Here is a 126,251-nt window from a genome sequence, read left to right as displayed (position 1 = left end):
CAAGTTCCAAGTTCGTTGTTAAATTAGTTTATCCGAAATTAACGTTAAAAAGGCGATTTAAAATATGCTGCGTGAAAACCAGAAATAAAACACGCTTAATTTCCGGGCTAATAGCATGGCTAATAGCATGGTAACCGAGACCCACACTTTCGCAATGAGTGAGTGAGGGTGGTGGGATTTGGTCTTTAGAAAACGGGTGACGGACATAACTACGTTCCATGTAATGTACTAGTATAAGGCAAGTGAGTAACGTCTGTTCTGGGTTTTCTGGTGGTCTGGTTTTTCTAATTGGATGCATGCTATGTGGCACAATCAAACATCAGACATGTTGTAGAATAAATAAAACAAGTCATTATTAATGAGACTGTCGCCATTGCAATTAGTCCTGTTCGAAATGTTGTTCATGCTTAATATAAAATAATATTTACCCCGGTAATATCGCCAAAAAACAAGATGGCTGCCTATTAGTCGTCTTTTATCTGATCACAATTTTGTGTAAATGACTTCTAAATTTACAATCTATGGTCACAAACTTTATATTTCAATTTGCTATTTCTGCAATTTTTGTATTTAATTTTGTATTATCGTTACCCAATGACACTCTTTCTAACAATGTTTTCACGGCGAGACATTGGGGCACTTTATAATTTAATCGAAGCAAAGCGTAAGCCAGACATGAATGTGTACCAAGTGACTAACATACAATGTATGTTTGAGAATATACAACATATGTCAGTTAAAGTTTATTCACATCCATAGTCGTAGTATGAATCTCGGGAGGAAATCATGCCATTCATAAATTCATTTGTTATCCAAATGATCTATTTACATTTATTAATTGATATTTTTACTACGAACATTTAATACAAATCTGTGAAAGATATTCTTACAAATAAACATATAATACCAAAAAAATATATTTTCAAAATTTTCAAAAACAAAAATGGCTCCCAGTCGGACATTTTGATCAGACAGAGACATGAAACATCTTCGATATGTATCTCTAAATGTGTAATGTATGTACCAAATCTACATTTACCAAATTTGAATAAAACCCGACAAAGAATGTATGGCCAAGATACCATATTTAAAACAAAAACAAACAAAACATCGCTACCAGTCAGCCATCATGGAATCACTAAAACACTGCATGTGCATGTATGCCATATAACATACTAGACATATGCGAAGAATGAACGGACTCAGTTCAGAGGAGTCCGAAGGACGAAGACCGAATTATAAGTTCCCGTTTCAAACTTCATTCGAACGGGAACTAAAAAATATTGGAAGCAAAACAAAATCTATTAGTTCTGTTGGACAACCATACCTTTTGTTGATATAAGATATATTGTTGTATATCCTGCACCTGTTTTTTGCACTGATTCACTGGATAATTGGAATATAATATTTCCTGTTTCTGTGATATCTGTCGCTTCTATATTACTTATTTATTTCCACAGTTCGTCTGTTTACCCATCCCACCATATACACTTACCAGGAATTCAAGCGGTTGAGCCTTTAACTTAACAATTTAGAAACATAATAATTCCCCCACTCATCGGAGGGACTAAAAGCTAACGACCAAATTGCATATCACGCCAACACCCACGGTCACGGTCACGGTCACGGCGACTGCACTGTGTACTAGATCTGTTTCTGTTATCGAATGGCTATTGTTGAATGGCGATAGAGCGAACGTTTTCGAATTGTGACAATTCTCGCTGTCAAAACACTCTCATACAAAGCATTATTAAGAAACACGTGCGTTTTTCTATTATTTTCTTTACATGCGTTATCTGCAGGATCAATTACCGGCCTTAGATCGTCAATATTTCAGACAAGTACAGTTTCTTTCATACCTGACACTCGAATATCTCGTACAGGAAATATCGAACATTTCAGATGTTAATCACATCCGATAGGATATACAGTTAGTCGAACTTGATGAATGGTCTGCTCGGCCGTGCGCCACATCGCGCATCACAAAATCCTAAATTAAAATTAAATTAATTTGGAAACCGTACACAACACATACATGCCGTACAACCCATATATAAGTATTGTTCATTTCCTCTATCGAGATATAAATCAAACGCGCTTCAATTTTCTTTTGACAATGTTTGTTCACTTTTCATAATAGACTTTTTATATCAACACTTTTCTTTAAAAATGGGAATTTTTGTCTAAAATCAACAATGATAGTTTCAAAACAAATACAAAATACAGCATTTGTTTAGCGGGGAAACACTTGAGCGTTCTACGTGTTAAACATATAAGAAAAACAAATTGAAACCATTAAAGACTTCTCCGCCCTCTCTGCTGTTTTTATTTGCTTATATTCCTACCTTACCCAGGCCTACTGTGTATGTATTTAGATCATGTGATCCGACCGATAACGCAAAACAATGATAATAAAACGAACCAGATGTGTGTTTTCATGAAATGATAAAATCTAATAATTCTAATTTACCTCGCAAAGGACGGGAGGGAGAGGGGATATTTTATTATCATTTTGGGGTGTGGCAAATTATCTGGGACGTTTTTGCCATATGAGAAAACACACAGTAAAGCTTACAGTAATATGATTCTCTGTCGACTCACAATGTCAACATGCTTTCTTTATTTCGATGTAATTCAGTTAAATGCAGGCGCCGAAAAATAAATCGATACAAAAGCGCTGAATATGTCAATTACATTACATTTAATAATGTTTGTTGAAAATATTCCCTTATCCTAATCTCATAAAAAATATATACTATCCATTCGAAGAAACGAGAAAAATTATTTCCGCCTTGTCGTTACATGTTTAAGAAAGGGTCCGACTGTAATAAGAAAAGTCCGTGGACTGCAGCACTGAGATGTAATGTTAAATACAATGTTTCATCATGATTTACGTTATTTTTTTATACATTTTGTACTGTACTGTTCTTAAGTGGTCAATTGTTTCATATGCATAGACTACTCTTGTTTACTCTGATTGGATTTAAACTCAGTGCTCACAACGGCTTATTATTTGGTTGAATCTTTCCCAAGGCATGATGTGCCTATCCAACATATTACATTTTACATTTGAAATAATCATTCATTATTAATAGTACTGTTTGTTTGAATCATATCAATATTGATATTTTGTGTAGTTAAATATTTGAATTTTCAATTTACTTAATAAATGGTTCATTGCCGAAATAACATAAATAATAATAATATAACCTACCGATCACTATTTTCGACAAATGTGTCGTCAAAATGGCGGGAAAAGTCACACGTGTGATTGAGTAAGTATCAATGACATATCGTATTGACAGAGATGCCGATGGCGATAACGATAATAGTGTATATGAAATAAACGAATAATTCCATATAGTGACACATTAGATCATATCAATGGCAGTTTCATAGTCCAAATAAACCAAATAATCCGATTACAATATGGGTAAAAAGGGTGGATATAACGTCTGTGTTTGTTTTGTTCTTTTCTGAGCTACTGCCATAATTTAAAACTGGTCGATTGCTGAACACAAAACCTGCCGGAAAGGGGAACGGGGAGAAACAATCCCTAAGGTCCAAAGATCAGCGAAACAATTAGAAGCTTCGCATCGATACAGCGATTTATCGGTCTCCCATCACACGTTGCTAGGGGTAACGTAGATGTTTATCTCCCTCATCCGCGAGTTGATCATGTTTCGGACGTCCATGATGGATGGATGGTGGCGAGTACTGCACCTGGAGCACGGGTGTAATTTCCACTAGTCACATAAGAGGACCGCGGATAGCAATTTTCTCTCATTGTTCGGAAAGTGCTAACAACCGTCTCACTAATTGAACCACTTCACGTTGCTGTGTGTGTTTTTTCAAGGACCCTCGTATGTGTGGGAATCACACTAAACGATGTACTATTGTTACAACACTTCATTTCACTCACACTCAATTGCCGACTGCTGCATTCAATGTACCGACGAACTGATTCATTTGTTCACGGAAAACCGATCGCAAACATATACTTGAAAACCCCCCGTTGACACAGTGAGCACATCAACTTCCTTTGCGAGAGTGTCAAGGCTTTGTCTAGTATGTCTACAGTTTAGTTGAAATGTTTTATTTCTCATACCGCATGATACATCCGGTTTGCGCACGTCAGCTATGGGTCGAACAAATTCACGTTCGACGCACTACCGGTCTGCTCAGGCATCTATTATGAATCCGCCTATGGAAGTGTCCTGATTTAAATAAACAATGAAATTAAAGAAAATACAGACTGTAAAATAATCTGGCGATGAGCACAATGTCTCCAAGTATACTTGTGGCTTTCCGCCAACAGCGCCGTACGGTGAATACCTTCGATTTGTTGAGGACCGTTATTTCAGCCGTTGTAGCGTATGTCAATAATTACCCACGCACACTAGTGCTGAATGATTGATTGAATTTGATTGTATTTGTCATAACATGGCAATACTAATTCCACATTCTGAGTCCAAAGATGACACCCTCTCAGTTTGCAAACGTTAAAAAGGAAGCTGAATTTCAACTTTGTGTGATCTGCAGAAAACGATGTACATGTAAAGAGCACATAGGCAGCTGGAACAGTCATGGTAGCACAAAGGTGCATTTAACACTATATTACATGAATTACAAAAATAAAATAAATAACATTAATAATAATAATCGAAAAAACTAAAAAAATGGACAAACATGGCAGCATACATAACACACAATGACGTATGCATTGGCATGTTCATTGATTTGTGAATCATGAAAAGTAATTTAGTTCCGTCATTTTCGGACAAGGAAGTGCTTTTGTTCTAGCTACGGCACACAGATTGGCTACACGAGTGAATTCACCTTTTCCGTCTGTACATGATCTCGCACCCAGGTGACTGTCCTGCCTCCCTCCGCGGACACGTGACATGTAAAGCGCCACAGTCGTCGTACCGCGTCGTGTTTTATATGGGACCCATGCGACGCATACAACACATACTTGGGACGCGCGCTATATTCCTCAGTTACACTGTGGGACACTTAAAAAATGGATGTCACGTGACGCATATTTTTTCTGAAACCGTAATTTCAGATTCAAATCTACCCAACATTTAAAGTAAATGAAACAGCTCGTGAATGTTTTACATTGCGCCCTCTCTAAGCTTTAACCAAATATATCTAGACATATAGAGGGCGTACCGTATTTGCGCTATAACCCTATGTTCATCCAGCGCCGTCTCACTGATTATAACCTGTCGAGAATTGCTTGCGACACGCTTCAGTCAACAGTGGACGCAATTTTATTATTCGTACAAAATTAGACAGGGGTGCTTGGTTAAAGACAATGGGTGGGTGCATGTGATGTTATACTTAGCGTCAGACAACTAATGACTTGGCATAATTAAAATCGGCGTTGAGCGTTATATTTCAGGATCTTTTTTACGGTGAAATTCGTGGATGAACCTACAATTGGCACAAAAATAAACATATTTTAGTTTTCATGCACGTGTCAATCATACACAGTTGGGGATATCCATTTTACGATGTCCAACTCATAACGGTTATCCTGGTGACTGGATATAGGCAGTACCTTCACACAGGATTTAATTGGTCAAACAATTGACCAATTGCGCTCTTTTATCTAAATGAAAGTGTACACACAGCAACAAAATACGAGATCAATTTATATTATGACTGTTTTTTATTACCATCATTTGGATATTATAAATTGTTTTAAGAAGGGTGGGAGCAATATTCTCTTCAGAATAATTCTAAAAGTTATAATACTGATACTTCTTGCAAATCAAAAATCTGTACATTAAAAATACTTGACAGAAACCATGACATATCCGAGGAACATTCCATTAAGCTAACACGCGTTTTATGTCTCTAAATAGCGCCACCTAACGGTGATACAACATTTGAGTCTCGTGATGAGATTTGATGAATTGTGCGTCACGTGACTATAACTGAATACCGCACCACACGACGTGTCATACCAAGCCATTTGCAGGCCAAACAATTATTATTCAAATTTCCAAAGATAAAACATTCTAGGTTGTCTGACAGATTATATTTATGAAGTTGACATTTTAGATAAAAGAAATGGACATGCATCAGACGACCATGGCGTAGAGGCCGAGTGACGTCAAACTAGCCATATTTACCTTTTCTTATACGCTTGCAAGTGTTTTCATTTTTGCTGTAAAATAACATTCAATAAAGTTGTGTATTTTGCAGTGTTCACGACATGTTCTATTAACTCCTTGAACACCACAATTTCCCACATAATTTATGTGTAACATTTTACGCATTTTTACAGACATTTCTGTAATTCATTTCATGATCTTGAACCAAATAGACATATCGTAAACCTGTTGAAAAGAATATGAAAAAAATCTTTTGTAAATGCTGGCTTTGGCGTACAAAGAGTTAAAATTAAACATTATACCAAAAACACTGAACATTTTCAACGGCTGCCATTGACGCATGCGCATTGCCCTTATTAGTTGTTTTAGAATACAAACCATATCATTCTGCAAAACTATAAACAAAATATTTGTTAAAATAATATATTAGACACAACAATATTGCACTATGAAGATCTAGTTAACTATATCGAAATGAACAATATCCATGAACGGAACAACATAACTTAAATTTACAGAATAAAGAGAAATATTATACAAAAGTTTAGACAATGTGGTCAGAGTTAAAAGCAGAAATAAAATGATTTGTCATAAATAAATAAAAAAAATGATAATAAAAAACAGCAAAAACAAATAATGTTTACTTTTTCAAATTTAAGGAAATTTAACCACCAAGTTAATGCAATCATACTGTTCGTGAATTTGTGAACGAGATTTATTGTGTAATTTTACTTCTATAAAGAGTTTCACTTCCGCTCTGAGAAGTTTCACGTGTTAGAAATATGAGCGTCAAAGTAGTCTTGATTTATCTTGTAATATGTCGATTTGTGACCAATATTATTCCACAATTTGTCTGCATTGCCATAGCAATTTACCAGATAATACAAAACGGAACTTTGTTAACAAAAACAATGGCGGTGTACAATTCGTTAAATTTGGGGATATCGGCACACTGGAACAAAATATACCAATTTGTTTTACATAGAAACTAGAGATGCTATACAACAAATAAATACACCGCCACGCGTTGCACAGAGCAAATTTAAATACTTCTGTTGAACCGTTCTAAATAACTGTTACAGTAATACAAATATTCTCACACAAAAATAGCACCTGAAATGTACGTTTCATTATACCAAAAGACGACGACAATATAGTCGTCATTCAAAGGTAGAACATGTAATGAGGTCATAGGTCATGACCAAAGTGAATTTTGACCTCCCTCCATTTAACCTGTACACAGGTTTAACAGAGCCATCTAGTGTTCAAGTGTGATTGTTTATTTAAAGCTGTTAAATATTTACGTCTGTAATTATATTTTCCCTATTATTGCTTTCAATTCTTTGTCCCAAAGACATCCTACTCTTAGGTCGAAAAGGTTCGATATTTTGTTGCATTAGGCAAATCGCCAAATTAATATATGCATTGGCTTGATATAATTCCTACCAATTGTAGATGCGATGACATTATACATGCCTCACACAGTTGTTTCACAGAATCTTCGAAATATCTCTAAAGCTTCGTGCATAGTCGGATGTTCGTCAAAAGCGGTTAATCCTCTGCTATCTTTGGTAGAATCTTCACCATTAATCGAGTTCATAAACTGATCACCGTTCCTGGTGGACCTTCTGGAAATCCATCTGGACGGGGGTCGCCTGTTGATGGGCTGAGGTCTTGGGAAACGGGCGGTGAGCGATGGCGCCACATCCGCTGTGATCTAACTCAGTTGGAGGGAGTGGACAAACATTTTCAAAATAAAGAAGGAAAATCATAATACAGGAAGTGCAAAATAAACCCGAGGAGAAGAAGAAGAGGAAAAGACGGTGCCTGGGATGTACAAATTAAATCCGAAAAAGGGCGATTTTTGTAATAAATATTAACGATATGATAAACGACAAAGCAAAATAAAAAACAAAAGAACAAAAACACAATCATGAACAAGGAAATTAAACAATACAGTTACAGGAAGGAATCCCAACAAATTGGACAATCACCAAGGATATTAAGGTTAATGAAACAAACGACAGCCAAGTATCAGAAAAGGGAAGATGGGAGAAACGGAGAGAGAAAGAAAGCCAGTTAGAATCTCCAGGATCACACCATGCAAGTTTAATCTAATCTATCGTTTACGTTTAATTTTTTTCTAGTATACACAATTTTGTAAGTGGAATAATGAAATCGGCAAGGGCACACGGACACAGAGGGGGTAGTATTGTTAGACCATGGAGTGACAATTCACCACGCAGTTAAAGACCACCAGAAACCACACGTGATAAAGACGAGCGTAGAAAAAAAGAAAAAGAAACAAAAATTGGACATGGGGCGAAAATGAAAAAAAAAAAGAATAATAAATTGGTTGTTAGTATCGAATTATGATTATGGTCCATTTTTCTTGTTCAACGGAAAGGCATACACCTTTGCTGGTAGTCTGTCTCGACACAGACGCGAGGGCGTGTTGTTCCCGTCACAAATAAGTAACAACTTATTAATTTGATTTTTCAACATAATTTTCTTCTGTGCATTAATTTACGATTGATTTATGATCAGAATTAAAACTTATTTTTGCACCTAGATTTGACGGGAAGGTTAAGAAACATGGACCATCCGCGTCATAGTACCTACTTGTCATAATCTAAAGAGGCGTCACTATCAAACAGAAAGATGATATTGGCTGAAATGAAGAAAGTGTGTTAGTTATGGTAAGGTTTGATCTGAATATGTGAACTTACGTTAATTAGGTAACTGTTGTTCTCAAGACAATATCATAGGCATTTATTTGAAAACAAATAAATATCAAAATACTATGCAATATAAATATAGTCAATTTTATTTTGATTGTACATTTTAATATACACCTGCGTCAGGCGATATTGTACGAATATAATTAACAACGCAATTGCACATGTGCATTACATTTCTGGTACGTACTATCAATTCTAAAATCACGCGCATTTGCCCAAAACAATATGGTTTTTAATATACAATAAGTTTTTCTATTTTCATAAAACCGATAATGTTATGTTTTAGGTCCTACTATCACATGGAATGGCAACACCGCATCTGAATATAGGTTTGACTGTTATAGACATTTTTGTTCCTAATAATAATAATAATAATAATAATAATCATAGTCATACTGTCCGTATGGTTTGAACATTAACACACAAAAAAAACGAATTAATTTTAAGCAATTTCATTTACATGTGGCAGACTATGTGAAACGCGAGCGTTTCTAAAATATTATGTATACGTGGGCTTAGCTCAAAACCCAATCGATGGTCACGGGGACTTTATGTTCATTGCTTATATAGATAACGTGAGTAGTTACACAATCTTGTTTATTACATTCCCGGCATGCACGCGGAGCTGCAATTATCGATAATAAATCATTTTCCTTGCAGATACACATAATAGTACGTACCAGTAATCCCAAAACCGTATGCGAGATCAAGTGTTTATATATTGCAACAAATCCACTATGTACAAGTTAACCATTCACATACAGAGTATTTTGAATACTGGTGAGGGGTTCGTAATTCCGAGGCAACAGTTACCCTAATTAGCATAAAAGAATGATGAAAGCCCTATAAACGGTGAGGTCATTGAACTATTGTCAATTGTCTCGAACAGTAGATGGTACTAGATGAATCAATAAATATGTCACGGTATAGTGAGACGTGCACTCGAACATTCACAAGTTTAACACCCTCGGCTGCTCTGTCACGCTCATGTCACGGACCGTCTTTCTATGTTCATTGAATTACGTTATGAACCCTCCCCTTGTTTGTCGACCTCAAAGATATTTGTGAAGATAATCTACACACTATCGATTAAATATACATTTGCTGTAACAATAACATTTTCAGGTACTACTATGTCATCGCGTTATGAACCAACATGGAACGACGCTGTACGTTTGTTATATATTCTATGTAATGTAGAAGAAGCTGAAAACCCCCACTCTGTATAAAACAGAACCCGACCTATTCAAGAAAAAGTCAAGAAGCTCTGGAACATATGGATAAGCTCAATCCTTATTGCAATTTGAATATATTTAAATTCATTGATGGCCATTTTTACAGAGAATGTTTAGCTGCACTTGACACATTATGTCAAATGACTCAAGACAAATTAGATTCAGGAAATGTTATGTTTATGACTCACTACCATCGCTCCTTGAATTGGGTCACAACAGACATCGTTAGCAATCAATTAATATAATTTCGTTTTCTGCAACTCAACGACTAATACCTTCGATTTATTATGAATTACTGCAGTTAGCAATGATTCTTCTATATTTCACCACACTTCAACAACTACAATTAGAGCACAATTAGAAAAACCTGTCAACTTACCTGGGCAAATATATTTTCTGATGAGCTGTTACTGGTGCCTGACTGAGCTGATTGGGCTGATCGGCTTGACGACTTTGACGATTTTGTTATTTTGCGTTGATCAATTGAAGTAGTCTTATGACTTGAGTATTTAGCTTGGGAGTATACATTTATGCTTTTCGTTCCCATTTTTGGGGATGTGCGTGTCTCAGTAGATGGTTTCGTTGGATTGCCCCGTGAGGTAGTTGTGGTAGGCCAAGTAGAGCTACTACTTGCAGAAGAAGCCCTTATCTGATGTGGTGGATTAGGTGAAAGCCCCTGGGTGCTTTGCGTAGGCATTGAATGTCCTCGTTGGGGGCTTGGAGATCGGTCACGCATTGATGTCCTCTTCTCGTTATTGAAACCAACAGACTCAGGTATAGGAGGTGGCAGTGACAACTTTACGGAATCGTCTGCAAGTCGATATGCAGGAGGACTCAAACTTCTGCTGCGGGCACTCCTGTCAAACTTGTCTGGCCTTTGACTGTGTCCGATTGGACTTTCTGCAAAGAATTGTGCCCGCGCTGTACGTGGTGAAAACTTACTTTTCTCAAAAAGTTGTGAGGCTTGAGGCCCATGAATTTGTCTGACAGTAGCTTGATACTGCATTTGACTTTTAGTCCTTGGTAAGTTCCCAGGAATAATTTGCATCATATGTTTAGCATTTAAGTTCTCTGGGACAAATTGAGTGTCACGTGTGGGTGGTGTAGGAGTTCGGGAAACACTTGGAGCATATGTACCACTAGTTGGAGAAGTAATACTGCCTTCCCCGTCAAATGTCGTTTCCATTCTTTTGTTTATGTACAATGCACTTGGTGGAACTAGTGGTTTAGTGTGGGTCATGTCTTGAGAACAGGCCCCACTACTTTGTTCTGATTCATGTATCCACGAAGTTGGCATTGTGTCTTGTATTTTCTTCTCTTTTTGTGGTTTAGCAGGAACAGGAGGCTTGCCACCTATTTTTCCACCTTCAGCCATCTGCCTGTTTGTTGATGAGGACATAGGTGGTGTAAGTGCCCCCACATTCTTGGTAGAATTTGATGATAAGTCTGTATCATCAATCCTAGATGAAGTAACTGGAGTCACAACAGCTCCTTTAGTAACTGGCTGTGTAATCTCTTTATTGTTGCTCTCATTACCAAGCTTTGATACAGGTTTCTTTACTGTAATAGGTGTCCTACCGGCCATGACAGGAACTGGGCTGGCATCTCTTGAACGACTACCTATGCAGTCTCCCTTCTCAAACATCTTTTTAGTTGAGATGACACGTCCTTCTCGAAGGCGAGATTCCAAATCACGCGAGTCGTTTATGACTGTACCATCAGGCTGCATCCAAGGTAATGATGGTTGTTTTTCTGTTTCTCTTAACATACCCCGCGCATTGAACAATCCTCTTCTGGTGAGCACTGGAATGGCTATTAACTTTGAGGGCGGAGAACCTCTGTTAGTGTCGCTCTCTATGCTTTCAGTAGTTGGTGATGTTGTAGATGTTACTGTTGCAATGCCTCCTGTAGCTACACTGGACGTTACTTTGGGGACATGAGTACTATGGCTGATGCTTGTTGTGTAGGTTACTTTCTCAGAGACAACATATCCCGGACTTCCAGGATCCTTGCTAGTAGCATCATCGTCAACTTTTTCAGATGCTCGGTTGCCTAACCTTTCTATCTGAGATTGTACATTGACATTTTCAGATATAACAGTCTCGGCAGGTGGAAAGATCAAACGTTCTTTTGTACTTTCTTGAGGTTGTGTTATCACTGGTGGTTTATTATCTGGTTTTGCTGGTCTTGACAGGGTTGATGATTTATAGAACTGGTCCATGGCTTGTACTATCTCCTCACCATGCTCTGACACATCTGAATGTGACTTGGATCTAAACAGGTAATAGTAAAATTCCACTAATATTAACAAATAAATCTATGCTTTAGATATAGTCTTATACTATGCGTAAAAATAGTAGTTGTTTAAACGTTGATAATAAAAATATATGGTTTTTATAATGCAGAAAAAAACCACAAAAACTACAACTAAAGAAACAATCTATCTTACACTGTGCTAACTGTCATAGATCAAGTAAGATTGACTATACTATTAACTATACTGATGTTTGTATGTATGTATTTGGAACAAACATCTTAAATATAATATTCAAGCAGCCTGTCGGATGTTATAACCCTGATGGTTCAGATGCATAATGGGAAAGGAATATCAAATCAATCAGTCTAGCTATTTTCAAAATTAAAATTAATTAAACTGATATAAGAATGAATCAAATTAATCAGGCAGTGATGGTTTTCGAAAAGAGATTTATTTTGACTGAAAATGACAAAAAATATTCACTTAAATTAAAAAATCAAAGTTATCAGCAAAAAATCAACATATCTTAGAGCATCCAACCGAATATTGAATTAATTGGTCACGCCGTTTTCGAGGACAAGTAAAAAAATAATAATTGAAGATATTGTAACAAAATGAACAAATCTGACTGAGGTCATCCCAGGAAATCTACATATAAAATATCGAAGCAATTGAGAAAGATATTTTCAAGAAAGAAATCGAAAACTTAAAAAATATAAAATTAGGAAAATTAATATCACGAAAAGAACAAAAATGAGAGAGGAAACTGCCTAACCCTGGCATCTGACAATTTTAACAAAGAATCAAAAATATAAAGTTGACATCGGAAGACAACAATGATGAGCGATCAAGAATATGAATAACTCCGCTCGACACTGTCTACAGCAAACCTAAAACAATATTATTATCTGTTTTTTATGATATGTTTTTTATACTTATCAGAGTGTAGGAAACAAAACCTTACTCACGGAATTACCTTTTGAGCCTTGTATTCTTGTCTCTCACTATATCTGCTTGGTACTGAGCCAAGTCGTCTGTGACTTTCTCAATCTCTCGCAAAGCCTGAGAATAGCACACGAGAGTATGCAAATTATGAAAAGAATATGATTTACATACCTTTCTCCACTTGAATCCCTTTTCTAATTGCAGCATGCAATAAAATAAATAAGCATTCCATGTTATTATGCAATTAGTAGATTATGCTTACAAGACCTTTGTTAGAAGAAAAAAAAGAGATTAATACTCAAAGATTTGGAAATAAATACATGTTTAGAGTAACAGGAAATTCGTATACCTGTGTTTAAGGTGTCAGTTTTGAAATAGTAAAACCTCGCATTATTTTTCACATAATACATACGACATTAGCTTCCAACTTGTATGAAGTTTGTTGTATTATATGTCTGTGTTTTGAGCCAGCAAACAAAACTAGATGCCAGACTATATAATATCATGATTGTGTAAGGTTGTTTTGGTCTCATTTCGTTTCTGGTTTATCATTGTAACATAGGTCATAGTTTCGGCATGCAAGATATAAGCTCTAAAATCACTGGGAGGGAGGGTAGATTCAGATGTTATATGGCATAATATATTAAGCATATTTAAACTAACATTTTACAACTCTGTTGCGCCTAATATCTAAACTATTACTTTATTACTGATCATGGTATACGACCTCAAATATTCCCGAATTCACCACAAGTTAAGATGCAACTGAATTCAGACGGAAAATTAACAGCATGTTAAGCAAGCATATTATCGGAAATGACTAGTGATTAAAAGCAGACAACACTCGCCATTACTGGCCCCTTTACTTGGCAGACACTGACATGTATCCGAATACCAGAACATTTTGAAGAGAATTTCAGTTGTAAGTTTTTGGTAAACAAGAGATATCAATTCGACAAAAGTTACTGAATTTGTTCGACAAATATTATTATTTTATTATTATTATTATTAATTTATACTATAAGTTTATTTTCATGTCAGAGGTTGGACGGACTGGCACTATTATGCTAACACTCCTGATGAAAAAAATCCACAAATATAGGAGAATGCAACTTGTAGATTCTGATATCACTTTTCATTCTCTATATATTCAACCAATCATATGTTACCCTTGATCCTTTGCTTGAGAATCAATATGACGGAATGCATAATACTGATGAGATATTGAATATCCAGAAGATAAAAAATAGATAAAAAAACTGTACATTGCATTATCCTACATTTATCCTACAGTTTTTTTTCATCTGGGAGCATTATGTTGTTTGCCCGGTTTCCCCCTAAGAATAATTCCTCACAATAATGGCTGCTTGTGCCCAATTAAGTAAGCCAATACGTGAACACTGAATTAAAAATAAACAATAGATTATAGGTTATCAATTGTCAGATATCTTTCAATGACCAGATATCTATCAATGACAGGTCATCAATAATTAGATATCTATCAATGACAGGCTATCAATGGTCAGATATCTATCAATGATAAGTTACATATGATCCGACATATTCATCAAAGATAGGTTATCAGTAATATGAATTCGTTTTTATATTATAATCTGAAAATGAAATATTAATGATATTTTGATTGACACATTGAAGAATATACAGTATAATATAAATTAAGGCAATGGTAACAATTATGGTAATCTGTTGGTTAGTGTATGGTCTGCCAGATAAAATCTAAAATAGAACATCCACCGTTCAGAGGAAGTAATCCACCCACATTTCAAACAACCAATGAAAGATGGAGGACATTTTAGATTAGTGCCATCAATGGGGAAACAGAATTAAGATCTGTGAACCTCATCCATTGTTCTCTCGAGATCAAAATCCATGCTTCTATATGTCCTCAGAGTACTCCCAGCATTCCTAGCAATCCCAGTATCCCTTGTTACAATATTTTGGACATGCACGTCTTTGCATAGCGAGATGGAAGTAGCAGCAACGTTCACCTGTTCAAATTTCGTTAGTTGTGGTTCACAGGTCTGTTGAACAGAATACCACGAGAAGTGGGATGATGAAGTCTGTGAAGGGAAGAGAATAAGCAGGGGAAAAGACACCTACACGAAACAGTCCAACACAGAAGAGCGAAACTCGTAATAAACAAATTATATCTGTTTTACATAAAAAGGCTACATAGAAAGACACGGCTGCCCCTATCCTAAGCGGTCGACATTATATTACATTAAAATTAATATAGATATCTGAAACATGCTGTTGCGGCTGGCACAATGAGAAAAATGACATTTGCAGCTCAGTCTGCCCAGTGTATATATCGGATCCAAAACTAAATTTGTGGTCACAATAATTATTAATATTCTGTCACACTAACCTGTAAACTGGTCGACGTCATACTTCTTGGCGACAGGCTCGGATCTGTTTCTGGTATCCTTAGTTTTGACTCGTAATCATGACTGGTTTCTTGTAAGACGCCATCTTGTTGAGTGAAATCAACATATGTAGTGATCTTTTTCAGTTTCTCGAACTGAAAAGAAATGTCGTTTTCGTTACATACAGTTGTCAGACAAGATGGTCATTACTCTGACAGACAAATGACTTATGGATTCCATAAAACAATTTGCAGTTCTAGTAATTATACAAGGGGATCTAGGTTAAAACACACTAATCAAAACATTGAATCTGGGAACTCCCTTTGACTAGAGAACAGTAATGTGTTCCAAGCAGAAGGTTACACTACAAATATGAACTGCTTTACAACAAGAACATCATCTATTATTCTTGGTAAATATCTAGCTACAAAATGGGATCCAACGTTTTGTGATGATAATTTTGCAATCTGTTGTATATATGAAGGATTTTTTAACATATGTTTAAAAGTTGTGAATCCTGAACTTTTTGGAGAAGCTCTTATACTTTATATACAAGTCTCACTCCCAATATTCAGATAGACTTCCAATTCTCACCTCTTGAACAATGTCATCAATTCGAGTTTTATCCTTTTTCTTCGTTTTCTCATTTTCAACTAATTTCCTCTGAAAGTAAGCTCGTTCCTCCTGCCAAGCTCTGTGGTCCTGTTTATGCCGCTCTTGAATTTCTTTTGATCTTCTATCCCACTCCCGTAGTAATCTATTCTCTTCCTCAAGCTGTGTAGATAAATGTATTTATTTATCACTTACTTTTTGAGCAATTGAATGAGAACAATCACATTCCTGTAAGTGCGCTATTCTTTGTTTTGTCATGTTTCTAATGCTATGTAACAGTAATATCATACAGGACTGACATATTTTATCATCCCCATTCGATAAAACGACATTCACCCAAACATTATGCCCTGTATGACATGGTTTAGATGTATTCTTTGGAGATCGAATCCATAACCAAGTATCCGAGTTTTGAATTCAAGTCTGTGAATTAGTAGAATGTTCCCCAATGACACAAAATGGACTAATCTTGTAGAGGTCCACTCAAGGTAATTGCATATATATACTGAATATTAAATATATTCAACTCGCAGCTATTAGGAAGAAGTCGTTTAAAAGAAGAGTTGACTCTGACATGGGACAACGATGACAACAACAACGACGACGGACAATCACATATATATTAACAGGTACACGATGCTAAAAATGATATAAATGTTAATTCCGAAAGAATTTATTACACTACAATGACTTCCCAGGGTGCATCTCGTATTGATGGGAGAAGATTGACTAAGAACAAGCCCTGTGGTACTGTAAAAGCTTTTCATAGTATATATGTACCTCTCGTATTTTAGTCAACAGCTCATTTCTCTCATCTTCAAATTCCCTGCGTTCTGAAGTTAATTGTGCGTGTGATTCTTTTCTCTCCTGCAGCAATGACTTCTCAAGAGCGTCGACCTGTCTTTGCAGATCCATCGTCTTCCCATGCGAAACAGCTAACAATCGCCTCTGCTCACCTCTTTCCTTTTCCCATGATTCTTGAATGCGAGCCAGCTGTCCTTCAACTTTCTCCCTTGTCTTTTTTGATGAACCTTTCACATTCTGTTCCAGCTGCAATGAGAAAGCGAGAAAAGCGCGAATGTTTAATAATAGCATTGATATAGATAGGAATACGACTGTGCTCTTGAAAACAAGAACCTGTACCCTTAAAATGACTAGCTTGGTCGAACATGTAACAACATTCTACTACATAATAAAAGCATCTAATATGTTAACCTTCGCCCAATTTAATAATGTGAAATTCGAACTCAAACAGAAAATCGCAGGTTTGTAAAACAATTTTACGATGAGCTGTGGTTTTATGTTGAGATGAGAACACTTACACGTGTAATTTTGACCTGTAGCTCTGAACGTTCGATTTCCCATGACGATTTCTCAGAAACATATGTTCTTTGTATTTCACTTCTTCGCTTTTCCTCGTTGGCGAGCTTCTGTTGTAGAGATTCCACGCTACGACGAAGATCAGTCGCCAAACGCTTGCCGTCTTTTGCCTGGAATAAAATAAAATAAAAATACACATTTGGTAATCGTTGTCCTAACTATTCAAAATAGATAGGACAACTTATTATTTCAATAAAAATATTAACATATAAATGTTTACAAGTTACACTGAAATTCGTTTGTCTCCACTATTTTAGCCATTGATATTAATAAAAAATGTGAAATCTTAAGTGATTACTAAGTTTTGCGATCTATGATTTGAATAGAGCTAGGAGACACATTAGCCGAATTACTTATAACCTATAAGCTATACAAATACTGTACATAAATACATTATCATATTATAATTTATTATATGACTTGACATAAGCTCAGCGGGTCATACCGAGGTTAAAGCATGTAGTAGCATGAATGTGGATATTAATGACAACGTTGTTTGTATAATCCTCCCACCGACTCGTGTAATAATAACATGACATACGACGAGAATTAAATACATGGGGCACACTGGAACACGAGAGTTAATATCTCCCAGTAATAGCTGCGCGTGGTGTATGAATTGAACCATAACACCGTTTGATTGGTATACCCGGTGGCCAACGGTGCTAGGAATGGTGCTTGGCAATTGTCTGGCCTCTCTTTAATTTATAGATAAAATGACTTGTCTTTTTAGATATACATTTTACTGGACTACAGTAATTGAGGAATGGGCTATTACAGTATCCTGCTCTAATCTAATGAATTTGATCACAATTTACTCTATTAGAAGCAAAAAGCATATATCAGTATCATTGAAATTTGCCCTTACCAATTAGACACCAATTTTGTCACAGTAAAGTAATTCGAAATTTGAAAGCTTGGGTGAAGTTTAGGTTACATATTGCAATTTTTACAATCCTGTTTCATATCAGTACCATACTGACATGTAATAGGTATGACATGGGATATCAACGTCAAGAGTCATTTTGATTGTTTTTCTCAAAATATTAATCATTATCACACATGTTTTCTCGCTATTGGTGTAGATTACATTCTTATATTAATAAATTGCACATGCCGAGGCTAATTACAAACGAAGAGTTATGCCAACAATTTAGACCATATGTAAATATTGGTACTTACATCCTCTGCTTGTTTCTGGAGGTTTCCCTTCTGTCGTTCCCATGCCTTCCTCTCGTTGTCAAACTGGGCTTTCACAGAAGATAACTCACTCTGTACATCCGATGCTACCAGTCGATGATGTTCCTTCTCCTTGGCCTCGTTTTCGCAGTTCCCTTCAAGTCGACTCTTTTCATCGCGCATCGAGGCGATTTCGGTATCAAACCGTAACTGCAACGTGGCGATCTCCGTTTTGGAAATCTTCTCCTGGGCCTGCAGTTGGAGAACAAGTTCTACTCTCTCTCTGTCGTGCTCTGCCTCTTTCTCTTTCAACTGACACTCAGCCGTTTTTCTTTCTTCCCGAACATCTGCGAGTTCCTTGGTCAAGGCATTCAACTGCCGTTATAAATAAACAAATACGGTTTTATATTTCTCACATTTCTATCATGTCTATATCAACCCTGATACCATATTATGACGTCATTTATTAACATGAGATGCCAAAAATTGCATAATATATTCCGTTTTCAACTATATAATAGCATGCAACTAAAAGCGTTGTATTTCCTACGTGGTTCTATGTTACCATTATATATTGATGTAGGCCACAGGTTTCAAGGGCCCAAATTCCCTGACATACGAACGGCTGGGACATGACTAAACAGCACAGCCATCAACTCAATTCGTTGATGCCTTATATCAGTAGTTTATTTTTAATAACTTGTGCGACAGGGCGCATACTTCCAGCCAATTGGTTCAACATACTCCTGGAAGTTAATTCTATAGCAATCATGGCAGTACGATGTGCGCAACTATCAACATTAATGGTGACTGTAATAGGGAATAATGTTCTTTTAAATATTGCGCATGGGTCATCACAAAGTCGGGGTAATTATAGTTAACTGATTGCTAAACTACTGGCATGAAATGTAATTGGCACTTTTCTAAGGTGAGTCATGCAGTTTTATTTAAGTTCATGATTTGTTTGAATGATCAGACTACATTAGCTTAGCATCTATATGGCGTTTGTAAAATAGATAGCTAAATAGCAGACCAGAGCCACACCTGTGAGCTAATAGCTGTCATCATGGGAAATAGTTATGATGAATTGCAGCAACTGTTCAAACAGTTGTCGTGACATGAATGATTGATCGTTAAAAGTGTAAATGTGCATCTCATGAGACCATGTCTCAGTAGGTCAATTATGAACGCGATAAACGCATGTGCCGAGTGCGGGACTGGAGAAAATGATGATATCCACATCTTGTATTAATACATGTCTGTGGACATTAATATTCGAGATTTCTGTTCTCCTACACGACATTGTTTTCAGACACGGCTTTGTACATTACACAGTGTTTTCTAGATATTTAAAGAGTATTATTTGAATATATATATATATATATATATATATATATATATATATATATATATATATATATATATATATATATATATATATATATATATTGTCAAAATTAGAGAATTGAAAATATCATCACGAAATGAACAAATCTGAGAGAGATTCACCTGAAGTACCTATATGTATAATATCAAAGCAATCGGACTTGCTATTTTCAACGAGTAGTCAAAAATATAACTTTTTAAGTTGACGCGGGCGCCGCCGACGGACGACGACATTCATTTTGAACGTAAATTTTGAATACAGTAATTTAATATTGTGACTGAATAACAAATAATAAATTTTGTCTCTATCAAGCACATCAACGCCAATTATGGCGACTTTTGTTGTTATATACGATATATATATTCTTTATTCATCAAGTGATTATTGGTGGTGATGCAATTAATGGAAGGTCGTAAACGTGGGTACATATCTTTTACAGAATTAAAATACGGGTGACGCCAGCATGGTGACTTGGGCGGGTACACAAGCAATGTCGTATGCTGGCTCATGCACTAATTACGAATGCGGGCATTTCCATCTATGAACACTAGTTTGCTGGAACATTCTACGCATGCCATATCAAATATGTGAATTGCCTCAACACACAGGCCTGGTAGACCAACTAAACAAAATATCTCTGCTCATATAATCAAATAAAAACAGTTCTTGTGAGAATAAACTTGCTTTGCTGGATCTGAACATTTATGTTACTTTTTTAGTTCGTTAACATACATTGCAATTTTTTCTTAAATTTTCGAAAACATTTTTCATTCTAAGCTCATATTTTTTTTCTCGATTGTTTTCACAAAATCCTCCAGACACCCACCCAATTGGCAAACCTTAATGTGTATATAAATGGTGTCCATATTTGGTGTTGGGGTGGTTTTAAGATACAATCGTTGACGGCATAACTCAACTTAAACAACTTACACAAAGAGTATTTCACAATAAATGTGGCGTTAGTATAGTAACATTATATATCAAGTCATGGTAGATAAAAAATAAACTAAAATAAACTCTTTGTTCTTGACCTGTTTATAAAGCTAACTTGTCCATTTCACATTGATAGATAATGAATGCTGTTTTAGGACCAACAGTCAATTAGTTCAATTTGATAAATAGTTGGAAACTGCAAATACAAAGAACGAGAACGAAATCGTTGCGAAATTACCGACATCATTTGTTTTCATCTGTAGAAGAGTGTCAGCACACCAAAGCGGCTTGCAACGAGAAATCGCATATTTACGCATGCTTGCACCAACTTGAAGAACAAAAAGTTTAGTTTTCTAAGGTAAACATAATAAGAAGTAGAAATATTTGAGTAGTGAGACTTATTTAGCAAAATGGTCGCTTGGCTGATTATCGCGTAGGAATCTCGTTGAGAAAAGGGATTCTTGCATACGACGAACAATAAAAGTGGAGCAAACTTATCGGATTACAAAGCTCATCTCAGCGATGAGAATTCTGTTAACGCATGCGACTTCAATTTTAATTTGCAGAGTAAATGACTATAGCTTCACAGACGTCATATCACGCTGTATTCCCGTGATACGTATACATATATTATTTGATTACACATAACCCAAACGCTACGTGATGACTATACCAACAAAATAAAAGTTTTAATTTATCAAGTTTATTAAGGATGCTATTTTAATTCCGACCTCCAAGTTTTCTTGAAGTACAATTACGCCAATAAGGGCGAATAAATTTGATCCAGGTCTGTGAAAATCAGTCGACCAACAACAGAATGTTGAAAGTAAAAGAGGGATATGTGCATATTTATGCAGCTATGCAGGTCTTAATGATGCGTGCTACGTTAGAGCTGTTATTTTATCAGCAGCTACTCTACACCTGCCTGTATTTTGTTTACCCACGGGCTACTCTTGTGTTGAAATGCTCAACTGAACGTAGCTACTTAAAAATACAAGTGTGTATAAAATTCGCCGCACTCTCGGTTTTCTCAACTCTCAACAAACCACTTAAAAGAGTTGTTGAATAAGACGGGCATTGTTTGTGTTGTTATTTGCGAACGGGGGAAAACTCTTGTATTTAAGTGAGCGGAAAGGGTGAAATGAGGTCACAACCTTTGATATGCATCACATGAAAAGTCACTGGGAAGATAAATTGGCATCAGCTGTCAGCTGTTAATAAAAATGTCTTTTGTTGTTGTTTTTTTGTTTTATTAATTCAGAAGCAATGGTGAGTTTGCCGCTGTACACCTCGACATTTGCAATCAATATTATACTATGCACGGTGATTCAGTAACCGTTCCTCCATAACTTCTAAATCGTCAAGATTCCTTGTTTACATTGTTCACCAAAGCAACATATTTATTTTTGTCTCGTTGCGATGGAAGGTATTTTAATCGACTTTGAAATGAAACTTGTCCAGTCTGATGATACGAAAAGTTGAGCGAAACTGTAACTAAGCTGGACGGACAGACGGACGATCGTCTGTACATTTTAACATCGATAATATTTTATTATTTGGGAAATTAACTTAATTATAAACGAGTGTTTGGCATTTTCCCGCAGTAGTGTCTTCAGAACCAAGAACAGAAATGTACTTAAGTAAACAAAAAATATTTAAATCGCGTTTAACTTGTAAATTACGACAGAGGGTACACGTGACTAAAAAGACAAATGTCAACACAGAGAATTTAATGCCGCTCAACAAGCGACAACATCACGAAGTTTTAGAAGTTCCAAAACCAGCACAGCTGAGACGCAATAACATCGGATGAAACAATAAGTTTTTTTATGATTGACGATAAAATCATTGGCGTTCTATTTTAACGACCGCACGCTGTCAAAAAACGCCAATAAAGTGACGTTCATAAAACATAATTACGAAAAGTTAAGCACAGGAAAAATTACGAAAACTGTAATGAAAACCAACACATAATACTTAGCATTTGCGTTTTAAGAAATCGAATAGCTCATTACAGTGTCGGTCTGACAGTATTAAAATAACTTATAAACCACTGACCTGTGTAAGAAGTTTAACGTTTTCTTCGCTGAGCGTTTCCTCCCGGCATCGATCACTGTTTGATGCTTGTTGGGCAATATGAGCCAAGAACTCCCTCCGTTCATTCTCCCATGATGCACAGCGCGTCTCCAGATCTCGTCTCAGCTGCTGGGTTTCAATTGAAAACTTTTCCTTTTCAGCACGAACTAGTTCGTCCTTTTTATTGAGGGCGCTTTGTAGAGTACGTGACTCCTCCAGCAAGTTGGTTCTCTCCACGCGCCATGATTCTTCCCGCGCTCGAAGACTCGTTTTAAGTTTCTCCATCACCTCGGCAAGTTGTGCTCTCTCTTGCCTCCACTCATTTTCATTCGCAAGAAGTTTGTTCTGCAGCTGCTGTTTCTCAGTCGCAAGGGTGTTTCCCTCGTCCGAGTCTGTCTGGGAATTCGATTTTTCAGTCATCTCCTCCGATTTCGTAAGCGCCTCTTTTTCTTTTGTCCAAGTGTCTTCCAACTCCTGTGTTCGTCTTTGTAACTCTTGTTGGTCTTTTTCAGTGTTTTTCAATTTATTTCTGAGCTGTTCAGTTTCGTGCCTATGCTCGTCTATTTTTAACTGCAATTCGCGTACTTTCCGTTGTATCTCGTCTTCTTTTCTCTGTAACGTTGTTCTCAAATCGTTGTTTTCTACTTGTAAATCACGAGTCTTGGACTGAAAATGACGCGATTGTTCTTCTATGATTTTCGCCTTGTCTCTTGCAAACGCCTCCTCCTTTTTCTTTAACATTTCGTGCAGTTCTTTTGCTTTCCTTTCGAATTCTTTCAATTTCGCTTCATAATGTTTATGACCGAATTCCGACTGCGATTTTTCCCGCCGAAGTCTCTCGATTTCGTCTTTGGCTTTTTTCATTTCGTTTTCCCGTCTTTTTCGCTCGTTCTCAAAATCGAACTTAATGGTGGCTCGCTCCTTTTCCCACATCACGCGATCTTTTTTTAAGGCCACCTCCATTTCGGATTGTTCTTGCTGTGCCTCGGTCAGTTTCGAGTGCAGCAGCGCCCTCTCTTCGGTCAGGATATCCCGTGACGCCCTGAGCTCTTCGTTCTGGGCTGTCAACTGCGGAAAATTACAGTGAAATTAGGTTTACTTATATCTTGAAAAAATTGTTACGAAGCAATATAGATAACAGATTATTACTGAGCATTTGTATGTCTTGTATCTTGAGAAAAAAACAAAAGGGTATGATACATCGCAAAATACAACAAACAAGCAGGCTCTCGGCTGAGATAGCTCCACTGTTAGCAATGCATATTTCAATTAAAGAACTGAAGATATCATTAGAAAAAGGAACACATCTGAGAGAGGTTTACCTGTGTATATTATCAAAGCAATCGGACTTGCGGTTTTTAACAAAAAGTCGAAAATATCACTTTTTACCAAAAATGACAAAAATATTCATCAAAATTAGAGAATTGAAGATATCATTACAAAATGAACAAATATGAGACAGTTCTACCCGGGGTATCTATATGTATAGTATCAAAGCAATCAAAAAGTTGAAAATGTCACTTTTTACTAAAAATGACAACAATATTCATCAAAATTAGAAAATTGAAGATATCTTTACGAAATAAACAAATCTGAGAGAGGTCAACCTGTAGTTTCTATATGTATAATATCAGAGGAATCCGATTAGTGGTTTTTAACAAGGAGTGAAACATATCACTTTTTACCAAAAATGACACAAATATTCATCAAAATTGAAGATATCATCACGAAATGAATAAATCTACGAGAGGTCCGCCCAAGGTACATATATACCAAATATCAAAGCCATAAGAATTGTAGTTTTCAAGAATAAGTCGAAAAAATAAAAAGTTGACACGGACAACCGAAGACGGACGACACCAGACGCCGACGGACAATTGTTCATCTGATAAGCTAAACATAATTGATTATTAATAGTCGAAGCGCGCACACACTTTTCTTTATTTAGTTTTCTTTATTTTATTGAATGAATACTTCAGTTTGCTGCCAATTTTCATTGGAGTAAACAGTTAATTCACAGTAAACGAATTTCAGTTGTATGGTTTGTCACCAGGAGTCGAATTATGGGAAACGAATTGTGTGTTGTACAAGAGAGATTCATTTATACGCATTTATCTATTATTACGAATTACGTGTTGTATGTATTTATTACACCGAATTGCGTGTTGTACACGGGTGATTTATTATCACAGTATAAACTGATAATAGGCCATACTCAGAGGTATGATTCATAGCCCATAGGTGCGTACAAATGTCTTGCTACGTGCCCCAGATGTCGCTCCTAATTTACTTCCCGGTCAATTGAGTGTCAGGGTGATGAATGTACAGGTACCGTGAACTAATTAATGATTGATACAATAGACTGTGTATGGTATCTTGCAAAAAAAAAATGCCAAATATACAAAAATAGCTATTTTTAAGAAAACACCATCATATTGGCTCTGAGTACAAAATAACATTACATCATATGATTAATTATTCATGAAGGTGTTCGATTCGGACAAACAAATGAGTAAACGAAAACTAGCGACAAGGGTATTATGACTATTGTGGCGGTAAACAAATTTCCAAGAGCATTGTTCAGAAATAATATTCCTTGGGATTCACAACAAATCACTGAAAAGTCACAGTAACGTGACACAATTGTGGTTGAAAACGTCACCTTGTCCAAATTCGATTTGTGATTTCGCCCCACAGTATTTCGTTCTATGATTACGTCACTTCTATTTTTAGCAAGTTTTATACATGGTTATAAATTACTGCTATCAGAATTAGAGGTTTTTATGACGTCATAGCTTTATATTATCACACGAAAATGTAAACCTTTATTCGCAAGCAGATTTTTTTCATCAAAACGCTCCAAATTTACCAATATTTGTTTAATTCTGATGGTGGTGATTTATAACAATACTAATGAATGCCCCAGCGCCATATTGGATTCAGAGAAGGCCGGCGTCTAGACACAATATTGGATTTAGAGAAGGCCGCACACAATGTTACATGATGTTGAAGATTCATTTTTGTTTAAGTAGATTTTTTCTCTAATAAAACATTTGAACTTTAATTCATGTACTCACAAGTTCTATTTTGGCGCCCATTTCTTCGTTTTTGATTTTGTACTTGGAAGAGTCGCTTTCCAACTTGTGTGCTTTGTCTGTTAGTTTCTGCTTCGCATGTTCAAGTTCCGTCTTCTCAATGAACAAATCCATTGACGTTGGTGTGGTATTGCCAGAACTAGCTCCCTTGTTGTCAAAGTCCTGGTAAGGGTGAAAATAGTAGAAGTCATAACAGCCATGCGCAGAACTGAACTAACTTACATTGGCTGATTTCAACCTAAGCAATTATGGGAACTAAATGTAATAAGATACGATATATTCACTACCATATGACGACCATAAAGCAACAACAAACAGCAACGACTAACTCATTTTCGCTTAGTATACATAATTACCCTTTTACTCTAAAATGTAAAACGTTTCTACAAAGTGAAGCTCGCAATAGCAGTGTAATAATGCACACGCATTTATACACATCTCGCACACAATAAAATAAATGAATTTGAAATTAAGTATGCAACTTAAACTGAATTACAAAAAAAAACAAAACAAGCTAGGTACGATGTCTTCTAACAAGGATGTGTCAACCAACGATAGTGGCGTAGAGGACTCGGAACGCTCCGTGCGCGCGCACGTATCTCATACACAGAAATATCCCATATTATATTATATCATTATCAATACCAGTGGATTTTATGACGTCATTGCAGCAGATTATTCACGATAATGTATTACATTATTGAGCATCAATGCCCTGTCCCATGGATATGAATACAATGTTGATTTCGAAAACGAATAAAGAAGAAACTATTGAAAAAGAGGAGAAATTGTTAGATAACAAGTATTTAATACCAAATTCGGCATCAAATAAAACGGTCCATAACCAATAACAGCGGATTTCAATATCGAAATCGGACAATATTTTGAAGGCATCGTCGTCTGCTCTGTACGCTAACGCGCGTTCGGTCGAAGTGTTCCATCTTATCTAGTACGCGCGTCTAGATTCCGCGACTGATGCCCCTGTCCTGGTGGCCTCTTGATTAGTTCGCACTAACGTGTTGATGAAGTGAGGTTAACCGAGGATGATTTATCCAAGCAAATGCGATAAACGAAATGGGGGTACAATGTATGTCTACGAGTAGAGAGAGATGTATTTGTTCTGTGTTTGTACTACAAAATTTGCGAAACGAGATCGACGAAAGACCGACGTGACTTGTATTTCCTCGGCGTCGACTCCCGGTAAATGTAACAGTCCGGGCACAGTTTGTATAAATAAATGAAAGTATCCGTGTTTTCAAGTGTGTATCTGTTTATTTATACAGTGAGATTAAAATCAATGCTGGTTTTCCCTTCTACCCACTAGCTTTCCGGTCATGTTCGTTTGCCCGCTACGCTACGTTTGACTTCAAAGTATTCGTCAAATCCCCGCCCTCCCGTGGAATTTAAAATAACTATTACACAGAATCCGTCCAGTTTCCATTATCTACCTTGATTGTTTGAAAACACTAGTGGGATGGGGTAACGAAGCAACTACGTACATGTACCCCGGGTACGCATCCCTACGCACAGTCGATCCAGCTGGACCACGGCGGCGATCTAGCATAGTGTAGTGCAAGCCGCAGTGGATACCGATACGGCGTACCACTACCAGTCACGGTGTAACGTTCGCTCGGGCGATCACTGTTACTACTCCACGCCACACATCAGTCACTCATTCACTCGCAATGTAATTGAGTTCAATACAATAAATATTTGATGGATTAAAACTAGTTTCTTTCTTAGTTTGCCATATGAGATTGTGGAAACAATTTCCAGAAAGACATTTTAAATTATTCAGATTCACGGGCCAGTGACTTTGAAACTATTCCGTTCACTGTAGATTTTTCTCCAAATTTTTCCGCTTTTTTAGAGGCAGCAAATCCACTGGTAATGACAACGCTACAAAATAATAACAACAAGTCATTGTCAATGACACGTCCCCGTTCCGTTCATATTTGAGTGACATATACATTCAAAGCAGATCATGACCGAAATGCACCTGCATATGTACAACACATTGTGCTAAATCTGAACAAAATCCATCCATGCATGACTGAGATCCGGTTCCGGAATTGTGAAAATATGTGATTTTGATGCATTTTCGGCCTTAAAATGGCCATCATTCCGCTATTGTTAAGCAGATCATGAAACAAATGCACATATCTATTTGTGACATGATGTACCATGTGTGTGTGAAGTTTGAACTTGATCAATCCAGACATGTCTTGGATACGGATCCAGAACTGAATTCTTTAACAAAATGGCCGCCAGTCGGCCATTTCGAACTTGATCCGAAAAAAAGAAAAAGACGTGCATCAAGGTCCTATTATGTTTAACGTATGTACCAAATTTGAACAAAATCCATCCATGCATAACTGAGATACGGGTCCGGAATGGTGAAAATGTGCGATTTCAATGCATTTTCGGCCTTAAAGCGGCCGCCATTTGGCTATCGTTAATGAGATCATGAAACAAATGCACATACATATTTGTGACATGATGTACCTTGTGTGTGTGAAGTTTGAACTCGATCAATCCAAGCATGTCTCAGATACGGATCCAGAACTGAATTCTTTAAAACAAAATGGCCGCCAGTCGGCGATTTCGAACCCGATCCCCCCAAAAAAATGACGTGCATCAAGGTCCTATTATGTTTAATGTATGTACCAAATTTGAACAAAATCCGTCCATGCATAACTGAGATCCGGGTCCGGAATGGTGAAAATGTGCGATTTTGATGCATTTTCGGCCTTAAAATGGCCGCTATTCGGCTATCGTTAATCGGATCATGAAAAAAATGCATGTGCATATGTCCCATATAATGTGTGATGTATGAGTGAAGTTTGAACTTAATCGGTCCATGCATGTTTGAGATACAGGTGATCACGGACGCACGGAAGCACGGACGGACGCACACAGGGCAAAACATAAGTCCCCGTTTTCGGACTGCGTCCGAACGGGGACTAATAATGAACTCCCTGACAACCCATAATGGACCCAAGCACATCCATCTCTGAACAAAAGAATCACGTAACACGTATCATCGCTATTAATCCACGACGTGTGTGATGGATACCTACCGAAGATCAGTAAACTCCGATGGGCATGCGCAAAGTGACTCATCAGAGCGCTGGGCCGTACAAACCACTCAGAAGTCAAAACAAGACTGGCAAATTTTATGTATGACGATGATTCACGAATTACGTGCGGAGCGAAAAAATACCCGAGCTGGCTAGAGACTATTTTCGTGCACTCATGTTCCAAACACACGTTAGCCGAAATCGTTCCACAGAACCACCCATGACCTCGCAACCCCAGACTTTAACACTCACCTCTTTGGACCAGTTACTTTGTTCAGTTTGCAACTTTCGGTGCAAGACGTCCGTCTTTTCTTTGAACTGCTCAAGTTGTTCGTAAAGGTCCTGCTTCTCTTTTTTCCAAGCTTTGGCTTCCGATACCTGCTGTTCCATGATGTTCTCCTTTTCTAGTTCTTTTCTTTTGTCCGATTTCTCCCTATCTTCTTCGATCTGCAGTTTGTACAACTTTAGAAATGTCGCGATTGCAAAACGAACGACACAGAAATTCGGTAAAAGGGAAGAAGGGAAGAGTTAAATTAAGGTTTCCAGGCGGGATTTATTTAAAGCGGCATGCTACGAAAGAGCATGCGCAATTATAAGTGATTTATGCAAGAAATAGAACCATTTTCTTTCATGAAAATACTCAAAGAATTTTTGAAACATTCGGAAGACGACACTAAAAATTTAGAAATTTCGATCAATGAACCATTTTGGGGTTTCCGATACAAGTGATATGTTTGATTACGTTATTAAATCGTACTTATAACAAACTTTCGCAACATCGCGAAGTAAAATTAACAATATGGCGTACTTGATGACATACTCTCGTAATATCACGTGATATCGAAACCTGCAAATCGTTTAGTTAATGTTTCATACTGTAGTAAACACCGTAACGTGCATAAATTATATTATCACCATCCCATAATACTACATCATTGAAGGCAAACTATGTCATTATAGCCCCACAACCATTAATCTACGCGGTAACATGGTAGAACAGCTTGCATGCTTGATAACAAGTGTTGCGACATATCATGCACACCACATGCCATCTTTAATCTTATATTAATAATTCGTCTCACTTTGTTACACCACTCTCGTCACAGTGCAGAAAATATACCAAAGCATATATGGATAGAGTAAGGGTTTGTTGTAAGTAAATTGTGAAAGTCATTTTCGTTTTACAATTGAACAACATACAGTGATTTTCTAGTAATTTCGTCCCACCGCACCGACAATTGTATACAAAGAATAAATACCCACAATAAATCGTTAACATCTATTCCAAAAATAATAGAGTTGAGAAATACAATGGCGGAAATACGCATACCATACACTACAAGTTGAAATCAACACATAACAACATACACGTCCGACTTGCTCCCGGATTCGTGTTTTGGTATCGAACAGATGTAACAAACACGTTATATATAGCAAAATACAAATAAAGCAACATTGATATTTGACGGATACAGACTGTAACTATAGTAACATACCTCTTTGATCCGTTGTTCGTATTCTTCTTTCTCTTTAGCACGAGCATGCCGCTCCTTCGTCACTGTCATCTTAAGTGTTCGAACCTGATCTTCCCACTCCGCCATCACGGCCTGGCACTCGTTAAGCTGTGGTGATCAAACACATCGTCAGCAAAACAAGGTCGCATACAATTAGAAGGCAGTTAAAATAGTCCAAAACGAGGCCACGACTTGACAGGAAGCTCCCAGACGCAGAGACAGTGTGATATATGCTGTTATATGCTACAATGAATAATATTGCACAACGTGGACAGATATGGAAGTACGAGTTATGTTGAAAATAAATAAATAAAGCAATCAGACTTGTGTTTTTTAACAAGAAGTCGAAAATATCACTTTTTACCAAAAATTGCAAAAATATTCACCAAAATTAGAGCATTAAAGATATCATTACAAAATGAACAAATCTGAGAGAGGTCCACATGTAGTACCTATATATGTAATATCAAAGCAATCGGACTTGCCATTTTTAACAAGAAGTCGAAAATATCACTTTTTACCAAAAATGACAAAAATATTCACCAAAATTAGAGAATTGAGGATATCATCATGAAATGAACAAATCTGAGAGAGGTTCACATGTAGTACCTAAATATGTATTATCAGGGCAATTGGACTTGCTGTTTTTAACAAGAAGTCGAAAATATCACTTTTTACCAAAAATTACAAAAATTGAAGGTATTATCATGAAAGGAACAAATCTGAGGGAGGTCCACATGTAGTACTCATATATATAATAGCCAAGCAATCGGTCTTGCTGTTTTCAACAAGAATTGGAAAATATCACTTTTTACCAAAAATTACAAAAATATTCATCAAAATTAGAGAATTGAAGATATTATCATGAAATGAACAAATCTGAGGGAGGTCCACATGTAGTACTCATATATATAATAGCCAAGCAATCGGTCTTGCTGGTTTCAACAAGAATTGGAAAATATCACTTTTTACCAAAAATTACAAAAATAATCATCAAAATTAGATAATTAAAGATATCATCACGAAATTGACAAATCTGAAGGAGGTCCACATGTAGTACTTATATGTATAATATCAAAGCAATTCGACTTACAGTTTTTTATAAGAAGTCGAAAATACCACTTTTACCAAAAATGACAAAAATATTCACCAAAATTAGAGAATTGAAGATATCATCACAAAATGAACAATCCCAAGGTACATATACACCAAGTATCAAAGCATTTAGACTTGTAGTTTTCAAGAAGAAGTCGATAAAGCAAAACATTGACACGGACGACGACGGACATTCACTCATATGATAAGCTCCGCTCGACAAAGTCGACAGCGGAACTAAAATGTAAAGTTGACGCCCAAGGACAACGAAATCGACGGACAATCAGTAACACAAATAGCTCCACTATGTCGATCAAGTCGACAGCGGAGCTAAAAACGAACGAACGATCGACGCATGCGCGTTGCTGCGCACGATTTCATTGACCAATCATAACATGCATTAACATTAGGTATATCTTACGAAAGATCATAACCCAGTGTGTAACTCAACATATAACAACATATTAAATAAAATATATTATAAATCTGGAACAGAAAACAATAATGGCTCACAGGTGACAGTGCATGTTTAATTTATCTCGGCAAAACTTTGATATTGCACGGTAAAGCCCAAATATTTCACGGCAAAACTCCACCATTCAGTTTGCGGCAAAACTCTACAATTTAATGGCAAGGTTCCGCAATTTGACGGCAAAACTCTATTATTTCACAACATAACTCCAAAATTTCAAGACAAAACAGCAAATCTGTACAAGTTTCTGATATCCTGGGGATAAAATTGTTTTCAAATCATGAGAAAAGCGAAATTTGTCATCCTATATATTACAATACAATGGATATAGTACTGGACAATTTTGTGTCATTGGGCATGGAAAAATGAACCATCACCTTTTGCAACTTAGAAATACCACTAATCACCTCCCATACCAAATTATTAACATTAATTATTAATTTATAATTTTCGGGTGGGTTATTTTTATACCCTCATAAAAACTGCATTTTTTGCAAGAGTTTTGTTTCTCTGGTTCAAGTCAATCTTGTCAACAGGAATAGTTGCTGGCACTTACCTCAAAACGCAATAGCTCTTTTTCTCTTTCGCGATAACAAGTGTCATCCGAGCAACTTGACAAAGCCTCTTGGGGAGTTTGGGTCGGAACCATAACAACCTTCTTTTCCAACGTCATTTCCTCTTTCCGGTGTTCTTTCGACGTGTCTGTGAGGTGTTCCTTAAAACAATGGAAAATAATATTTATGCATCATAGCTCAGACATATACAGATATTTATAGAAATTATTGCACACTTCACGAACTGTAGCCCCAATAATTACATGTAAACCTTCTGAATAAGAAGATTTTTAGTTCGGGATTACATATATAGCCATTCTGTGGATTTAATTATTTGATAAACTATCGCCCTCACATTAGCTGTGTAATGGTTATCTTCTAACAGCCAAATGCGTTATGTAATATGCAAATTACCTCATGCTCCGCTTCCTTCTGGGCAGGTTCACTAGACTGTTTCAACTCCTCTTGCAAACACTGCGCATGCCTCTCTACGTTTTCCAGTTGCTTTAGCAACGCCTCTTGTTTCTCCACCGCCATGTTGAGTTCCTTCTCTAAACTCGCATGCTTGACAGTCGCCTCAGTAGACGCCCTCTCTATTGTCTTCTGTGCCAGCTTCAATTCAGCCTCCTGCTGCTCTTGTACTTGCTCTTTTCCCTTAACCGTAGACACCAAGTCCGCTGTGAAGACAGGCATACAGAGTTATTAGAATGAGTAACACACTTGCCTTTCAGTAACACTTAAGCATCACATTCACCCACTTCAAATAACGCTTCCGTATAAACTGCCATGACTCAAATTGTTCAGACGCATGCATGATAACATTATGACTTGCAGTGTTAGACTCTCTTCAAACATACTATGAAAACACACTAATATATCGGTATGTGGAGCTGATGCTCAAGCATAAATGGGACAAAAATAAACATGCTAGGGTGCCTGACTGTGTGATGAGTTCAATATTCATTTCGCCAGGCCATGTATTTACTTTGTAAATATTGCAATAGAACCGCAGCTATAATGATTAACGATCGAAATGTTGACACATGATAGCTTAAGTAATTTGTTTTAATAAAACATAGCAAGACATACGTATAGAAAGATGATTTCTGATCTGCGTGAATGCATCTCAAACAATATTGAAATACAATATATATAAACTTTAACCTTTTGTGTTGATTTGTGCAGACATTTTCCAAATATTTAAAAAAAAAATGGGTCAACCAGAGTAGAGAGGATGGGCTGTAGCAGAACAATAGACTAAAAAAATCGGTTGCATACGACTCAGTTTCTTCTAGTACGCTGCTTATTGGAATACAATTGCAAAGTCATGCTTGGATAATTCAAAAGTAGTTGCCTGGCAAGCTCCAAATCCCCGATGACTTACTACCCTTAATATGGCGATATAAACTACACAGATAAATATTCTTATGAAGAGTATGTGACCTGCTGAGAATGAGGATATATGCACATGCATGTTCTATATAAGAGATGTACACATACATCCAGCCAAATTCTACAAAGCTACAGCCGCCATTGCACTTGGGTATGTCAAATATATCCATGTAAGTTGTTATGAAAAGGTCTTAATCAGACAAATCTAAAAGAACCCGAGGCAAAACTTTTTGTTCGTAGACCATAAACAGCAGAACGAACCGATGGGGTATTTTATGGCGACCAAGGAATGTGGTCTAACATTTTGAAGTAGGTCTCACACCAGTCCCTTCTGGACAGGTGAACAATTTCCAGTCTATAAGATTTACGACTCATGCTAACAAGAGATCAAAAGGTCACGATAATAGTCACCCTGATTGTTTGTTTACACATCTGTCAAATTTGTCCGCCGACGCTTCTGACGTAACTGCAATGCATGCCGGGAAATTTCGCGTTCACACCGACAGGGGCGGTCCTTATTGACACATTGAAAACGAATTCCCAGCATGCTTTGCGAGTGAAATGAAGCAATTGGTTACCAGGGTTGTTTACGTACACGTAGGCGTTTAGAGCATATGTAAGTTGATATGGGTATATCTATTCCAATTATCAAATAATCCGGAAAATGGTATTTTTAGAATAGTGAAGACACTGGTCTGACAGCTATCAAATGCAATTAGTCAGACTATGTTTTGATAAAACAGAACAAGTACCATGCGAATTTTTGATAACTCATTATTGCCATCCGGCTACGAAGGGCTGGCTTCTCAATGTTTTACTTTTCCCGCCGAAATCACCAAGTTTCATCGAAATAGATCTAGTCATTGCATAATCTATTAATTTGTTGAATAAAAACGGCGGGAAAAAAATTAATATAACATTGAATAGTCTGTTTCCAACCATCAACTTCAGTTTCCTCTGCCATTAATCATTTTGCACAAATTCCCTTTCAGTACAATTTTTATATACTGACCTTTACTTAGTGGACCTAGTGTATTTGATTATAGAGGGCATTATTCCAAAATAAGTGCCCTCGGCACTCTCGGCATTTATTCACCAAATCTTGACCAAAATTAGACTTTAAATATTTATTTTTTTGAAACGATATGTAAATAATTTTTAATGATATGGTAGTAAATGGTCAGTATCGAAAACGTTGAACATTCATCGCCGTCGGAGACGTTCTGCCTATATAAATGTTAAAATGACCCCTTCCCCATTGGTGTCCGGGGAATGTGGCTAAACATGTTCGTGCGCCATGTGGTGCGGTTTTAACAGCTGTAAATGACTAAATGTCAATGCATGAATTAGTATATTGTGAACGTACATGCACGTTTCAAAGGTTAGAAACGGTGAATAGGTCAATATGATAAGAGCCAGTCTACAAATATCAACTACATGTACACGATGATTAAAGAGGGAATGGTTCAGAACGCTAGGTGACATGACTTGAATAAAATTAAAAGTAAAAATGTTTTATTTCTTTGTTCTACGTAATTTTACCAGTTCGACAATTAGGTTAACACCGAACCACGGCACATGCACAAGCCTGTTTCTAAAACGATTCTCCCCGATAACGATGAGCCTATTGTTGTAAATGTCAGTTTCAATGACGTCACATTACGAGTGTGAGGACCAACATTCACATTACGGAGAAGCAAAGCAGAAAGCAATGTGAACTTATGATTCGATAAATTTTGAGTCTGATGGACTGTTTAATAAACCTTCGGCTGGCGGAATGCATTAATTATATTAAAGCTGTCGGTTGTTAAAGATCGTGCACTGACAGGCATTTGTGTTCATACCATTATCTGCATTAATGGGTTTGAGATAAAAAACACAATATATAACAAATTGTAAGATTTCAAAGTTTTGCAATTAGAAATAAATATACAACAGTAAACTTGTGAGATACACACGTGAAAAATATGTTTCAGTGAGCCCTATTATAACACTTCATTCAATAAAGAGTCCGCTGCTTGCACCAGCCAATGGAAACAAAGAAAATATATGCGTATTGGGCGGCATGTTTCACCACGTGACCCATACCATCCAATTGTAAACAGGCAATACACATTTTAGGAATAATGAGGCATATTCACTAATCTGAGACTCTGTAGTTAACGAAGACACTTAGACATGCAAAAATGACATTAAAAGTGAAAGTTGCAAAAACCATTGGTGTGATTTAGAGAAAAAAAACACGCACAAAAAGAGGTTATGGGTTAAAATTCAAACAGCGAAACCCTGTACAATTTAAAATGTGGTGGTGCTCGCATTTTGGAGGTAGCACAGATTGCACAGATACAACTCTATATTTGCACACCATGTTTTATTGTTGCGTATTTGAATATTAAATTAAATTAAAATCAGAAGTCAGATTAAGGAGCACCTGTTGCATATACATACACATATTTGAAAGACAATGGTGAAGAAAAAAATACAGAAAAAAAGAAATACAATGATAGGACAGTGTTGTTCAGGAAAACTAGTTTAAAATAAAAACCAGAAAAAAAGAAAGACACAGTTTTGAAAGCAAGTCAACATTATTAAACATAAACCCACACTTTGGTACAGAAACACTTAAAACATTCCGTCACCATGACAACGGTGAATATATATGTGATAGACCAGTTAAAATCTGGTCTCTAGTAGACACACCATAAAGAAGAAAATACACAAAAGTCAGGAAAGTTGGAGTATCGTGCAGAAAATCTTTAGATTAGCACATATCTGAAAGTTGCACACGTAAATTAAAGAGATATTAACACATGTTTTAAAGAAGTCAGGCAAAGAACACTGTATAAATTTCATTAAATTGACATTTCTATGGAGCATGTCCACATTCCAAGTATGGAGTCCCTGATATATCGTCTGCCACTCTGTATATTAGTCTTATGAAGTTTGAATTGCGAGATCTGAAATCTAATTAGTCTAATGTCAATGAACTAATGGCTCTGTTACGATTGCATCGGCTAGATTTAACAAAGAAATATCGCAACTGTAGGACGAACAGCGTATTAACAAATTCAAATTCGGAAATTTATTTTAGTTTATTCGCGTTTTTGGATTTGGCGAGTCGCTTTTACGCCTAACATATGCCGATAGCTTCTATAAAGTTCTAACAGCGAAAAATGCCATTTCGCCATGTTTTAATTATTAATATGTATAAATCGAACGGTTTTATGCATAATTAATCCGTTGAAGTAAAGTGTACAGACGTCATTCCAAACAAGCGTCATGTCAACTATCAACGGAAATGTCGATATATTTTAAACTACACGGGGTCAAGAATATTATTCATTCACTTAATGTAGATCAATTAATATTCATGAATGAGACAGTAATGTTGTCGTCCAATCATGCACTACCAGACTAATCAATAAATCCGTTATGTACTACGGCTTCCTTCTCGGTATCTAGCCTCAACGACACATCGCCCTCTATAGTTGGACGGCCGTTTGTTCGCACGTATTTAGTTTAGTAAAGCAAAGTGTGTGACACCTGCCATGGTTTCAAATCAATCTCTTGAAGGACTTTTGCTAAGTTTTGAATAAATGACAAAACCTTACAAAAATTAGACAACTCATCATAATCTGATTAACTTGAAAACGCATTATCTCAAAATATGTACACATCCTTGGTTTGCTGATTGTCACCAGTCTCTTGATTTGTAATATGTTGCAAGCACAAGAAACTTGCTTGATAGAAAGCTGTTTCTGTTCTAATACTAAAGCTACAATAAGAATTATGAAACTTAGTGGTTGTGATAAGATCAAGTGTTGTACTTTGGTTCTCTTACAAGGTATAAATCGCCCTTATTTCGCGATAGCCATTGCTGACTATTTACATTCCAAGCCTCGTTTTCGCAAAGATGGAAAGCATCGGCGGCCAATCGTAGGTATCGTATCATTGCAGGCAATCTGAAAGCGAGGCTTGGAATGTAAATTAGTCTGCAATGGCCGCCGTATGAACTATCGACGAATGACACCTTAGTTTGAAGTTTTCTTCATGCCATCGAGAACAGTGTCGAAATGTCAACCAATTGACGAGAAGTCTAAGCTTACCATCTCAAGTAAAGGTCATCATGTTGGTGTATAGTCCATCTGATATCAAACATTCATTGAATGGGCACGAGGTACATTTTTTAAATGTTTTTTTTATCAGTGTTAACATATTTTGAATAACAAAACTTAGATTGCAAACTGTTACATTGTCATAACTCCTTGCCCCTCAAAGTAAGCATGTGTAATGTACGACACGCAGTTGTTGTATAACCTCAAAAAACTTCAATATGTTTGCCGAATGGCGCATACCATTCAGACAAAATACTACATACACACTGCACAATATCATCAAAGCCATATAAATTCATTCATAGTAACACTCATTCTTATGTAAACTGATATAACAGACCAATACACTACGTGAGGGTTTATAATGCACGTGGTATTCTGATTGATTGCGTCATATATTCGTAGTTGGTACACGACGCTCACGGAAACAGGCTCGTGTGTGTGTGCACTACATTTTTCCAAACAAAAAATCACCTGCCAATTAATGGTGTGACAGGTACTATTCTAGTAATATTATATGACTATCTACAATGAAGATGCAGCAAAATGGCAGAGTGTATGACGTACTGGGATAATACCACGTGACACCGAAACTCGCAAATAGTCTATTGTGTGATGTGCATTCAAATACCAGTCATATATTGGGGACCAACACAATAAATGGGTCAAGTCAAACAATAAAGATACCCACAGAGAAACCCTGTGACATTTCGGATATGTTCGAGAATGTGCAGTAAAAAAATAGCATCACAAAGGCAATAATTAACAATGTAAATAAAATAAAATTGTCGGTGTAACTACAAAGAAAAGAGGAAGACAAAGAGGTTCAAAGGTCAATGAGAGATGTGAATCATGGGATATTTATCAAGTTAAAGGTATAATGAGCTGAGCCTCATGAGGTGGAAGAGCAAGGTTCAAGGGTTACATTCGGAAGGACCTAGAGGTCAAGAGTTGCCAACACCTAAAGTCAAATCTTATGCTTTACCTAGTTGTTCCTCTAAATGGTTGACCTTTTCCTGCAGTGCGGGCAAACGATCACTTTCTGTAATATGGTCTGGTGATGATGGCGGCGCACGAGCAGACGACTCACCCTTCTTATAACCCATTAGCTCTTCGTTTAGATTGTCGTTTTGGATTTCAACTTCAACAACCTGTTTGCGCATGCGTTCATTCTCCTGCTTCAACAAACTAATCTGCGACTTCAGCTTAGCTTCAGCCTTGTGACCTTTACCCTTCGCGGTGCCATGACCTAATGCGTCTTCGTTTAACCTTTTGTAGACAGAAACCTCATCCTCTAACATTCTGGTAATAATTTCAGCCTCAACTAGCCTTTTGCGAATAGTCATGTTCTCTTCCTCGCGCATGCGTAAATGTTGTTTAAGATCAATATCCTCTCTGGAATCGTTCTTGCAAAGGATGCCCGCAGTCGTGAGCTCTTCGTATTTTGACAACTTGGCTGATAAATGGTCAATTTCTGCCTCGGCATCAAGAAGAGTATGCCGAAGATGTTCAGCGTGCTGCTCCACCTCATCCAATCGCTGCCGTAGCTCATTATTATCACCACCATCTGCAGCTTCTTCTGCTGCAAAGTAAATAAAAACATAATGAAACTATTGGTTACCTTGCCCACGACTTGTGAACCATATAGCGGTTTGTGATGACATTTATTCTATAATGGTTACAAACTCAAGGAAACAAGTTAATTTATCAAGGTATTTGGGTTTAATTATCGGGGTGGGACCAGTGTGTATATGGAGGAATCACTGGACTTCCCGTTTAGTAGAGATGTAAGGGCCAAAGGTCGAACATCATACACAATTTCAAAGCGAGTCATAATAGAGTATAGACTCATATAAACTAAATAATTGCATGCTTCCCAATGAACCATAACACATACACTTTGGAGCTATTTAGGAGATATAATACTTGAATATGTTGTCAAGGCAATAAAACTGAGGACGGAGGCTACTCATTTTGATTGAGCCAGACTTGTCAAAAGAAATAGGTACAAATGAACAGAGTAAATCTATCCCCATTTTTGGATTCCATTCCAATGGTATTTTACAAGAACAATTAATTAATGAATCTTCTTGTACAGTATTAATTTCAATTAGTGTCAATTTACATAAATACAAAAGATGAATTGTACACTTTGTCATGTGCTAATGAATAACATGACATTGAAATGATCCTTCTAATTCCCTTTTCCCTAGAACCTTAATCGGAAGTGGCAATAGCTAGTCGTGGCCAACATTTTCAATAGTTGAGGAAGAGCTTTGTCTCATCATCAACTCCAGACGCTGTACCTTGACTAAAGCTACTCAGTCTGATTTATAATAGCGCTTTACAAAATATGTAGCTAAGACAAGTTATGTACAGTTATCTGTAGTAATTACAAATAGCTTATAAATGCAACTGTACATATTACATTCTACATATGAATAAAAGTGTGGCCGGTTTACAATCTGCTTAAGAACAATTGGACACGTGATCAATAATGTTATAATTTGTCCTCTGCAACAGCAACAGTTCGGTTCGTGCACAGGTAGATGGGTAATTCGAACACTTGTTAGTATCATGTATTTCTGAACTATTGACTTCGTCATTTAAATGAATAGACAAACTGGGTCCGAACCTCGATTTCGTATTGGTAGGCAGTACCTATAACCCTACTCTATAATGGATCTTGTTGGGATGACTGTACAGTAAACGTTTTCGTCGGATTGTCATGGTATGTGTCGTTAAACTGTGATTGTCATTATGTGTATCAACAAGTCATTGAAAATGACACAGTCCCCGTTAAGTTCTCTTTGTGCTTGTCATATTAAAGCGGAGGGGTTGTCGCAAGCGTGTCCTTGAAACTTGAGTTCCAAGTGGCGTATACAACAGATTGTTTATGTACATGAAAACACGCGTTTCGTGTCATAGTAATATGGCCAAAATAAAAACAGCCGTTATTCAGCCATCTTTGATCTGATTATGAAACACAGAGATATGTATGATGTATATGCCAAATACAAATGAAAATGGTACATAAATTGTGGAAATATAGTAGTAAGGCCAAAAAGTCAGATGGCTGTCAATCGGCCATCCTTTGAAACAAATTGTCATGGACATGCATCCTAACATGTATAAAGTACATGTATGTGCCAAATTTGAATGAAAACTGACAGAGCACATCCAAGATACCGCATAAAAAAACAAAAACAAGATGCCTGCCAGTCGACCATCTTTGATCCAATTGCGAAATATATCGTCATGGACATGTATCCTAACATGTATAATCTATGTACCAAGTTTGAATGACAACTGACAAAGCATGTCCAAAATACAACATTTTCAAAAAACAAGATGGCTGCCAGTCGGCCATTTTGAATCGAATCGCTAAATCACTGCATGTGCATATGTCCCACATAAGGTACTGGGCACATGCAAAGAATGAACGAAATCGGTCCACAGGATTCTGAAATATGACGTTGGATAGACTGACGCACGGACAGACGGACACACGGACGGTCGGACGGACTTCCTCAGGAACTCACGGACGGTCGGGGACATGTATCCTAACATGTATGATCTATGTACTAAATTTGAATGAAAACTGACAAAGCATGTCCAAAATACGACATTTTCAAAAAACAAGATGGCTGCCAGTCGGCCATCTTTGATCCAATTGTGAAATAAATCATCATGGACATGCATCCTAACATGTATAATCTATGTACCAAGTTTGAATGAAAACTGACAAAGCATGTCCAAAATACAACATTTTCAAAAAACAAGATGGCTGCCAGTCGGCCATTTTGAATCGAATCGCTAAACCACTGCATGTGCATATGTCCCACATAAAGTACTAGGCACATGCAAATAATGAACGGAATCGGTCCAAGGGATTCTGAGATATGACTCCGGACGGACGCACGGACGCACAGACGCACGGACGCACGGACACACGGACGGACGGGGACTAATAAACTTGGGTGGTAAATAATCTACATAATTACAACTGCCTAACCATGGAGTTACAGAAATAAACACACGACACGATCAATGGGTCACATGAACCAGAGTGGTATAAATATGGTAATTTGCGTCTATTGAACCTGTCATACATTTACCAGCTAATATCATCCATGACCTCCGCCAAGGAGATTATGTTGTTGGTAGTGTTGTTTGTCATAATGTTATAGATCGTCTCTCATAACATTTCTAGGAGCGTTTGCCCTTGATATAAGGATGGACTCTCAGGAGGAGTTGTTCCTAATACGACCAATCGATTAGATTCAGATATAGTTGCCATGGAAAACATTTTGAAATGTTCATTTATAACTAGAACAATTATGTACTGATTTTCATGAAATTGTCAGGCGAGGCTACCTTTGATGCAAAAGCCAAATTAATTTTGTGGATATGTGGATCATGTTGTCATAGGAATAACTTTTTTGGGAATGACTTTTCATTTATAAATCAAAAAGGTATTGATTGATTATCCAATATGTTTGATTCCTTGAGTGAACAAATATGTAACAATGAATTTAACGATGGATTACTAACCTTCTTTTGTTTTTGCAGGACGTATGTCATCCCTTTCTAAGGCGGAATTAAGTTCTTCATTTCTAGTCTCCAATTCACACATTTTCCTGCGCATGACTGTTGCCTCTTGTTCAACCATCATAAGCTGCAGTCTGAGCTCTGCTTCTTTCTCGCTGATATCACCAGCTTCGCCCTCTTTCTTGGGATTTTCCAGCGTCCCGAAATGCATTTTGTACTTCTCAAGCTCGAAGTCGACACGTTCCCTTTCTTGTTCAATCTCTCCCAGTTTTCGTCGCATCACAGCTGACTCCTCTTCTGTGAGTTGTAACTGATGTTGAACGTCACGCTCTCTCTCGATGGTCTCCTGTAACTCGGACATCAGAGACGAAACATCATATTCAGCGCCGACATCTGGCCCTTCTTTAAGTTTCTTCATCTAGAAGAAAAAAAAAAACTATACTTAGTATAACGAAGCGCCACTACGGGTAACTTCTCGTCAGTGTTATCATGACAGCATGACTGTCTTTCTGTATCCACGGTAACGTGGTTTGGCGATGTCCCACTGCAGCGCTTGCAGAAACGACAGTCACTTATATCCGAGCAATTACGCAGAAACAGGGTCATCGTCACATGACTTATGAATCTCTTAATAATGTTAGTGTAATTTAGTACACATATATATGCAGGGTGCTGCGTAAACAAATTATGAGTCCTAGCAGCACCATGTTGTCACATTCCAAAACATGAAACCTCGAGTTTTTTTCAATAAAATCTCTCATCTTCTAAATAGTAGTACAGACACGCACACTAACGCCATGCAAGCTACATTCGTAATGAAACAAACAAAAAATGTAACGGACATGCAAAGAAACATAAAGAAACAATGGTATGGCCCACGAGCTGCAAGAAAACATTGGTGCATATTGGTGCTAGCCAGTACGCCCTCTAACATGGCTGATTTGGAATCCCCAAATTTAAGTTGAGTCAGCTTGTTGAGGTCGGTCTTGAAGTAACAAATAAAATTGTATGCGACTCTATAGGTCACTTGAGGCCTAAAAATAAATGCTGTGGCCCGTTGATGTTCTTTGTTTTTACACCAATTTGGTTAAAATATAAATTTAGTTTTTAAATTTACCAAAGTAGTAATTCCATAACTAAGATGTGAGATAGCAAGATGTTTTTTTTTAAATATTACTATATCAATATACAATTTTCTCACAACCAAATAGTACGTCACTGCAAATCCGTAGAGGGCACACTGGTGATGGCCAATTAACAACTCCCCCTCCCCCAAAGTCACGTCGATGCGCTTCTGTGATGTGACAAGTGTAGAAACGTCTCCTATATTGTTTTAATCTGTGGTCGTCCGACAGTAAAAATATAGTATTTTTTCAAAGAACTGTGATCTCGCAACCAAGCAAACATCACTTATATCCACTACGTCATTTTGACGTCACAGAAGCTTTCGTCGCTTGAGGGCCAATATAATTGAAAGGCGTATAGCAGATCGACATATTCTAGGAAGACGTTTTCTTATTCTTCTTCTTCTTCTTCTTCAGAGAGACTGTCTTTATTTTGAGTCCTAGATGGAACATGCATGATTAGATGTGACGTCACAAACATCAAATATCTAATCTTCCAACTATCGGCCATTGCAGCTAAACGGAGAGCATTCAAGATTGCAATCCACAGTTTGAGGGCGGTGCAGTGCTCGATCGTGCATTTACTTATAATGTATAATGTAATTAAGTTTGAAATTAACACAGCAGATCAGTACTGAAATGTATTTAGTTTGCGCATGCTCAAACACGTAATCAATATGTGCAATGTCATAAAAAGTGGACGAAAACACACAAGTCATGCGCAGGTACCTTCCATCGTCTCTCTTCATTCAGTTCATCTTCCTCGATTTGACCTAGTTTCCGTTTCAGGAGTTCAACCTTTAGAAAATAGAAAATTAACCATATAATGGATGAAAACAGGAAAAAGAGTTTACAGAAAATAGAGTAGCAAAGTGCTTAAGCTTGTATCCACTTGACAGGCGTTGAATCTACCGTGACTGACAAAGAAAAAATAGGTTTAGTCATGTGTAGAATATAAAGATGAGGATTGGTCGTGTATGAGTCAATGTCATGGAAACGGCTGTCGAACTGTGTTTCCTTTTCCTGAGAGCTGGAAATTCCTTGGAATTCGTCCTTGTGGTAATAACAATGTCCAATGCACCTTTAGTTACGGTCACTACATTTCGTTTGCCGAGGGAGAGTCACAAAATTACGGTGTGAAATGACTAGGCAGATTTGTTCAAATATTTTAACAGCTTAGACATTTTAGCAGTTTATATAGAGTATTTCAGCATTTTTATAACCCAATTTTTTGCATTTGCAGGTAACAGTTCATATATTATTCATATAAGGCAGTTCTATCACTTTATATATAGTATATGTACCGTATTTTTAGCAGTTTATATACCGGGGGGGGGGGTGCATGACACGATTGGTTGAAATAATCGTCTCATTTGCATAAATTAATATTCATGAGCAATGAAAAACTCGTTTTTTCAGTAATATTGTGCCAAAATGCTTTCCGATAGCATACATGTTAGTTCTAAATTGACTGATTCTATCGTTACGAGCTGAAAAAATAATCGGAAAAATGATGTAAAGGTATTTTTTGAGACACGTTTTCGATCAGACTCCAGCTAACTGTTGAAAGTAAGCGTAGGTTTTCTCTTTACCATGATCATAGCAAGTTACGAAATTCATGGAGAATGCAGAGGCACGTTTAAATTTCACTCTAGTACTATTGCTCACAATTGCTCAAAATGTTTTCGGTGACTTTTATCAGTGACAAGTTACCGAATTAGTATGCATTTCGAGAAACCACAGTGTGTGTGCATGCGCAGTTTGAAATGGAACAGTTTTGAACGCAATAAAATCACGCGTAGAACTCGGGCTCCAGCAAGAAATTGTGGCGTCAAACTGGTTGTCGGTTGAATTGTTTTGCAATAGACAATAATTTTGGAGCCTGTAGTCGTCTATGAAATGTTTCTAAGTTTTGTTGAGGATTATTCTGTAAAGAAATTGCTGAAATTATTTCATCTGTTCGTAAACGGGACGTTGTTGCTTTGACGATGGCTACGGACGACTGACGTCGAAACGTTCCATTCAGATCGGATGGCGCCCTCTCGTGCCAATCCCCCCTGTTATATACCGTATTTTTACACTTTGCATATTGCAGTTCACTTAATGCGTTACGTCCTTCTAGAATGTGTACTGAGTTGTTTATTGAGCTTGAGATGACGCAGAATTACAATTATTCTGAACAACATCAAATTTACAGGTTTAACTGGGTATACTTTTATGGCAACAAATGCAGTCTTTAAAACGTCTCAGACTCGACAATTACAGAAATCCGTTCTATATACGCATTAACTAACAGTATTGAAAAGTTACTATGGTATATATACGGGAGACGATAGAAATTATATGACGTCACTGACATACACATTCACAGACATATGACCATTAATTGTACGTTCGCGATATTTATATTTTATCTGTGGTCACTGAAAAATCAAGAATAAGAACGTTTCATTACTTATAAACACTTTCTCATTTTTACATTTTACGGATTGTGTCTCTTGTGCATAAAACTGGCATCATCAAAACAACTTAGGGCGTTTGCTACTGTAGTCATGGCAACGATATGCTAGTCCCACAGGAAGCTTGCCGCACGAGCCACTTGTAAACTTAATGTTGTATACAATCAACTATAACGATGAATTATGTTCCTGCCAATAAGTTGAGCGAATATTATTAGTTTCTTTTATTGATTTGTTTTGGATCGGAAAAAACATGATATTGGTCGCAGAGATTGTATGAATATTTTGCTTCAATATTAATGGCGGGAAAGGCATATATTGAACGGGACTGTTTTGTGAAAAGTGTCAGTATATGACAATGGCAGCAAGAAAAACTACACGAGACGTATGAATTTACTGTACCAGGCTGTTTACTGTTCGTATCCTTCCTTTGAAAAGAACGATCTGCCGATGACTTATGTGCAAATTACTGTTAACTATCATCAATCTTATTATATTTTTGTTAAATGCAAATTTGAAAATACTTCAAATAACCACGAACCAAATAAACGCGATTCAATTAAAAATATCACATTGCAAATATAATGCTAACAAACATCCGAACAGCATTCGATGTATTGAACAAGACAAATACTGGTCCGTGGGAAAATGTAAGTACATTTATGCGGCCCCTCCATTATATTTCAAGTTGCCCGCTCAGTTTGAATACTTGAGCACGGATACCGGTGTGCAGCTGTGCACGTAACTACGACATTTGATCGCCACAGTCGGTGCTTCATTAACCAAACCTCGCCAGCATCCTCAGTTTGAGGCTCGGATCATCTAGTCTTGAAACCGAATTTAATCGTGGAAATGTACTACCTGGCGCCACCACAGTGTTTCTAACCTGTTTAAACTCTAGTTGACTAATGCTAAAATAATATTTAGATTACTTCGACATTTTAATATACATCTTAGAGAAAATGCTGCTCCTCGTAACAGAAACAACGGTAACCGAGTAATACCGAGTGACACGAAACAGTATGAAGGTAAACGAGTTAGGACGAACCGGGAAGTGCCTGCGGCAAAATTCAACGATAAACTAAATTAAAACTATACATTTTGTTCATGCTTTTGCTATCACTAATCAATTTTGTGTGATAAAAATTGGTTTATCACATATGGTACGAGTGGTCTCTTTGACCCGATAGTAAAAAGTGACCTTAATATTCGACGACTCGTCAAATATGAAAAGTATTTTTCACTATACGGCGTGAACTATATATTTCAAACAGAAAACAAGACACTTTGCGGAGGTTGAAAATTAAACAGTACAATCTATTGCATCACATTTGAAGTGCGCCCCTAACCGAACACCCTGCGTCACTCTATTGTGTAAGTGGAATATGTGAAAGTGACAACTCAAATCGTGATACGGCTTCTCTCGTGTAATATTACTTTTTGCTGTGAATGTCAATAACGCACGTTGCAATGACCACTGACCTCATCGTTGCAATGACCACTGACCTCATCGTTGCAATGCATATGAGCATTTGCAGTATATGTGCAGGAAGGGAGAGGAGGTACTTTTATTGGAAGCTGTATGTATGCGGTCACGTGCTACCACATGGCCTCTCCTTTTGTGCAAAAGTATCCGAGGCCTACAATTCCGGTATTCATTACCGAAACTATATATAAAGCTCAAAAATCGCTAAAATATAGTTCAAGTAAAAGAAAGTGTAAATTCCAGCAGTCATTTTGGTGCTAATAATGAATTATGACTGTCAATAATGGAAAGAATAGCACATATTATCTGGCTCCATTTTGTCTGTCACATAAGTGTGAAAAATTATTTGGCAATAATGAGGGTCACTAAAAGTTGACGGGACTTGCCATTGCCATTGCCACGTTATTTGTGTGGTTAAAACTGTGTCAACACTAGAGCACATCTAAAACAACCCTATCTATATAGAACAACATAATAATTATAAACAATATTGCCTTTAGGCAGAATAATCCTCGTAAATATCCATAAGATCAATGAGACATTTTATCTTTTCTCAATAATTGTGTCAATTATTTCTGTCCTAAAAGTAAAGTAAGAATATGTCACTGTGAGTCGATTCCTCATCAATTTAAATTGTATATAATATTAAAATCGCCATATCGTTGAAACCCTGGATGGCGGCCATTTTGAAAAAAAATATTGCAATAATTGGTCACGCGTAATATGTGGCATTTATGATGCATTAAGTTGAAAATAATATCGCATGTCATGTGAATTGTGATTGGCTATTTCAAAATATACGTTTACAGATGCAAAATTTAATACAAATCTTAGAATATGTCGAATGATGAAATTTGTTTTGTCACGTGACGTGAACGTACAACCTAATTCAATTTCTCTTTAAAAAATAATTCACCGGGCTAATTGCTTTTAAAACCTCTGCAAAGGTAAACTTTGACCTAGTTTTGCGCTATAGGGCAAGCCACTTACATACATTCGAAGTAGGGCTACCCATATTTGGTCTTGAAAAAACATAATTTGTACATTATCGAAAGAAAAGGTTAGTTCAGTCAGAATACGAATTGTGTCATAAATATTGATTAATACTACACTTCATGAATACACATTGGCTGGATTAGAAGGATTGGACTGCAGGACTGTGACGTAGGAATCATTCAATGAATGACTCAAGACGGCAAACAACGAACACAATAAATACAACCGAGAGAAGACAACTCTCCGATAACGACAGCGACCTACTCTACAGATAACCTCAAACGCTAAATGTACACTTTAAGTCAGCTATAATTCGACTGATTATTATAAGTAAAATATATCGGGTCAGCCATCTGACAGCTTGTTTGCGATTTCTTCAGTGACACCGATATAGATCATCGACGTATGACCCATTTCAACGGGTAACCCCACGCAATACAATGTCACATACCAATCACTGAAACCGCTACAGGTCGAAACGGTGGTCCCAACAGACTTATTGTCGAGAGGTTGTGTGTGACTGTAACTCTACAAGTGTCGTCATTGTTTTGACAGCGATGCAAGATATATGTTCAACCACATACTATAAAAAACTGTGGCGTGGCATTTGAATTATCCCTTTCACCACCAGTCCCCTCTTTTCATCACAAATTCACAAAATAGTCCTTTTTATAAGTCTGCACTTTCCTTCAGGAAATTGGGACAAAAACATTTTTGGGGTAAAAACAGAAAATTATTTCAAATTTAGTTTGTTGGCTTCAAAAACGGTTCATTTCCAGAAATATTGAAGACTGTAAGAAAAAAGTGCAGACAAATTTGGGCGGGAAAGTCTGGTGGTGAAAAGGCTAAGAGTTGGGTTGAGTCGAAGCCGCGGCCTATATACAAGGCAGAATTTGATTTAAAAATGTAAACAAGCTGCTCTCTGATTGGTCTGAGTGTTAGGTGTTAGAGTGAGCTAGCCAATCAGGCACAATCTTGTAAGCAGCTTCGCATTGATTCCACATAAACTGAGAGCTTACAGTTTTTACAGTGATACATTTTGAAAATTCCCCTTAAATTTGTTTTCAAATAAGAACTTTACGAATGTTTCACTGAACTAACGCCTGGATTCCAAGATTCTCAATTGTCTAATGCTCCGACATTCTTGAAATAAATATATAAAAACAACAGACCTAATAAAAACAATTTCTTCATGTAAGTTACGAAGATTTAACACAGGTAATTGTGACCAACTAAACACAAAGAAGAGAAAGCTTCAGACCCTGACTCGAAAGAACCATATGAGGGGAGTACAATCACATGCAAATACACTTAAAATACAACAGGTTACAATTAGAGTAAATAATCATGCAACAAAATATGACGAGACAACTGTCGAGATGAGAGGGGGGGGGGCGAATACATAAATACGACTAAATTGTGGTAGTACGTTACTTACTTCTCTCCTATGAAGCTGCGTGCGAGCAAAATAAAGAAAAGAATTAATATTAGTAAAAAGTGGAAATTTCAATATTTGAATATTTTCAGTGGCAGAGAACTTGATGTGTAATTCTCTAGAAGAGGTATACAACGGGTAGTTGTTACCATCTTTAAATTTAAATGGACACTTTGTTAACAAGACACGACTCGTACGTGTTTCTGCATTATGATACATATCTGATATCATATGCATGCATGAGTTGTCTCCTGAAACCAATCCTGTACGTCATAAATAGAATACTCGATATATACAAGTTATTTGTTGACAAGAGTGATGTGGGGCGTACAATATGCAATCATGTAGTTAGTATGTAGCCAGGATATTATGTTTTGAATGTGTACATCTAAAACATGAGATCTCGTTTTATTTGAATTATTGAACCCACTGCGCTGGCATATTTACGTGCAGGTGGAACCTTTGTGTTTATATAGAGTCGTGGGAAAATATATGACATAATTTCTCTGAGAATGTCGTAAAATGTTATTTAGAGGAAATGAAGCCTAGTTCTACACACAATTAAACGTGTAGGCATGAGTGACGCGTCACCGACACCTGTCTTCGTGCACAATCTCGGAAACGTTTGCTAGTGACTGAGAGGTACATTTTTAATAACTGCGACAGTTCAGCGTTCAATTGTTGACTGTTTTCTGAAAAAAGCTACTAGTATACCCCAGAGTCGAGGTCATAGAAGTGATTGAAAACATCACACATTGAAATAGACTTAAAATCAAAAGAAGGAGGGCGACGTAATTTACGTCAAATTCTTAAAGGAACATTTTTTTATGTTCAGGAGGCTGCATTGAAAGATTAAATTCAATACTCTCCCAGAAGAAAAAAACGTTACATGATCGCGTCGACACAAAGCTGTACGGCATTAACCCCGTCTGTCAGACAAAACATGCTCTGGTAGGATTAGCTCTGTTTTAAATTGATCCCCATGAGATTTAAACATCAGAAAGGGGGACTTAAACGGGATTTGGACCAGGCATATAAAGGAAGCAAACACTCGCTGCTACAGACAGTGAAATCTTTTGAGACGAGGAATAGACATCTTAAATGTTACACATTCCTTTGTTTTAATACGTCAATGCATGTTTACAAAGACACGCGAGAGTTCGTATAACTGTGGGTGTTTGATTCTGTGATTACGTGAGTAACTTGAAGGCTTGTGAGTAGTTAAATTTGCACCAAGCCACTACTTTTTTCAGCATTTCATAATATTGTAACCAAAGAGAACCTGCCAAGTCATGGTTAAAGCGCGGTAGCCGTCGCGCTGCGCATGTGTGAGATATATGGGTCTCATATAAACAAAGATGGCGACTTTGACTGTTGCGCATGTGTGAGATATATGGGTCTCATATAAACAAAGATGGCGACTTTGACTGTTGCGCAGATCAACGAGTACGAACTGACACGTTTCCAAGCTTTAATTGGGCAGGCTCGTTGAAGAAAGTATTAATGTTCGAAACTATTTATAGACATTCAAGGCTCAGAGGAAGTTCTCATACATCGAAGAACAGATCCATTGATATCTAGTGGCTGTGTTCTTTGACTTTTCTCATGTTACTGCATCCATGTAGTGCGTCATCACAATACACCAAGCGTGAAAACAAGAAACTAGCAGCGTCAGTCGCTAAATTACGTGTTCTATACGAGAACACTGAAATACACGTGCTGGGTAATAAGAATAAGAATACACAATAATACAGTACAAACACATCTGCATATGCTGAGTGTCACGCGGCAGTGGTGCAAAAACCAAGATGACAGACGCCCCTGCGTAGACACAATAATCCTGATGATTAGAAGTTATAAACACAATTCTTCACAAAGCATTTCGAAAAAAAACTACAGAGACAATATGAAAACGAATCTATATTCATAAAACACTAAAATAAATCACCTCAACCTGAAGTAAAACACACACTGAACTGAGTGATAACAATTTACACAGTTTTTCAATCATCTCTCTATGGAGTTTCTAATAGTTGGTCTATATCAATCATTCTACTACTTGTTACCCCTCAGTTACACAAGCCAGACTATATAAAACAGTGACGTAAAAATCGTCAATTATCAAAACAAGTAAATTTTAGTATTTTCAAGGTATAATCAATAAGATTGATTTATTTTATTTATTCATACCAATAACGACCAATAATTGTTCATTCGTATTAATTAATAATTTCCACAAATAAGATACATTTGCAATGTTTACTTTCGTGTAGCTGGTGTCAAGTCATGTTCTCACGTTGAAATTGTAACCTATGGCTACCGCCCCGTTGAAGCGATGGGGCACGCATACTTTGCTAAATTACGTATATTTATCTTTCTGCATTTTCTTTCAGAATGTTACATGCGTGTTAATGGAAGCTCCACCATTAAAGGTCGGTGGTCGTCGCGCCGCGTTCTGTCCGATACGGGACTCACAGCGACATACACAACGTGTGTAAAATACAGTGTTTGTATACATGGATTTCGAACACGCGCTGCGCCGACGACCACCGCCCTTCAATCGTGTGATACATGCGAGCATTCGCATGTCGGTTGAACCCTTCTGTGATAGTTTTTAGTGATCCGTCATCTGTATCTTTTACTGGTGGAAGTAGGGAGTCTGAACCCAGATTGTAAGACGCCACGAATACGCTCTCGGGTTTATGCTACGTCAACAAACGCGAAACATGAGCTGCTCCATTATTCTTCACACCGGTGAAATACGGTTCACCTAAGGTCACATACTTCTAAATTAAAGACTGAGGTTGACCTAAATTTATCTAAATATGTCATTTTCAACTTTGTTCAGAATACAAGTACATGAAAAGAAATGTATTTTCTCAATTGTGACTCAGAACTCGTACATGCGACGAATACGTCATCAGTTCATGGAAAGCTAAGTTGATATTATCTACGATCCTATCTTTTGTTATTCTTGGATATCTACCAAGAAGCGAAGTAAAACAGAAATCATCATCAATTTATCATAATGGCCTAGATTCATTATCACACATACATGAGAGAGAAAAGAGGATATACAAACAACCAATCAATCAAACACCGCATTATAGTTCAAATTGACGAATGAGATATCCACCTTCAGCTCGTACACTCCATTTCTAAATTACACGCCACTTTTTAAAAATCTTGTTTCTAAAAACTTAATAAACGCTGACACCATCTCACCGGTTAATTCACTGCAAATTGCACAATCGAATTGAAAATTCGGGGCATCGCGTTACACAAAGAGAGAAAGTACAAGACATAAACAACATGGCGGAATACTCGGAGTTAGTATTCCCATACGTGTTTGCGTGTGTGGTCTGGCTCGAGACATGCTTTAATAAAAAGACCCTGTCGACCCCTTCATACATTGCGAATAAACAAGCCATTCAACAATGGTGGCCGAGAACTGAGAAAGTATTCTGAACATTAACACCTACAACGTTGCTTCCATCAGAATATAAACCAAATGATAAACTTTTGATCAAAACTGGTCCATTTGGTTAAAAATTAGTATTAAAATTAGTGAAATTATTTAAATATTATTAAAATTGCACCCGATTCATTTTAGCGCTTCCGCCCAACTGCATTGTAGGTAATAAAACACAGAAGTACCCGGGGGACACACACACCATCCACACTGTGACTAATAACTTCGGAAGTGTTTTTACAACTTGGCGTACTTAGTTGACATTGGTACTTTAATCTACTTTCGGCATTCTAGTAATTATACAAACCCCCTCGGGAAACATAAACCTTCGTTTAATTGATAACATCCAAATTAAACAGCTGGGCACTTTTTATTGAGGTTTCACGCAGCAATTAAGACTCAAAACTGTCTCCCTGCCAGCAGGCAAATCAGATATCGTCGAAAGTAGTACCGTGTTATTTTAAAGCATTCCTAGAGAGATCACGTGCTCAGATTTCCGATCGCTCAGTTGGATGTCGTCATACGGGTTACATCTGTTTCAATGGCAGCGTCAATAAAACAATACCATGTGTGTTCGTTTTGCTAAAACTATGCAGATATACAGTGTTTCAACCACGAGGTCGGAATAAATAACTCATGGCCATATGGTTTAGTGTGAGTCAGATATAAACCACTTCAGTTTACGAGAATATCGACGCGATCATTAAACAGTGAAATCATATACGAGTCACGGACGTGGTCAACTTGCAATTCATGCGCGGATTTAGGGGCAGCAACACGAGCCCCAACCCGTTCAACTGGCAAAAAAAAGACCAATCAATTGCCAAACCCAGGCTACGTCATGAGGAGATTCAGTAGCGCCCACATTAACAAATTGCTGTATCCTCCAGTGAAATTATGCGTCCCATTCCGAGCCATGCAAAAGTAAAGCATGATTGTTTGTTGTCACGCAGTACGCGTTCGAATTTATCCTTACAAAAGAATGTATACAATCAATTTTAAACGTGACGCGATACATTAACTGTGGGATCTTTAATTTTCATGTTTTAGAATTATTTGTATTTTTTGGAACGATTAGAATAATCGAAACCGAAATTGTGTATTCTGTGTCGTCCATCAGCCATTTAGAACATGTCCCGCGTTCTGTGGTGATGAATGTGGCGTCGTCTGACAAATGTATCCTGATTAACATTACTGATAACCGTAATTACAAAATATATAATGGTACATGCGCACATATATATATTAAAATGGACATTGTTATTGCGAAACGTGTTATATTCATCTTTTGAACTGCAGAACTATTGCAGTGCAATAATAAAGCTACCAAATAATAGTTGCTAAACTCAGGTGGCGATAAAATTGAAATAATCGCAACACTATAGACAGTATAACAACATTGATAAATATCCGGCTGTGTTGTAGTTAAACTATATAGTGGATTTTGCCATATGCTACATTGGTCGCCGTGCTTCATTAAAAGACTACCTTAAACAAACAGACAGACAAACAAACAAACAAACAAACAAACAAATAAATAAATAAATAAATAAATATTTAATAAATAAATAAATAAATAATATGTGCTCATAAGTTGCCCCCCTGTCGCTATCACGACATGGATTACTTGAACTTAGAGGTCATCTGAAATGACACTGATTTATAACATAGTTTTAAATTCTGCACAGTACGTCAACTTCATCCCAGTGTTGCCAATTTAACAGCTCTACCTGGGTTGTTAATATTCAACACACGCACAGCTCTAGAAGAACCTTAAAAAAATCATGGTGTCCCAGTCAACCTGAGTGTGTGAGTTTTGCTGAGATTTTGCAAATTTAGTAGTCATTTTCGTGCCAAAATGACAATGGGCAGAGTACTTGTATTTTTAAATAGGTTTGTCAATTGATTTGTCATTTTTTAGCGGGCAGAAGGGGGGGGGGATGGTATTATATTTGTTCCAAATAATTCGCCTTACGCGAGATCACTTTTGTTATTGTATTAATATGATACTCCTTTATTTAAGGTAATGGAGACATGCTATGACATCATGATATTGTTATAGAAGGCAAAATGTTTGTAATTTCTTATATATCCAGAAAAGAAAGATATGCAATTATATGTATTATATTATGTTATATTATTTTGTTATATTATATTATATCATATTTAAAAAAAATATTATTATACATCAAGGATACATCACGGGAATGCCGAAATCCAAAAATCAGAATCCAGAATCAGCGAAATTCTTTGAGTGGAATTTGGTCAATTCCTGGTGGCAGCCATGTTTGTTTTTATTATTAGAGGACGCTCACACGTGTAATCATTCCATATTTGGAATCTGCATTTCCATATATGGTAGGATGAAAATACTCCGTAAAATACCGCAAAATTACGGCGAGCTGTAACTTATGGTGTTACGGTGACAGATGTATAATAATATGTATGCGTACTGGCAGCCTCGATGTCGCCACCAGTCAACTTTGGCAACCGAGTTCAATTCTGAGACATTTTTCTCTATGGGTAATTACAAGTTTTTCTTAATGACAATGGGGGGGGGGGCAGAAGTTTCAATAGATTTTGACCGGACCTTCTACTAGGATCAAACACACAGGTCTACAAGTTGACTGCATGTTATAATGCGCTCAACTGTCACCAGATATGCTTAGGGTTGAACCATCATTGTCCACGCAGGGGTAGTATATGCACATAAAACAATAACCTGCAGTGAAAAATATCCTCAATCATGGGACAGTAAAAAAAGCACCCTCAAAACCAGAATAATAACAAGAATGACACAAGGTAGAATTAATGCTTTATCCCTTAGAAGAAACGATGTCATGGAGCTTTATGGTTCGAATTACCAGCAAATCACGCGTATGATTTTTTAGAGGAACTGATCTATAAGCGATTTCCCATAGTGTTCACCACTTGCATATACGGTAATGGACAACAGGTGCAATATAGACGTTTTCTTCAAGGACATATGTGATACGACCAATAACACGAAATAAATCAGTAGGTACATCCATCATGACCGTTGCCACAGCTGCCGTGTCATTCAAGACAAATATATGTCATAAAATATGGTTACAAAAATGAATAAGCTATAACAGTCGGTGTCATTTTACACTTACAGTGACATTACGAATGCATGACCTACGCAAAACCATGGACGACACGAAGACGTAACATTGCAGGGAAATGAACTGTATTAGGTAGATACTCGGGGTGCTTGACACTTGCCGGGCATTTCAATCAGACATTCTGGAACCATCAGTATTGCGATCGAATATAACTCAACAATGTCCAAGGTTTATCCGTATGAGAATGCTATTAGATGGAGCGGGTAAGTATTTTTGATAAAAATCACAATCTAGTAATTTCTGTGCAGATTTCTTCGATTCATTTTCCCAGCATACACAGCGAATTCCTTCATCATATTGATGATTCTCATTAAAAAAACCCGACATAAATGATGGTTGAGCCCTCATCCTTTCTGAAATGATCCGCATGTAATGCAAGTCGTATCAGCATTCTCTTCTTCTAATGTTATAATATGTATGAGGCGAAACCGTGACACTAAATTATACTTAAATGCAATTGTCGTGTTAAATTATTTCGTTATATATCTGGATTTATTTGGTACGTACAGAAAATTAATTAATTTTAATAAGACAATATAATTTTATTACGAGCATTAGTTCATCACAAAACCTATTATTAATCAAGGACAATCTAAATCATGTGTATTTATTCTTCATTACCATTTCTATGAAAACGACGGCGTCAGTTTAAACTTGTTTCTCTAAACTTCTGCCCACATAAATTAAATGTATAGGTTCTGGAATACATTACTTTGTCACGGAATAATGGATTATCAAAGGCGTTCATTAGCAGAGATATACTGGGCTCGAAAACACTTTCGTGTAAACTTTAACAAAATAGGAAACATTTATATCATGATGGATTTAGGAATGGACTTAGGACATGTACTTCATTTATCTTATACATTTCAGCCAGAAATACTGTTTTCTGAGAATCGCGGGTTTAGTCATTTTTTTTAATCAGTCTAACACGTGACTCTTACGCAAACACATGACACCTTGTGTCTTCAGATGCGTTCCTTTATATCCAGGCTTTTCAACAACAATGGTAAAAGAAGGTTTTGAGTAAGATAACAGACGGAAAATTCTTTAATGGAGAATGACAAAACACCCTTTCCCGCTATCTCAATGAATGTCATATAATAATATCAAAACGAGTCAGGTTACGAATCAATACTCAAGTGGAGCATTCTATAAATGCTGTAAATAGTCGCTCACAGCTACTAAAATGCTGCATCGATCTGACACGGCAGCTGACGAGGCGTGCTTATCTTTGTATAAGCGCATTCATACAGTAGAACGATACTATTAATCACCATGACAACATTCACGTTTAAGCAAATGGAGTAAGCATATGAACATATTATAAAAGAAGAAATACAAATTTTGGAAGATGTTTTACAATGAATATATAATGCAACATATTTCGTTTGGATCAAATTCGTGCCGCTGTCTGCGTTCAAGGACGCGCTTCGCATATTATTCACTTTTTTTATAATTGTCCACCGCCGTGTTATCCGTATGACAATGGTTTCCTTGGTAACACCATCTCCAATGTCGCGAACAGTTATTATTCCTCGGGGAATACAGCGGTTATCAGTGCAGAACAGATGAGTTGCTGGTGAAAATTATAATGCTATCGTGTAAATTTGAAAATGTATTCATTTTAGGTGCATATATACCCCCTGAATGATGATTTATCGACGCTATCGGGTGTAATATGTGATATCTATTCACGTGTGTACGGGAATCGTTGCGATATTTGTAGCTATCGAAACACGAGATATCCGCCAAGTAAATACCTTGACTGTTTTTAGATGAATGTTTCTCACTATCCCAATATTTCATGCGCCAATAAAACGATTGCCCATAGCGTACCTAAGAGATGATGTTTGAGAAACTACTAGAACTAAAGCTATATTTTCTACAAAAATGAACATGGCCCCCACTCATTGAGTGTCAAGTTTGAAAAAAATGTTTGAAATTAGTAAAAATACCAATATTTTGTTTGAAACAATACTAAAACATTGCACTCATGTTCACAATGTTTTATAGTGGCGTTTTTATTCTACAAATATGTCACTCGCACAGTAATGCGATACTTTTGACACGTTTTAAGGCTGGCAGCTGCATTTGTGACCTTTTTTGAGAGAAAAAATTTCGACTGAAGCTCACTAAGCACAAGCGTCAGCATAAACTTATAGAAAGATGCCTCGGCTAATCTAGTAGGCTATTCCCGACTGAGCAACAAATATACCCGAAACTCGATGTAAAACGAAATTACTAGAAACCCACAAGTGCACACGGGAATCCAGGATATCGATGTCATTATGTTTAATCGAGTGGTTTCATATCTACCGATTCAGGCATCACTCTTGTCAAACAAGAGTATTAAACCAGAAACATTCACAACGTGAATATCACATCAACATCATTTACGTGAAGAATTTCTGCTATTCTAGACCAAATGTCATATCTGTACAGTGTCAAAAACGCATTCAATTACAACATTGTGTTTCTACACACATTTTACTGATTAAAATGTTTCTCGGTTGGCTTATTGCACTGGTCATTGCGTAATTACGATATATTTGAGGATATCTGTACGAGTGTGCATATCTCTAGAGAGATATTGAATGACATGATTATGTAGCAAGAATGAAGTAATACAATTACCAGCACATAATCCAATTCGCATCTACCATTATGTAATCATGAGGGTCACAATAATCAGACTTGTACCATTGCCTACTATGTACGCACAGTTCTCATCTAAGTACACAATGCATTATGGGTTTATCGTGAAAACTGATTGGTTAATAGTAAATACTGAATATGATATACTCAATAACATCGATGCAAAGTATAGACAGACAAACCAGGAATCGAATGACGATATACTCCATTGTCATCGAGCCCGGCCTCCGTATCATGATACACTACACAGAAGCACGTACTCGTGAGCTTCATGGAGCTGCATACCAGGGAAGAACGATGGATTATAGCTATTATAGACAAACAAGTTTTGACGGATTAAACGCTGATTATTCTTCAGAAACTGAAATTCGTTCTGCGAAATGATGTGAACAATACCAATATATGTATATGATTACGCATTCATGTGTACATTGCCAATAGTAATATTGTGCGTACTCTAGTGGTGTTATGCACAAGTTCGAAGTGCTTCATTTCCTGTCCTTGGTAAACTAACACATATGCGATTACGCAAGCAGGTTTATTAAATTCCATTTGGGTTACTAAGTGCAACATTCTGTAGAAGCTGCCCAATAACAAATGCATTCATTGCAGTTAAATGTTAATAACATTTTAATGAACATGCGCTTGGAGTGTCGAGAAATGTTCCGACATTTTTCAGTGGGGTCAGGTGTCATGTTTCAGTTGTCTGTTCCATGCTGATCATGACATTTTAAGAAACTCGAGTACAATTGCAACAGTTTGTACCTGTATGGTATATTTTAATTGATACATACCACGAAATAATACAATAGAATATTCTGCAAACAAGACAAAATTGTCTTATCTTATGCGTACCAAAATAAAAGTGCCCGTATAACCGCGTGAGAAAATCTCAGAAAATTGTATACATGTTTTTTACCTTCGGGTAAGATTGTAGAATCTCTTCATCATTAATTGATTAGTGGATCATTTTATTAATGGATTTAAATATTCGGCATTGTACCATGAAGCAGAACACACAGCATCAATTTGTGAATTAAGGGATGATACACGATTAGTGAGTCTATCGCGAAAAAATCGAATTAATATATAACCACGAATTACTATTATATATACATATATTTTCCCTCTTCAAGTAATCTTGGATCAAATGGGCGTAATTTCCCATTGTCTATAAGTCTTCATAGGTTTTAACGTAATATACGTTGATTGAAGGTGCAATGAATAATTCACGATATTTTGATTTAAATAATTGATTGTCAGATAGGTTTCAATGAGTTTCCAGGGAATCCATCTCATATACACAACATGCATGAATCAATAATTATAATATGAGGTTATTACGAGGATACTACAAAGTATGCACGAAGATAGTACAGCGGGAGTATCGTATCGTATGTACGGCGTACTGTCTGGGTGTTTAGAACAGAATTAGCGAATTCCTTGAGTGGAGTCCGGTCAAACCCTGGTGGCAGTCATGTTTTTTTTATTACTAGAGGACGCTTACGCACGTAATCATTCCATATTTGGAATTCGCATTTCCTTATATGGTAGGATGAAAATACTCCGTAAAAAACGTAAAATACGGCACGCTGTAACTTATGGCGTTGCGGGGACAGATGTATAATAACCTCATATTAATTAACAAGAAGGCTATATTGGGAATGCGCTTCACGAAATATATTTAGACGGAATTTTGAACATCCACCATCAAGATTCACTTGTTGGTCACGTGCACAGGGATGTGAGTCGGGATAGAGTGACGTCATTATTACATACATACTAGGTAAAACATAGAATTATAAATATAGATCAAGTAAACACCTGTTTATGTTTTCGTGCAGCGGAAATATGATCTACTTCGGGGCCACATTGTTCTATATCTTCCATAGCAGTTTGCTGTTGACTGAGATGTTGTCATTCAACCAAACAGCTAATCATGTGTTTCACATTCTATGTAAACATGAATCATACTTTGACATCGCATCATGTAATATGAGGTATCTCACTGATGTTGATGGTTGAATGACATGAGGGTCGGAATCGAGGTAGTGAAGAGCGAAAGAGGAAGGGCGCGGTAAGATAGAATAACAATTATCACGAATAGGAATATTTTTGTATTGTTTCTCAATGCTAAACTAAGATATGACTCGGAATATAAGAACAACATAGTCTGAATGACACAATACCATGATATATAGAATATTGATCCTTCAATAGTTATTTTGACAAAATAAATTAAATAATGTAAACACAATATGTGATAAATATTGTAAATTATTGTGAACTGCCATCAAGTTTGGTCTGATAAAACAGATTTATTATTTTGACTCGGATTGACACATGAGGGGCGCCAAACGTTGTGCCTCTTTTTCGAAAAATATATTATATTCAATTATCTGAAGTTTGTACATAGTTATATCACGGATTTGGTCACGTGATTTATCAGGCATCGCTTGAGTTGGTGTTTGTGTTGTAAATGTTTACAATACCCTGAGGCGATTAATGGCTTGCCTGCTAATCCTGGATACCGAAACTCATACATATGTTCAATCTAGAGGAATTGCCTAAATTCTGACATCTATATTTTTATCATTAAAGTCTTTTCTGTGCACCAAATGCAGATATTACAAATTACCATGGTTACAGAATTGGTGCTATCTGAACGACAAAAAAGGTTTCTTGGTTCTGCGTCTATAGTCTAATGATATTACAGATGGAGAATAATCACATGGATAATCAACCATCCCAGTAATGAACAGAAGACGATATTATCAGTATGCTAGACATTTTTATCAACAACATAGTTGTGATTGCAGAACACATCCCCCAACAATTGGTATTCCAATAAGAACAAGTTTTATTCATATAAATACCAACTATGTTAATTTAAAACAAAAGGTAGGAATATATTCCAATAAATATCATAGTCAAATAAATCTATATATGGTATAACTTAATGTATTTTGTGATAATAATCCAATAATATATTCGAATAGACAAGCTTTTAAGCTGAGATTAAGGAGACCATAGAATAAGCTTATTCTGCTTCATATGTATTATAATCATGAATTTATCTCAAATAACCGGTTTTCTATATTACTATTTTTACTATCCATAACGTGGTTGGTAGAACAGAATCAATATTCCACTTTATTCAGTCAATGGGGTAATATTGCTCCCGGCTCATTCAATATTACAAATCATTGAATTTTTTATGTTTTTCACTGAAATTGTCATGTTTTGTAATGTGTAGGTAACACGCTAATTCAGGTTGAATATCTTAAATACACGGATTACGAACATGGATTTTGATTGGGTACGATGATGTTAATACTTCAATCATTGGCCAACATTATTTTGATCTTCCCCTTTCCAATTGCGACGTTTTGGATTACAATGCATTGTAATAATTTGTTTCAAACTTGCTTTGTCTGTGTCAATATTGTGGAGCTTTGAATAAACCTATTCTCCATTCCAAACTACCGAAGCCCGTGACAACGTAATATTATTATCCAATTCAAAGAGATTTAACATCTTATCCAGTTCAACGAGTGGCTGAATTCTAAATGACAAATTTCGAACAGATTGGTAAAATAATATTTGATCATTGCTAGGATTCAAATACCTGCAGTCGTCGAGCAACGCGCGTTCACATTTTGTGTAGCCTGCACGAGCTGTATAAGTCGTGTGGAAATCGTATCGAACAGGACGCGCTGCAGCGACTGTGGCCCTTTAATAATTTAATTTCAGCATGGGGTCGTGGTCACGATGTTGTTGCCGAGTCGTGAAAATGTCACAAGTGACGGCAATTGAAACCTTAGACTTACATGCACATTGTTGTAGGCTGAGCAGAAATCCGAACGATGTAATTGACAGGTCTTATCAGTTTTCACAACCTACGGCATTAAACGCGGATTTAAATTTAGAGTCACATGGCGCCCGTCGAATTAAGTAATAGATTATTTCACCATGAATCAAAAAGACAATAAGCTATCGTTTCTGTTCAATAGCAATCGCGAAACGTCTCGCCATCATTACAACATTACACAGCACACTGATCGCCGTATCCGACCTATAAGCATATATTAAATGACTAATACTAATTCTCGTGATCTCGGCCGTTACTACATACTTTTATATATATATGCATACTGGTTCCTGTATGTTCATTCAAATGTAAGAGCGACATATTTCTGTTCAAAAACCTATTTTATGTTAACAATATTCAAAATAGTTTATTGGGTTGTATGATAAATACCATTTTCTGCATGCATGGTGAAAAATAGCAACAACTGAGGAATAACAAACTCAATGAAGTATGTGCGTGTGCTGTGACCCAATTTACAAAATCCTGTGAAGATTTACTCAGATTGATATAAAAACACTACTTCATAGGACATTTGTTTGTATTTCGACACAAGGGGAACACCTGTTTGCACTTGATTACAATCATTGCTTAAGTTGGAATGTAAATCACAGTCAAAAGGGAAGAGAAACATTCCGCAGTCACGTGTGGGTGTGATTCAATGAGGTGGATGCCGTTTACATTCTGGTGAATGATGGTAGGATTCAATGGGGTGGATGTCGTTTACATTCTGGTGGATGATGGTAGGATTCAATGAGGTGGATGTCGTTCATGTTCGGGTGGATGATGGTAGGATTCAATGAGGTGGATGTCATTTACATACTGGTGGATGATGGTAGGATTCAATGAGGTGGATGCCATTTACATACTGGTGGATGATGGTAGGATTCAATGAGGTGGATGTCGTTTACATTCTGGTGGATGATGGTAGGATTCAATGAGGTGAATGTCGTTCATGTTCGGGTGGATGATGGTAGGATTCAATGAGGTGGATGTCATTTACATTCTGGTGGATGATGGTAGGATTCAATGAGGTGGATGCCGTTTACATTCTGGTGAATGATGGCAGGATTCAATGAGGTGAATGTCACTTACATTCTGGTGGATGATGGTAGGATTCAATGAGGTGGATGTCGTTTACATTCTGGTGGATGATGGTAGGATTCAATGAGGTGAATGTCGTTCATGTTCTGGTGGATGATGGCAGGATTCAATGAGGTGAATGTCATTTACATTCTGGTGGTTGGATTCAATGAGGTGGATGTCGTTTACATTCTGGTGGATGATGGTAGGATTCAATGAGGTGAATGTCGTTCATGTTCTGGTGGATGATGGTAGGATTCAATGAGGTAGATGTCGTTTACGTTCTGGTGGATGATGGTAGGATTCAATGGGGTGGATGTCGTTTACATTCTGGTGGATGATGGTAGGATTCAATGAGGTGGATGTCGTTCATGTTCGGGTGGATGATGGTAGGATTCAATGAGGTGGATGTCATTTACATACTGGTGGATGATGGTAGGATTCAATGAGGTGGATGTCGTTTACATTCTGGTGGATGATGGTAGGATTCAATGAGGTGAATGTCGTTCATGTTTGGGTGGATGATGGTAGGATTCAATGAGGTGGATGTCATTTACATTCTGGTGGATGATGGTAGGATTCAATGAGGTGGATGCCGTTTACATTCTGATGAATGATGGCAGGATTCAATGAGGTGAATGTCACTTACATTCTGGTGGATGATGGTAGGATTCAATGAGGTGGATGTCGTTTACATTCTGGTGGATGATGGTAGGATTGAATGAGGTGAATGTCGTTCATGTTCTGGTGGATGATGGCAGGATTCAATGAGGTGAATGTCATTTACATTCTGGTGGATGGTGGTTGGATTCAATGAGGTGGATGTCGTTTACATTCTGGTGGATGATGGTAGGATTCAATGAGGTGAATGTCGTTCATGTTCTGGTGGATGATGGTAGGATTCAATGAGGTGGATGTCGTTTACGTTCTGGTGGATGATGGTAGGATTCAATGGGGTGGATGTCGTTTACATTCTGGTGGATGATGGTAGGATTCAATGAGGTGGATGTCGTTCATGTTCGGGTGGATGATGGTAGGATTCAATGAGGTGGATGTCATTTACATACTGGTGGATGATGGTAGGATTCAATGAGGTGGATGTCATTTACATACTGGTGGATGATGGTAGGATTCAATGAGGTGGATGTCGTTTACATTCTGGTGAATGATGGTAGGATTCAATGGGGTGGATGTTGTTTACATTCTGGTGGATGATGGTAGGATTCAATGAGGTGGATGTCGTTCATGTTCGGGTGGATGATGGTAGGATTCAATGAGGTGAATGTCATTTACATACTGGTGGATGATGGTAGGATTCAATGAGGTGGATGTCATTAACATACTGGTGGATGATGGTAGGATTCAATGAGGTGGATGTCGTTAACATTCTGGTGGATGATGGTAGGATTCAATGAGGTGGATGTCGTTCATGTTCGGGTGGATGATGGTAGGATTCAATGAGGTGGATGTCATTTACATTCTGGTGGATGATGGTAGGATTCAATGAGGTGGATGCCGTTTACATTCTGGTGGATGATGGTAGGATTCAATGAGGTGGATGTCGTTCATGTTCGTGTGGATGATGGTAGGATTCAATGAGGTGGATGTCATTTACATTCTGGTGGATGATGGTAGGATTCAATGAGGTGGATGCCGTTTACATTCTGGTGAATGATGGCAGGATTCAATGAGGTGAATGTCATTTACATTCTGGTGGATGATGGTAGGATTCAATGAGGTGGATGTCGTTTACATTCTGGTGGATGATGGTAGGATTCAATGAGGTGAATGTCGTTCATGTTCTGGTGGATGATGGCAGGATTCAATGAGGTGAATGTCATTTACATTCTGGTGGATGATGGTAGGATTCAATGAGGTGGATGCCGTTTACATTCTGGTGAATGATGGCAGGATTCAATGAGGTGAATGTCATTTACATTCTGGTGGATGATGGTAGGATTCAATGAGGTGGATGTCGTTTACATTCTGGTGGATGATGGTAGGATTCAATGAGGTGAATGTCGTTCATGTTCTGGTGGATGATGGCAGGATTCAATGAGGTGAATGTCATTTACATTCTGGTGGATGATGGTTGGATTCAATGAGGTGGATGTCGTTTACATTCTGGTGGATGATGGTAGGATTCAATGAGGTGAATGTCGTTCATGTTCTGGTGGATGATGGTAGGATTCAATGAGGTGGATGTCGTTTACGTTCTGGTGGATGATGGCAGGATTCAATGAGGTGAATGTCATTTACATTCTGGTGGATGATGGTTGGATTCAATGAGGTGGATGTCGTTTACATTCTGGTGGATGATGGTAGGATTCAATGAGGTGGATGTCGTTAATGTTCTGGTGGATGATGGTAGGATTCAATGAGGTGGATGTCGTTTACATTCTGGTGGATGATGGTTGGATTCAATGAGGTGAATGTCGTTCATGTTCTGGTGGATGATGGTAGGATTCAATGAGGTGGATGTCATTCACATTCTGGTGGATGATGGTAGGATTCAATGAGGTGAATGTCGTTCATGTTCTGGTGAATGATGGTAGGATTCAATGGGGTGGATGTCGTTTACGTTCTGGTGGATGATGGTAGGATTCAATGAGGTGGATGTCGTTTACATTCTGGTGGATGATGGTAGGATTCAATGAGGTGGATGTCGTTTACATTCTGGTGAATGATGGTAGGATTCAATGAGGTGGATGTCGTTTACATTCTGGTGAATGATGGCAGGATTCAATGAGGTGGATGTCATTTACATTCTGGTGAATGATGGTTGGATTCAATGAGGTGGATGTCGTTTACATTCTGGTGAATGATGGTTGGATTCAATGAGGTGGATGTCGTTTACGTCCTGGCAAACGATTGTGAACACTTCCTTCAAACTGTGGGACTGTTGGAAACATGCTCAGAGGAAAATTATTTAATTTAGTAAATCCCGTAAAAGATCCAAAATATTAAACCATAATATATAACAAAATACAATTCATCTGTCTCCAAAGTAATCACCAGAAGACAACTTGAAACACGTCCGGTCAACATGTCAGAATCACGATTCATTAAATCCCAATAATGGCATCTGTTTCTACATATTTCATTTCCATAATTATTGTTAATTATATGAAAACACACACACACGTATATATTTATATATTGCGAGAAAAGACTTTAGATATAACACGTGGCGTAAGTTACCAAGCAGAAAAATCAACACAGGTGATTATTATATGTATATAACCCAGACGATGCACTATTGATACAGCAATGTTGCCTTTGGCAGTCGGTAATCGTCGTGTCTGCATGTTTGATATCAGTTTAATGTATTTGAATTCGGGAATGGCTGATAAAATATATTCACACACGGAGCAGAACTAATATGTGTACGTGACAACACTGGTAAATTTGAAGGCGGTACTATTCGTTATATTACTAACAACCTCAACTACATATTAATTATACTAGTAGTACATACATAGACGACATACTGGCCTAGTGAGACCTGTCCACGGTCGCTGAACAATAGACTGTTATGATCCAAACGTATTCTATGCGCGTTCCTATGTGAGCTTTAGCGAAATATTGACACACATTTTTGTTCTCCTAAAATATGTACTGAGTTTCTTAGTAGTGAAGTTCTCACCCGAACAAGGGGCGCGATTGTTTCGTTATCGTCGGATTATTTGTAGAAATTTGTTGATTATTATGTATACTTGATTGCGTTATATTTGGACGGAGCAGTGTTTGACATTAGGCAGACTATGAAATAATTGTCACATCGAACATATTGTGCAAGGATCGTCCTGGTGTGCTATCACAAATTTGGTTCACGCAGTGTTATCGCGAGTGCTGATAACTAGGGTGAAGCGACTTGTGTAACCCCAATTGATATAAAGTGTAACCCCCTTCCATTGGTGAAATTATACTTAGGTAAGCTTAAAACGAAGCTCCAACAATTTCCATGCTCAATGCCAACGCCGACATGGTGACGTATATAATGGTGCAGAGAATTTTTAAGATAGAAACCTACTCATGAATAATAAATATCCAGAATTTATATAAATTTATGTAAATTGTATTCGTGGTCGATATAAGAATGTCACCAGAATATTTTTCGTCTGTGCTATGACGTTTTAGCAACGCTTTGTATAGCGTATTTTTTTTACTTTGTGTAACAGTTGAACCGCAAATTATAAATTTGGTTAAACCTGTATTATTCCAAAAAAGGACAACAGCATTTTGCCCTAATACTGTGGTTGTGTTCTATGGAATTGTTTTAAACTAACAACTTTTCAATAGAGTTTTTTCCCCAATTTTCACAACACATTACAAGCACATTTCAGTTACATGCGAAGGATGAATAAAGATCAACATCTGGCGATTTGCGTGATACAAAAAAAGTCAACTGCTGATACAAATAAGCTAAGTCATGATTATGTTATTAGGTATATCGAGAAGGAGTACACGGTTGGGCTGCACGTCCCAAGGAGTCTATGGTTACTCAGCTAATTACCATTGTTACCGGACACTGATGACGGGAGTCGGACACCAAGGTAACACATTCTGCTTCAAATACATACATGCCATAATTTAGTGAGAAATAAGCAGCCTATCGGCTGAGATAGCTCCGCTGTTAGCAATGCACATTTCAATTAAAGAACAGAAGATATCATTAGAAAATGAACAATATGTATAGTATCAAAGCAATCGGACTTACAGTTTTTAACAAGTCGAAAATATCACTTTTTACCAAAAATGACAAAAATATTCACCAAAATTAAAGAATCGAAGATATCATCACGAAATGAACAAATCTGAGAAACGTCTACATGTAGTATCTATATACGTAATATCAAAGCAATTGAACTATTGGTTTTTAACAAGAAGTCGAAAATAACACTTTTTACCAATAATGACAAAAATATTCACCAAAATTAGAGAATTAAAGATATCATCACCAAATGAACAAACCTGAGAGAGGTCCACATGTAGTACAAATATATATAATATCAAAGCAATTGGACTTGCGGTTTTTAACAAGAAGTCGAAAATATCACTTTTTACCAAAAATGACAAAAATATTCACCAAAATTAGAGAATTGAAGATATCAACATGAAATGAACAAATCTGAGAGAGGTCTACCCAAGGTACATATACACGAAGTATAAAGCATTCAGGCTTGTAGTTTTCAAGAAGAAGTCGAAAAAGTAAAACATTGACACGAACGACGGACGACGGACGACGACGACGACGACGACGACGGACGACGACGGACAATCACCCATATGATAAGCTCCGCTCGACAAAGTCGACAGCGGAGCTAAAAAAACAATACATCACTGCAGATGAATCTTTCCCTCACTGACTTAAAAATGAATGCCCTGTTTAAATGTTATGTTTGTGTCGTTACTGTTTTATGTTCTTGTACTCCATGACTGATATTTCGAATTCGATGTTGCATGTTAGGTTATTTTTACGTAACATCCCAGTGCAAAATATATTTTACCTACTCATAGTCCTCCTAAAATCAGAATTACCTTGTCTGTCAATTGTACCTGCAGTATTATGGTTTATGTATGCAGATTCCTTTCCCTTTCAGTCCCTTTTTCGAATGGTATACTCAATTAAGCAAAATAATTAAGTTAGTAACAAGCAGGCGTTATATTGTATTATATGCCGTGTTTATTTGAGCGAAATGCTGCATTACTTGCGAGAGTGAATAGTGTCAAACCAAAAATTGATTGAATCAAGCCTGAATCGGAAGAGATAAACACAGGCGTTTAAAGTAAAGCGTTTCTTGTCAATGTACGTGGAAAGGTCAGCCGTTATTTATGAATAACTTGACCCCCGCTGTGTTTATTTCACGGGCACAGCTCCGAATTTACGCTTGATATACTCTAGAAATAATTCACGAACATTATTACGCTTGGTGACGCTATTGTAAGACTAAGGTGGTGCTAATGCGTGAAAAGCCATACTAGTTTTGACTTCATACTGTGACGTGGAAGCCATCTTCGTAACGCAATCTGATAATTACTCCCGCGATTCATAGCGTTTTAATGCGCACACCGAGTGTCAGATTTAATATACATCGATTTTTCGTACACCATTTTAGGTTTTTATTACCAAGAGAAAATATTGATTTGTCTGCTCGTATGAAACCTACCCTTCCATTAAATCTTCAATTTGAGAAAAATACTAACTATATACTGGATGTATATTATTTACATGAACGTTTGATGTTATAAGATGGCAGTTGTTTTATTACCAATCTGGAGTGGACCATTAGATGCCATGGGGTGGCACGGTGACAAACTTCAGCCATATTCGTCACTATGTGTTTCATGTACGTTATGCAAATCTTAAAATTAAAGAAAGCTTAGAAAGAACTCCTGCGTGTTGTATTGGAGACAAATTAAAATTAATTAAAATTTAAGATTTGCTTTTCAAACGAGAAGCTTGGTAATATTTGTCTGCTATTTGATTATCATTATCAAAATTTATAATACACACAGAAAATACATTTGATTTTTCATCCAGATATCAGAAATAAGCTAATAATAGATGAACAATATGCATGGTTATTAACATTAAACTAATCATGTCAGTGGACCAAATGAATTATTATATAAATTAGGCAATTATTATGCATAGATTTAAATCTCTATATTGTTTCAGGGTGAACATGTACAAAGTTTCATTATAATGAGATGAGTAATCCTAACTAAATTAGTGGAAACCTGAAAAGTGAATTATTATGCAAATTAGGTAATTATTATAGATGTATATAAACCTAAAACTAATTAGATCATTGTGTTAGAGTATATATGTACCAAGATTCATAGAATTAAGTTAAGTACTATCACAGGCCATCTATGTAGGTTTCATTGAAATGTGATTAGAACAAAAAAATTATGAATTATTATGCAAATTAGGTAATTGATTTTTACCCAAAACTGAGCAAGTATGTGCATTGTTCTAGAGCATCAATGTACCAAGTTTCATTGAAATGGAATAATTAGTACATGTGATATCAGTGTAAAAGCAAAAAATTGGCTAATTGTGCAAATTAGGTAATTAATATGCACTGATTTAAACCCAAAACTAATCAGGTCTGTGCATTGTTCTAGAACATCTAAGTATCAAGCAAGATTCAATGAAATGGGATAAAATTAGTGCAAACGCTGAAAATTATATTTCACATATCTGCGCAATGTGTTATGTATCGATGTAAGATTCATTGAAATGTGATGATTAGTAATTGAGATATCAGTGAAGAAGCCGAAAATTAGGTTAATTATATGCATGGGTTTTTATCCAAAACTAATCAAATCTGTGCATTAGTCCAGTGCATTTATGTACCAAGTTTAATCAAAAACAAATGAATGGATCTTTATATATCAATGGAGCAGTCGTGGAACAGCTACAAATTGGTCAAATATCATGCAAATTTGGTAATTATTATGCATGGATTTCAACCAAAACCTAATCAAATCTGCGCATTAGCCCAGAGCATCTATGCACCGACTTTCATTAAAAATCAACATACGGTTCTTGAGATATCATAGGGTTGGACTAACACACACACACATACACAAACACAGGCTAACTGCAAAGACTCTCATTGTGTGGTTCGCACACGGGAGTCAAAAAACGATTATTGCAATTTTTTTTCGCAATCATACAGAATGAAAATAATATGTGTGCTACCAATTATGCAAATAACATTTGAAAAAGTATTTTTTGTTTTTTGCTAGCTAATATCTTCGTAAATAGAATAAAAATACGCAAACAACAGCAAAATACGCAGCTATCATACCCTTTCGAAGATGAGGTTGGCGACGGAACACAGATTATTTTATGGCGACACAACGCCGTTCCAGACAGTGACAGTCTCGTTAATGATTTACAAACGTGCAAGATACAGTCACAACAATAAGTTACGAGTTTTACCGAATAATGACCTCGCCAACAAAACCAACAACGAGCAACCTTGAGTAGAAAAAAACTGGGTCATAACAACAAGTGCTGATCTTGTTGTATTTGTCTCTGAACGCACATCATCGTGTTGCTCAACGTTCCTGGATAACGATGAAACGTACTACAATTTCAATAGAAATTAAAACTTAAATAGTTAGATTAATACAATTGTTTTACCAATTCAACCAAACGTTATAGTAACGCTTTTGATATTCTCAGAATATTGTGAAAATATTGCATAAACAACAAGTAAAATCGTACTACATTCTCATTTAATAACGGAATATTATACTCAAAAATAATATCCTAGGGGAATAATAATAATAATAATATAATAAATCATATACACACTATATAATTATATTTGTATTCGCCTCGTCACGTCACGTGATGACAATGATTCGCGACGCGAAACAGTCGTCCTGGCGCGGTTAAAAATTGTTGGATGGCTGTGCCGTTCCAATGAAAGGCTGCTTTCCAAGCCACAGCGATGTATATGTATCAACATATTGGCTGTCCATGTCTAATAGGTCATTAGGTGGGATATCTGTTTCATGGCGCCCATTTAACTGCATCGTCACTCAGCAGCTACGAAAGCCGTTGACACATTGTTGTCAGCAAATATGGTAATGTATATAAACTACTCTCCACAGAACAGGAAGGCACGTCAGATGTAAAAATAAACATCGAAGACACTTGTTTATAAGAAAAGAACAAATGCAACAAGCTAGCGTTTAATCGTGTTCATAAATTGAGTACAAAATAGTTTGTTAGACCAAATGATGATTACATGTTTTGTCATGAATTTAATCAATTGTTTTCTTAAAAATCATTTTTGAAATCTCTATATTCACTAATCACAATATAAATGAAAAGGGTAAACAATGCCAAGGCAATCACGATGGAAGTCCATGTATTCATGCTGTACATACAACCAACCAACTTACAACTAACAAGTAAACCAAATCCACTTTCATTCAGGGTAGTGAATTCAGGTCAATCAACAGTTGTCTCGGAGAAAGCATACTGTACGAATGTTGCCCTCGGGTATTGCATGTACTAGTATTTCCCATGGCCCTTAAGACAGCCGACACAAAGTCAATTTAAATAGTATAATTACTCGCCCATCGGGGCTCAATACTAATAAAAACGTGCTAAAGTAGTTTATGAACTAACGACTAGCGATGTTTCACCTCAATATAGTCTATTCTACGTAAAGATATTTTTTTTTCAAATTACCAAATAGTATTTATTATACAACGCATCAGATATTCAATTTGAGAATTCGTTTTCGGAATGGCGAGAAATATTGTTGCACCTTCAAAGCGTTGGTAGTTGTTTGGCATGGGGACGAGAACACCGAATCTAATCTTGGAATGTAATCAAAATAGACTTTATTCATGATATGCTGATTGTGAGCCTTGTTTCGACAAGGAAAAATCGACAATGTACGTGTCACAGCTTGCAGCCATGACAGTAAGAAAATGAAGAAAGGCCCGGAGACATACATGATTGCACCCCATTATGAGTCGTTTAATTAGCTCACACCACGACCACAAGACGATACACAGAACGCAGAATGAACGATATATGTAAATATTGACCATTAAACAACAAATGCCCCTTGCACTGAAGCGAAATGACTTGAAATGACATCTACTGAGCATTTTAATAAGTTAATAAGTATCAGCGGAGGAGGGAATGTCGATCATGGATAAATAATACGCAGTGACATTGTTCAGCGGTCATTTTTAACTTCACAAGCATTTTATTTAGAGACAGACACACAAACGGACGGACAGACCACTGCACATCGAGCATGGCTTACTCGGATGTTCAAAAAAAATTGGTATTCTCTCGCCACCGGGAAGCACATGATATGACTCGAATCGTGACTCAGAGAAGGTCTTTACTTCACAGAGTATTATAATTTATACAATACTAATCAAATAATGACGAATGGACAGGTCAATATCAATTTGACAACATCATGTTCGTGTACACCAACAGACCGTATCACCATAGTTCAAATCGGCAAAACAAACGACATACTTTGTAAGTTATACAAAACTAATGAAAAAAAACATTGGTCCCGCTGCTTACATTTTGTTCTTGAAAAGTTGAGTTTCAAAACGGTAACATTTAATATTTTTACTAACTAGTCATTGATAGCCTGAAAATGCGCACTTTTGGTTCATTGTCTGATGTGCGCGCGCAATATTGTGAGGGTACCATAGAAAACGTCCAACATCCCGCGTAAATAGACAGACGGCATTGCATGCGGGCAAGATGTGATTATTACTGGGCATGTCGCCACGATCACAAAATTATATACCAAACGGATGCAAAAATACGCACCAACGAACGTAAAGTCAGAATGACAGACAGCCGGGACAAAGACAGTCCAATTTGAAAACGTTATTTAAATTGAAAATTCGCTGCAATTGTTTATAAAAAAAACAAAAAAAAAAACATTATTAACGATTTTTACGAAAAACATAACATGTAACTTTTTTCATATCTTACACTTCTGTGAGCGATTAAATCTGTAGACGATGGGAAATTGTGTTGACTGTAAAACCATTTTTTCCCTGACAATTAATTAAACTATTTTGATGTTTTGAGCAATTTCACTGGGTTTTAAGTTCAAGAGATTGACAGGAAAATAATGAGTTAGATGGTTATTTTCCAAGCTCACGAGGATTTAATTCAGCGTATTTCGATTTTCAATGAAGACAGCGATATTAAAAACTAGCAAATAGAGCATTTACAGTATTCGAACCAACATTAACAAAAATTATATAGAATAGTATGCAACATATTTGACTATGAATTTGGAGGGAAAGATTATATGACGTTTAAAGAGAAAACGTTTATTTATTACATAGGCCATCAGAAATGAAATTTACATCTTTCGGATCTCTCGGGTATTATGCTGGCCATTGTTCAAATGTAAATTAAAAACACCACAAATGCCGCGAAAAACTCCAAAAGATTCGATAATAAATTCAGTCGAAACGACGAGACAATCAATATAGGCGGCCCAAATGAAAGGCCTCGATCGAAACCCGCACTTTTCACATATTTCACCCGGCAAGACTCGGGCTGCTTTTGGTAACTGAGAAAACAATACATTGACCGTTTTTGTGCCTTAAGTTGACCCCAAATTGCTGACACGACTGAGAGAAATCGACTGACTGATATAAATAAAACATTAATGGGTTAAATAAACAATTACTCAATGACAATAGTTCAATGTGTCAGGCACCGAACACCTCAATGTGACGTGTATATGACGACATATTTACTTATGCTGTTAATTAACACCTACGGAGTTCGTTATATATGATTCCGTCTTGCACTGACGGGCTCTATTCAAAAGAATTGAGTCAGGAATATGGCGCAAATGACATATTACAACTCCCGCACGCATATTTTATCATCAAAACGCCTCAATGCCTGTGACGTGTATATGTCGGTTTGATTACGTTTGCTGTTAATTAAGACCTATGAAGTTTGTGATATACGAGTCATTTTTGTACAAGTGCAATTCAAAAGAAATCACGCGGGAATATGTTGCAGACGACATATATAACTATCGCGTGAATATCCGATCAAAATCAGACACAGCCACATAGGCCATATAAGCATATTATTTCAACACTCCTAATTTTGTCGGCTTGTTAATAAAGTCAATTTTCCGACTAACTTTTCTGCTATCTACCGATCATTTGAGTGCACTTTCAATGGCTTCAACTGTGGCTGTTTGGATCACGCGACAATTAAATATTATTCTTACATCGCAATGCTATTGGGGCCTTGGGGAACCAATTCACCGGTAAGGCACGAACACTCCATTTGATAGCTTCCTGCAGGAGAGGGGAGCGATAAAACTATCAAACGTCGCTAAATGACAATACATTTTATAACGTGGCGAGAATAACATGTTATTATTAACGTCTGATTTTAGTATGAAAGGAGGCGGAATCGTGACTTGTAGAATATGGAAGTCATGTTTACGTTTACAGTTTACCCACAATGCAATGTATTTTGTTCATGTAATATTTAGATGTAACATCCTTATTACACGAGATTCCACAATGTAAATTTGGTTCGCTATTTCTTAAGCCAAATAACAACTTTGAACTTTAGCTCCGTACTATTAACAAACTTCAATTGAAAATTTGATTTTGTGCATTTGTTGTTACATTTGCTTCAGCTAACATTTGAAGGCGATGCAGGGATACTATTTATAAATAATTATAAAAATCAAATTTATCAGATTTCAAACATCACATTAATATTTCATAATGAGGCCCTTGATGCACACTAGGTTATATGAGAGAACCATGTCCAACGCAGCTCTAGTTCACAAAGCACCGATCAATGCGCTATAACGGCGACGTATAAAGCACTGCTTTCTGGCTGACTGGAGATAAGTTTGGTCTTTCAATGCCACAACAAAAAGAACACCATGTTCTCATTGATATCTACTGACGGGTGAGTTATTGACAGATTGTCACAATCACGTACGACCAACAAACTCTAAGCATTAGAACTATTAACCCAGTTAGGCCAAGGTGAACACATGCCTTTCACCCTCACCGTTTTGTCCATATGCATTTCAGCCCAGCACTTTCACATTCAATATCATCTCCATATCACACTACTATTCAACTCCCAACAGATAACAATATAATTTGAAATCAGGGATGTCTTGCACACACATCCAATGAGTCCTGCACATAGTATTGAAAACAATTGAGTTCATTGCGTGACCTTTTATACATTGATGACAGTTCTAATTAACCTGTATTCAGGGTAGGCAAATCACTATTAAATAAGCCCGACCAAAGAGTCACGTGGTTACAACCTCCGGTGCACACGACAAACATTCGGAACACGAATACATTTAACGCAACAAGTCATGGCGTACAGAACAAACAGAATAATATTAAAGTTACATAAAAATTAATAAAATTAAACAAATCATTGGCAGAAACATTCAAACTGTCACTGGTTTAAACATATAATAATATTATTGTTGTTAATACTATTTTGAGTTTATTTAACTCGTATTCATTGGATCCATACAGATTCTATATTAATGAAAACATTCTGCTTTTTATCTTTTGAACAAGTTTGAACGGGAAATCGTTCGAAGAGATTACACCGATATCTATGTTAAATAAATGTCGTCTGCCAGCACATCCGGTAACAAAGAGAAGATAAAAATCAGCTGAAATAATACGTTCACATATTCTAAAGAAATTCGTAAACAAGCATTCTTCAATCGTGATTTGCTCACGCGTTTGTTTCCACTGACAAACGTATAGAAAACCACGATGTCCTGGGAGTTAATATAACTGTAATAACGACTAGTAGTCCTGTCAGAATCCGGGTCAAAATGTCAACATTCATTGCCTGGGTTTGAAGTAAGGTGTACGCACACACGTGTGACCTCTATTTTTATCTTTCACTGTAGTTGACAGATACGGCAAGGGGCGCAAATTTATGACCGCAGCACGTGATAACGGTGAAGAACAGTGTAAGGACACAGTACAGACATCAATAAGACCATATACACTAAGATAACAGTGCGTTTTAACCCCAGATTCATGTATTTATTTTACCAAAACGCTATTTGGGGGAAACCCGACATCATGCCAAGGCAAAGGGTATTTTTGGAGCAATGATCAAACAACCCTAATGATGTACATCTGAACTTTGCGATATAAATTAAATCGCGATTTGCGATATAAATTAAATCGCGATTTGCGATATAAATTAAATCGCGATTTGCGATATAAATTAAATCGCGATTTGCGATATAAATTAATATGGCTGTCATATCAATAACCGGACCGTTTTGATGGATGGACAGCGATTAATATAAATAGTGAAACCATCAAACATAACATGCAACTATCAATAATTTTGTCACGATTTATTATTACTTATTATCGCGATTATTTGAAAACTATTTCAATAATGTTTCACATAAGACAGGACAACGCGAGCCGCCGTTTTGCTTCATGTCATTTAAAGGTTAGAACACAATTTATCTTTAAGTTATTTGCGGTTTATGGAAATAAATTATACGGAACATCAATAAGTACGTTGAACTGTCAGTTTGTAGGCTCACTAAAATGGGTTGTTCTTGGGTTCTGAAAACTACTGACAGCATAAAGGTAACTGCTCAGGCGCATGACGTTGCATCTTTAAACGACGGCAAAATTTACCAAAGATACCACATTATTGTATATAATAAAACCGTTTTGACATCATTACTTGAAACCAGCCACCTTAGATTTATTAATAAATGCATGCACCCCTGCGTTTGTCTTGCAGGAATTCCACTCGTTAATATCAGGTCAGAAAACAAACTCACGCATAAATAAATATTCTCCAACACTCAAGTGGGTCAAAATAAATACAAGAGGTCCCAGGAAGGAATTTCTTTACGAGAGGTACACAAAGGTCAGCATAGGAGTCGCTCAGCTGTTTTGAGTAAACTTTGCACTTCCATGTAAAGTATGACAAGTACGTATGTGAAGCAATTATAAATGTAATATGTCATTCTATTAGGACAATGCATTAAATATATTGATTTTAAAAAACACAAAAAACCTGAAATAAATAATGCGATTACTACACCAATTAGTAATTATAATTACCTCGATTTTTACTTTCTCGGCTTCACGTTTTAATTCTTTCCTCTGATTTTCCGAATCCACTAATTTCCGGCGTAGTAACTGATTCTCTTCTTCGATTCTCCCACGCTTCTCGTCCAAATTTTCTAATTCCATATGCAAGCGCACGGACACATCCTTCGCTACTTTTAACTGCGAGTAAAGATCCTGGTTTCCACCATTCCCTTCTTGAAACCAAGTGCCACCGCACGATAATGAGTGTAATTTCTCTTCCAGTAATTTTCTCTCTGATTCCAAATCTTCAATTTTTCTTTCCGATTTGCGCAGACGATATTGCATTACGCGGCAGTTTTTAGATGCAGCTTCAAGTTGCTTTTGCAATTCACGAAATTCTTCGTTGTCACCCTCCCTAAAAGTGTCACGTGCTTCATCTATTTCAACGCGAAGTTCTTCTATTTCTGCCTCCAAGCATATATTTCTCTCTTTCAAACTTTGCCTGGCTTCCTCTGACTCTGCTAAACGATTCTGTGCGTCAATTAAAGACTTGTAAGGATCTTGGTCTTTGAGGGAAACAGGCAGTTGCAATGATCTTAGTTTTTGGTTTTCTTGGACAAGATCTTCAGCTTGTTTTCCCATGTCTTCCACTTGATGGTGTAGCTTCTTGACAAGATCCTTCAACTCCTCCACTTCAGCCCTGTTGATGCCCTTAAATTCATCACCGAATGCCTGAGATGCGTCGCCATTCTCATTGGGTTCCGCATGAGATAGCTTCGTTTGTGCTGCTTGCTGAGTTGGACATTGTGCACTTCGGCTCGATAAATCCTTTTCGCACTCTTTGCTAACATTTTTGGCAGTATTATCCGCACCCTTTGCAGTCGGGGTAGGCACCGTTGACACCGACACAGATTTCTTATTCCCTTTTTGTACGACACACGTTGAAGCAGCGGCAGCAGGCTTCTGTTGTGCGTGTTTCCTAACAGGGTCACTGCTAGACTTGGTCGATGCAGTGTTGACGTTTCCAACGACTTCGGCCATCTCTACGTTATCGGTTTTAACACCACAGACACCGGTCGACAATCCCTGACTATTATCGTATATTATCCCTCTTGCTGCATTGGTAGCACACTCCTCCTCTATGTACAAGCCTTCTTCCGCGCCAAGGCTTCGACTTCGCACGCGTGCTTGGTGCGGTTCTAGTTCCTCGATGTACCCAGCCTCCTTCTGGATGAATAATGAATCAAGTGACTTATTAACATTCGCCGATTCGACCAATGAGCTCATACATTGAAACTCATTAGCTTCATGCGCCCCGTCCAACGAATGTTTTCTCTTATCGCGACTGTCAAGCAAAAGCGACGACAAGTCCTCGTAGGTGCTGTACCTCGAGGAGTCTCCAAAAAAATCTAAAGCATCATCGACTTCGAATCCTTCAAGAGAAAACTCATCGTCGGGGCTCGGGTGAAGTCGTTCGTCGTAATCTATTCGGCTCTCAGCACTCCAGGCGTCATGTTTCGAATTCTCTGAATAGCTATCTGGTGTCAATGACTCCAATAGCCTGGACTCGTCCCGTATTGACGGAAAAAGAAGAATCGATGACCCCGACGCAGTATTAATGTCATCTAAAAATGGCGGTGACTCCGTGAGCACTATCTTTGTTGACGCCGAGTGGTTTTCACTGTACTCTATATATTCATCCACGTTGTGATGTAAAACAGACCTGCTCGTATCTGACCCATATACACGCGTCTCTTCATCAATGGAAGACAGAGTCATGCCAGAAAAAGTCGATATTGTGTATTCGTACGAGGGATGCTCGTCTCGCTCGCGAAAACACGAACGACATCTGGTGCTCCCCCAGGAATCCGGCTGGAACGTTTTACACTCCTCTTTGCGGGTCCCCATCACATAGGGATATCATACAATAGTCGGTCGTATTACCGCTTGCATGCGACGACCTTCACGTCGGCGGATGGTATTCGAAAACGTAATGAAATTTGCCCCGTAATATTATCCCCTATGCCATATATAGGAAACCAGCCGTTAGATATGTGTACAGCTATCGGTGATCGCAACACGTAGCGTGGATAGACGGGTATACGGTTACCAGTTAACAAAACGCGAGGCCTCTCATTTCATAGAATATTGCAATTGTAATATGTTATCTATTAAGGGGCCCTGTTGAAGGGATTTTCAAAATTAGATGCACACACGCTTTCGTTTTAAACACCTTCACTGGTGTCAACACCGAATGCACGTAACGCATAGGCGAGTTTTTTTTCCATTTATTGTCTCTCCTTTTATCACATCGAGATCTCCCTCGCTCAATAAATGTCCAGTACAATATACTGCAGCCGAGTACAAAAATATGTCGCGCGAGAAATACTGAATTTGAATACTATTAATATTAATGACAATGTCATATCTCGTGTGTGTTTGGTGACAAAAGATAACAGCGTGGTTAGCCAACCGTGCAACCTTTAATAACGTTATTATAATTAACCCCAATGATGTGATGTGGAATATAAACAAAGATAAGTCCCAAGATGCAAAAAAAAACCGTCAAGTATTTTTGTACTGGAAAATAAAATTATTTCAGAAAAAGAACTGCATTTTCAACTGATATGAAATATACTTATTTTGTTAAATAAATTGTACTTTTTCAGTTTCGATCGACCAAAATGCTCAATTAAGAATGGTTACTAAAAGTAGTAACCGTGAATAAAGTAACTACAAAAGAGTTGAAAACAATACAATTGAAAACAATACAATTGAAAACAATACAATTGAAAACAATACAATTGAAAACAATACAATTAAATTTTCGTTGAATAAATAGTTAACATATGCAGCGTGAACAACTAATTCCGCGTGGTTTATTACGTTATTGGGGAAAGAACGTGACTGTTCGTCGTTGAATATGCGATTAGAAAAAAAAACGGGAAGACAAAATAATTGAATAAGTAAATAATACACACGGCAGTGTAAATATAGTAATCCAGTATGAATTTTCTGATTTATTCAGATGAGAATGTGGATGCCTACGTGTACAAATAACGCGAGAACAATACAATTGTGACGTGAATTGAAAGCACATAGTGTGTGTCGCTTTTGTTTTGGATATCGCATTACGACGCGCTGACAGCCACCAAGGTTGGCAGCGATTCATATTCAGAGTGAAATGTAGGTCAGTGTCAAGGTAATCCTACCTATTAGAGTATTATGTTCTAGAGTCTGAGGTATTGTAAAGCGGGGGTGTCGTCACCTGCTGTTGATCATTTGGGTGAGGAATAGAAACGAGACCCCTTAAAATTAACGTCTATTGATGGGGAGATGGTACAAAAACAGAGAAAATATTGTTTTCATTAGATTTAAGTTAGAATTATCCAGGATGAGATTGGTGAAATTGTTGTTTGCTTCCGTTTTGCTTATTTCTGTCATTTTATCTGTAAAATATTTCTTTGCTTTCTCAAAATCTCGAGTCCCCTAGGTTTCTAGTGATCAAAATAGGATTTATGCTCATTGTTGTAATAACGTTTGCACAGAAATATAAAACATTAACCAATTACCAATATTTCAACAACAACAACAACAACAACAATAATAATAATAACAAAAAAAAAACAACAACAACAACAACAGATTTCCGGTCACTTTTTGTAATTTGAAATCGGTCATTCTGGGAGCTGAACTATTAAACACTTTGTAGACTGCAACAACAAACACGATCAGTATGTCAGACGCTCGCATTATTTATTTGGCGCCGTCATCTTGACGTTTCTGCCAATACCGAGCATAACATTGGCGTCAAATACAATTACAGTAAACGAATTTGCAATAAAATCTAATAACACATTTAATTAAAACTCTCAATTATAAATCACACACTGATTTGCCCTGTTGTTGATTAATTCTACAATGATCAATATTTTATATGAATAGTTAAAAAGTACTACTCGCCACGACACGTGACACGTGATCAATAGATATATTACATTAAAAAAAGAAGAGGTGTATATAGACTTAAAGCAAAGACAATAGTCTTTCTAATGTCTTTGTCTCTTTCTAATGTCTTTGCTTAAAGTAGGCCAATACATACCGTTAACATTGAAAACGTAAAATCAGGTATTTAATGGTGATAAATACCAGCTGCTAATGTCAATATCATGATTGTCGCATCAAAGGCATTCATTAATACAATCAGTGTGTTTGAAGCGTCGTGTTGTGCGCGTTCGAATTTCGTGTATATTACACGTGTTGTGTATGTCGCATGGGACCCACACGAAACGAAAAGCGACGACTATGATGCATTAAATACACTTACTTGGAGTCGACCAGTTTTATCTGTAACCCGAAAAAGGTAAAAAAAAATGTCTTTTGCCATCCGCGTGTTTCTTTTTTAGAAAGTGGAAACTACGAATAAATAAATGCATGAACTGCGTTCAGAGGTTTGTTAGACAAAGTGTTCTTTATATTAACTCTCTGTTCAATGCCATTTGAAGTGGTGCTGATGTTTTGTTTATACTGTACGAGGCCCGCCTCTTACGATGACGACTGAAAGACTGCCACATACTCTTTCCGTTGAATGATACTTCAGGCAGGGGAAGTAGTAGATTTAAGGGAAAATCAAATCTCGCTTGAAACTAAGTGAAACAAATTATTGTTCACACTCACTGTAAGTTTGTTCTATACTCTTCCATTTCTAACACCTTTTCATACTCGTTGCTGTACAAATGTATGGCATAAATACGACTGAATAATGAGTTTATTATATAATTATATATATACATATATATATATATATATATATATATATATATATATATATATATATATATATATATATATATATATATATATATATATATGAATAATGAACAATGAATAATGAGTTTATTATATAATTATATATATATATATATATATATATATATATATATATATATATATATATATATATATATATATATATATATATATATATATATATATATATATATATATATATATATATATATATATATATATATACTAATTATTCACAATGAAGCTGTACTAATTATCATTTTAATTACGTAAATTGTTAGAATGTATTCATCTTTTCATTATTAGAATGAGTTATTGAACTTCTTTTAATGAGTGCTTGGTACAAAAAGCAAACCAGCGTGATGTCATTGCCTATTGTTCTTCGTAATTAGAAATACCAATATGAGATCATTGTATATGTGTGTTTTTGCTGTTGACAACTACCTCCTACGTGATATCAACGATACGATTCCCTTTAAGCTTTTTTTTGTATTTTCAAGGGCAATATATGAGTCCCATGTAAATAACTTTACGATAGACGGAGGTGCATAAACATTTTAGCGCGCGTTATTATCCTAGCGTCAATCTTACCTTAATATTTTTCGATCCAATTACCCCCGTAAATTTGAAAAATGTGCTCAGTCCAACCACGTGCTGCGGGCTTGTTACCGTAGTCAGGACAACGACAACCATCATGGTTAATGTGTTGATTTCTCTTATTTTTAACCCTAGTGGGTACACTTGTCTGGAATAAACCACGCAACTTGATAAACATGGCTATACCGGCTTCTTTTTATAATTCTAATTTTATTTGCATGTGAAACAACGGCAAGTTACTCATTAATAATTAAATCCAACAGACGACACCTCTCCTTCTCCGGCGCCTTTGATGAGAATCAACGGCAATGTCATTGTAAAATTGTGAGTCTATAATGTGGCCGAGTTTTCCTTGGCGGCGCTCTTATTGCGAATCAATTATAGGAGAATCCATTGATTTTACTCAACGGGGCCTCAGTCATGAGGGAAATATTATACATTTTCATTATGTCGTTCACGTGTATTTGATAATCATAATATATAGATTCAAAGACATTCCATCGGTCACGTGACGCACTTTAATGTCCACAATAATGTTGATTGTGATTTGCCATTCCACGCACTGCGCCGCACGAAGCTCGGCCTCATTACAGGCAATAGTCCCGGGCAATAGTCCCAAAAATAACACACCATAACTAGATTCTGTGAAGTTGCTCAATTTTACGTTGTTACACTAAAACGAGGGAAACATGTCAATTAACAAGTCAGACACTACGTTTCGACGAAGAAAAATTGGCCTGCATCGGCTTTATTTTAAAATGAAACTTTGAGTGATTGACAAGTGATATGTTTACAAAACATATATAAAAAGTATTGAAAATGTGATAAATAATGAAGAAATATTATACCGAAAACAGCTAACTTTGATAGAGCCACAGTCCCTCTATAGATGGACTGTGGTAGAGCTAACGCATTATATCTTCAGATCGCAGGACACGTGACTATGGCTCACCACGTGATTTCGCCCAAATATTAAAAAGGCAATATGAGGAACTTCGATACTGAATGGTAATGAAAGCATGCTATTGTTTTGATTTATGATTACAATTGTACAAAAACTGGTGTTAGTTTGCTAAGTTTCTGAGCATGCGCTTTGCATTACATATACGTACTGTTAATGGAAAGTGACTACATTGCCTCTTAAGAGCAATCGACATACTTTATGATGCATTGGGTAAATCCTGTATATTTCAGTTACGCACTTATTTAATAATTAATTCTAAATAACAATTTTATAGATGTTCAAAATGTCGACAATTGGTTTGCAAGGACAAGTTTTTTTCAACGAATAAAGACACATTTGTGTAGGATATATAACCTATTATGCGTATTACACTGAGTACAATGTTTGACGAAATACTACTGCATCATTTACATGAACTATGCAGCACCCCATAAGCCACACCAACTAATTACTATTTTGAACCCAATTTATGCGGAAAATCGACAACACTGTGAGATTGACGTTACTTTGTCTAACATTGTTTCGGGGAAAAGATCCTGATGTCAACTTAGATAATGAGACTGAATGTATATACAGTGAACAGCCCTCGTTGTAAAGCAAGTGAATTATTATTTTGCATATCATACATCGAATAGAATACTTCAGTTATAGTTACTTCCGGTCCCGGATTTGGCCGAGCGATTTACCAGATGTATGTCGCAATGATAACACGTTCAACAGACGGAATATGTGCACTGGATGTGAGTGAGACGGTACACTTGCCACATACCTCATCCATGCTCATATTTCTGACAGTTGAAAAGCTTTTTACCAGTCTTGTGTGGTATTTTTTATTTATCTCCTCCATCCCTGGGGTTGAAATCAGTTACTAAGCAACGTGTTCTTACAGTGTAGTCGTCCGTCACTGTGTCACCAAATACATAAGTATATTTCAACAACTTCCAATAAATAAAATGTACTATGTAGACTGCTGTGCACGTGCGTAGAATGTTTAAATTTAGATACAATTGAGACGTATTATAGGTTGTATATTTCAAATAACCTATTAATCAATAAAATATATGAGTATATATACAGATGGATACACAAATATAATAAATAATTCAGCACAATTGGTATATTAATTCAAATCCTCTAAAAACACAAATTATGTGAACAATTTCGGAATAAATTAAAACTGGCACGTACCCGTAATTCCATTCGCATGCGTGATCGCGCGGTCTATTATTCTATCTAAAAATACATTTGTATGCGCAATGACTGACAAAGTGATCTATTAAACATAATACATCGTGCAGATTAACAAAAGATAGTATTAAACTCATTCTTGGTCGATACTTTTTTTTTTAAATTTAGCTTATACCTAAATCTTGATTCGTTTACTGTCTATAGTAACAGCTTTCTTTTAAATACACGTCAACGGGCGCTGTTAGGAAGTACATTATTGTCGCGCTCCACATCGAAAAGTACATTGACATTTCCATATTCTGGTTTCACAGATAAAAACGAATAGCTGATGATAGAGGGCGGCATGTAGCAGTACACATACATATGTGGTGTGTTTTCAATGGAATTATTAAAACAAAGTTAAGGTATTTTTCTACAATTAAAAATAGACATAAATTCTGGAAATTTAGTAAGACGGGTTTAGTTACTGTAATGTTCAAAATTCTGAAATAAAAGCTCATGGTCACCTAACTAATTTTTCCACAAACGATATCGAAAATTGATGCGTTTTTGAGTGGTTTACAATAGGTTTCTGTGACAGAAACAGTTCATCATATATCAACATTGTGTTCAGTGATCTATGCTAAACAAATGATATGTAAGGTTATAAAGGATACATATGAATGTCACGAACAATCAATTCTGAATATTAGTATCACAGGAATAATGTGTTTACATGGAAAATGTTCCAATATGACCACTTTTTAGATTATTTTGCATATGTTTTTTTTTTAAAAACATCTCAGTAAAAACGTTAAATATGACTGACGCGACGGTGCATGTATGTGATTCATCACACAATAATGTTTGAATGATCTACTGTGATCATTTTTTATGATTTAATGGTAGAAAATCATACATTGTGTATTTGTGTCTAGTTTTACTAGGATCTGTTTACAAGAATTCGTTACAATTAGTTGTAGTACCCCAACGTAATTTCTTTTATTTTGTAAACAACTTGTTTGCACGGATCATTTCAATACTTTGATTAATATACGTAATTGAATACGAGAAGTAACTAACCACGATCCACGTTTTGTGAGTGTTATTTCAGTGAAGAATAACATTTCGACAAGTTAACGACGTTTATTTTGGTGAATATTTGTAAATATTTATATAGCCTAATAGATGAAAGTTGTGGTGTGCGTTCTTTACACCGAGGGTCGGGGTGGCACTCTTATTTAATGTACACTATACATGAATGTAAACAAATACATTGCATTAACTTTTACTACCTCTGTACAAAATGTCTTCCTCAATTATACAATAAACTTAGCTAAAATGTATGATATATCAGTGCCCACTGCGTTTCTTAAATCCAACCATTACTACTCCGTGTCCGGTCGGTGTTTTTGTTGACAGTTGTTGTTGTTGTGGTGTTGGTTGCTATGACATTTGCGGACTGACACAAGGCTACTATCATGCCACGGTTCTGAAATACAAGTAAGAAAAAAAGCGTATTATTGTTTACTCTAGCACATCATTTCGTACTTTCATTACTGTCATGCTATATATAGCTACGCTTTGACCAACCGCTGATGTACAAAAATATAAACACGCGCGTTAAAATAATCACTGTCATCTTGCCGCGTCATGTTCTATGTGAGTCCCACATTACGTATACAACGCGCGTGATATAATATGTCTATTTACACGATATTTGAACGCGCATTACACGATCACTTTGACGATACAACACTGTATATGATATGCCGTATACCTCGGCAGTGCCCCAGCTGATGACGATCATCAGGCGACAAGTCTGTGCCACTCAGTGAATAAGGAGGATGTACATGATTGGAGAATCCAATAGAAACCCATACCACATGTTAGTCTGGCACCTAATGGCTCAGTCATTTTAACATTATTATTTTAGGTCACATATGTTGCACATTTTATCGTTTTGTATATGTCCAGTATCACGCCTTCTCGTCAGTTGTTGTCATAGTAACTACATGTATAACAGATGAGGTTGAAACTCGCAATATGTGTATCGACTGTTTTTTTGTCGGATTTTGTTTATTTTCAGCTGAATTCAGAAAGTGTGCGATAAATGAAATAGTTATCACAACAAACTACCTTATCTCACACGTCAGATCTGATGATTATATATCGCCACCAACGGCAGAAACGGCATTTCCACAATATCGATAAATGCGAATGAATCGAACATTGATAAAAGCAATACGTATGGCAAATACTGAAAAAAGACAGTTGTTAATTATTTGCAGCCGATTTGCACGTTAATTCAAATCGTTTTAAAAATATCATATATTAGACCAAATATGAAATACTCGACTGTATGCTAGAATGTTGGCATAACAACAATCTGACGCCACGGCCGCCAAATAAGTAGCTTTCGTAAATTGCGTGCACCTGCGAAGATTCTCTTTCTAATTGCATGCATTTTATATTGGACATCTGAAACAGATAATGATAACGCCTCGCCACTAGAGGGCGCAGCTTACAGGAAGTGGATTCTTCGTCCACATTTCAACATTTTTTGTTTTCTACTACTCCAATGTATTTGTACTAAAACATGCGTTATACTGTCACCTCATGATTATTACTGTCATTATTAATATTTTTTCTTATTTAATATCTGAATCATAACCTTAACAACACTTGAAATTCGAGTAATACGTAAATTACGCGAATAATGAAGTAAATCGTGCTCGTGCATTTATTACCCTCAAGGAAGTCGTTAGACGTCATCAAGAGTCGGGCCATGTTAGTAATTTAAAATTTGCATTACGCTATCCCGGGAATCGAGTTTTGTTTTATAGCAGTAGAAATACAGGCATTTAAAAGTAATCGAGAAAAAACAGTTTCGTTTTCCTGTTGCATACTACAAGAAATTAATTATTGATTAATTATCAATTAATTGTGGTTAATTAAGTCAGCGGTAATTGTTATAACACGCGTTTACCGGTTTACTCGGCTTGTGGAGACATTTCAAGCAGGCGAGTAAAGTCATCTTGCATCAACTATTGCCCACAAATACTCTCCTACCTCTTTTTTTATTCAAGGAACGGTCACACTGCTTAACAGTCAAAGGATATGATTTATAATGCCACCTGAAAATTTATCAGATCTCCACAAAGCCGTTAATTTCTCAAATATAGTATATGTAATCGCACGAGTCAATGTGTGTGTTATGATTGCAGATGACTCACAAATGGAGTTTAAAAGTGTCGAACGATAATGAGTTGCGGCTGCAAAAAAAAAAAAAAAAAAAAAAAACGGAAAAGATACAACAGTTGCTTGAATACAGGGATACTCAATATAAATTAAAAAGAATCAAATATATTCCCTGTCATTCGGTAATTGACAAAACGATGCCTACCTCGTAATAATTTAAGGTATTAATTATCAGATTATGCGTATATTTGCAGCGTACATATAGTTTTGTTGTTTGAGCTGTATAGTTTGGATTTAAAGCGCCACCCTTGATCTTAGTTTTCGATTTAGAACGCGCGGCGTTTACTATAATCATTTGTATAAAAAACGTAGCGCTACTAGATTCTCTTATACTAAGTGTTGTGTTCACAAGTTTCTCTTTTTTATTATCCCTTTTTTTTACTAAGATTGATGTTGTAAGATTATATGGTACTATGTGAAATGCTTTAGAATTATTTCGTACTATGTGCAGTGTTTTAAGATTCTTTTGCACTAAATGTGGTGTTTACGAGATTTCTTTGCACTGAGTGGTGGGTTCACAAAATTTACTAGATTCTTTAGTGTAATTGTTACAATTTTTTTTTCTAAGTGTGGCATTTACAATGTTTTTTAATCCACAAAAGTGCTGTAGGTATGACGTTTACAAGATTTCATATTACAAAAGTCATGTTCACTAGATACCTTTGCACTAAGTGTGCCGTTTATAAGATTATATATATATATATATATATATATATATATATGAACCGAATGAATATCAAAATCAAAATAAATTGAAAACAAACAAATAATGTCATGCAAACGCAACATTTATTTTAAAATGATTACAAAATAAGAAACATATAAATTTAATATACAATATTCACATTCTTTAAAAAATCCCCAAAATTATAATTGATACTAAAACACGCAAACACAGTTAACGATTTACCACATTGTCATGCATATTACGTTTTTACAACATTCTTTAAATATACATTTGTACACAGCGAATGTTGGATAACAAATGATCAGCAAAATCTTGCGTTCTTTTGTGAAAATCGTTGCCAATAAATTATGTTAACAGCGATACATTTTTAAGATCAACGGCAGCAATGGATGGGAACGACGTTTACTAGGACCGAACACTGCGCACGCGCGCAAAAATTAAGTAAGCGCGAAGGACTATAAATAAGGTATAACATGACCTGTCGGTTCATTTACGTCTGTTGTCAGTAAATAAACAACACCCTGGTTGGGACAATGTGAAGGGATATTGTAGTAACCCAACCCTGACAAATCATTTTTTACAAACGATAACCGCACAACATCCGACAGTTTGTATACACTAAGTACGCAAGTGTACACTTATATCCATGATTTAATGTGACTAGAATCAACCTATACTAATTTACTGGTTTTTTTATACACACAGGATATCGTGTACAAAAAGTGGCGCTAATGGGAATGTCTGCACTAGCAACCACAGAACGCAAAAAGGTCGTTCATATTCGAGCTATCTCTTTTCATAGTGTAACGTGTAAATTTTAATTTAGGCGCAAGTTGTAAATTTTTCTTATTTTTCTTACCAAGTACAAACAAAACAAAATGAACATTGTAGAACTATTTTCTTCGGTTTGAGTGAAAAGTACTGCGGCGGCCTTTCATTTTTTAAATGTGGATATTATATTTGAGCATGTTTGTTATTATATCTTGATAAGACAATAGACCATGATGTACAATGAAATAGACTACTATTCTGGCAGTAAACATGGCAGTATTTATAAAATGGAATAATTTAGTGCACGTGCGAATTTAGCATAAAACTAGAATGTAAAAGTCAAGGAAATCCGACGATATGTTAAATGTGAACAAAGCCGTGCGACCAATAAAAAAATATTCGCTGGTTTCTGGACACGTGGTATTCTATTCGATTGCGTCAGTAATTCAAAGTCGGGTCACGACACATGCATGCATCCAGATGTGAACTGATATATGTGACTAGTGATAATAGCAGACGGAACACAACGGACATCTTAACAATCGTATTCAATTACGTAACACGCAAATGATCTTTTAGTGCTCCACAACATATTGATTTCTCACTGTCTCAATGCATTTAGTAATATATTCATATAATATTACAGAACTAAACAAGAATTGTTTTCAACGTTATCCTTAAGTTCTGGACGTTTTTAGTAACGTGAAAACTAAAATAAAAATGAAACAAGTGATACAAATTAATTAAGGAATAAATAAATAAATAATAATTTAATTTGACACAAACTTGTCCTTCCCTTAGCTTGCCTAACATTCCACAACAACATGTAACCACTTTACTCAAACACAGGTACATACAAACACTGACGTTCCCGCCAAAACAAGTGTTCATTGTAGTAAGTTAATGCCACTACAAGTTTTGCAAAGTAGAACTTATGAGCATCGTCTGCACACTTTTAGCGAGAACGTCAACAATTATTATTGTTATTAAACGCTAGTTACTCTCATAGAAATCTCGGTAGATTTAGTCTTGCTGGTACTTGTCGAGGGCGTCACGCCAGTCTGACCTCGTTTCTGTTTCACCCGCCTTTTCTTGGCGCGGACCTTACGCTGCCACATGCGCACGACACGCTTGTTGCACGTGAATGCAAAGAAGATGAATACACCCTGCGTCGAGTTGAGAATGATGAAGAGATACCAGAAGCCCGGAAGAGCAGTGAAGGCCCCTATAAAACCAAATATCCATGTGAAACCCATGATTGTCGATAGCTGAAAAAATCAAACAATTTAAAAGACTTATAAGTAAAAGAAACATTTGTTGACTTTGGTGGAATGCAAAATTTACTCTTGATACACGTTTGTGTTGCATAATATGATATGACGAGACTACACTAAAGTACATAGTACAGCAATTGTGTGAACTGAGGTCGAGTTGGCACCATATCATGAATGAAAGGGTGAAATTGCGAGTGAAAAGTTTGTGTATATTCTAGTGTACCCACCTTTATATATAAGAGAAGCTGTCCTCTGATATTGCTAGCTTTAGTCTTCTTTGTTGCTTGTTGAGCAACTCTGGATGTTGACCAAATGGCGAATACTGTCCGAAGAAAATATACCAAATTGAACAGAATAATAATGGCGATTGGTACCATAAATGATACGATGAGAGAAACCGGATCTGCCAGCCAGCATGTATAGCCTGTCCCATAGCCAATCAGCGTGCTAGTGGAGAAGTTCAGTATAATGCATATGAGAACTATTAGCGCAGGTGTTCCCCAAGCATACATCATGTATTTGTACAGTAACGCGTTCCTGTCGTTTGTGCCGTGCAGACGCACATTTCGACGAAAGGTCTGACAGATATCAAAGGCCATCACATTCATCCAGAAAAATGCGGCCAGCCACGAATAGTGCAAGGTTATAGCGATGATGATACAGAATTCGTCACTATGCGATGAGGTGAACAATAAGAAAGATTGACCAACCAAAAGCGCTATAATCAAATTCATGATGGTTTTGCCAGGTATATTTCGAAGGCTATGAAATACACAGTAAGTGGCCAATGACAGGAGAAGGAACAGAATAGAAAGGCAGCTACCTACAGCAGTAAGAATTGTCTGAGAAATTGAGTATTGAAAGAAAACAACTTGCCTCTGAGAGGTCATTGTTCCGTTTTGATTGAACGTATTACAGACATAAAGTGTCCCGTTTCTGATTTGAAATTCACCAGGCCCAAATATTGTCTCTGTTGGAGAGTAGTACATAGAATGATTGTACTCGCCTACAAACTCAATGTAGTTGCTACCCAGATTAACCAACGTGCATTCTATGAGCTGCGATTGATGATGAGAACTCTCGCAAACACCCACTATAACTATGTGTTCCCATGATACATTGCGATATGTGGAATACATTTGCCAATGAGTATTCTGATCTTGATACCATATTCTTGTATCGTTAGAATAGAACATAGTTCCTTTGTCTGTCTCTTTTATTTCCTGAATAGTGTGAGTCATGATTCTGTGGTCGGAATCAGTGCACGTGTAATTACCATCTTTATTTGTTTCACCAATACTCACATACGTAATCGCAATCATTTTGTCTGAATACCAATTCTCGTATCTCAAGTTTTGCTCCAATGAAACCGCAAGTGAAGCAATATTTATGTGAGACACAGGGATAAAAAAAGAATAAACATATGAATAACTCGAAGTACTTAAAAAATGTTTTTCCGTATTTGAATACACTTCCAATGATGGGCTTGTCACATATTCCATTGGGATATTTAGAATATTAGTAAAAATAGAGGCCATATGATGTTCTATATTAAAGTCGTCTGATTTGGCAATGTGACTTTCCAGAAATGCAACAAGCTGCAAGAACCCTTCAGACCGGTTTTGCTCATCAGACAACCTAACTGGAGCTGACATTATTTGGATACACGCTCCATCAGTCAACTCGAATCCCTGGGAGCAAGAGAGTTGGCGACACAAATTTGCCACTGGGTCATAGACCTGATGCTCATCACAAGTCACGTGACTTTCCACGACTATGTCATCACCAGAGGTCAGGCGCAGTCCTGTATGGGAATTAAAATCCAACAACATAGAGAATGAAATACCCACGCCAGATATTCTTGCCCCATCAAATTCACCTCCGCAATGTATGTCATTCCTTACTCCTAGACACGTGGCACAATGTGGATTTTTGTACATGTTACCAGTTAGATCATGATACACCGTTGCACTATAGGACTGGCATGCTTTACTCATCTTTTCATCTCCTATACATTGCGAAACGATTATCTTCCCACATGGTTGTCGCAATGAATATGAAGAATTGTCCGCGGGGGAATAAAATATAAGGCAGATGTCCTTGATGAAGTTCACAACTGTTGACAGATTACCACCAAAGTCAGGTTCTGAATCGCATAGAGGTTGCGCGACCCAAAATTCCACAAATGATTTCGCAATGTGGTGACACGCTGCACAGTAAACGTTCTTGTATAGATTACCGTCAGGTCCAAATACAGGTACTTTCATCAACATATCCTGACTATTAATTCCTTCACATTGCTGTCGAATTGTTGCGTCTGCCCAGAATTCGGGGCATCTACTAACAAACCAAAACAGGGTTGAATCTTCGGTGCCGGGGTTCAAGCACTCAATATACTTTGATACATTCCTTTTCAACACTGTACTCATATCGTCTACTGAACCTATTCTGCCACCTAACATCTGTATTGAGTGAGTACACTCTAATTCATAGTCATAGCAACAGTCGCCATATTGTATGCATAGATCATCACAGCCACAATGCGTCAGGTTACTGATTCTTCCACAGCTCCCCTTACATGAATTACTTAATGTAGCATTGACATCGTGATTTGAACATATATTCATAGCTACTTCCATGGACTCTAGAAGTTGTCCTGAAATGTTAAAACACAAAGATAAGTTATTGATTTGTTTCGATCATATATTACAACAATTAACTTATGTCACTTTTCACAAAATGAATCCATTTTATCAAAATGTTGATCAAAAATGCAGGGAGTAAGAAATTATATTAACTAATTTCAGAAAACACAGATGAAATAGGCATGTTGCTCTTATATTTTGGTGGGAAAAATTATGTCACTCAAAGCGTTAAATGAGTTGCTCAGGAAGTTTTAGTCTTTTTGTATTATTTACAATGCTAGCATTTCTCTGCATATCTGGTACAATTACATTGCAATCATTATAATTAAATAGAAAACATTTTGCGTTTTAACTTTCGTAACTACCCTTATCCCCCCAAAAAACAAACTACATACTAACGACATATCGAATATAATTACGCATTGATGTAAATGGTGTATCATTACGTCATTACATCTGCTTTGGAATTACTTATTTTTACATGTTTTACAGTAACAGTAGTTACATGTTCTATAGTAACAGTAGTTACATGTCTTACAGTAACAGTAGTTACATATCTTTCAATAACAGTGGTTACATGTTTTACAGCAACAGTAGTTACATGTTTTACAGTAACAGTAGTCACATGCCTTACAATAACAGTAGTTAGATGTTTTACAGTAACAGTAGTTACATGTCTTACAGTAATAGTAGTTACATATCTTACAGTAACAGTAGTTACATGTTTTACAGTAACAGTAGTTACATGTTTTACAGTAACAGTAGTCACATGCCTTACAATAACAGTAGTTACATGTTTTACAGTAACAGTAGTCACATGCCTTACACAAACAGTAGAGTAACAGTGGTTGCATGTCTTACAGTAACAGTAGTTACATGTTTTACAATAACAGTAGTTACATGTTTTTCAGTAACAGCAGTTACATGTCTTACAGTAACAGTGGTTGCATGTCTTACAGTAACAGTAGTTACATGTTTTACAATAACAGTAGTTACATGTTTTACAGTAACAGTAGTTACATGTTTTACAGTAACAGCAGTTACATGTCCTACAGTAACAGTAGTTGCATGTCTTACAGTAACAGTGGTTACATGTTTTACAGTAACAGTGGTTACATGTCCTACAGTAACAGTAGTTACATGTCTTACAGTAACAGTAGTTACATGTTTTACAGTAACAGTAGTTACATGTTTTTCAGTAACAGCAGTTACATGTCTTACAGTAACAGTAGTTACATGTTTTACAGTAAAAGTAGTTACATGTTTTACAATAACAGTAGTTACATGTCCTACAGTAACAGTAGTTGCATATCTTACAGTAACAGTGGTTACATGTCCTACAGTAACAGTAGTTACATGTCCTACAGTAACAGCAGTTACATGTCTTACAGTAACAGTAGTTACATGTTTTACAGTAACAGTAGTTACATATCTTTCAATAACAGTGGTTATATGTTTTACAGTAACAGTAGTTACATGTTTTACAGTAACAGTAGTTACATGTTTTACAGTAGTCACATGCCTTACAATAGCAGTAGTTACATGTTTTACAGTAATAGTAGTTACATGTCCTACAGTAACAGTAGTTACATGTCTTACAGTAACAGTGGTTACATGTTTTACAGTAGTCACATGCCTTACAATAACAGTAGTTACATGTTTTACAGTAATAGTAGTTACATGTCCTACAGTAACAGTAGTCACATGCCTTACAATAACAGTAGTTACATGTTTTACAGTAATAGTAGTTACATGTCCTACAGTAACAGTAGTTACATGTTTTACAGTAACAGTAGTTACATGTTTTACAGTAGTCACATGCCTTACAATAACAGTAGTTACATGTTTTACAGTAATAGTAGTTACATGTCTTACAGTAACAGTAGTTACATGTCTTACAGTAACAGTGGTTACATGTTTACAGTGACAGTATTTACATGTTTTACAGTAACAGTAGTTACATGTCCTACAGTAACAGTAGTTGCATGTCTTACAGTAATAGTGGTTACATGTTTTACAGTAACAGTAGTTACATGTCCTACAGTAACAGTAGTTACATGTTTTACAATAACAGTAGTAACATGTCTTACAGTAACAGTAGTTACATGTCTTACAGTAACAGTAGTTACATGTTTTACAGTAACAGTAGTTACATGTTTTTCAGTATCATCAGTTACATGTTTTACAGTAACAGTAGTCACATGCCTTACAATAACAGTAGTTACATGTTTTACAGTAACAGTAGTCACATGCCTTACACAAACAGTAGAGTAACAGTGGTTGCATGTCTTACAGTAACAGTAGTTACATGTTTTACAATAACAGTAGTTACATGTTTTTCAGTAACAGCAGTTACATGTCTTACAGCAACAGTGGTTGCATGTCTTACAGTAACAGTAGTTACATGTTTTACAATAACAGTAGTTACATGTTTTACAGTAACAGTAGTTACATGTTTTACAGTAACAGCAGTTACATGTCCTACAGTAACAGTAGTCACATGCCTTACAATAACAGTAGTTACATGTTTTACAGTAACAGTAGTTACATGTTTTACAGTAGTCACATGCCTTACAATAGCAGTAGTTACATGTTTTACAGTAATAGTAGTTACATGTCCTACAGTAACAGTAGTTACATGTCTTACAGTAACAGTGGTTACATGTTTTACAGTAGTCACATGCCTTACAATAACAGTAGTTACATGTTTTACAGTAATAGTAGTTACATGTCCTACAGTAACAGTAGTCACATGCCTTACAATAACAGTAGTTACATGTCTTACAGTAACAGTGGTTACATGTTTTACAGTAACAGTAGTTACATGTCTTACAGTAACAGTAGTTACATGTTTTACAATAACAGTAGTTACATGTTTTACAGTAACAGTAGTTACATGTCTTACAGTAACAGTGGTTGCATGTCTTACAGTAACAGTAGTTACATGTTTTACAATAACAGTAGTTACATGTTTTACAGTAACAGTAGTTACATGTCCTACAGTAACAGTAGTTGCATGTCTTACAGTAACAGCAGTTACATGTTTTACAGTAACAGTAGTTACATGTTTTTCAGTATCATCAGTTACATGTTTTACAGTAATATTAGTTACATGTCCTACAGTAACAGTAGTTACATGTCTTACAGTAACAGTAGTTGCATGTCTTACAGTAACAGTAGTTACATGTCTTACAGTAACAGTAGTTACATGTTTTTCAGTATCATCAGTTACATGTTTTACAGTAATATTAGTTACATGTCCTACAGTAACAGTAGTTACATGTCTTACAGTAACAGTAGTTGCATGTCTTACAGTAACAATAGTTACATGTTTTACAGTAACAGTAGTTACATGTTTTACAGTAACAGTAGTCACATGCCTTACAATAACAGTAGTTACATGTTTTACAGTAACAGTAGTCACATGCCTTACACAAACAGTAGAGTAACAGTGGTTGCATGTCTTACAGTAACAGTAGTTACATGTTTTACAATAACAGTAGTTACATGTTTTTCAGTAACAGCAGTTACATGTCTTACAGCAACAGTGGTTGCATGTCTTACAGTAACAGTAGTTACATGTTTTACAATAACAGTAGTTACATGTTTTACAGTAACAGTAGTTACATGTTTTACAGTAACAGCAGTTACATGTCCTACAGTAACAGTAGTCACATGCCTTACAATAACAGTAGTTACATGTTTTACAGTAATAGTAGTTACATGTCCTACAGTAACAGTAGTTACATGTTTTACAGTAACAGTAGTTACATGTTTTACAGTAGTCACATGCCTTACAATAACAGTAGTTACATGTTTTACAGTAATAGTAGTTACATGTCTTACAGTAACAGTAGTTACATGTCTTACAGTAACAGTGGTTACATGTTTACCGTGACAGTATTTACATGTTTTACAGTAACAGTAGTTACATGTCCTACAGTAACAGTAGTTGCATGTCTTACAGTAACAGTGGTTACATGTTTTACAGTAACAGTAGTTACATGTCCTACAGTAACAGTAGTTACATGTTTTACAATAACAGTAGTAACATGTCTTACAGTAACAGTAGTTACATGTCTTACAGTAACAGTAGTTACATGTTTTACAGTAACAGTAGTTACATGTTTTTCAGTATCATCAGTTACATGTTTTACAATAACAGTAGTTACATGTCTTACAGTAACAGTGGTTACATGTTTTACAGTAACAGTAGTTACATGTCTTACAGTAACAGTAGTTACATGTTTTACAATAACAGTAGTTACATGTTTTACAGTAACAGTAGTTACATGTCTTACAGTAACAGTGGTTGCATGTCTTACAGTAACAGTAGTTACATGTTTTACAATAACAGTAGTTACATGTTTTACAGTAACAGTAGTTACATGTCCTACAGTAACAGTAGTTGCATGTCTTACAGTAACAGCAGTTACATGTTTTACAGTAACAGTAGTTACATGTTTTTCAGTATCATCAGTTACATGTTTTACAGTAATATTAGTTACATGTCCTACAGTAACAGTAGTTACATGTCTTACAGTAACAGTAGTTGCATGTCTTACAGTAACAGTAGTTACATGTCTTACAGTAACAGTAGTTACATGTTTTTCAGTATCATCAGTTACATGTTTTACAGTAATATTAGTTACATGTCCTACAGTAACAGTAGTTACATGTCTTACAGTAACAGTAGTTGCATGTCTTACAGTAACAATAGTTACATGTTTTACAGTAACAGTAGTTACATGTTTTTCAGTATCATCAGTTACATGTTTTACAGTAATATTAGTTACATGTCCTACAGTAACAGTAGTTACATGTCTTACAGTAACAGTAGTTACATGTTTTTCAGTATCATCAGTTACATGTTTTACAGTAATATTAGTTACATGTCCTACAGTAACAGTAGTTACATGTCTTACAGTAACAGTAGTTACATTGTTTTACAGTAACAGTAGTTACATGTTTTACAGTAACAGCAGTTACATGTTTTACAATAACAGTATTTACATGTCTTACAGTAACAGTAGTTATTCTGAAATCAAATGTTTCACTTTGTGACAATAGTTCATATAGAGTCATAGTACACCCTAACATTGAATGTAAGTTGTGGCGAAGAAATAAATCTTCGTGTTATGGATGTTTTAACCCATGATAGAACGAGTGTACTATCCACACATTTATTAGTTATTATGTCAGTGCACTTCTATGTTTAATGTTTCATGGCATAGAGTGGGAAAATAGAACATGATACTGGCATCATAAGTTTCTGATATGAAAACACCTAGAAGATCAATGTTTATATAATATTATTATACATCTATCACCGTTACGCCATAAGTTACAGATTGCCGTAATTTTGCGGTATTTTACCTACCATATAAGGAAATACGAATTCCAAATATGGAATGATTACGCTCGTCGGCGTTCTCTAATAATAAAAACAAACATGGCTGCCACGAGAGTTTAACTGACTTCCCACAAAGAAGTTAGCTGATTCTGTTCTAAACTTTTTGAATTTCGGGATTCCCATGGTGTATCCTTGGAAGGAAAAGATTTATAATAATAAGGTTATTACGAGTATACCTCAAAGTTTGCACTCAGATAGTACGCTGCGCGTCGGTTGCTACTGCCGCTGTACTGTCTTTGTGCATACTTTGAGGTAACCTCGTAATAAACTAATAACAATTAAATTCATATGGCTTAGATACATATATACATCGACCAGGTCATACTAATTACGGCAATATGAGTGATTCGTACACGTACACGCCAATTAATGAATTGAACAGAACGAAAAATCGTTTTGAAGAGAACTTTTTTTATCACTCAATATGAACTAGTTTGACGCAAGTTTTCTGATTTATGCTGTTTATGTGGGCGGTATGTCACCACCAACCGAGTAAATCGTGAAAATATCTGGAGTGCCGTCTTCATGACCACACTGTATACTCTCAGTAGAACACAGTCTCTGGCCAAATGAATTCTATTCTACAGAAATACAGTGTTTTCACTCCAATGTTTTAACTGGAGGTTTCAACTTCAGAATAGTATATTTTAGTAGGAATTTCCCGGTAGGCATAATTGGGTATGCAGTAAAAACCAATCAAAATATACAGATGTAATGGTCTTGTATTTGTGAGTAGTCCCGTCGTAATACGTTTTATTTTGCTTAGGGCACTTTACAGATGAGTCTAGCTTTTAACAGTGATCAGTTTATGCTAAATGTATGGCAATTGCATGCATCAATTACTCTCCGGTCGATTTTTTTTTACTCTGTCGCCGGACGTCATTTCTTGAAATCAGACTGATTCTACCTAGAACAATATCATGAAGCAAACAAGATCTGCTTGAATTTAACTGACTACCGGACGCGATTACGTGTATTTTGTTTTTGGAGACCATTATTAATTATGAGAGTATATTTGATATAATCTATATCAAGGTCGTACATGTTAAATGAACACGTGTCTATTTTTTTCTTATATTTGTGCGGTGTCTGTTATACGACATATTTTATTTATGAAAAAAAAACTTTGTAATTGAAAAAAAATATGTTATTTTAATATTGTTATTATTTCACATATAAATTTCTTTTTAAAAACAAGAGCTACTAAATGTTATGTCCCACATTTGCAGGAAAGATATTACGTGTTTGCATTCACCTGTATATGTTGGTGTTAGTAACATCATGTGTATGCACGCATGCGTAATGACGTAGAAACGTATATTCTGCGTATTCTGCGTGTTCTTATACAAATCCAGTCTGTTCATTTCATGTCATTAATTAAATAGCGCGCTGATATTAAAAGTAATTATAATACTCCTTCAACACATACATATCTATAGATGTGACGTTTGCAATGTATTATGTTTGTTTGTCACTATAGGAGAGTTCTCTATATGTATTTACTGCTTTAATAATCATAGCGAAATAGATGAATATTGCGGTGGTATTATGCACATTCCCCTGTGAGTATCTACTTATACAGCCAAAGACATTCTCCAATTTCGTCAGTCCTTTGAGAGCAATGAAATCACCTCATAGGCGTATTGTTACTTAACGAACACACATTGCCGATGGGTGTAATGAGAGCTTTGCAAGATTTTACTAAAGTTAATGACCCGGTCCAGAACTATAGGTTATGCATTGACATGTACAAGTACAGAAGTCACGTGGCACAAGTACACAAGTCACGTGGTACAAGTGCAGAAGTCACGTGGTACAAGTGCAGAAGTCACGTGGTACAAGTGCAGAAGTCACGTGGACTTGACGTGTTACTGACATGTTTAGACCGTGTTTCAGAAACGATCATGTTTACAGAGCCTTGTTGTTTTGTGACAAACTCTACATCCATCAAATGTACACATGGGTAATAAAAGTTTATAGTCGTATATGTAACAGTTCTACACGAGCTTTGAAAATGTCTAAAGGGCTTTATTCGATGAATGAATTTGTCATCTATGTAACTGTAAATTGTGTATCTTTGGCAGTGTGAAATTGACAACATTAATTGCCGTCCGAGGAAGTATTTGAATACAAATATGCATATCATTAGATCTGAGACGTGATTGGTTGCCGAGATATCGTCGATGTTCATAAATAGTGTTTCAAATTAAGTATAATTAAGTGTATAATTAAAATTTTAATGGACAACTCGCGCTATCTGGTTATTGTTAGTTGTGTTTGGTTCACCTGTTCAGAAAAAAACACACTACCTTTTAGCTATAGCATGATCTATAGCGGTGTTTGAGTGGTAGCTGATATATAACGCTTTTTTCTGACAATACCAGTGAATCCAGATATAATAATTAGGTAGTATATTCTTCTACAAAAGTATTTGTATATCAGTGTTTTATCTCAGCCAATAGTGTTAACAGATTGAGTAAAATTCCTTGTACACAAATTCTGGCTGAAATACAGTTGCATGAGAACACGGCATTATATCCACGCCCATATAACGTGATATAGTCCATATACAACCAGTTTAACAATGTAAAATCAGAGCATGACTCCAAAAGCCTGCATATCTGCTAGACTTTTAGATGAAGTTTGTGGAATTCAAAATATGGCGCATTATTCATGTCGAAAATAACATAAATATACGTCTCGTATTTTTACATTAGGACGTAATTAAGTACTGAAATATATATCATCATTTAACGAGTTTAATCAATAAATTCAATTTTTTTATCTGATGAATTATTTACCCAATATTACAAATAACTTTCACGGAAATGAGTAATCTTGACATTGGGCTAAAGGTTATGTAATTTATTTACGAGGTCATCATGAGTTGTCAGTGTACATACCAAGCCAATGTAATTATGTGGGCACCTGATAAATTGCCTGGATTTGCTAATGAGAAGTTTTCATCATTAAATTATTAATAGTCGTATTCGCTTTAGAAATTAGATGTCTTCTAGTAACTCATCCCACTTTGTGTTTTTCAGGTGCAATCATTTATACTGTAGTCATGTATTAATACTGTTTAAAGATTCCATGAAAAACAAAACACTGGCGTAGATGAGCGATCTACCGTGAGTAGTTGATGGGAGCTTTCTCACGTCTGATGGAAGTACAAATACTTTGAAACATCAATATAACCGTTCCGATTAGTCCAAGATTCTATTCAACGCAGGTCCCTGAATTTGTATGAAAAACCGATCAAACAGATACGTTCAAATCATTTTAGGTCTCTAAAATGAAATTTACTACGTCTCTATTTGAAATTCACTTTTTTTAAGATGAGATCTGTAATTCAACGTTCGAGAATGTCAAATCGGTATGCTTGGAAACCACTGTCTTGTTCAACATTGACAACTCGGGTAGTAGTATGCAAATGAGGCTGATTAGTATACAATGTTTCTTACAATTGCTACATATGTATAAATTGTTTGTTAGGCAATGTTAAACTGGTGAAACGTGGACATCAGATAAGTTTGCAAATTGATTCATAGAGGGCAATGCATTGTAGTCGTTGGGAGTTTATTTGTAACACATTGCAAACATACAAGGTCTTTTCTTGTGAACCCCAGATATACATGTGGTATAATATTTAGTATGCTTCGCTGACAATCACATATTTATAGTGTTTAATGCTTTGTATTTTGACCCCAGACTGCGTTCGTAAACCATATGTGTGTGTTGATTTTATTCAGATGTTCGTAATGCGTCATAATAGACCTTCCCGATATGCGCGCCCTCTAGCGAACAAACGATTCTGTGACGTCAACATGCGGAAGAAGACCATTTTATCTCACAAATCATTATTTAAATAATGTTAACGTTTGAAATCAGCGATTGTTTCTACTGATTTACACCAAATTCGAGTTTTGTTTAGGCTCTCTAACTATGATTCTTATAATTCTAAAAATCTTTAGCCTCAAAATATTCAGCACCTCTATTCAATACTCGCAAATCTACATATTCCATTTCATAGTCTATAGCGCTGAATGTCAGAATCGCCTCGCAATGTTAGCCTGCTGGTCTTTTAACTGTTCTCAGATGAATGCAGCTCTTAACTAAGCTAGTATATTTCTAAATTGAAAATACGTAACAACTGTTGGAATTGAATTGTTACAAAATATTGTAGTTCGTAATGGTAGTTTTTGGCAATATTATAACCAAAATCTGTAGACAATGACGGACCATCTGTGTATTCCGAAACGACTGAGTATTGTCCCTAAATATTTTGTTTGCTGAATTATTGGGAATACGATTACCAACTACCAGTTTCTTTTGTAATGTATAATGTTGCTGAATCAAAAAAAAAACACCTCTATATTGCATTATTCTTTGCCCAACTACTACTGGACGGTGATCGTCGCGTCTTGGCGTGTTCGATGTAAGCCATATAGTGTTAAGTTTGTTTACACGCGTTACGCGCCATCCACTGGAAAATTAGAAAATGTTGGTGTGGTGGAAGCCACAGATGAGGATTTTTTAGAACTTATTTTACCAAGCAATATCCATGCCAGTCGTTCGTTTGTTGTCTGTTGTTTTGTGTTTTGGACCTAAAACTTGCACAATACCGAGTAAAGTGAAGGGAAGAACAAAATTTCACAATTTTTGTTTTTCCTGCAGTGACTGTAAAATGATTTGACCTTTGTCTTTCGCTCCATAACCGCAAACTACGACGCTACAGAATACCCTACACAAACAAGTCATTCACTACTGAACCCTGGATCATTGCACACACCCACAAATTCTCATCAATTGACGTTTTGCCCAAAAACACTAAATAATATATGTATTGGCAAGGTGATATCTAATAAAAAATGTCACATAAAACGAAGAGTTGTTCCAAAAACAGAGCAAACTGTGCACCTAACTTTTTGTACATAACAGTTTTGGTTAGTTTAATGGGATGTTTTAGGGGTTGTCTATAATAAGCTGAATTATTTGTTCAGTGGTTTTATTTTGGGTGCTGGATATTACCTTTAAATTACTGTTTTGGTAGATAGTAATTCCACACGATGGTGCGTTTGCTGTTGGCTTTGATTACTAAATACAATTGTAAAATCACGTTAACGGTTATGAAAGTAATATTTACTCACGTGAATTCGTTTTAATTCTCGCTAACTTGTAGACCCCAAAACACGATTATGTTATTTTTTGCGTGTGTGTGGGTGGGTGGCAGGATGTTTATATATTACTGTGACGTGTCCGGTAGGGCATTTTATTGATTTAACGAGATAACACTGACCTAATGAACTTCTCGATCCCAATCGTTTACTTATGAATCTAATATGTTACATTATACACACATCTTTAGGCTGAATTGCACTAGTTGTTGACGACAATGTTGTATACTGTTGACATCGCTATTTTCTGTTGAAAAAGCTTTAATACGTTTTACATAGCATGGCAAGGTTTACACTGGGCGTATGCGAACGAAGCATCTATATACACAATTCGATTAAGAGGCAAGTTTAGGTGTCTGATTTCAGCACGTTAATTCTTTATGGTCGTTATAAAACAAGGAATCGTGATAAGATGTACTTGTGTCTGTTTTACAGAATGTACTAGTATTACGTTTCAAGGAACTAGGTTCAATGGAATTTGTTTTGAATCGAATTAAAATCAATTGGACAGCGTGAATAGTAGGTTTCAGTTAGTTAGTTTACAAACTTGGACCACGTATATTTAGGTATCTCTAAATTGGGTCCAAGGGAGAGTTATTTAACAGACAATGAATAAGGCTATAGTTTTACAGAGACGGACTTAAAAACACGAATGCCCACTATAGAGAAACTTACCGTCAATGACGTCAGCATTAACACCTGTGCTGTTACCAGAAATAACTACCACAATTAGCAGCAATGCAAGACAGATTCCACTTCCATCGAACTTCATTGTGACTGAGAACTACGTGACCCAAGTTCATATACACAGCCTGTACACGGTTATGTGAGCGCTTCGTGGACGAAGATAACTACTGAACCATAATAGGCTGCCGAATGATTCGCTCCGCGGTTGATGCCTTGCCGACAATGTGTTCCGTTCTCAGGACGATACCAGACTACACACCGTCGAGTCAGCGGAAGGATTGATCAGAAAGCCACGACCCAGACACTGTCTTGGTGACTGCCTATTTACGATGACTGGCTGTGTAGCAGTCGGTTCGCCTTATGTCCTTATGGGTTCCTTATACACGGGAGTAATTTATGAGCAGAGGGCATAATTTATAACTGTCGAAGTATACCGCCCGCTGATGACGTATACACCAGTCATTGACAGCCATTAGGAGGAATGTTTTCGTGTCATTATATCTTGGCAGAGGAGGGGTGATGTGATACATTGTAAAATTGACGTTGGACAATGCCATCGTCTATTAGGGACCGCTTCCGTGATAAGATGACTAGCATTGTACAAGTTGAACGGCCGTCTTTCATCGACAGTTCTCAATTCTATTTTAATATCTAGAATATGTGTATAAGGTGTAACGGTATTCAGGCAGACATACATCTAATATAAATATATCTAATATTGTATGTTTGGGAAACCCCACATCTCCAGCCCTTTAATTAAACTAGTAAAGGTAAAAAAGTGCACACCGTCAATTCAAATACAACCTTGTAAATGGGTGAACGGTCAGACCTCATCACTATCTGACAACAATAGTGATCTTGAATGATTTGTAAGTGTCAGCATTCCTAAAGTATCCAAGCAAGACTGTCACAATGATACCCCCGAGGGACTCGTTTTCCAAACCGTCAAAGTGCCCGGTAAACTGCTCCACGTGACATGCAACTTTCACTGTTTCATTTTTACTACAGGTCGATGGTCACATTCTTTGTATTTATGGAGGGGCGTGCAGTTGTTTAGTTAGTATGATGAAACTGAATGTTTCATGTGTTTACTGCAGTTCTCATTTATTGATTGCTGCATATTTACTGCATGTCAGTGAGGTATTTATGGTTTCACATGGCATATGGATTGGTTTAAACAACACGTTCGGTGCATGTCGTACGTAACCTCTAATGTGTTCATTCATATTGACCGATTTGCATTTGTTAATTTTCATGAGATATGAACAACGTCAAAACTTTTAGAGTTTTTGCACAGTTATGAACGCAACATATACCAGATATCGTGTCAAAATATTGCAGTCTGAATGAATGGAACAGGGAATAAAGTGACACTGTACAGTGGATAATCAAAGAATTGTTTTGAAGCAAGACACCAATATTTTGTTTTAATTTGTTACCAAGTTCGAGACATTTTTACATTTTACTGAAATGGATTGTCTTAGTAATAATCATTATATTCGATGTCTTCTAAACTAGCGAATTAGATATTGATGGCGGGCAATCAGGGAATAAACATAAATGACGTCATTACGTAAATTCATTTCCCGTGAATATTTTCTCAAAAAGATGTCTCTTATATTTCCCTTATATCATGCAACAGGAAACAACTTAATTTACAATTTATTACAGATACGTGTGTTGGGATAAATGTATATTGATTTAATTAATTGTCTCATTAATTAACAAAGACAGCGTAATTTGCACAGAAACATAAGTTAAAAAATACGCCTAGGCTTCTGGTGAAACATGTCAATGACATGTGACTATTGGATTTGGAGACACCATATTCGCCACACAGCGTCTCAGTCATAGAGCAGCGCCATATTTGCCACGCAGCGCCATAGTCGTCACAAAGCATTTTATTCGTCATACGGCACCATAGTCGTCTCGCAGTCTCATATTTGTATTGCAGTGCCACAGTCGTCACCCAGCGCAATATTCGTTATGCAGTGCCACTGTCGACACACAGCGTAATATTCGTCATGCAGTGCCACAGTCGTCACACAGCGTCATATACGTCATGCAGTGCCACAGTCGTCACACAGCGTCATATTCGTCTTGCAGTGCCACAGTCGTCACGCAGTGCCATATTCGTCATGCAGTGCCACAGTCGTCACGCAGTGCCATATTCTTCATGCAGTTCAACAGTCGTCACGCAGCGTCATATTCGTCATGCAGTGCCACAGTCGTCACACAGCGCCATATTCGTCATGCAGTGCCACAGTCGTCACACAGCGTAATATTCGTGATGCAGTGCCACAGTCACGCAGTGCCATATTCGCCATGCAGTGCCATAGTCATCACACCGCGTCATATTCGTCATGCAGTGCCACAGTCGTCACACAGCGTCATATTCGTCATGCAGTGCAACAGTCGTCACACAGCGTCATATTCGTCATGCAGTGTAAAAGTCGTCACACAGCACCATATAAGTCATGCAGTGCGAGAGTCGTCACGCAGTGCCACAGTCGTCACACAGTGTCATATTCGTCATGCAGTGCAACAGTCGTCACGCAGTGCCATAATCGTCATGCAGTGCCACAGTCGTCACACAGCGTCATATTTGTCACGCAGTGCCACAGTCGTCACGCAGCGCCACATTCGTCATGCAGTGCCACAGTAATCACGCAGTGTCATATTCGTCATGCAGTGCAACAGTCATCACGCAGCGTCATATTCGTCATGCAGTGCCACAGTCGTCACACAGCGCCACATTCTTCATGCAGTGTCACAGTAATCACGCAGTGTCATATTCGTCATGCAGTGCCACAGTCGTCATGCAGCGTCATATTCGTCATGCAGTGCCACAGTTGTAACACAGCGTCATATTCGTCATGCAGTGCCACAATCGTAACACAGCGTCATATTCGTCATGCAGTATCACAGTCGTCACGCAACGTCATATTCGTCATGCAGTGCTACAGTCGTCACACAGTGCCACATTCGTCATGCAGTGCCACAGTCGTCATACAGCGTCATATTCGTCATGCAGTGCCACAGTCGTCACACAGCGTCATATTCATCATGCAGTGCCACATTTGTCACACAGCGTCATATTCGTCATGCAGTGCAACAGTCGTCATGCAGTGCCATATTCGTCATGCAGTGCCACAGTCGTCATACAGCGTCATATTCGTCATGCAGTGCCACAGTCGTAACACAGCATCATATTCGTCATGCAGTGCCACAGTCGTCACACAGCATCATACTCGTCATGCAGTGCCACAGTCGTCACGCAGTGCCATATTCGTCATGCAGTGCAACAGTCGTCATGCAGCGTCGTATTCACCATGCAGTGCTACAGTCGTCACAGCGTCAAATTCGTCATGCAGTGCCACAGTCGTCACACAGCGTCATATTCGTCATGCAGTGCCACAGTCGTCATACAGCATCATATTCGTCATGCAGTGCAACAGTCATGCAATGCCATATTCGTCATGCAGTGCCACAGTCGCCACACAGCGTCATATTCGTCATGCAGTGCCACAGCCGTCACAGCGTCATATTCGTTATGCAGTGCAATAGTCGTCACACAGCGTCATATTCGTCATGCAGTGCCACAGTCGTCACGCAGCGTCGTATTCACCATGCAGTGCTACAGTCGTCACAGCGTCAAATTCGTCATGCAGTGCAATAGTCGTCACACAGCGTCATATTCGTCATGCAGTGCCACAGTCGTCACGCAGCGTCGTATTCACCATGCAGTGCCACAGTCGTCACACAGCGTCATATTCGTCATGCAGTGCCACACAGTTGTCAAAGCGTCATATTCGTCATGCAGTGCCACAGTCGTCACAGCGTCATATTCGTCATGCAGTGCCACAGTCGTCACGCAGTGCCATATTCGTCATGCAGTGCAACAGTCGTCACACAGCGTCATATTCGTCATGCAGTGCCACAGTCGTCACGCAGCGTCATATTCGTCATGCAGTGCCACAGTCGGCACGCAGTGCCATATTCGTCATGCAGTGCAACAGTCGTCACGCAGCGTCGTATTCACCATGCAGTGCTACAGTCGTCACAGCGTCAAATTCGTCATGCAGTGCCACAGTCGTCACACAGCGTCATATTCGTCATGCAGTGCCACAGTCGTCATACAGCATCATATTCGTCATGCAGTGCCACAGTCACGCAATGTCATATTCGTCATGCAGTGCCACAGTCGTCACGCAGCGTCATATTCGTCATGCAGTGCCACAGTCGTCACGCAGCGTCATATTCGTCATGCAGTGTCACAGTCGTTACGCAGCGCCATATTGGCAATGCACCGCGCGTTAAAATTGTGTGTAAACAAATTAAATAATGTAATTTCCACGCATTGTGCACTTAACGTAAGACCTATCTATGTTGAACACGACGGGCGACCGCAGCGTTTAAACTGAATCCTCGGGATTCGACCCATCATGCGTAGTTTCCGTCGCACGATTTGGCGAATGGCTTTAAACAACAATCTGGAAAAACCTTGGACAATTGTGCTTATTATATACACATTTTTGAAACATATACAACTGCTCGACTATTACTTAAAACGCGACGGGTCTGTATTAATAATTTGTTTAGCAAGGGTCACATCCGATGATAAAGCTTCTTTAAGTGAAATGGTTTACTCCGATCAGAGCTATTTTTACGATAGTATGAATCAACTCAGATTGGTGGATGAATATTCTGTTTAGAATTGTTCGGTACAATCGGGATATCTGCCTTGGCGTTGTGTCGCGTTAACGCTCTTTAGTACATGTTGTTCATGGCAATTTTTGTTATATTTCGAACCTCACTGTATACATAGTATGAATATAGTTACAGGTGCACGAAACAAACGAATATTTTGCACACTAACACACAATATGTACAGTGACACTGCATTCGAGAGCGAGCAAACAGCGAGTTTAGTGTCACTCCTCTACAGGCGCTAATCACTGAAGCATGCTTACTCGCTACCCCCCTCAAAAAAAAAAGGTCAGCTCGAAATGACGTGTGAATAACACGCCCACGGGAAAATAGAAATCCACAGGTTGAATTTACCTCACCTTTAATACCCGCAGCTACGAAATTTATGATTCTCAATTAGTCTAAAATAAGTTTGCTTATGATGAGATATAATCGCATTACAAAAGTATAATTAATCGAACAAGCGTCGTGACGTTTATGGCGGTTATAAATATGACGGATTATTCAGAACTGAAAAGGTGTGTTGGAACTGATAATGATGTTATTACGAGGATACCTAAAAGTATGCACGAAGACAGTACAGTATCGACCGACGCGTAGCATCTGTTACCGTAACGCCATAAGTTACAACGTGCCGTAATTTTGCGGTATTTTAATTTTCATCCTACCATATTAGGTAATGCGAATTCCAATGAATGATTACGCGCGTAATCGTCCTCTAATAATAAAACTAAACATGGCTGCCACCAGGGTTTGACCGGACTCCACACGAAGAAAGTTCTCTGATTCTGATCTAAACATTTTGGATTTAGGCATTCCCATGATGTATCCTTAGAAGGAAAAGATGTATAATAATAATAAGGTTATTACGAAGATACCTCAAAGTATGCACTCAGACAGTGCGCTGTCGCATCGACCTCCGCTGCGCGTCGGTCAATACTTAAAGGGGAGCAGAGGTGTGGCTTTTGACACTCTGTACATGAAATCTGAGATCTATGAATGAATTCTGTCGTTAAAAACAACTTTTATGTGCTGCGAAATGCCCTAAATATCGGGTATAAAACAGGCTGTGAAGCAGACGACAAACGTCCGCTTTTCCTGGCGTCATTTCGCCTCTAGAGGGCCAGTCAAATGACGTCATCAGTGAACACTGATAATTGAACCCATTCATGCTAGTACGTCAATCCCATAGAAATGCTACTATAAAAGACCTTGTTAACTGACTACTTAAAAGTTGAAACATGGCGAGGTGTTGTGTTATGAATGCCGTAACGATTCATGTTATGTTTCTCGAAATCCCAAATAAAAAATCACGTTGTTGGTTGCGAGAAATCGGCGGAAGAACTAACTTGAAAGTGAAGACACGTACAGCGCTCTAGCTATAGTAAACAGTGAGTGAATAAATATTATACGAGTTAAAACTAAATGAGAAATATGCTAATATCACTTAAACTACAGTAATTATTACGCCCAACTTCCCACTTTTAATCGACCACACTGTATTTTCCGACCGGAAAACGACCGCATTTTTATCGTAATTTTTCTCTCACCGACCCATTGAAAACACCGACCGGTCGCCCAAACACTGGTCACTGGCACAGGAGTGATCGATGACCGGTGATGGCGCTGCCTATTAGTTCGAGGGTGGGAGTCATTGATAGCGGATTTGTAGACTTGTGTTTAACTCATTCCACTCCTTTCTAATCGTCTAATATAGTTTTTGTCAAGTCGGTTAACATAATCACTTTTACACACACCATTTAAGTTTAGAAATCTTGGTGTAACTTTACCCGTTCATGGTTGAATGAATGTAACATTCATCTTATTTGTTATCCTATGACAATTATAAATAGGTTTCAGCGTGTTCAGCACGCGGTGTTCAGCACGCGGTGTTCAGCACGCGGTGTTTAGCACGATGTGTTCAGCACGCGGTTTTCAGCACGCGGTGTTCAGCACGCGGTGTTCAGCACGCGGTGTTCAGCACGCGGTTTTCAGCACGCGGTGTTCAGCACGCGGTGTTCAGCACGCGGTTTTCAGCACGCGGTGTTCAGCACGCGGTGTTCAGCACGCGGTGTTCAGCACGCGGTCGTTTATGTCGTCAGCTTAATATTCTGGCCTGACAACCTCGCTTATAGTTGGACTAGTGTATACAAAGTCAAAGACAATTTTGTAAATACAGCTTAATCGTTTCATAGTTGCAATTCCTAATATGGTATGATACGAATCCCCCCCCCGTGCCATACCGTAAAGTGGTGTGACGCTGTAAATATGGAGGTTTGTACTTCCAAGGCGACAATATACTTCCACTATATGACCAAGAGCAAAGTATGATGCGTTTTTTTGATGAGACTAAAATGGCTATGAGCTTTTAATTCAAGGATGATTCCACAGTTATGATCAAATTATTATGGATATCGTATGTGATTTTACATCATCAAGAGGAAATGCGACATTCGGTCTTTTTATTGACGTTGGAGTTAAGGTGTAAGGTGAACACATTTTCGGGTTTGCACATTGAAAACAAAAATAAAATAAAATAAAATAAAATAAAATAAAACACAAACTAAGAATGTTATCAGATTAGGATTTAGAACATCTACCAGAGAAGGAAGAGTATCTAACGACTGACCTATTGTGATTTATGGCGTCGGTTCTCGGTTCATTTCAATGTTGTACGATACGTGTTTTGTATTTATATAAATTAAGACACGTTCGCACTTGTGCAATTTAGTGTGTGTGACAAGTGTGGCGTTAGATTCTATAACCAACTCTTTCGCGCCGCGGTTTTTCCATAAACTTGCAGCAATGGTCGTGCTCCTTATAAAATCAACTTTCACATATTACGTGACAACTTTACAGTTACTGCTGTTTTTAGAACTTTTCTAACAATTTCCGGAGATTATACTTCCTGAAATAAAACAGGATATCATTAACGACTCTATATGAGTGTTTTAAGGTATTCGTCCATTAGATAGTATTAAATGTCATAGACAATTCCATCCACTCATATATTTGAATTTCCTGTCTCACGTACTGTCGGATGATGCTAATCAAATCAAACTTCCGGGCGATAATAACGATACGAGGATGGATTGCAATTTCATGGTTTTATCGAACTCATTTGGCCAGACTTTGATGTATCTAAGAAAAAGTTAATATCGTATTTGTGTTATGTACCGCAGAGACTGCTCACTTGAAATCGAAATGACGCTTAGGATAGATCATCGGCATCTTTAATAGTGGCGGTCTTTTTATCTTTGAAGCGTTTCAAAAGAACCACGTTTTGCAGTCGGCAATTCACAGTGATTGCAACTACAAAAAATGCAATTTTATTCAAAATAAACACAATCAGACTCTCCCGTTAAGATACGTATAAGTTAACCAGAAAGAACAAATGCCGTGACTGCGCGACATGAATTCCCTTCGCACGGTGAAATTCGCACACAATCATGAAACTATTAAAAGATACATTCGAATATTGACTACAGTATTTAATATTAAAGTTGTATTGTTGGCAAAACGTAGCTAAAATTAATTTTCAGTAAAATGAACTTTGAGAGTTGCGGTGTTCAAGAGTTATACTGACCGAAAAGTTATTTATTGACTCACCTGAGAAGTTTGAAGTTAGTTCGAACGCAGTGGCAATAAGAGTAAATATAAATATTACAAGTAACCTATAGAATGCTGTGTGGGTAATATTTTTATATTGATTTTTGTTGCATTTGCAGCAAATAGGTACCAAACAATGAGAAATCTATAGGATTGGATATACCTCTCAGCTGGCTTCACATGCATAGTTCAAGACTGCCTAACCAGCGCTTATACCAGGATTTAGTTGCAGCACTGTGGTCTGTGGTTACAGCTTCATTTTCCGAGTAATCACAAGAAATTGACATTACAATAGAAAATAAAAGACTGGCACTCCCATACAATTAATAGCAAGTGAAATTCCTGGAATTGAAACATAGATTTTGAAGTCACTGGTGTAGGCATTGAATAACTTCAAGTTGGCATAAAGACGAGGTAGTTTATTTAATCAGTGCTGAACTAGAGGTTGAAATTATAATTAAGTTCGTTGTCATATAATTTGTTTATTTAAATTTCTAATGAATTCAAATAGAGTACACTGGTGAAAGGATGTTTTGGAGGTGTGGTTACATTGTGTATGGAGTGGTAGGGTTGGGTGTCATATATTTTTTTCATTTTCAACTCTCATGAAATCACACAGAATTTCACTTAATTTATTTTCGATGAAAAGTTTTCAAGCATACGGTGTGAATCAAATTTTCACTGTGCTGTGTCAAGTCTCAATAGAGTATGAGGGAAATGGCATTTTCACTGGAATTTATTTTAGCGGAAAAATGTTCACAGTGAAAGGAAGTATTCCACATTATTACATATATACTGCAGTTTATTTTGATTCGTCCCTGAAATCAAAATCGGTACTTCCACACCCCATATGCAAATGAGGTCTGAGAGCGAATAAAGTAGTCCGTTCAAGAGTAGCGTTTTTCGAAACATAGCAGAAATAAACAATATTTAGAAGTACGATACTTTACGTTTGGGTACATGAATATATTTGCCGAGTGAAATGAAATTTGAACAACAGTAATGGTACTTCTAAGCAGTAACTTATTTTGACTAAAACTAATTTGCATATCACCCATGCAATGATGTTTTTGGTATTTTCACGGTCAATATGCAAATGAACATGGTATTGGCGATTCGCTCCACTTGGATTGCCCTTAAAATCACTCTAATTTTGTGTATCTGTGTGTGTGTATGTGTGTGTGATTTCTAGTGTTTTCACGTATTAATTCTTCTGTGATTTGTTTGGCTTGGCCGATTTCGCTCAAACTTAGCAGGTAGGTCATACCTTCACCCTAGTTATCAGGAAATGTATCTCCTACAAATTGTGGATACAACAGCTCAGACATAGCTCATTTTGCTCAGCTTGAGTGTGGGCACAAAGTTACTATTGGTAAAATCTGAAAACAAATTCTGACCACCGTTTCCATGGAAACAGCCAACAACTGAATTTTTTAATACCTTCACGCCAAATGTATCACACCCTACATTTCTATGATTAAAAAGCATGGACGTAGCTCATTCTAATCCGCTTGAGTGTGGGCAACAATTTACTTGGCTAATTTTGTTTATAATTGATAGGCAGGTCGTACCGTCACTAATTGGCAAAACAATCCTGGTCCACAGCTACCATGGCAACAGCCAAAAACTGTTTTTTGAATACTTTCGACCCCAAATTTATTACCTCCCACTAGTCTTGTATTCATGCCTTTTATTTTGGCTACGTTGCACACCGGTAAGAGATCACCGACGCCGACATTGTTACACTGTATCAACGTAATCCCGACGCAACTTTGAATTTTGAATGAACTGTAAATGCTGCCTGCAATCTAGAAAATACTATCGGTTGGAAATAATAAATTTAAGGGATTGTTCAGTTACTCTGGCCTGGGGGGGGGGGGTCGGCAGATTCCATTTTGTCAGCTGTAAATCTCAGTTGACCCACCCCTATCAACAAAGAAAAGTGGGCGACCCCCTAACATTATATTTTAAAACATGCTGACCCCCCCCCCCGAAAAACAAAGAAACATTAACAGTTTTGGCTCTGACATGATTACAAAATGTATGATGTGCATTGAATATATCGTGGTTTGCTGTAATTTTTAGTGTTTGCATTTAATAGACCAGTCACCTTAGGAGGGGAGGGGAAGCATAAAGCCAAAAAACGACTACAGAAAAGGCTGCAGGAAGTAGGGAAATCTATGCTGCTAAAAATAGTAAATAAAAACAAAGCTGTGGAGTACTCACTTGATAAACGCCCTTATAAGATAGGAAAAGAGAATTTGAATCTAGGCGGTTTGAAAACTAATTTGGATTTAATATACCCCCGGTATCTTTCATATCTTATAGACCAGGAAAGCTTTACACCTGAAGCACAGTCTGTGCTTATGAAAACAAGGGACACTTTGATTTTTGTATAAATTTGTGTTGGATTTTGGTATTTTACAGAGCAAAATATGCATATTTAAAAGTTAAACAAACAAAAAAAAACTATTTATTCATATACATGAATCCATTTAACTTTTTTGATTTGCTGAACAAAAACTGTCACTGCTCTTTGTACTAATTGCTGTGTTTTTCCGTCTCCAGCTACAATTGGATAAATCCAGTAAATATCTTATACAATGGTGACTTCAGACTTTAAATAAAATAATCTGATATCACATGGACTTGGGATGTGTTCAAAACTTAACTGTATAATTGCATGGGGCTCTGCCGCATTGCATAATCTGTTAGTTATTTGTCAACTTCAACCCCAAAATATTTAGCCTATAACATTTTTTGCATCAACAAATTTATAGGCAATATGGGTAATAGTTATTATTAAGAACACATTTGTACGATTAACTTTTTAATCTATTGTTCTGAAATAAAATTTAAAAAAATATATGCATAAGCGCGTGTGTGAATTGTGGAAAACAGGGTGACCCCCCCCCCATTCGCAAAATCAAAATCAGGGTAACCCCCCTACTGATCCACCCCCAGGCCGAAGTAACTGACCAATCCCTAACAACAGCATACGTCCTAGCAATAAAATAAAATGACTTCTAAGGACTGAATGTTTTTTTGCGAACTTTGTATACGGTGCCCGGTTTTAGTTATAAACCGACGTTAGCTTCACGTTCATGTCCTACCATGGCAACAGCCGAAAACATATTGCTAGTTTTTTTTTAGTGGAGTGGATCGCCAACCGGCTTGTTTTCATTGGCAAAATCGTTCAGCAACATGTTTGGCATATTAGGTGTACATCACATGGACTAATACGACTGAGAGAACTTTATGTATGTTGAATGAGTTTTATAAACCCCGAAGGGCTCTTGGAAGATCCACCCGCAGTAAAATTAGCGATTGCCATGGAGGCGCAACCATTAACATCAAAATCGCAGGAGGTTTCTGCTGGCGACGTTACCCAGTTCCAAATAAAGATCACCAACGCCAAATAAGCAACATTTTAACCGGTAATCAAGATTAATTCAATCCACGGCTAACAAGCAACATCACAAGTGAAGTTGTAGCGTGAAGCTCAGCGACTACTGCTGACAACGTAAGTCATGCTTGCGTGCCTTCACCATTGTATTCAAACGAATCACGTGGTGTGCCGTTCTCTTTCAAACCCGGGATTCGATCAATAGGGGAGTTTCAGTAAAAAAACACATTGCAAATCATGCAAATTCAACATTTTCAAACCAGTATACTAAACAGAAATGCCCAGCGATGCAAAAGAAGGATAGATGTTACTTTTCATTATACACATCTCTGTTGATACAATCCCTCACATATTCTATTCCCAGTTTTACCTGCGTAAATGGATTAGCCTCTTTTGATGTTGACAATCAGACTAAAATCACGTGACAGGCTGTTAACATTGGCTGTTGCATACACTTTCGCCGGTCTGGAAAATGTGTTTAGTTAGCTCTCATTCAAGTAACAATGCAGATTTCCCAATGGGAGTGAAACTATTCGACTCTCCCATTAAAAAATAGGGGTGTTTTGAGCAAAAAAACGAATAACCCTGGAGTGCACACAACACACTGAATTTCGGAACAAATCTTGCATTATTTACAGCAGCAAAATACCACAGAAATATCAGACGTATCATGGAAACACTATATATATGTATTTCGGCCTGAACCCTCTCTATTGCAATTCCAGGAATTACCCCCCATATGTGCAACCATTTTCCACCTTATTACCACCCAAGCCTGAAAACAAAATCTTAATACCACGCTGAAGCGTTTGGTAATAAATTCAAAAGGAAAACCAGTTATGACAATGCAGGAAACAAAAGTCTGGTCTAGTTATGATGGAATTACTTTATATTCAATATTGGTTTTGTAATATAGCCTATATTTGATCGTCGAATAAAGACCTCCTGAAATGCTGAAACCCCTATCCACTGATGAACTGTTCGGTGACGTTGGTGTATTGTGAATACTGTAAATGTACAGAACACATATTACTCAACAGGTCAAAGGATTCAAACACAATTTTGAAACAATGTCGCAATACAACAAATCAAATGGAAATCTGATTTTCAAAGTGATTTCGGGACTACTGTAAAATACTTTATTTTCACTTGGAATTAATTTTCGCTATTTTCGATGAAGGAATGATTCAGTGAGAATAAAATCCATCGAATATACCTTTTTTTCCTACATTTTATTTAACTCGTCAAAAATTAGTGAAAATAAATTCCATACAAAACACCCAAAAAGTATTTTCAGCGAAAATTAATTCCAGCTAAAATTAAGTATTCTACAGTATTTTTTTTTCAAAACATATCATATGAACGCGTTAGAAAATAAATAATGATTCGCCAGGATTCTGTTCATATTCGAATTACTGTGTCCCACATAAAAAGCCATGCACATCTATTATATATTTCCCTCAATTCACGAAAAGTCGGAATATCAAATACGTCACATAATAGTTCAAAAACTCCGATGAAGCTCAATGAATGCTCCCAGAATGCAATTTTAAATGTTGATCAATACCGTTTTTGGTTCGAAATGGACGCACATGTGTTTCCACGTGACTACGCGTTGTATTCCTTATGTATTGGCATATGGTAACCTATTAGAACTGTTCATGGCTTCCCTTTATATATTTTAAATATCCACAATTTTATAACAATATAAAATATTTTTACACAGTATCGACAATTCCAATGAACTTTCATGTGACTGTATTGATCGTTCATAATTACTCAAAATGTTACTAGTTTTACTAAGTAGTCATCAAACAATTGGCAATTGAATTGTCTTGCAATAAACACATTTTTATATGTAATGTTTCTAAGTTTCACTGAGCATTATATTGTTTCTTGTAACGAAATCGTTGAAATTATTGCACCTATTTGTAATATAACTTTTTATGGAAGAGTGGCGTCCAAACGTTTCATCCAGATTTAGCGCCCTCTAGTGGAATCGACATGTACAATTACATTATAATACATTTCGAATAGTGCGTTATTATTAGTCAACTAAAAGCTCAGATTAACAGCTGATAGAGTTGATTTGTAGTAAACAAACCATCACATTTTTACTATGCTGACATGTATGCGTAAACGATGCCGACATACACACTCCAGTCAGAATACACCACAACTGATGGGCCTAAAGTGAAAGGCCAAACACATCTATAGTTGTTTCTCTAATTATAGAGAACGTCGTCAACCTTTTTCATTCTCCTTATTGATGTACCCCTTTTAGTATCTGTCACAGTATTCGCCGTTATTACGTCATAGCCCGCCATAGTTCAAACATTGCAATGAATATGCAAAGCAGGTGTCAGTTTATTTATAAAAAGCGGCACCATATACCGTAATAGAAATATGACAGTTTATTTGATGCGTGTTTAGCGTGTTTAGATAAAGTAATGGAAGGAGGTTATCTGTCTACATTAGCCCACTCTCCATGTACCATGAGTCATATTCAAATGGATTATCTGCCAAAATAACCCTATGAATGTTCATCTAGACGTTTGCTGCAAAACCCTTAGTTTAATATTTTGGATGACAGAAATATCTTTTTAAAAATCTGCATGTGTATGTGAGCTGTATGCAAATGAGCTGGAACAAGTATACCCAATCTAAAGGACATTTCTGTAAAAGTGTGGAGAATTGATAATAACGTTAATATCATCTTTTGTCATATCGTATGGTAGAGTCAAATTCAAGGCACAGTATGAAACAGAGGCAAATTCTGTATTCTTCTTAATCTCAAGTTCACCTGAAAATATCATTAGGATATTATCACTATTCTTTATAAGTAAATCATCAATATTTTTTAATGTGAAATTAAAAAAAAATGTTCTTCGTACATTATGTCTTTAACTAATTTTATCTTCATTCGAATAACGAAAATAATCAGCCAACAAAAACGGCACATTCCGTTTCAATTGAGATGTCGAAAATATATTTTCCAAACTTAACAAATATGTTGTAAATAATGAATTTTATCGTGCTTATAACATTTGTTTCAGTCTTGTTAACAAAGTAGATATAATTGTATCCACCCAGTGTATTTCCAGAAGCTACAATTATTTTTATTGTGTTTAATGGATAATGATCAAGCTGGGAAACTCATCCATTTCTTGTGTGTATCTAAACGACTAGTGAGTCTCAAGCATTTATTTTTAAGTTATTTGTTTTTATGTAGAATTTATTAATTTCAGTACCCCAAAATGTCTTTAATAAGACACTAATAATAAGACTCACAACACTATATTGTTGAAAGTTAAAGGTGTTGAAGGTTTTGAATCAATTAGAATATGCTAAATTGGTACAATATTTGTTTAATTGCGGGCAATGGTGGTTACCGGAAGGCTAGGATTAGAACCGTAAATCTTGATAGCGCAGAAAATGTAATGTAACTTGTAACTTAGACGTCGATTCAGTAGTCCTACCTACAGACTGGTAACTCTAAATACAGTAAAATAAATGTCTGAATTCACTACCTGAAACTTTACCTATATCTCGTTTATATGTTGATATTAAAATGTTTTTGCAAACGCATGTACATAACAGGTAAGTGGTGTACATTTAGAATGTGACGTCGCAAATCAAGACTCGTATTGTCGAGCATTGCATTGAGACCAGCTATTTACATTTGGTAACGTTACAACAACATTTATAAATATTTGAATCTGCAATAAAACTAGACTGTTAGGATGGGTAAACTAGGAGGGGTAAATGAATGCAGAATTATGAGTTGAAAATAAGTCTAAAATAATGAGTATTTATTTGACCACAATGTTAACAAGATTAATGGAAGTAAAGATTATTGCCATGTGATACATATCTTTGTAATCTTATGAGATTATATGCTGTCTTACTGACTCCTTTAAGCATGTATGTCATTGCAGCGCTGCTACATATGTTTGGAGTACGATTAACGAAATTATACCATCGGATTTCAAAATAAATATAAACTTATTAAATACACACTTTATTAATTTATTAAAAAGCATAATACGCGAATTCTTGTTTGGAAATAACGTTATATTAATATATGATAATGAGAAACATTTAAACTTAGGAACAGAAAGAAACATTAGTGTTTTTGAAAAACGTTATCTGGACAAGTTGTTACTGTAACATTGGGTACTCCTAATTATGAATAATGTGTATCAATTGAATATTTACTATTCAGTAAAAACACATTGGTATTAGTGAGGGAAAGCTTGCTTATTTTTCCAAAATGGCTAAAATATGTTGCACATTATCATTAAACGAACATACAAAAGGCCCTTCTCGGAATAGCTTGTAAATCCCAATTCTTGAACGTCATGTTAGCCGTCCATATGCTCGTACTTAATCCCCGTTCTTATTGCATGTAAAACGAACAATTAATGTTGTGCAGTTTTGTTTATTATTATGTTCAATAAGAAGATAAAATTAATCAATGGCAAATAAAGAGAAAAAAGTAATAACAAATAAAAAAGTTCCCTTGCACAACCAACTTTGTGATGATAAAAAAATTAACAGTGTCACAAAAATGTTATTATGGTAAAAACAAGCATGTGATTTTGATATTGAAGAACATAAACTTCATTCGTTGAGATAAGTTGTTTTTTCATCAGGTCAAAATGACTGAATACCTCCAAAAATAGTCTCTTTTTCTAAGCTACACATTAGTTTCGATTTAATTATGTCTAAATGTTTAAAATTAAAATCATTTTTCGGCAATTTTAATGCAGATGACAATCACTGCTCGCCTAGTTACTAGTTAATCATGGTACCACACATAGAGTAAGTGGTACACAATAGTTAATTATGGTACCACACATAGAGTAACAACTCATGTTGGGTTGTGAAGTACGAAGGCCAACGCAAAATTACCGCACCTACGAAAAAATATCATCAATGGATTAGGAATACCACAGACCTTTTTTGTCGGACGGGGGCGGCAATCAATTTGATGTTCTGGCATTTTATTTTTAATTAGGCTTCCATACTATTTCCAATATAGAATTGTCATTTCTGTGTAAGAACATCATCTTACAGATAATAAATTATGTCATTACTAAGTCATAAATAACAGCACCTGATATTCACAATATGCTGCTGTTTTGTCTCGTTTATTTTCATACAACGCTGTTTCCATGGCCACGAGATGTACGTAGCCGACACACGCACATACAGTGCCCCCTTCCATCTGAGTTCTTCACTACAGCTACATAATGCTCCATCAACAAATTGAAATCTGAGGTATATATGAACGCGCAGAATTCGAATGAAATCGTTAACATTACGTATAGTATTTCAATATTATATGGTTTTAGTGAGGTAGATAGTGTCAGTGTTCCATGGATCATCAATTATCATTCGCAGGGTTACACATATTAGTGTCTTCATAGTCACGTTAAGCAGAATTTTCCGCCCACTGAAACACATTTTCAAAACCTTGTCCATACTCGCACATTCACGGCCCTCACATGTGAACGCAAATATCACAGCTCGGCATTGTATACTGTGTTTATGCTAAACACTTGACTACCGTTTACATCACTCGTATGTCCTACATCTTCTTTTTTGGGTTGTCGTCTCCTTGAATAGTTGTTGATTTTCCTGATTGCATGCCGTCCCAACGTGAGAATGAAGAGTATTAACTCACAAAGTGTTATCAATGAGCAACCAACAAAGAGCCCTAATTGTCCTCCTATGTCACCAAGGAAGTTACCCGTCTAGAAATAAAACAATATAATTACTGTTAATGGCGGAATTAGCAGGTTTTCAGGTATCCACAACATATAAAAACATTGGAATGCAAAGTCTTATTTCATACTTAATATTTCATTAATTTAGAATAGAGATAAGTACCGTGTATGCTTCTACCTCACGTATCTCCGTGTAATGGAGGTCTTGATAGTAGACCTCTACCATCATTAAATTCAACCTGTGAACATGTTAATTAATATAGAAATATAGCATATATCAACAGCAAATATGTTGTTGGTGTCCAGATAAGACAACGCACATTTGCGAGGAAAACGGGAAAACACTATGAATTATTTATGTTATTACATGTGATATTAGGCTTCGAAAGCTTCTGAGAAATTAGAGAAATACAGAATTTGATTTGTTAGTATTTAATCCATGTTAACATTTTATTGGCATTGGCTGTATATTCTATTGATGTAGTTCTTGCGCCAACTTGCGCTAACTTATAACACTTTCAAGACGTTCACAGAATAGCCAAAACGCACGTTAAAAACGGTGTAAACAGAATTTTTCATATGTAAATGATTTATATTTCATTAACAACCGACAAAACACACAATAATATATTATTGCTTACAAAGTAGAAACTTCATCCGATATGTTTCTTGTTTTACGATTGAGAGCATGAAGCACATCCAGAAGGTGACCCTATAACGGAACAAACGACCTTAATTCAACCAATGATACACCTGTTTGAAATGTCATCGCCTGATGAATACGTCACTTCCTGTGTTTGTGGACACATTGTCACGAATAATACACAATGATATACACAGCAGATTGTAGTCTTTTTTCAAACATCAATATAACTGATAATTAGTAATTGCCGGTGAGTAAACTTACCCGATGGGCATCCGATGGCCACAGTGATTGTGATGTTCTTGGGTAATAATTAACAGACCTGGAAAATCAAAAATACTTTAGGACAAAACTTAAGAAGAAAAGCATCGAAATCAAGCAAACAAGCTTCTGCTATTTGAATTTATATTCCCAAATGTAGTATTTACACTGAAACAATCGCAAAACTCGTTTATAATAATTAGTGTTTATGTTGGTGGTCACTCTTCATACATGTATATTGAATTCACATTGCATGACACAAAAAAACACAAACATGTATATAAGCCGATACAACATTTGATTGATTATATTACCAGACATATCAAGAAAAATTTGCGTCAGAGTCAGTGTTCAAATATGCCCAGTTAAAAAAAATACATAAATATATAAAAAACAACATATTGTCCGAGTATACGTAGGGGACGAGGCGTGTGATTTTATGTGGTGACTCAGTAAACTTCAGTAAAAGCATTTTAGATTGAGACTTTACAATACCGTTTGATGTTTCTGGTGTAGTGTCAAGCTATGTCGGTTAAGATCTCATTGTTAAGTGGTCAGTGAACGTATTTGTTCATCTTTCGAACTTTACACTAAATTATTAACACTGGACAGATTATCGCATGGTGTTTTTATGTACTTGCCTGCACCGTCTTGGACAGCGACACACCAGTAGTCCTCTATAGTACAAGTAATTCATTAGTTGTTGGCATACCTCTATGACAAAATGTTAAAAGAAATAATTAAACCAACTAATCCAACACATATTAATACGGTTTTTGTATGAACTAAATTATTATATATTATTGAGTACAATTTAAACTGTGCTGATACATCTGTCATAACAATGTAATAACAATAATTCTACCCTACCAACTCTGGTAAGGTGCTTACCTTGGGTGTCATTAAGAATCATACACCTCGGAACTCCTTCAATCATGATTGTATCGACGCACC

The 126,251-nt window shown here is 36.7% G+C and overlaps 2 protein-coding genes across 12 annotated transcripts; both read right to left on the bottom strand.

The window, feature by feature from the left end:
• Nucleotides 1–5,647: 5,647 nt before the first annotated feature.
• LOC102805514 (uncharacterized) lies at nt 5,648–81,406 on the bottom strand. 11 transcript variants are annotated; one of them, XM_085507782.1, is made up of 21 exons: nt 79,514–81,406; nt 50,629–50,643; nt 44,979–45,047; nt 43,129–43,543; nt 39,560–40,156; nt 33,482–33,744; nt 33,070–33,228; nt 30,929–31,054; nt 29,685–29,894; nt 26,335–26,514; nt 23,240–24,325; nt 18,865–19,236; nt 17,625–17,792; nt 17,083–17,352; nt 16,285–16,464; nt 15,693–15,845; nt 15,163–15,384; nt 13,335–13,420; nt 10,481–12,374; nt 7,572–7,842; nt 5,648–6,350 (listed from the first exon to the last, which is right to left on the bottom strand). In XM_085507782.1, the coding sequence occupies exons 1-20, from the start codon at nt 81,389–81,391 to the stop codon at nt 7,603–7,605; spliced, it is 8,583 nt and encodes a 2,860-aa protein (XP_085363908.1). In that variant the 5' UTR covers nt 81,392–81,406; the 3' UTR covers nt 5,648–6,350; nt 7,572–7,602. The 11 variants fall into 11 exon arrangements, with proteins under 11 accessions (XP_085363908.1, XP_085363907.1, XP_085363915.1 ...); XM_085507781.1 differs by having other exon boundaries at nt 5,648–7,842; XM_085507789.1 differs by lacking the exon at nt 13,335–13,420 and adding an exon at nt 13,475–13,497 and having other exon boundaries at nt 5,648–7,842; nt 15,313–15,384.
• Nucleotides 81,407–88,392: 6,986 nt separating this feature from the next.
• LOC102805617 (uncharacterized) lies at nt 88,393–107,021 on the bottom strand. Its single transcript, XM_006818594.3, has 4 exons — nt 106,925–107,021; nt 93,242–95,670; nt 92,742–93,008; nt 88,393–88,512 (listed from the first exon to the last, which is right to left on the bottom strand). The coding sequence occupies exons 1-4, from the start codon at nt 107,019–107,021 to the stop codon at nt 88,393–88,395; spliced, it is 2,913 nt and encodes a 970-aa protein (XP_006818657.3).
• Between the last annotated feature and the right edge of the window lie 19,230 nt (nt 107,022–126,251).

The sequence above is a fragment of the Saccoglossus kowalevskii genome, chromosome 14, assembly GCF_978046115.1.
Source record: "Saccoglossus kowalevskii chromosome 14, keSacKowa6.1, whole genome shotgun sequence".
In the NCBI taxonomy this organism is placed as follows: domain Eukaryota; kingdom Metazoa; phylum Hemichordata; class Enteropneusta; family Harrimaniidae; genus Saccoglossus; species Saccoglossus kowalevskii.
This window is presented reverse-complemented; position numbering and strand designations above follow the sequence as displayed.

Excerpts from the sequence above, each read along its gene's own strand:
- LOC102805514 (XM_085507781.1), bottom strand. The coding sequence starts at position 81,391 with ATGGGGACCCGCAAAGAGGAGTGTAAAACGTTCCAGCCGGATTCCTGG. Across the intron at positions 31,055-33,069 it reads AAGAGCTATTGCGTTTTGAG|CTTAACGAGTGCCAGGCCGT; the intron begins GTAAGTGCCAGC and ends TGATCACCACAG. Across the intron at positions 12,375-13,334 it reads AAGAATACAAGGCTCAAAAG|ATCCAAGTCACATTCAGATG; the intron begins GTAATTCCGTGA and ends TTACCTGTTTAG.
- LOC102805617 (XM_006818594.3), bottom strand. The coding sequence starts at position 107,021 with ATGAAGTTCGATGGAAGTGGAATCTGTCTTGCATTGCTGCTAATTGTG. Across the intron at positions 95,671-106,924 it reads TAATGCTGACGTCATTGACG|GACAACTTCTAGAGTCCATG; the intron begins GTAAGTTTCTCT and ends TTAACATTTCAG. Across the intron at positions 93,009-93,241 it reads AGCTTCTCTTATATATAAAG|CTATCGACAATCATGGGTTT; the intron begins GTGGGTACACTA and ends TGATTTTTTCAG.